At 37.9% G+C, this 111,619-nt stretch overlaps 3 protein-coding genes across 4 annotated transcripts; 2 read left to right on the top strand and 1 right to left on the bottom strand.

Moving 5' to 3' along the window:
- The first annotated feature begins 19,575 nt into the window (after window positions 1-19,575).
- LOC149830960 (uncharacterized) lies at window positions 19,576-19,947 on the top strand. The gene has a single exon (XM_090011857.1). The coding sequence runs from the start codon at window positions 19,576-19,578 to the stop codon at window positions 19,945-19,947; it is 372 nt and encodes a 123-aa protein (XP_089867983.1).
- A 17,453-nt stretch (window positions 19,948-37,400) lies between these two features.
- LOC149830959 (aconitate hydratase, cytoplasmic-like) lies at window positions 37,401-49,716 on the top strand. The gene is made up of 20 exons (XM_090013571.1): window positions 37,401-37,953; window positions 38,167-38,271; window positions 38,632-38,792; window positions 38,903-38,995; window positions 39,844-40,029; window positions 40,163-40,324; window positions 43,169-43,313; window positions 43,407-43,549; window positions 43,647-43,703; window positions 43,789-43,868; window positions 43,963-44,038; window positions 45,823-46,008; window positions 46,181-46,248; window positions 46,354-46,472; window positions 46,573-46,694; window positions 47,315-47,413; window positions 47,489-47,968; window positions 48,315-48,413; window positions 48,508-48,750; window positions 49,259-49,716. The coding sequence occupies exons 1-20, from the start codon at window positions 37,650-37,652 to the stop codon at window positions 49,331-49,333; spliced, it is 3,003 nt and encodes a 1,000-aa protein (XP_089869697.1). The 5' UTR covers window positions 37,401-37,649; the 3' UTR covers window positions 49,334-49,716.
- Window positions 49,717-73,335: 23,619 nt separating this feature from the next.
- LOC149830958 (uncharacterized) lies at window positions 73,336-107,487 on the bottom strand. 2 transcript variants are annotated; one of them, XM_090011943.1, is made up of 6 exons: window positions 107,356-107,487; window positions 100,222-100,349; window positions 98,264-98,433; window positions 97,735-97,812; window positions 74,358-74,502; window positions 73,336-73,872 (listed from the first exon to the last, which is right to left on the bottom strand). In XM_090011943.1, the coding sequence occupies exons 1-6, from the start codon at window positions 107,474-107,476 to the stop codon at window positions 73,465-73,467; spliced, it is 1,050 nt and encodes a 349-aa protein (XP_089868069.1). In that variant the 5' UTR covers window positions 107,477-107,487; the 3' UTR covers window positions 73,336-73,464. The 2 variants fall into 2 exon arrangements, with proteins under 2 accessions (XP_089868069.1, XP_089868070.1); XM_090011944.1 differs by having other exon boundaries at window positions 100,225-100,349.
- Window positions 107,488-111,619: the final 4,132 nt, after the last annotated feature.

Here is a 111,619-nt window from a genome sequence, read left to right as displayed (position 1 = left end):
AATAATCTATCCAAAGAAATTGCAATTTGTTTTAGTTGAAATGCAAAAAAGATAATTTAAAAGTTTTAGATAAACAAAAAGGTCCATAAAGAAAGTTATTTGATATTAAAGGGTGTTTGATTCGCACACATCCACGGACAAGGATACCATATCCTGTTCTGTTCGCAGCCAGCCCTGGACAAAGATACCCAACAACACTTTTGTTTGGTTTTTTTTAAGTGTCTAGGGTGTCCTGTCCTCCCCTGTTTCACGGGGGAGGGCAAACACGAAAAGGCATTCTAGAGGGAGGCCTTCTCGAAGGTGTCCTGCCGGTCTGCACATCATGCGTTTGTGTTGGTGCGCAGGCGAATGTGGGTCCCATGCATTGCGCGGATAGTGGACACCACGGTCAGTGCAATCAAACGCCCTTTGACTGTTTCTCTAACGATAATAGTTCCATGTTTGCTGAGTTTTAGAAAAAACAGTGGGTTCCCTAGTTATTTTAGAAATTTTTAGCCTAATAAAGCAGCACAGCTGCTAAAAGCCCCAAAGTTGTTTGCCGTAGTGGGGCCACTAGGCAGGCAGTCTAGGTTCAAATCTCATGGGTGTCACCCCTTGCGCAAGCCAAAGACAGTGACCGTAAGTACAGCAGGCAGAGCCAACGCCGCTAAGTCTCTGTTCCTGTGGGCGGTTTCTCTATGTAAATATAAAAAAAATAGCCCGTAAAAAAATATAGTTTCACCTCACCTTAAATAAGTGAATTGATTCATGGTAGAATTGACCCGAACCGACCCATGTATCGCTTCAACAAACAGCATGTTTAATTTGAATCAGTCGATTCTCCCCTTAAAAAAAAAAAATTGAATCAGCAGATTCAGATCGAGTTTTACAATATTGGAGTGTGTTTTGGTGAGTAATTGCAAGCTACACTAGTATGACCAGGCTTCCAAGCATGAAGTTGGTCCATGTGGCCCATTCCATCTACATTCGCTTGACTTGGTTCCTTCTCGAGCCCACTTAGTGCTGTGCATTTGCTAGATCAATTTTCCCAAATGTCATGGACATTCATGTAAAGGTAAAGCATTAGAAACATTATAGTTTCTTGAAGGTGGCCCTGCAAGTAGGGGTGTCAATGGGTCGGGTTTGGTTCAGACTCAGGTGGAACCAGACTCGGTATCGTATCGGATCCTGACCCGCGTCTAATCAGGTCTACTATAAGAGAAATCATACCTGGATCCAATAAGAACTACATGAATCAGACCTGGACCATACCCAATAAAATAATATTTTTTAGCATTTTTACATTAAAAATTTGGGGCTCTTAATCGGAACTCTGGTCGAGTCCGGGTCAAGTATAAAAATTCACAAACTATACCCTGGTCCATGTATTAATCGGACCCTCGGGTCTGGACCTGGGTCTTCTTATTTGTCACCATACCCAGACCCTATAGGGTTTGGTCCAGGTTGGATCTGGGTAAAACCGGACCCGTTGACACCCCTACCTGCAAGTACTACTGCAAAGGGTAAAACAATGAAGTATTTCAAATGCTTCTGAAAGACTAAATGTGTGGTCCAAAGTTGCAATCTTGGGTTCAAACTTTAACCAGTGCAAAGGTTCCCTAAAAAGCACATTTGCCAACTATACGAAAGTGAGGTCATTAGTCTTTACAAAGTGCCGGGAATATGGAATCATTTTGATAATTGTTTCCTAAGAAAGTTATGCCTATCAATACTACTTAAAAGCTGTGCTTATCCATAGCTGCTTTTTCCCACTTTACTTTGAAGGTTAAGCACCTAGCAACAAGAGTGGCACTGCCACTTTACTTTGTAGTACTTCCTCTATTAGTATATTACATGTTTAATTTGCTGCTGGTTATGAACTTATGTAGGGCTCACATCTCAAGCTTTGTGTGTACATATGTGCATTCATGTATATGTTTGTATGCGCATGTGAAAATTCATTCAAGTGAAATATTTGTGGAAGAGTAATTTTTATGTCAACTGGCAATTGACAATACTTAAACATGAGTAATGGGTAGGTGCCTGAGGCTTTTTGTGCCTACCGAGCTTTGGAAAGATTATTTTTATTTTTTATAAAATTACATATTTGTTTTTATGGGAATTAACTTTTGAATCGCCCGTTTCCAACAACAAGTTCGGTTTTTATAAGATTAAAAAAATCAATGGTCTATGATTGTAAAAATATTCAATGCTTAAAAAATCATCTTTTTTCTCAAAAAAACATGATCCAAATATAATTTCCTAGCAAATAGGTCATGCAAACAGATATGCAGGGTCAGATTTTTGAATACCAATCTGAAAACTCCTATCCACCGGCGGTAGGCATGCGGTAGGCACAAAAAATGTTAGACACCTACCCATTACTCCTTAAAAATTACCTAGGCTTGAAGTGAGATTGTAACATGGACCAAGTCATACCTTTCTCAAACCTCCGAAATTTTGGAATAAGAGTATATTTGTTGCTCAAAACTCTAATATATTAATGAATTTATTTATTGGATTTTATTATTAATGATGGACATGTGTGAACATTTATTTTATTTATGGATGTTTAAAATTCTAACTTCAAATGCCTGTTTGAATGTGAATATAAATGAAAAGTAATGCGCCAAGTTTTATTCTTGATCAGTTTTTTCGCTGCAATTTCATAAAAGAATTTAAAAGCATTTAAAAAAAAAATCCATGATTTTCGGGATTTAAAATTTGGGGTATTACATATTTTCTGTTTCTTTTTTTAGCTTGTATATATATATATATATATATATATATATATATATATATATATGTTGTTAAATCAATCATTTGTTTTCTTTTGGCATGTACACAATTTTTTATTTCATGCTTATAATTTTTATGTTTTAAAATCAAATCTAACCTATGAGTTATTTTTCTGCATAGTTCTTAGTTGTAAATATATTCTACATATTTTTTTAAGAAACTCTTAAATATATTTTGCCATTGTTCTTGTGGACAAATCTAGATCGACTGTGCATGTGGATAGATCTGTCTGACTATACATGTGGACAGATCTAGATAGATCTATCTGACTGAATATGTGGATAGATCTGGACAAATCTGCCATTTTTTATAGGTGCGCAGATTTGGTCCAGATCTGCCAATTTTTTCTCTCATACTTCCATTTACATTTAATAATAACTGGGGGGGAAAATCATATGAGTGCTCCTAATGCCTTGATTAATGCCATTATTATTATTAAAATATCATTTACTTTTAGCATAATTCAAAATTACATATTTTTAAAAAATATTTGAAAAATGTAACTAAATTTGTTATGGTTAATAAAAACAATGGACAATTTTGACAAAAAAATAGTATAAAATTTCAAATAGGGATGTGAACGGGTAGGGTTGGGGTTGAGCTTTGTCGGACCCATTTTTTAGTAGAGTCTAAAAATTAGACCTGTACCCAACACAATTTGATTGGGGTCCAGGTTTGGGTCTGGGTACGACTAAAATTGAAGACCTATATCTATATGGGTTAATGAGTTTGGATGCAAATCGGCTTGGATTCAAACGATTCGGGTTTTAAGTAGACCCATTTTTTAATCAGGTCTAACAAATAGACCCAAACAAGAGCCAGTTTGATTCAAGTCTATGGACGGGTTTGGGTATGGATGAAAAAGTGGATCCATACAGATTGACGGGTTCAGGTAAAAAAACAGGATGGTTCCAAATGGGTCAAATCTTAATTTGATTAACGTTTGGGTTGGGTCTAGATATTACTAAGATTATAGACTTGTATAAGAATCGATTCAGATATAAATTAGGTCAAGTATAAATGGATGGGTTTATTTTAGTTCAAGTTCTATTACGATTTTTTTTACTTTTTAAAGTTAGAAAAGTTGTAATCATAAGGAAAACCTATTGGATCAATGATAATTATACTTCTACTAATATTTAAATTCTCATAATCAGTATACACCAAGTTCTGGTTAGGATCAGTTTGGGTGTGGAGTTCACGATGAGTTCGGGTTTGGGTCGGTTCAGATGCATGTTGTATACACTGGTTTGGGTCGGTATGAGATGGTTTTGAGTACATACAGGATTCGGGTTTAGGTCGGTTCAAGTATAAATTACATAGAACTGATTTCAGGTGTATATTTTCCATACCGAATATCAACCCTGTTTTTAAACGGTTCTAAATTGCAGACACAACCCGACATGATGAGTGTATTGAAATAGTGTTGGTTCTGGTCTAATCTCATTGGGACATCAGTTCGGATCCTGACCCAATTACACCCCTAAAATCAACTTTAACAATTGACAATTTATTCGCTGCTAAAATCTGTTTTACTTTTTTATTTTTCTTGGATTGGTTCTCCTCACTTGGGACCATACCTGAATTGCATTACACCTGGGTAACCTCTCATCCCCCAGTGTTTTTCTTACTTTGAATGCATTGCTGGTTCTTCAAAAAAATATATTGAAGGATTCAAAGGTGTTATCTTTAAACTAACCCAAGATTAGGTTAGTAGTGACTGGAGAGTTAGACAAGCCCACCCCCAGGTGAGTTTTTTGAAGACCAATCTTGCTACATAGGTAAGCCAGCTCATTTTTTGTGGGACATTGGATTTTTTGGAGGAACAACCTCCTGAGTGGGATAGTGGAAGGTAGTGTAGCTCCCTTGTTTTTTATCCTTGTATTTTGTTGCTATATAACTGTTTAGTTATACACTGTCCCAAGCCCGGATAAAGGAAGAGGGTTGCGGTAGGCCTGTGACAGCCAGCATAAAAACTTAGTCATACCCTATGAATATAAACCAATATGTATGCTGAGATGAATGTGTAGAAATACAATAAAAGATAAGATTCGGAACGAGGAGATACCTAAGAAGGTAGGTGTTGCACCCATTGAAAATAAGATGAGAGAGAATCGTTTACGGTGGTTTGGACATATTCGGCGAAGGTCTAATGATGCTCTAGTTAGAAGGATGGAGAAATGGGAAAACATATTAGTTAAAAGAGGTCGGGGTAGGCCTATGAAGACATGGATGGAGGTGATAGGAAAGGATATGAATGCTTTGAACCTCACCGAGGACATGGCATTGGATAAAAATGATTGAAGGAGAAGGATTCATGTGGAAGACCCAGAATGATTTTCTTTTTTGGTTCATATCGCCAACCTCAATTGTTTTGGGATGAAGGCGTAGTTGTTATTGTATTTTGTTGCTATCCTTGTGTATATCATTTTTTGCATGCATATAGTTTATCAACAAAGTAGGGGGCCTTCGCCTAACATTTTCCTGATGAAATAAAGGCCAGGACCGTTTCATAGTCACTCATGAAATTGCAACTTTGGTAGGTATATTTGGTGACTATCCTCTGAGTCAATGGGGCTGATGAAACCTCTTCGTCATCCCTTTGTATGCTACTAATTTCTACTTAGATAAATTTTCCTTTAAAAAAAAACGATAACCAGTTTTACATCTTAAGAAATGCCACTTCCATAGTCGCACATATTGGTCATTTATTGTATCCTGTGAGATTTTCAAAAACTGATATAAATCTAAAAAATACTAAACTTTCAAAATATCACCTATTTTTAAAATACCATGTTTTAACTTTTATCGTGACACGTTATTAAGGTGGTATTTATATTATTTTATGTTTTTCTCATATTTGTATATATTTTCTTATATGCTTCAAAATTTTAAACATAACCATACTTTTTAAAGATTTTATTGAGAAAAACAAAATTTTAATTTATTGTACGATTTTCCTTTGTCGAGAAAATCTCGATATCAAGATTTGTTACTGTAGCCATTTCCTTAATTGTTGGCAGAATAGGTATTCCTTCCTTTTTTTTGGCAGAATAGGTATGCTATGGTATTTTAGGAATACAAGAGCTACAAATCTCTATCTCAAGGAATGGCCTTTGAATTCCACAAACCAAACACATTGCAGTGTTAAATACCCACCTAAGTGAAAATTCCAAATTTATTTTGTCACATACATGCACGAATTATCACGGATTGCAACGAGTCATATTTGGGCCAACAAATCCAAACCTTTTAGTCAGATTCATTTCAAGTAGCATATAAAACATATACGATTAGCTAGTGGGATGTAGATTTGATATTGTTTTTTTCCATTGGACTTTGAATCCAAATCTGAATTTTGTAGCAATGCCTACACAGGCCAAATTCGATTGATTTACTATATATATATATATATATTTGCCAACCAAATATGTTAAATGGTATGAATCAAGATTTTCATAGGTTTTTTGCAAATCTAACCATGCAGATGCATTCAACATAGTTCATTCGACTGTTGGATCAAGAAATACAAATTTTATGCTTGAATATTTATGAAGATTCTAAGTCATTGATTTTCAACCCTTTACATCGTTTTGATTATCCAAGAGCCTGTTTCTATAAAACCAAGAGTTTAGATCACATCCATATGGTGAAATTTTTGATAAAAATACAAAAAACCTATGAAAATCTTGGTTCATACTAGCAAATATATTTGGTTGGTATATATATATATATATATATATATATATATATGGATCCTTGGAATATGTAAACCAGAGAACCTTGTAAACTGTTGAACCAAGTAGCTCCATCAGATCAACTAAGATTGGACGACTCACATTTTATTAGGGGTTACCCGACCCCTAAGGTCGAGTCCCTTCCCCTTTTTCACACAGATTGTGCTCTTTCTCTCCCTCACAGCGTCACCACCATCACACAGCATACGATCCTCTATCTCCAGCCACCGTCCACAACCATCGCATCACTCTCAGATCAGACACCTCTCTCTCCTCTCTCCCTCACTCCAGTCGCTGAGCCACCACCGTCGCACAACATACGACCCTCTCTGTGCCCTCTATCTCTCGCCACCTCTATCGCAGGCCCCCGATCTCTCTCTCTCTGGCCACCATCTGTCACCGGCCACCGCCGACCCTTCTCTCTCTAACCCCCCAAAACAACCAAACCACCCCAAACTACAGACCAAAATCACATCAAAGAAGGAATACTCGAAGCCTTAATGACAATATTGTCAAGGTCCTATTTTTCAGTGATTTTCTCCTTTCTTTACTTGTTGATTGTTGAATTCGTAAAAATGGCACTGTAGAAATGTGCCACAGTATTAGTTTGTTTCATATTTTTTTCAATATTTGTTTCACACATAAAACCTGCTCTCATGTTTTGACTTTCAGATGATAAAGTTGTTGGTTTGGCTTGAAATTGCATCCATGATCACGATATAGGTGGATGGTAGTGATCTTTATCCCCATGGTCTTGAGATTTAGAGGAAGGTGGAGATTAAAACCTGAAGTTTCAGAAAGATGTTTCAGAAAGCAGGGTTAGGTCCCCATGGTGCCTCATCTAGCTTTTTACAGGCACCTAATTTCAACTTCAAATTTTCTTTTTATATTAGTTCATAAGTATGCTTATTTTTGCATATCTGATTCCTGATTATTCGCATGTTCAACACAAGGCATCCACCATTTCAATCAGATTCTCTGCGAAATTATTGTGTAACTTATTTTAGAAATTTATTGCACTAAATTTTAGATTTTTTTTACAGAATAGGCTAATCAGAATTTCAGAGCCACCAGGAATTGCAGGAAATTGTATGGAAGTGCAGGAAATTGTCCAGTCTCTAGGGCTGAACAAGAGCTCCACTGGAACATTTTTTGAGAAATCCAATTGGTTGACGAATAGGACATGGATGTTCACTTGCATGGTCTGCTGATCAGTTCTGATGCTGCAATAAGAATGTGTTCATGTTGTTTAGTTTTGGATCACAAAATGGTTATAGGTAGCAGAGTAATTGGTGTTGTACACATAAATGGTTAGACTTGAGTTTCACTTATTGTTCATCATGATGCTTAAACAATTGTATCATGCATCTTTTCTTTATTTTTTTCTATTTTTTTCAATTGATGATAAGTTGACAGTTGAACTATGCATCTTTAAGCATGGACTGCTGGTTTCAAAATCCCATACATGCTTATAGGAAGCTATGTAAAGGATAAAATCCCACACATACATGCAATTGTGCCATATTTGAAAGAGAGATTATTGTTTGACAGATTTTATGAGGTTCCCATTTCTTGTTCTTTTGCTCAATGTCTGCTTGGTTTTGGAGTTCAGTTTTTGTCTCTTCTAGCTTTTGTGATCATTGTTTTTCTTAGTGGGCGTTATGTACTTTTTCATCATATAGCCTGGATTTCTTGAGTTTAATTTCATGGCCTTGTTTAACATAACCCTACTGTAGAGAAGATTCAGGGAAACCCGCAGCAACATCTACATAAGCTAATTTCATATAGCTTGCATTTTTTTTTTGTTTTCTTGATAGACATGTTGAAGGATTGCCTCCATGGGATTAGGACCAGAGAAGCTCAGTTATGATAGTGTGATCTAGCCAAACAACCAACCCGAAAAGAGCTACCATTTGTTAGCTAGGAGGAAAAATTTTCAATGCACAAACAAAAATTTTGTCTTTCGTTTCCAGCCTGTTTTACTCATGCTACACAAACAAGCAAAAAAAAAATCTCTAGGAAAACTAATCATATCAAAACTTCTCACAGGAAAAATTTTCTTTTCCTATGAGAATTTTTCTTGCTTCCAAACACGCTCTAAAGATTGTTATACTTGCAAGAAATCTAAGAAATGCTTGCTTGTAATGTGTTCTAATATTGGTACATGTTTCAGGTTTTGTGGAGACAACGTGTGGGTGCTGTGGCACTGGGGCTCTGGACGTACTTTGTAACATATCTTTTCATCACCTTTCTGAACACAATAAAATAGACATTAACATATTGTTCCACACGCTGCAATCACTCTTTTCTTGGCAAAGGAACTTTTCATTACTGTAATAAGGTGGGAAAGTATATTTCCTTGCATATGAACATTTTTATCGATAACAAATATGAACATTAAACATTAAGAAAACTTGTGGAATTAAAGGCATTTTTCAGGAGAACAGAGATGAACTTATATGACCAATATGTGAAATTGCAACTCTTTCTTTTCTTGTTGCCTCAAATACCAACAAAGCATGTGGTAAGTGACTGGGTTTCACATACCCCAACATACAAAAATCAACAACTAATATTCCACAACTATTAATCAAAATAATTGATAATCTTGAAAGGAGAGAGCAACTCATTTCGATAAGAGAAAAAAGTATATTTCACAAGTATACACATTGTCCATATTGTTGGCGTATCCCTGTAAAAACAACATTGACAGGGAGCGTACCTGAATTCGCCATAGTTTGTGTAGAAAGTTCGGCGTTCTCCTCAGCCGGTCGACGCCCACAATGAGCCCAGGCCTTAGGTCGACGGTGAGCAGGACCCTTTCTGCAGCGTCCGAATGCGGAGCAGAATTTTGGCAGGAAAATGCTACGAACACTCATCATCTTCGCAGCCTCCTAACCCTTTATATAATGGGGGAATAAGGCAGTTACGTGAATGTGGTCTCTCCAGATTCACGTAACTCCCACCCACTAACCCCATTATTTGACCACTAATGTGACCCACTAAAGGCTGTCAAACCGGGTCAGACTGTGGGTTGGACCCTTAACCCATAATGTCCAACATTCTCCCACTTGACCCATTGACACCAAAAGTGCACTAAATCGAGGTGTATACTGTTATATCGATTTAATTATTCATGTGGGTTCACATGTCACCCTTTATCACAAGGATGAATCGTATGAGTCAAGGATATGAACACCCCTTTATGAAATGTCATATTTCCTTGTACTACGCTATAATTCACCTTCAGTGCTTAGGCATGTAAAAAAATTACCTTTATGAATAAGTTGGTCTCTTACCTATTCTATTGGTCCTTTAATATTGTTATTCTGCTATTCTCTCAAACCCATATGAGAGATTCTTTATGCAAAATCAACAATAACACAAAACCTTAGAGAATCAAAACATAAACACAAATGTGATCACATAATGTATTGTCATACATCAAAAGGAATCAAAAAGACCCATCCCCTTTACATGTTGGGAATACAATCCCGGTGCTAGGCTTTTAGTAAGGGGATCCGCAGTCATTTCATTCGTCCCAATTGTATCAATACATACCAGATGATTCTCAATCTTTTCTTTAACAACAAAATATTTTAACTCCATGTGTCGACACGATGTTGAGCTCTTGTTGTTATTTGAAAAGGACACGACTGCTTCATTGTCACAAAAGATCTTTAGTGGTCTCTCAATAGAGTCCACTATACCAAGACCCATAATGAAGTTCCTTATCCAAATGGCCTGTGACAAAGTCTCGTATAGAGCAATAAATTCCGCCTCCATGGTATGAGCAGCAGTGGTAGACTGTTTTCCACTTTTCCATGAGACAGCACCACCCACTAGAAGAAAATTGTATCCAGTAGTGAATTTTCTACTGTCAATACTCCCTCCTAAGTCCGCATCAGAGTATTCAACGACCTCTAGGTGGTCTATTTTCCTGTAGATCAACATATAGTCTTTCGTTCCTTGTAAATAGCACATGACCTTCTTCGCTGCCTTCTATTGCGCAATGCCTGGATTTGACTGATATCTATCAAGCATTCCCACATCAAATGCTATATCAGGTCGAGTGCAGGTCTGCGCATACTGTAAACTCCCAACTGCCGAAGCATATGGGACAACATTCATCTGAGCCTTCGCAATATCATCCTGAGGACAGTCCTTTAAGCTCAATTTATCCCCTTTCACTATAGGTGCCGAACTAGGAGAACAATTCTCCATTTCATATCTTTTAAGAACCTTAAGGATATAGGATTTTTGAGATAGGCCAAGGACACCCTTAGTTCTGTTACGACGGATCTCGATTCCAAGGACATAAGTGACCTCACCCATGTCTTTCATATCGAAATGAGAGGAAAGAAAGTCTTTTGTTTCATGTAAAAGACTCAAATCATTAGTTGCAAGAAGAATATCATCAACATATAAAACCAAAATTATGAACTTACTCCCACTAGTCTTAATGTAAATACACTGATCAACAATATTTTCAGTGAATCCAAAGTTCATAATTACCTGATTGAACTTCTTATACCACTGGCGGGAAGCCTGTTTAAGTCCATAAATTGACTTATTCAATTTACAAACTAAGTTATTTGAGTCATCTATACTGAAACCAGGAGGTTGTTGCATGTATACCTCTTCATCCAGATCCCCATTCAGGAAGGCAGTTTTCACATTCATCTGATGCAGCTCTAAATCAAAATGAGCTACGAGGGCCATGATTATCCTCAATGATTCCTTAGTTGAGACAGGAGAAAAAGTCTCATTATAATCAATGCCCTCTATCTGTATGAAACCTTTTGCAACAAGCCTAACCTTGTACCTCTCCACATGACCTTTAGAGTCTGTTTTGGTTTTATAAACTCATTTACAACCAACAGGTCTAACTCCATCAGGTCGAGGTACAAGATCTCACACTTGGTTCTTTGCCATAGAGTCAAACACTTCTTTCATGGCATTAATCCAATGTGTTGATCTTTCACTTTCAATGGTTTCTGCAAATGTGAAGGGATCTTCATCAATGTCTATGAAATCATTTGACTCTTGTAAATACACCACATAGTTCGGATGAATAACAGATTTCCTAATTCTGGTAGACCTTCATACAAGTGCTACAGGTGGTTAAAAATGAGCCTCTGTATTCTGTTGTTGTTGTATATCCTCATCAACAACCAGATCTAGTTGGGATTGATGTTCATTGACTGGACTTTCTCTTACATTACTCGAAAGAACAATGATAGAGAAAATTGGGTCTTTATCCTTAGCAGGTGTGAAACCTGAATCCTGCATTTCCTCAAAATCAATATTTTTAGACGCATCTATCCCAACAAAACCATTTTCAAGAAATCTTGCTTTATCTGTTTCCACTATCTGTGGTGTATGAGATAAACAATAAAACTTAAAGCCTTTCGATCTTTCTGGATAACCAATGGAGAAACCACTAGTTGTCCTAGGATCAAAAACTTTTACATGTGAGTTATACAATTTAGTTTCTGCTGGACATTCTCATATGTGCATATATGATAAAGAAGGTTTTTTACCTGTCCATAACTCGTAAGGAGTCTTTTGAACAACTTTCCTAGGAACCTTATTCAGAATATGCACTGCAGTCCTAAGAGCTTCACTCCACAAAATCAAAGGGAGGTTTGAGTGATTCAACATCGCTCGAACTATTTCTTTAAGCGTACAATTTCTCATTTCAGCTATACCATTCTGGTAAGCACTACCAGGCATGGTATACTGAGGCACAATGCCTTCCTCTTTTAGAAACTGCGCTAATGGACTTTCCTTTTGTCCCATCTCAGTGAAACGACCATAATATTTGCCACCTCTATCTGACCTGACAACCTTAATAACTTCACATGTTTGTTTCACTACTTCTTTATTGAAGTCCTTAAAAACCCGAAAGACCTCTGATTTTTCAGATAATAAGTAGAGATACATATACCGTGAGTAATCGTCTATAAAGGTGACAAAATATTTTTCACCCGTATAACACGGTGAAAAAGGGCCGCAAACATCCGTATGCACTATTTCTAACTTTCCATTGTTGTGTTTGGCATCTTTCTTATATGTGTTAGACTGCTTAGCCTTTATGTAGTCAACACATGGCTCTATATTCGTAAAATCAAGGGATCCAAGGATTCCCTCTTTCACGAGTCTTTGGACTCTCTCTTTCGAGATATGTCCTAACCTCCGATGCCAATGCAAATAGGATTGATCATCCTTTAGGCCACGTTTATTGACAATCATTGTGTTCTCAATGAAGTGAGATTCCCGAATTTGGAATTTGGTTCTTAATCGATACAAACCATCACACATATATGCAGAACCTATATTCATTGATTTTTTCATAACAATAAGTTCAGATTTTTCAAATTTAAAAGCAAAACCAAACTTGTCAAGTTTTGAAATTGAAATTAGGTTTCGACTATAAGATGAAACATAAAATGTATCGACCAAATCCAATACAAATCCCGACTCCAACACAATTCTGCAGGTCCCAACACTCTTGACATGCGAACACATCTTATTTTCTGAGAAGATGCTTCTTTCATGCTCCGTTGGTTCCCTTTTGTTCAGAAATGCGTGCAAAGAGTTGACAATGTGCACCGTGACACCAGAATCAATCCACCAACTATGCAATGAAACATGAATTAGATTGCACTCATGTGTAACGAATAACTTATTACCTTTATTTTCGAGCCACTTCTTGTACTTCAAACAGTCCACCTTCTTATGCCCCTTCTTTTTGTAGAAGAAACACTTTATAGAAGGGCCACCAAACTGGGATTTAGCTTTCGCCTGAGAGTTTGAACTCTCCCCAGTGGCCTTCTTCTCATTCTTCCTTTTGAAGGAGCTTTTCTTTGGCCTCGACCTTTGTTTATCCTTATGAGAGGCCATATGTGCACTTGGCACCCTCTCACCCTTCAATCTCTCATCTTCCTCAACACACTTTGCCAATAGGTCATTAAAAGACCACTCATCATCATGTGTGTTGTAGGAGATTTTAAATGGTTCATACTCAGTAGGTAACGAGGTTAAGATCAGATGGACTAAGAAGGAGTCAGAGATGACGAACTTCATGTCATTCAGTTGAGTCGCAATATTCCTCATTTTCAAAATGTGTTGTCGGATGTGACTGTCACCAACATATTTCATAGACACTAATTTGAACATGAGCGTACTGGCCCTTGCCTTATTAGAAGTGACGAACTGAGCCTCAATGGCTCCCAGAAATTTCTTAACAGTCCTACAATGAGGAATGACGACTCGAATATTCTTAGCCACCCGAGATTGCAAAAGCAATAGGCTAAGTCTGTTCGAGCGCTCCCACTTCTCAGAGGCAGCCTTCTGATCGCCTGTACTCTGCTTTGTAAGAGCGGGAGGTTCGTCAATTCTAAGGGCCAGATCTAAATCCATATAACCCAAAGTGAATAACACGATTTCTTTCCAATCAGAAAAATTTGATTCGTCTAAAATGGGGATATTACTAGAACCGTCGATAAGGAAGAAACCTGATAAAACAAGGAACGAAAACGGAAAGACATTACTATTATTGCTCAGACAAGACTCGTGTTAAAAGGTAAAAATGAGACCCTTTATTTTCACATTTTCTAAGACAAGCATAGTTGAGCCATTATCGTTTCACTTTGGTGAAAACGACAATACTCATAATTGCTCTGTCTCTTCAATTCTCAAGGAATTGACTTGAGTTGATAAAACTAGCAAATCATATAACCAGAGGCAATTCAACACTGTACCTTTGGGTACGAACATGCTTCATGGACTGAAATACACATCTACTATCACACCCTGTGTAAATTTGGAACACAACGACCTGCCTTTGGGTAGAATCGATGTTTCATAAATTCACACACAATTATAATAACGAATCTTAATACGGTCCAAAGAATCCTTAATTAACCCGACTCAGATCACTTTGGTGATTACACGAATCGGTCAATCAAGATCTTTTATCGAAAATCCTATTCGTATTATGGAGCACGCCCATGCACACATTTTAATGCATGTATATTCATGACATAATACAAGTTCATACTTCAACAAATATGCATAAACTAATTGTCATGAATTTAGTTACAATTCATGCTTAAAATCATCATGCACACTTAACCAACGCAAAATACATGAATTAACATGCATAAGTCATGCATTATTCAAAATAAATACTTTATAAAGCATGAAAAATAATAAAAACATGCTCATATGGGTAAAACTAAGGCTCCTCAAGTAGGAACCGGTTTAAAAACACTCTGAACCGGTCTGAAACTGCCCCAAAACGGTCATCTAAGGGGCTGAACCGGTTCTTTATCCTTATAAACTGATACTTAATATGGAGAAAAGTTCATAAAACCCTATGACTGTATTCTAAAATCCCTGTATTTCTTTATATTTATGAAAACAGGGTCTCAGCATCCCGAAATCGATGAAAAACTGGAAAGAACCGATAAAAAACGACTCTGAACTAGTTCTGGAAGGGGTCGGATCAGGTTCCTGATCCGATTCAGTCTCAATAGTGTTTGGATCCTGCTTTTATGGATCCAACCCAGTTTAAATGGGATCCGGGTCTGACCCAACCCATACTTAATACGGGTCGGACCCGCCCCAAACTAAAACCCAGGTTAGACCCGATCCATAACAGAACCGGGTTAGACTCGGTTCTAAACAGACCCGGGTCGGACCCAGCCCATAACAGAACCGGGTTAGACCCGGTCCTAAATGGACCCGGGTTCGACCCGGTCCAAACCGGATCTCGGGTATGACCCGGTCCTTCATGGACCCGGGTTCGACCCAGTCCAAACCGGATCCCGGGTACGACCCGATCCTTCATGGACCTGGGTACGACCCGGTCCAAACCGGACCCCAGGTTCGACCCGGCTCTTAATGGGTTCAGATCGGACCCGTTTCAAAATGGACCTGGATCAAACCAGATCCTAAATGGAGACCCGATCCTTTTCGGATCAGACCCAGACCTGGTCCCATTATGGGTCCTGGTCAGATCCAAAAAATTAATAGCAGGCCTGATCCATTTCGGGTTTGGATCAGGCCTGCTATTGGGTCTTCACTCGGGACCCGATCCAGTCACCCAGATAAAAAAAATTGAAACAGAAACTCAATGGGTTTCTGTTTAATTTTTATGGAAACCGAAAAGGGGGTTTTCGGTTTCTGCCCTTTTCGGTTCCACGGCGACCGGCGCCGGTTGCCGGCAACCTGCGTCACCCCATGGTGACGCCGATCCGGCGACAGCCCCCCCCGTCAAAAGACGTCGCCCCACGGCGACGCTTCGCAGTTTCGTCGTCCAATGGCAGAAGACCGGCACTGCCTGCCAGTCCGGCGGCAACCCCGACGATGTCAGCAAGGCTGTCGTCGACCAATGGCTGCCCTTGCCGGCAAAACCACCCCGACGAAACCAGCCCCCTTCCGGCGACAGGTAAGGGTTTACAATTTTTTTTTTGTCGCCGGTTTACAGGCTACTCCGGCGATGAGGTGGGGCTATCATTGGCGCCGGCATGACCGCCGCTGTCACCTGCAGTTTTCCGGCAAAAGCCCCTGGACGCCGGCCATCCGGCGTTCAACCCCGGGAACACCTCCGGCATATGTCGACCACCCTGCAACCCGACGATGTAGGGGATTACAGGTGACAGCTCCGACGATGATCTCGACGATGGCAAAAACCTCCCTGCAGCCCAACGGCCACAGGTATAAAACGATCATTTTTTTTTAATGAGGTTCGCCTGAACCGGGAAATAGATGTCGCCCTTTTCGGTGACAGTTGCCGGTGATGACTGTCGCCCCACGGTGACAATCTGCCTGAAACCCAATTCTGTAGCAAACTGTTTGCATCTGCCAGGATGTCACCCCACGGTGACATGCTGTCGCAGAAATCAGGCAAGGGGGCGAAAACGCCGAAAGGGTCTACACGGCCACGCGCAGCGGAAATGCGTGGCCGTGGGCCCATAACCCAATGTTGGCGTATCCCTGTAAAAACAACATTGACAGGGAGCGTACCTGAATTCGCCATAGTTCGTGTAGGAAGTTCGGCGTTCTCCTCAACCGGTCGACGCCCACAATGCGCCCAGGCCTTAGGTCGATGGTGAGCAGGACCCTTTCCGCGGCGTCCAAATGCGGAGCAGAATTTTGGTAGGGAAATACTAGGAACACTCATAATCTTCGCAGTCTCCTAACCCTTTATATAATGGGAGAATAAGGCAGTTACGTGAATGTGGTCTCTCCACATTCACGTAACTCCCACCCACTAACCCCATTATTTGGCCACTAATGTGACCCACTAAAGGCTGTCAAACAGGGTCAGACTGTGGGTTGGACCCTTAACCCATAATGTCAAACACATATTCCTTGATAACCTTCTTTTACTAGTAACAAACTTAATGTCACATTTTATTCTGTGTGCATTCTCCCATGAAGAGAATGATGTCTTCCACTTCATTTAGGAACAATAAGCAATCCTTCTCTCCTATAACTCAACTCAGACATGATCTTCTACCAATCTAACACAGAAACTATATGACAACATGCTGCACTTATTCAGATAAAACACACTTATTCTACTCAATAAAAAAATTATCCACCTATATTGTGACCATGAATGCAATTTCAAGCCAAAACAACAACTTTATCATCTGAAAGTCAAAACATAAGAACAAGTTTTATGTGTGAAACAAATATCTAAAAAGATGAAAAAAACTAATACTGTGGCACATTTCTACAGTGTCAGTTTTACGAATTCAACAATCAACAAGTAAATAAAGGAGAAAAATTACTGAAAAATAGGTACACAGACGAAGGAGGGCTTAGAGAGGGAGGACTTTCTTGACGATATCGCCGTTGATGCTCCGAGTGTTCCTTATTTGATGTGATTTTGGTATGTAGTTTGGGGTGGTTTGGTTGTTTTGGGGGGTTAGAGAGATAAGGGTCGGTGGTGTCCGGTGATGATGGTGGCGAGAGAGGGCTCAACTGAGAGAGAGAGAGAGAGAGAGATCGGGGTCTGTGATGGATGTGGACGAAGATGGAGGTGGTCGACGATGGTGGTGGATTGCGATGGAGGTGGTCGACGATGGTGGTGGCGAGAGATAGATGGCACATAGAGGGCTCGACTGAGAGAGAGGGTCATATGTTGTGCGACGAGAGTGAGGTGTCTGATCTGAGAGTGTTGCGATGGTGGTGGACAATGGCTACGATGGTGGCCAGAGATAGAGGGTCGTATGCTGTGCGACGATGGTGGCGCTGTGAGGAAGAGGAGAGAGAGAGAGAGAGAGAGAGAGCACAATTCGTGTGAAGAAGAGGAAGGGACCCGACCTCTAATGTCGAGTAACCCCTAATAAAATGTGGACCGTCCGATCTGAGTTGATTAGACGGTCCTAGTTGGTTCAACAGTTTACAGGGTTCCCTGGTTTACATATTCGAGGGAACCACATACATATATGTATAGTAAGGGTAGGTGCTTGATGCCTACCGCGTGGCTACTCTGCTTTGGAAATATTGTTTCTATCTTTTTTTAAATCTAATCATAGAGATGTGATCAATATGCTTGATTTTGTGGGAATCGACTTTTGGAACCAGGTGAGGTTTTTATAAGATTAAAAAATCAATGGTTTATAATTAAAAAAAATAACTAATACTTAAAAATTCATTTTTTAAAAAATATGTTTCAAGTGTGATTTCCTAGTAAATAGATCATGCAAAACACACCTGTAGGGTCAGATTTTAAAAAAACATCTTGAAAAACCCCTATCCAAGCTCAATTGACTCGCGGTAGGTACAAAAAGGGTCATGCATCTATCATTTTTCTTATACATATAGTTAATCTAACATGTTTAACATTAGATGGATTTAACTTTATTAAAATGACTCAATTATACTTAAAATAATTATATTTTTTAAAATACTTAATTATTTTTTGGGGCATTATAGGTTTTTTGAACTTGGAAGGAATTGAAATGTCAAACACCTTGACTAAAAAGGCAAATTTATGAATCTATCAAAGTTACATTTTTTTTCTCAAAAAGTAACTTTGCATTTTCAAAAATATCATTATTTAAAGAATGTTTTAATCATTTTAATCATCTAATATTAAATACAATTACTTTAATGTTAGATTAACCCATATATATATACCTTCAAAATGGGCACTATGCTAAATAAAATATCCTATTGGATTTTCGGTATTTTTTTTCAAAACCATAACCATATAGATGTGATCTATATGCTTGTTTTTATAGGGATCACCTATTGGAGCATTTGATTTGGATGCATGAATTCTTATCAAAAAAATTTCAATGCATGGATATGTTTTTATAAGGTGTCAAAAATCAAAGGCCTATAATTTTTATAAAATTCCAAAGCTCCAAATACCATTTTTTTTATCCAAAATGCCTAGATATGTTTAATATTTTTTGTTCTCTGGAATGTTTTGACAAAATCTCAATATAAATAATAAATTCAAAAATATGAAAATACATTAAAAAAGAACAAACATTAGACAATATGCAAAAAAGTTAAAATGGTCAACACTAATATAATGATGCTCATACAAGCATCAATACATTGATAAAAAACAAACAATATTTTAGTCTAAATGACGATAATTTGAAGTTACCATGATATTTTGGCTATTGAAACGGCAACTAAACTGTTGAGGTTTTCATGTTTTTTTCAAAATATAGCCGATATTTGACACACTTGTAACAACTTCTCACCAAATAAAGTGAAGTTGAAGTCTCATATTCACTTTCCAGTAGGCATTCATTAGTCATTACCCATGATTCCAAATCCTCTCTCTCTCAAAAGTAAAGACTAGAGCAAATAAAATAAAGACAAAAACAAAAAAGAAAAGTTTTTCCCTCCCTCTGTTTCCCGCCCCAGCATGTGGCTTAAACCCCCCACAAATCTCTCTCTCTCTCTCTCTCTCACACACACACACACACTCTCTCTTTCTCTTCCCCCACCACCAACACCATTTCCCTCCTTCCCTCCAAAACCACCAAACCCTAACCCTAACCCCATGAATGCCAGAATGGGATCCCCATCCAGACCCTCCAAGCGGGAGGAGAGGCTCCATCGATTCCTCAAACCCGGGGCCCTTGCTCAGATCAGGGATTCCAAGATCAACGCCCGAGTCCGCCATCTCCGACCCCCCAAGAAACCGGATCTGACCCCCAACCCACCTTCTACCAGGGTTTCCACTCCGACCCAACAGATCTCCCCCGACGATTTCCTCTTCTTCGCCGCTTCGCGGCTTTCTGGCCCCCGGTTCCCGCAGAGAAAGAAGCTCGTCGCGACGAAATCGGGCCTTGTGTGCCCGCCGAGCCCGTCGTTGCCCACCTCTGTGGTTGCCGAGGACTCCATCTTGGAATCGTTCAGCAGTGACATGGTTGCTGCCCATTGAAAAGTTTTTCCTTTTTGGTTTTCTTTTGCTTTTTGGTTGTTCTGATCTTGAATAGAAAGCTTGTGGGAATGTGGATTTTTGGTCTCATAAATTTGTCCAGCATTGTATGTAAAAATAAGTTATGATATTTGTCTAATTTAAGAAATCCTCAAATATGCAATTCATAAACTGTGCAGATGGTTTCCACTGGACTTGGATTTAATGCGTTTCTCTTTCGCCTGAATTGGGTGTCTTTTTTCCCTCCAAAATGTGGGTGGCTGTTGGTTCGTTCGGTCACTCATCGAAAAAATTGAAAAAAAAGTTTATCATTTGTTGGTTCTTGTTGCGTCAAATTTTAGTTTCATTGATGGCTGCATGTATTCAGCATTCATTTTATTATGTGAACGACATTGCGATTTAGATGACCATACCTTTGTTTATGATGCATCAAAGTCATAAATTCTAGGAAAAATTTCAGCATTTTTTTTGTTTCATTTTCAGTTGTATCATTTCGTGTCATTTCAATAGCTTGATTCAGTGCGTGTATCTATTTTTATTCCTCTTATTAAGGTCTTTTGGTTAATTTAGAACCTGCTTCTTTTCTTTGTTAGATTCATAGAGTATATAGTGCATCTGCTTGGTTGTGATGCATTTGCTTTCTAGATTTTTATTATGGGTTGAATCATCAATTATTAGAAACTCCTTATCTGCTAAATGAAATAAAACTTTATTCCTTCATTTGACTGAACTATTTTTTTCCTTGTTTTGGGATTTCATGTTGTAATTAGACAAGGACTGTCAATAGAGCACCAGACTGTTAAATGTAGTTGATAGGCAGCACTCTATCTGATCCAATCTAGTAAAAGACGGAGATCAAGCCACTTTTTCTTATTGAACAAATAAAAAAAAACTGCAATTACCAAATGACCTGATTCAATTTACTAGTAAACCTCCCATCTTTTATGAACTTTGATTTCAAGTGCCTCATGTGTTGCAATTACTTGTACTGATCTTTGAAGGGCAATTTGTAGCATAGCTTCTGATTTTTTTTTGCTTGAATTACTTATTGCATCCTTCAGTTCAAGAAAGTGCATGAAATCATTTAACTGAGTTTGGTTCCAAGTTGGAAATGTACCAAGCTACTGGAGCTAGTTCTCCTAGGCAATCGCTGAAGTAGGGATGGCTTGAAACTAGCACCAGCCTGACCCAGTTCTCCAAGTCCATGAGGGCCTGATTTGTCCCTTCAGCCTCGACTCTAATTCTGCCCCCTTTGTTTAGCCATAGTCCATTGTGTTTTGGTTTGGGTATTACGTTGATGGTGCACTTGATATGCACTATAGAGAGTTGATCTCTATCTTATCTGCTGATTCTGGATGTTAAAACTCCATAGCATGGCTCTCTGCAAGGATCAATGCCTTCTATCTAGATGTTGGTTATCCTGCACAGGTTTATATGGTTCTGCGTTCGGCATTGTCCTCAAGTCAGAGTGATCCACTTTTTGTTCTTTAACACTATATATCATAGGCCCTGAGGGTAGGGGTCCTAGCCATGGAGTTTTACGCAGCCAGCACAACGACCGTGGTGCGATCAGGTATTAGTGCTGGGTGCGGTTTCTTTGGGTTATAAAAAAAACACTATATATCAGGTGATGCAATTATCATTACTGGATGTAGAGGGAACAAAGTCATAAGTGTTATTTTGAAAAAGAAAACACAAATTGCAGACTGTGCCAAGCTATTTAAGAAATTTGTCTTTGAGCAATGTGCTTGAGGGATGCTATCAGCACCGTGAGCTTTTTGTCTTCACTAAAGCTCTGTTTGGGAGCCTCGAATCAGAGGTATGTTGCAATTTCCTCTAGTGCTCTCCGTAGAGCTGTTTGGGAGTAGTGGTGTTGCTAAAGTACTGCATAGAGAATGGAGTTGGCAGCTCCAACACCACATTTCAACACCATCCTTAAGAGGATGTTTTTGGCAACTCCATCCTCAACACCACATTTTGGCAAAACCATATTTTGGCAACACATTTTCCATCTCAATGCAAGGCTCCCAAACAGAGCCTAAATTTCTGCTGAATGCAACAGACTTGAGCTTGTGTTGATGCTCAAGTTGCTGTTTTCTAATCTTGCTTTTGAGAAGAAAGTTACTGTTTTCTAATCTTGCTTTTGAGAAGAAAGTTTAAGGGGGATGCCAAATTGGTAAGGTTGAGTTTTGCTGGCACGTTCTGCACTTGGATGGTTTTTCCAAATGTTGATGGTTCACATATCTTGGTGCACCACATAATTGTAAAGCAATAAGATGGATTCGATTACTGTTGTGGAGTGGATGGATGTGCTCTTCCATTGGTTACCTCAACCAGTTTTAGTGAATGTCCAAATTTTAGGCGCCTTTTCTCTGACTCTGTGAGGCCCAGCTCTGCTATTTCTTGAATGGAAACTTAGGTTGTTTGGGTTGCAATTTCTGTATGAGTTGATTCCAGATTCTTCAACCTAGAAGAGGTGGCATGAGTCGTTGACTGGGGCTTTTGTTTGGGATTTGGGTTGAAATTTGTTTCAGTGGTGGTTGTGCGGGTCCTTTGGGAGAATGGGGTGGAGAAAATTTATGAAAATAAGAAAGAAGGTGGTGCACCATCTCATTTGTGTTTGCTTTCAAAACTAGAATTAGTGACTACCACTATTTGAAGATGGTAGCTGGCAATTTTGAGAATTGATGGCTTCCTCTTTTCCAAAATCCATAAACTCCCTCCAACTCCCAAACAAACCCTCACATTTTCTTGGTTGCAAGTTAGCTTCATGGGGTTTGGCGTAGTCGGATGGGGCCTAAGCGGTTTGACGTGCAACCTAGGTTCAAATCTCATGGGCATCACTCTCTGCATAAGCTGAAGCTTGGCGCTCTCTGGGGGTAGAGGGGTAAGCCCTCGGAGTCCTATGCTGACAGGACAGCGATAGTAAGTACGACAGGAAGAGCCAGTGGCTAGGTCTCTGCGCTTGGGTAGGTTTCTCCAAGTAAAAAAGAAGTTAGCTTCGTGAATATGGAAGGGATGGTTTGCAATACTGAGTTTCAATAGTAGGCTGTGGATCCCACGGAAATGCGTGGGGCCCAGTTCGTTTCCACGGAATCCCTAACTTTCAGTGGCACGCAAACGTCCTAAGGAAAGTTGGCCCTTGTCCGTCGTGGCAAAGGTAATTCTAGTGCTCTTGATTTCTTTCTTTTCTTTTAGACTGATCCTTACTAGAGAACAAGTGAATTGATGCAGCTGGAACAGATATGATGTGATTTAAATGCTTGCCGTTTAAATATATATATATATATATATATTTTATGGCATAATGTACCTTACATTGTTCAACATTTCAAAGGCATCTACATTAGTCATATTTTTCACTTTTTTTATTTATTTATAATATGCAAGGTCGATGCAGCAACTTGGCCAAGAGAGAGAGAGAAATCATTCAGCTTAGAGGGAAAAGTACACTTTTTTCTACCTACAGTGCTAAATATTTAAGGATGCTTTTAGACAATGTTGTCAGGATCGGTGTAGTATCGGCAGAAAAAAGATAGGATTTACCCTTTAATCGGTTATTTTTTAATAAAATATAAAAATACTAAAAATTAATTTTTAAATATTATTTTAATAGTTTTAACATGTGTCACTATGATTGGCACATAATATTTTATTATTATTTTTGGCCAATACAAAACAAGTATCGGTATGGGCCGATACAGCTGAATCAGCGTCAATACCGATACTGACAACATTGCTTTTAGATGTTTGTCCTTTTTCCGCTTCACAAGAGTTTGCGCCATCAACATTTGGGTTTCTTTTTCTTTTTACAATGATACCATTGGGATTCGAACTTGCAACGTCGACGTGCACTAGCAGCTCCTACCGGGCAAGCGGAAACCCCGTTGGTCTAACCTTAGGGTTTCTAATTAAACACCATATATGAGAAAGCAAAATCTATGTTTTCTCCCATTTTTATTTACAAAATATTGGCAAAAATAAGTTTTAAAAACTATAAACAAAAGTATATAAAGGAGGGCAAAAATAGAAAGTATATAAAAAAATAACCATTTTTTAGATAGGGTTCATATGCATGCAAATATTGTAATGAATTCATGATACTGTAATTAAAATGATAAATTCCAATTTTTTGAAAATATTGAGATATTTTGGATATTAAAAATATCGACCAAAATATCACTTTTTTCATGATATTTGCAAATATTTGCCTGAAGTTTAGGTTAAGATGAGATTTTTTTTTGCGCCAAGGGAAAACCCTTTCATCGTTTACCAAACATTGGCTTGCTTCCAGTTGGTAAAACTCTGGAGGTCTCTCCTGCCTATCGCTGATTACACCCAACTTTGACCTTGCAGCAGCAAAGAGCACCCCTTGTAGGTTTTGAACTCATGACATCTTGTCAACTTGATAACATTCATAAGTCACTCCTACCAGATGGGTGGAATTGGGGACTTAGGAATTGAATCAATTACTTGTACTGATGAACACAACCTGATTCATCAGCATCAGCATGTTAGGTTGGGTGATTAGTTTGACAAGGGTTTCCCAATAAAACATAAGGCTTCATCAATCTTCAAAATCTCCAGTAGATACGACTGTAAATCGCCATTTTACCTTTGTAGGGATCTCAACAGATTGGATTTTATCCAATGTCCAACCAAATCTGACTCCATTTAGCTAAAACCATATCCAATCAAAATCATCAGATATGTTTAGAAAAATCTTGTTTTATATATTTTAAATGTATATTTTTCTGATTTTTTGTTTATTTTATATTTTAAAAACCGTCTCACTATTTCATTATATTTTCATTAGAAAATTATAATAAAAATAATATTTATTTATTTATTTGTGTTCACATTTTCTTCAACTTTTGAAAATTCTGGGATTTTTTCAAAGAAAAACCTGCCTATAAAAAAAAACCCAAGAGACACCATTCATGAGAAATTGTGAGAATAATACCAGTGACTTTGGTCCATACCTTATTCTCTAAACCTTCATAACAAGCATTTCTAACTGATGTTGCATCGCGCTAATTGCTATTACTATGTTGCAGGGGTTTTTCGGAGGAAGATTCTCTGTTTTTTTCCTGAAACTGTGTTAGAGTCTCCTATTAGACTATGTGAAATAGAAAAGTTATCTTTAACCATTTTAAGTAACAACAGTAGGGATGACAGTGGAGCAGGGCTCCGCCCCACCTCGCCCCATTTGGATCAGGGATGGAGGACATAAAACGGGTATGGAGGTTAAAATCAAAACCCGTGCAAGAATGGAGGTGGGGATGGACTTATGCTTTATCCTGCCCCACCCTGTTCTCGTCCCGATCCCCGCCTTGCCCTACCACACCCGGTCCCCAATCCTTCTTTAGGGATGATAATGGACCGAGGGGAAACGGGCCCCGCCCCACCTCACCCCGTTTGGACCGGGGATGAAGGACACCAGGTGGGGATGGAGGTTAAAATCAAAACCCGTGCAGGGATCGAGGGCAGGATTTTGAGACGGGGCAGGGGTAGAGACCTTGTCACCTGCCCCGCGCCGGTTCACTGCCATCCCTAAACAACAGGAGTTGAAAAGTTTGGTTCAGAAGTGTGTTGGAGGGGCGTCTATGGCTACATCAACGGCAGGATAGCATCGATAGATTCTTGGGTAGCGTTGATGATTTGCCATATGCAGAGACAAGTCATTTGCTGTTAATGAATCTTAAGAATGGAGATTGTCACCGATGGTTTTCCAAACCTGCTAATTAGGACCTTATTGCTGCTTCTAACATTAGCTGGTAGCTTATGTTGTTTTGTTGATTTTCTTTTGTATATATAATTGTACATTTTGTATATTTTGTATATATATTAATAATACTGGGAGTGATCTCCAAAGCTGGGAGTCCCAGCTTTCATCTGACTGACTAGGTTAGGTGGGGCCAACTTTTAGTTTGCCTTTTCCAAAAGCAAGTGCATAAATTAAGATGCTCTTGACATGGGCTGTGTTACAAGACAAGCACCTTCTGTTCGGCTTCATACCTACCGGCAAAGGCGGAGCTGGGGGTAGCCCAGTCCTGCGGCCCGGCCCAGTTAAATTTTTTTTTATTAAAAGCCCAGCCCTATTCTGACTTTGGGCTGGCACATGTGTGGGTCTGTACCTCCGCGCGGGTCGATGCCCGTACTATGATTGGGGGAATCGGTGCCACCATGTGTTGGTGTGCGGATGTGTGTGAGGGGTTGGGAGAACTTGGATCTGCATTTTTCTCTCTTAATTTTTTTTTTTTTGCTTTTATTGGGGTGTCAACCGGTCGGGTTTGATTTGTACACAGGTGGAATCAGACCTGACTCTGATTTTGGGGTATGGTACCGACTTCGAACTCGGGTCTAATCAGATTCACCATAAGAGAAACCATACCTGGACATGATAAGAACTACATGAACCAGACTCGGTAAAATACTATTTTTATCATTTTTACATTGAAAAATTGCAAGCATTAATCGAAACTCGTGTTAGCACTGGATTTGGAATAAAATTTCACAAACTATACATGAATCCATGTAATAATCATACTTTTGGGTCCCGATCTGAGTCTTAATCGGATCTTCTTATTTATCACCATCCTTGAACTCTATAGGGTTTTGTACGAGTTGGGTCTGGCTAAACCCAACCCATTGATATCCCTATCGAGTAGGGGTAAGATTCGGATTGGATCATGCTAGACCAGATCTAAATCCAAAACATGAACAATAGATAGAGAGTCATTCCAGCAGGTAATATTGCAATACAAGCAGCTTTTGTCCGATTTTTGAAAAAAATGAATTATTTTCTTTAAATGTTTTGAATCCTGAAGTGTCGAACCATATTTTTTTTCAAATTATTGCATGGCGTTGTATTGATAGCGTAAAACTCTATGGCTTTATTCCTTGTCGCCTTGCTGAAGCTTGCACAAAGAGGTGACACCCATGGGATCTTAACCGGCCTACCTAGTAGCCTAGGCCTCATCCCATCACACCAAACTCCTTATGGTTGGCCTAACCATAAGCAATAGGTTTAGAGATAAAATCTTATTGCTTAATGTCATTTTTGATGTGGAGCTATTAGTTTCAGGTGTATTTTTTTTCTATAAATAAGCTAGTTCAAGCGTGGTTTATTTTAGCTCATATTGGTTATAAACTCCAACTTACTTGAATCGACTCACCACAAAAATGAGTCAAACTTGAACACTTTAAGCTTAGCTAGTTTGGCTCGTTTACCGGCCCTAGTTGAGCTCACTAATTGGTATATATTGCCATTAGATAATGTTTAATAACTTTCCGTTGAGGTTGAGAAAGTCCGCAGCAGATAGTTTGATTTGTCCATATGAAATAGATTTTTATTAATAATTGTAGCCATTTTTTATTTTATCTCAAATTTTTTTTTTGGGGGCATTGCCCCCAAACCACCGACTATCACACCATTTTTTTTTGCTACACCCCTCTTTGCACCCCCCCCTCCACAGGAATCCTAGATACGCCCGTGCCTACCGGATAGGTGCTTATGGCAAGCGGATCCATCTCTTAGATCAAAGTTTTTTGTGTGGATACTGCTGTATAACAACACCCCAACACACACGAACCTTCAAATCAGAAATGAGGGATTTCTCTCCCAAACAAGTGGTACCTATACGGTCTTTATGCGGAAACTGGGCTTCATCTCTTCAGGAAGTGCCCTTTCTTTCAGTCAATCTTCAGAAGTTGCTGGGCCATGGCTACTATTGTGGTTTGTCCTTCTTGGGGGCGTGATATCCTTCTTGGCTCATCAATTGTATCGTGAACCACCTGCTGAGCCTACGTTTGATGTTGGATTTGTACAACCTAGTGGTTCATTTGGAAAGGGCGCAACAATAGGATGCACCAAACATTTGCTCATTGTGTCAAAGATGTTTGCAAAAATATTCTTATGGATATGTTTTTTCATGGAACATGTTCTTGCGAAAACCTACAAATATGTCAAAATCTTCTTCATGTCCAAAATAATTGATTTTAACTTTTTATGACTATTTTATCCTTTACACCATATTTACACAGACCTTTTGACATTCGTACAAATATATTGTGAACCTCTTAATATAATTAAAATTATTGAAAAATATGTTTTACTTAGTGGGCCAGTCAATTGAGCTTAAACCAGGTGTGCTCAGAGGCATAATGTACATCCACTATTGTTTCACTTAAGTCATCGGTGCAATGGATACTCATGCAACTATGCTCCTATGATACCATTGAGTTTTCACCTACTCGTGAAAATCAGTACGTTGTTAAGAGATGAGAAGAGAGAAGAGATGAATGAGGATAATGAAAGAAGTCTCAAGTCAAAATCCAAATCCAAATTCAAATCCAAAAGATAATGTCCAAGGTCCAAGATATTCACAAGCTCAAGAACTAACTCCATTGAGGGCCTTGCTCTTTAAGGCAACACCCATCTATATAAGGACAAGAAAAGTTACTAGAACTTTCAATAAGGGACTAAACTTGTAGGAAATACAAAAAACTCATAAACTTAGAAAAATATAGAAAATAGAGTAAGACACTTAGGTAGTTTTGAGCAAAAAATGCAACACAAATTACAAAGAAGATTTACAACACCTCCTGACATTCACCCAAATATATTGCAAACCTCTTCACGTTTGCATAAATATGTTGCGAACCTTTTAATATAATTAAAATTACTAAAGAGATTTACAATATATTTGTACGGAGCTCCTTATGTTCTCACGAATATGTTGTAAACCTCCAAATATGATTGAAATCAACGAAGAGATTCACAATATATTTGTGCAAACCTCCTCACGATCACACAAATATATTGCGAACTTTCAACTATGGTTAAAATCACCGAAGAGATTCATAACATATTTATGTGAACTTCCTCAAGTTCGCATGAATATGTTTCGAACCTCCAAATATGATTAGAATCAAACTAAAGAGATTCACATGATATTTATATGGGTCCGCTGACCTTCACAAAAATATCTTACAAACTTACGAAAAATTAGAATCAATCAAAGGAGTTTTGAATGATATTTGTACGGACCTGTCAACATTCACACAAATATCTTGCGAACTTTTAAAAGATTACAATCAAACTAAGGATATTCACATGATATTTACATGGTTGTGTGGACCTTTCGATATTCGCAGAAAATATCTTGACATATTATAGTTGCATGACTTCATACTCATATAAATGTGTTTTTTTTACTATGTTGTGAATCTTCTTGATGATTTTAACTATATTTGCAGGCTCACAAAATATTTTTACGAATGTGAGGTGATCCGTGCAAATATGTTGTCAATTTTCTTGGTGATTTTATCCATATTTTGTGGTTCATAACATAGTTGTGTGAACGTGAGAAGGTTCACACAAATATGTTGTGAAACACCTCAGTGATTTTAACTATATTCGGAGGTTCACAACATATTTGTGCAAACGTGAGGAGATTCACATAAATATGTTGTGAATATCCTTAGTTTGATTTTAAACATATTTGAAGATTCACAATACTAACATCAAGCAGTTCAAACAAATATATTGTGAATATTCTTAGATTGATTTTAACCATATTTGGAGGTTCAAAACATACTTGTGCAAACCTAAATAAGTTCACACAAATATATTGCGAGGTGATTTTAACCATAGAAGTTTGTAATATATTTGTGCAAACCTGAGGAGGTTCACATAAATATGTTGTGAACCTCTTCAATGAATTTAATCGTATTTGAAGGTTTGTAATATATTTGTGCAAACGTGAGGAGATCCAAACAAATATATTACAATTCTCTTGGATTATTTTAACCATATTCTGAGGTTCACAATATATTTGTGTGAACGTCCGAAAGCTCACACAAATATATTGCGAATCTCTTCAATAATTTTAACAACATTTAGAGGGTCACAATATATTTGTGCGAATGTCTGAAGGTCTGCACAAATATGTTGTAAAGGGTAAAATAATCCTAAAAAATAAAAAATCAATGATTTTTGGACATGCAAAGAATTTTGACATATTATAGGTTTTTGTGAGAACACACTATTTTTATAGGACAATACGATCATTAAGCACTTTGCTCTAGTAGCCAAGCTTACTACTAGCCTATTAGTTAGAACCGAGCTTTGACTGCGGGTTGGTTACATCTACAACCCAAATAGAAGCCAATCGTTTCGTGGTTCAAAAATGCTACTGCTGGACAAGTAGCCCCGCCTGCTTAATAGCCTTTCTTAGGTAACTAAGCTAATGCTGTTTTCTCATAATTCTGATCTGTTTCAATCTCTTGTTTTGGACTTCTCGTGGACAATGCTATCTATACGACTTCTTGCGTTTCCTTTTCTCATAAAAAAGAAAAAGATCCTCTTGATACGTAAAATTAAGGCTGGAGAATGGGTCACAACTGGTGACAGCTTCTAACACTGTCCCTTAGGACTTAAGCTGGCTTTTGGGGACCTAGCCTGGCTCAAAAAAGGCCTAAGCCTAGCCTGTAAATGAGTCACGGGCTGGAAGGCTTTGCCCAAAATGGGTTTGGGTCTGGCCAAGCTAACTCGACTTGTTTCCTTTGCTTGAAAGAAACGGGTGGCTCCTTTATTGCAGATTCGACTCTCACTAATTGATGGGTTCCATAAAAGCTTGGGTGTTGGTGAACCCACGGGGAGTTTTACCTCTCAGGGGGTGGGCCCATTAAGTGACCCGGTTCTTTACTAGGTTTTCTTGTCGTAAAAAAAAAGAAAAAGGAAAAAGAAAGAAAGAAACGGGTGGCCTCTTGCTTGCCTAGTTTGGTCATGATTTTCATCATTGATGTAGTTTGTAAGTGGATGGGTCTCTTTGACCACGCCTCCGGACCGGGCTGGCCCATTATCCAGCCCAATGTAAACTGACTAAGTTTGGAAAAGGCATTTTAGTTCCAATCCATCTCTCATGATGAATAAAGATCGAATGCAATCTTAGTTTACGTTCTTGATCAACTAGGTTTTACAGTTTGCAGCAGAAAAAACATTTAAAGGAATAAGTTCCCTTAAGATCTCTGTCTAAAAAAAAATTCTAAAGAGGCACAAAGAAACAAAGTGCCAACTTTTGAATAGGGAAAAGAATGGATATGCAGAGTCTCAAATGCCAACCACACTTTATTTAAAGAGAGAGAGTAGAGTCCTCAAACTTTACTGGATAAATCTGACAATAGGTTGAATCCAAGTCTAACCCAACACTAAATCCATATGAGGGATCCTGACCCAGATTGACTTCAAGAAAAAATAAAAAAACTATTTTGGTTTGACCAAAAGATACCTTTCCCTAATTGATCATGGATGATCCAGATTAGGTTCATATCCAAGACAAACCCTATATTATACTCATGTAAATATATTTTACCCAATGCCATAAATTTCGGTATCAGAATTTTCTTACTGAGGAAAATTGTGCAATAAGTTACAAATTTTTTGCTTTTCTTATCAGGATCTTGAGATTTTTTTTGAAAACATAAAATAAAAAAAATCAAATTAATAAATAGTATGACATAAAAAATAAAGGATATAAAAGGATAAAGGAAATTTCCAAAAAAGGCACCTAAAGTTTGGACATTAATAAAAATGGAATGAGAAATTTCTCTTCTTTTTTAGTTTTTCTTGATGTATTGATGATTTTGTGTACTGGGTGTTGTGTTTTTTTGTGATTGGTATTTGAGAGGCTTCTGATTTTGGGAGGAAATCAGAGAACTAAGATTTTTGGTTCGATTTGATGGGTTTTTTGGATGGTATTCTTATGTTGGTAGCTTGGAAACAATGTAGAAATGTATTTGTTGTTCTTGCTTTTGATGGACATATATGTGTTTTTCTCAAGAAAGGGCGTCTATTTCACCCAGGATGAGCTAAATGAGTTGGGCTCGGCTTGTCTTGAAACTCAGCATGAGCCGAGCCTGAATAGTAGTGCCTCATGCTCAGCCGACCCTGTTCATGCAGAACCTTAGGCGAGCCGAGCTTGTACATGCGAAGCTTGGCTCGTATGCATCCCTAAACTCTAATCCTTTAACCCTGCTCAAAGCCTGTTTACTCATAGTTAAATGACACTTTTACCCTCTCATGTGCCTTTCCTAACCATGGTTTACCTTACCTATGAGAGAGTCATCGTCAAAACCAGACCCACACATTGCCATTGTCGGAACTAACTGATTGAAACTGCCCAATCTCTCTTTTTGATGCAGTACCGGTTCGTGATAATCGTGACTTGAGCCAGGACCCAAATCAAACAGATTGACCCAATGAGCTCTAATCCTGAAGTGGCCTCTCGTATGAGCCAAGAGCTTAGCCAAGGAGGTCATGTTGTACGAAGGTCTACTCGTGTGACCAATGGGCAACAAAAATGCACATACAATCCTTCGCCAACCCGACACTGATCCAAACCATGATATGGTTCAAATGCATCTTTTGAATCCTTTGGTTGGAACCATTTTCAAACATGACCCATGATCCATCATGAAGGCATATCTCCTCTGTAAATAGTTTAGGGAAGAGGAGAATAAACAAATTTTCTGTTGGAAGAAACTCTGGCTATTTTATTTTTTTTGTTTTCCTTTTAGTATTTAATTCAATTCTTTATTGGCATAGTTGATTAGCATAGTTAGGTACTAAATTCTGTAGGGTTTAAGAGAAATCCTCCTATTCACTACATCAAATTGGTATAAGAACTCGTGGGATTTAGGGATATTAGTGTTAAGGGGATTGCTTGGCTTTATATTAGGATTAAAATTTGGAATCCTTTGTTGTTGAAAAGGCAAATATGAAGGAGAAGAAGCAGGTATGTATGCACAAAGCAAAACACAAAAACAATCAGTTAAAAAGCTGGTCAATTGCCAATAGACCGGTTTCGATGGTAATGGAATCGACAGTAATAGCTATCAAAGCTTCCTTCAAGCAGAGAGAGAGAGAGAGAGAGAGAGAGAGAGAGAGAGAGAGAGAGAGAGTAAATCAACATTACCACTCACGAAGATCAACAAAATGTTGAGCCCATGAACTGAACAAGAGCAAAAGCCAAAACAAATAAAGAAAGCACAAGAGAAAAGAAATGGGCTTACGCGGAGCCGCTTGCCCAGATTGCGACAAAGGATAGGTAGCATCAGCAGGAGGGAGTGGAAGATCACTAAGATGCATACGCAAGATCACATAAACATCTACCAAGATTTTATGCACCAGGTTTTGAATGTTAACTGGAATATGACGAAAATGAGCATCGTTTCGCGCCATCCAAATAAACTACCAAAAAGTAAGCAACTACGTCCGCCAGATGAACCTCCACCTCTTGCTGCGCCTAATACAAACCGACCCCAAGATCAGATCTAGCGCAAAGGACTCTTCCTTAACAAATACTTCCGGATGCCTCGAGGTCCTGCTAAAGATTACCACAAATATTGGGCAAGACCAGAACAAGTGAAATGTAGATTCTTCTGCATCTTGACAAAGCACGCACCAACTCGGGAGCTGAATGCCCCACTTCTTTAAATTACTGTGGGTCTGGATTCTATCGTACAAAATTAACCAAGCCAGGACTCGAGAACGGGGAGAAGGACCCTTCGTCCAAAGCACATCCTCGGACAACCAATCAGCCCCCGACGATAGCAACGATCTATAGACTTTTTTGGTGAGAAACTCTCCGCTTGGTGCCAACGCCCACTGCAACCACTGACCAAAATTTTCAGAGTCCTCAAAATAGTCTCTAAAGCAGGCTAAAGCCCTCAACCACGATTTACGCAAGTGCGAGATCGCCAAACCTCGGGTTTCCAGACGAATCGGGATAAGAGCTTGATCCCCATATTTAGCAAGAAGCAAACTAGCACAAGGGTTATCCGGTTGGTGGGCCAACCAACATTGCTTGGCGACAAGAACAATGCTTCGCAGTCTGAGCACAGGAATGCCTAAACCAGTCATACATCGAGGTAAGACCACCGAACGCCAACCAATCAAGTGATACTTACCTTTAAGTTGACACCCAGACCATAGAAAGCCTGCCAGCAAGCGCGTCAGCTGCTTCTCTACTCCCACATGCATCACAAACATAGACATGAAAAATTCTGGAATAGTTGAAAGAACATGTCTGACTAAGGTTAGACGGCCAATGCTGGAGAGATACGACGACTGCCACAAAAGCAATTTGCGCTTCACTTTTTGAAGTGTCGGAGCCCAAGCAGCTGAAGAGAGGTGCTTCACTTGTAACGACAAGCCAATGTATATAATAGGCAAGTCAGAAATAGTGCAATTAAAAATTCTCTTTCCAGCTGCAAGCATATTGGCATTAACATTGAACATGGTAATAGAGCATTTGTTCTCATTTAGAGAAAGCCCGGATAGGGAGAGAAAGAACTGAATGATAAGCTTGAACCTATGCATCTGCTGAACATTTGCACGACCAAAAATGATCATATCATCAGCATAAATAAGAATATGACATGGGAAGTCGAAAACCTGCAAAGGATCAATGAAACCCGATACAGCAGCCCGCTTGAGCAAGACCACAAGACCCTCAACAACTGCATTGAACAACAAAGGCGATAGGGGGCACCCTTGCCGCAAACCCCGCCCCAGCTTGAACCAGTCTCCTCTAATACCATTGATATTTAACATGGTTTGGGCATTTGAGACCAGCGCTCTCACCCAACAAAAAAAACGATGACCAATACCGAAATTTGCTAACATTTGAAATAAGAATGGCCAATGCACAGAGTCAAAAGCTTTATGAAAGTCTAATTTAAGGACAAAGTAAGGTTGACCGCTATGCTGCAAAGAATGGACAACCTCGGACGCCATGATGAACTTGAGACAGACCCCAACCAGGATGCCAAGAGAGAGAGAGAGAGAGAGAGAGAGAGAGAGAGAGAGAGAGAGAGACTTTTTTCTGATAAGCAAGCTGTGATTAGGCAGACCCCAACCAGTTATACAACTATAACTATATCATTGAGATTTGAACTTGAGACATCCCAACACAAGGTGACATGCACTAACTGCTCCTACCAGACAAGCAGAGGCCCTTTTGGAGAGAGAGAGATCAACAAAACCCACCAGCTAACTGAAGGGCACGAGTCTTAAACGAGTTACGATGAAAAATGCCGAATTAAGAGTTTTCAGTAAAAGGCAGTGATTCTCCTTTGGGTAGACAACTGGAGAAAACCGACGACGATCGAAGGGAATGGTAAAACAACAGCAGAAGGGGTAAAAACGTTAATTTACAATGATTTATCAGGGTTTGACCATGGTTAACTAGAGTTTTTCTTTTTTCGACAGAGAAAGTTGGGGTTAGGCAGACCCCATACCATTTGGGATTCGAACTTGCAACGTCTCAACACAAGATGACGTGCACTAACTGCTCCTGCCAGACAAGCAGAGCCCCCGTTGGTATGGGTGACTAGAGTTAGGGGCAGGCGTGCTTTTGAGAAATAGTTTCTAAACCCAATGGACCATTTGTAATTTCTGAAAATTTGAGAGGCCATTTGTAAGGTTGGGCGTGTACTCGTAAAAATGTCAAAAAGAAACAAAGAGTCACACACTCATATGCCCTTTATGATATTCATTGTGCCATTGTTACATCATTGATATTGATATGTAGTCTAACAGAGACAATCACCATCAGAAAAGCGACTTGTCCTCGTTAATTCATTCTATAAAGTCGACCTCTCGTAAGAAAATATAGCAATTTTCCTAGGTGTTAAAAAAAGCTGAGAAATTCCATGTTTAAGAGAGAGAATTCCCTAAATGGTAAATTTGATATCCATATCTAGACCTGGACACGGATCCATCTTATTAAAATGGATAATGCTTGCAGATTATCCATGTATTATCAATATCTGACCTGTTCTAAACTAAACCTTATAAAGAAGCAAATATTTTGCCAAAATCTCTTTTGTCTTCTTGTTAATCGGCAAAACCAACATTTTGTCCTCATGTCTCCGATGACATGACCGGATATATATGCCACGCTGACATAGATAGTGTGGCAAGCATTTATTTAGATTATATAAATTTTCAATACTTTTTAATAAGAATGTATTTTTAAATATAAAGATGATAGTTGGAGATGAACGGAAAGCGTTCTATCTCCAAAAGTTTTTCTTTTCTCCTTTTAAGTTCCAATGTTTCTATTGTTGGTTGGTGAAAGTTGGTATTTGGTAAGACATTTGGAGCGCAAGACATGATTGTATGGACCCCAAGTTTGATTCTTATTGATATCAACATCTAATTGATGTTTTATCAAAATAATTAACATTAATAGATTAAAATAGTCAATAGTTTAATCATATTCTCTTATATATGTCAACTTATATTAGCCTTACACAACCACACAATTCAAGGGATTAGCAATATTTATTTATTTATTATTTAATTTTGTGGATCAAATGTGATTGGCTGGTTTGGGTAAAATGACCATGCCTTATCTCCAAGGGCTCTTGGGGGCTTAATTGAAGAGAGGCCATCAACAATGCAAATTTAAAATATGAAAAAAGGAAAGGATAAAACAAGTTCACTCATTGAATGTCATGTTTGGCCCACCTTCATATAATAGAAAAAGGTTTTTGTAAATTGTTTCATTTGTATTCTTAGATTTGATAAGCTTGTGATTTATTTAATTATTTTTCTTTTCAGGTTGATGATGTTGAAGAAGAATTGGTTTCCTTGGATGTTTAGGAGTGATGTTGATAAACAGGGTGCACAACGAACCACTGGACATGGTGTACGGCACACAAGTCTCAACTTTAATTCCTTAAAAGTGGTCTTTATTTCATAGTTGTACTAAGTTACATGCTATTTTATCTTTTGTTTTTTGTAAAAAATTATGTCATTGTGGGATCAATTCATCCGATTCTATTGGGACCATACTAGATTTATGGTTTTCAAAAAAGGCTTTTGTATAGTTAATTATCATGTGTAGTTAAGTACATTCTAATCTTATTCTTTAAATCTTGTCTATGAATAATTCAGTACATGCATGAGATGTTCTACCAATCCTTGGACAAATACTCGGCATGAGCCCAGCCTGAACACCAGTGGTTCAGGCTCGGGCAAAGCTCGAGCCGAGCCTGCATGTTGATTTTTGGGCGAGCCGAGCTTACACGCCAAGCTCAGCTCGAGCCTGGCTCATGTGCATCCCTACTCTCTCTCAGGCTTGAACCACCTTTTTCTCTCTCTGAGAGAGGGTTGATCGACTCTCTTGCTTCCAAATGTACCCATAAACTCCCAATGACAGCTTCCTAACAAAAAAAAAGTGAGGTCGCTCCTGGATCTATATTTAAAGGTGCCATTGACCCGATCCACAAGGTTAAAGAAAAAGAGAAGCCTCACACTGTGGTCACTGATGACATCGGTGGGAATCATTTTCAATAGAAAATAGAAAAGAACTCTTACTAAAGAAAAAACTAAAAAAACGCCCTACAATTTCGGGTCTCTATAAATAGAAAAACCTTTAAGAGAGAGAGAGAGAGCCCTTTTAAATATCTCCTCAAACGCCAGTGTGGCGGCCGCCATCCCAAGGAGCCCTCGTTCCTTCCTCGCGCTTTCCACAGCCAATTTCTCGATTTTCTCAGTTCTCGATCTTGGATTTTCCCATTCCAGTAAATCCCGTTATTTTTTATTTGAGTAATCAGAGCAGAAGTCAGGATCTCCAGGCTCCCACCCTACTCTTTGTTTCTCTCTTTATGTGAGTGGGTGAAGGTTCGTCATGTATATAACCGGTTCTGCTGGACTCATCCGAGCGTCTAGGGTTTCCTACCTTTGCGGGTTCTCCAGAGCTCTCGCTCAACCTTCGTTGCCGTCGTCGTCTTCGTCTTCCCGGCTTCTGAGCTTCTCTGCCTCTGGAAACGGCCTTCTCGGCTCGACCAGGGCGTCGTCGTCGATCCGGAGGGATTGGTTCGGGGGGTTCTCCCGGTATAATTCCGATTGGAGGTCTCCGATCAGCCTCCGCGCGCAGATCAGGAGCTCCGCGGCCGTGATCGAGCGGTTCGAGAGGAAGATCGCCACCATGGGTAGGGATCGAAGTTCCCTATTTTTTTCTGGATTTTGTCGTTGTTTTCGGGATTTCTTGTTTCGTTCCCCCCCCCCCCCCTCCCCCCCTCTTTTTTGGTTCGTTTTCTCTGAGCGAGAGTTGAATTGGGCTTTAATGGAGTTGAGAATCAAGAAGTTGACTTTTTTCCTTTTTCTATTTTGCTTCTTTTTTTCTCGGACCTGAAAAATTGTAGCTTCCGAGAATGCTTTCAAGGGGATTCTGACCAGTCTGCCAAAGCCTGGAGGCGGCGAATTCGGGAAATTCTACAGCTTGCCGGCTCTCAATGATCCAAGGATCGGTGCGTCTCTTTTTCCAGTTTCATAAAATTTGATTATTGATCATATTGGATAATCCGAGAATCTTGTTTATATATTCCGATCGAATAACTGAATTAGTCGTCACTTGATTTGTTTTAGATTCTTCGCTACTGAAATTATTTTGCGATTCAAATGACTTTGGTCGGATCGTGCATTGCGAATAAATATGAGTTAGTATAATTGTTGGTGCTGGTGATTATTAGACAGTACAATGTGACTGTATTTTGCAGCTATATTGTGATGGACTTGTGAACATTTTCCAATTTCAAGTTTTGCTTTGCAAATTTTTCAAGGTGGACTCATTGTTTTTTTTGCTTTCTATTAACGATTTTTGCGTGCAGATAAACTCCCATACTCGATCAGGATTCTCCTCGAGTCAGCGATCCGTAACTGCGATGAGTTTCAGGTGAAAAAAGCAGATGTCGAGAAGATCATAGATTGGGAGAATACTTCTCCGAAGCTGGTCGAGATCCCGTTTAAGCCTGCTCGTGTCCTGTTGCAGGTATAAACCATCAGTGATGCCTTGGTCTTGGTCGAAATTTCTTTAATCCATTCACTATTTCCTAAAGAGATTTGGATGTTATTTTGTGCTGATTCTTTTATTCCCTACAGGATTTTACTGGTGTACCGGCTGTTGTCGACCTTGCTTGTATGCGGGATGCTATGAACAAACTTGGAAGTGACTCGGACAAGATCAATCCTCTGGTAAGGTTTCATCCCCGTGAGATTTGTGACAGTCTATTTGCTTTTTAATTAGCCATCGTGTCTGCTACTGAACAGTAATCCAACACTATTTCAGTTCAGACCGTCCAGCAATTTGTGATTTGCAAAATAGAATGTTGCTTCAGAGCATAGTCACAAATGTCAGCCATTTTTTGAAAATTTCCTGATTTGATCGCAAGATTTTCAACAGCCGATATAATAGAAAATGTGATATTTTTATATTATACTATTTGAGACTGTCCAGCCATTTTTTATTTGTAAAATAGAATGTTGCTACAGAGCATAGTTACAAATATCAGCCACTTTTTTGAAAATTTCCTGATTTTATAGCAAGATTTAAAAAAAAATATATTAAAAAATGTGATCTTTTCAAAATATCCCCTAATTTGAAAATACCATGTTTTCCAAAATACTATAGTGTTAGTAACCTGATATTTATATTTATGCATTTTCATATTTTAATATTTTCTCATATTTTTATATATTTATATCTTTTTTAAAAATTTAAATATATCGAAATATTATTGGGAGTTTCCCCAAAAAACAAAATTTTTAATGTATTGCAAGAATTTCCTTTGCGAGAAAAATCCCATCGACTAGATTTGTGATTATGCTACAGAGTTCATATTAAAAGGTTAATAATTGTCCTCATTTTTTGCTAGTGCCAATATTATGAACCCTTTGGCGTACACTTACTCTTATTCCATCTTTATTTGTGTCCTTTCAAATATACTCGTATTACCCCTCACTGGATGTTTTTCATTTATGCCTTAATCCATTCCTGTTATCTACCCTCATCCTGATGGAGTTTTTTAATGTTATGGGTGCAGGTGCCAGTGGACCTTGTGATTGATCACTCTGTCCAGGTTGATTTGGCGAGATCAGAAAATGCTGTGCAGGCAAACATGGAGCTTGAATTTCGTCGTAACAAGGAAAGATTTGGTTTCCTTAAATGGGGAGCAAATGCTTTTCATAATATGCTTGTTGTGCCTCCTGGTTCTGGTATTGTTCACCAGGTAAATTTATCCTTTATTACTTTGTTAGATAGTATTTTTACTGCAATGTTTTCATTTTCTGATGAAATACTTGCAGTGGTGAGTGCTGTTTTGCATTAATTGTCTAAGTCATTTTGTGATTGTGAACTTTTAGGTCAACTTGGAATATTTGGGCAGAGTTGTATTCAATACCAATGGCATACTCTATCCTGATAGTGTGGTTGGTACTGATTCCCACACAACCATGATTGATGGGTTAGGAGTTGCTGGCTGGGGAGTTGGTGGGATTGAAGCAGAGGCTACTATGCTTGGTCAGGTATGAACTTATATCATTTCTAATGCTTCTTCCTTCAGTTTCTTCATACATATAAACCTAGTCAAAGATATCGGCGATATTTTCAAAATATTGTGATATTATCGCTGTAAATTCAGCAAACAATAATATAGGTAAAATATTGCCAATTTGATAATATTGTGGTATTATCACAATATTATCAATTAGTTTTGCTATTTTTATTTATTTTTTACATTTTAAATATGTTTTCTTTCTTTTACATTTTTTTACTTATTTCTTTTATTATTTATGTATTTTTTGTCTAAACATGATATTTTATTACTTATTTTTGTTATTTTTTAAGCCCCGAGATTTTCTTGAGATTTATCACCAAACCTATAATATCTCGAGAAATAGCATCGCCGAGATATAGCGGATACCGATATTTGTGACTATGCATATAAATGCTCTTCTTCCTCTAAAGTCTAAACCACTTTTTGCACTTCCATAGTGATTGATATTATGCCTTTCATCTCCAGCTCTGAACCAGAGTTACTGGAAGCGCCATAAGACATGGGGAAGCACGCTTTCCCAAAGTGCGTTTCGGAAGTGCGAAACGTGGCACTTCCAAAACGTGCTGGGAAGCGCAAAAAAAAAAGCAAAGCACGCTTCCCAATTTAGGGGAAGCTCACTTCCCCTTATTTTTTCATGTTTTTTGTGTTTTCATTTTTTTTCTTTTTTTTTTCGCTTCTCCCTTGCTTTCTAGGTTGCTTCCTAGGTCACTTTCGAGACTATTCGTGGTTCACTTCTAAGTCATTCCGCCCTTCCTGCTACCTAAAATTCTGGAAGTGCGTTGCTTCCTGCTTCCTGCTTCTGCTTCCCGAATTGCTTCCCGCTCCCGCTTCCCCGATTGACAACTCTGCTTTGAACCATTTTTTGTTCTTTAGTAGTGAGAGATTTCTTAATTTGTTGTGAAGGCAGCTGAAGAAAGTTATGCGAAGTTGCGAACCATATTTTTGGCTGTATTTGTCAAGGATACATTAATTTGTTTTCCTGTTTTTTCTTGAATTTTGATTTATCTTTGTTAACGTTTTGTACGCATGTATGCATGAGTGTTCATCACATTATCTACTGTTTCTTCTCTTGGTTTTCAAACGAAGAGAAAAAGATCTTTTTTTTGGTTGTTTTATGTTATTGTTTTGACTTTTGATTATATTTTTCATAATTTCATTGACTATTAAAGCATTTCTTATGAACTGAAAAGATAGATAAACTAAACTTCTCTGTGTCTGACATTAAGAGTGCTTCCAATCTGACATGCTTTTTCTCAGTAATTTTCCTAACTTAACATTGGATGTTCTAATTAACTGTGAAAATTAAAGCATGATAAAAGAAGAGCAACTCCCATCTTTTGAACCCCATTTGATGACCTTTACTTCTACTTCTTTAGTGATTCACATTGTTCTCATGTTTACAATTATGTTGTCAAAATCGATCGGTGCAGGATATGGGGCTATTAAAAGGATTTAGTTAGGGTGCTTATGCTGCCTGGATTTCATATTATACATAGTGGGAACCTCAGAAGACACCACCTACTTAAAGGTTCAAGTGTTGAGTTATATGGAAATGGTTTTGTTCAGGGCTATGAGCTGATAAAGCAAGTTAATCTGGGAAAAGCCTGGCCCTGAGTTGTTCAGCTCCCTCCCACTATAGACAAGCTTCCTTCCTTTTGAAGGGGCTGGTTTTGAAATGCAAGATTCATTCAAGGAATGGGATACCTTAAGTACTTCAAGGTCATGAAGGCAATTATTTGCTAAAGTAATGAAACACAAAGCCTTGCATAAACCAAATTAATAGTTGGGGAGGTTGGTGCTTGCAGTTTCTGTTATATCCTTCAGGGTTAATTGTCAGACAGATGGGGGCCAAAGTTTGTGCCTTTTACATATTGGACTTTGAACTCAGCTGTTAAAAGTTTTTCTTTCTAATAACATGATAAGTTTGCATCTGGAAGGATGGATGTGCCTCTCCTTCAAATTGCATCCCATCATCTTGCATTTTATGCTGAACAAGGCAAGGGGATAAGCAAGCAAAGCACATAGTGCTTTAAATAGACTTGTGGAGTCACAGGAGTTGCAAATGCAAGATTTCATGTCTCCCACAAGGCAAGGCAATAAGTGAAAGTCTCCATAACTTTATCCTAGTTAAGAACTCTGGAGTGCATTAAATGTAAGAGAAAGCCTAATACTTGGTAACTACATGACTTCATTTTTGTTCAACTATTCTAGCTGGAACATTGCAAAAGAGGTGATCTTGCACAAGTATCAACAATCTGGTCCTGTACATTGATCTAGGCCTTGATTTTCCTTTTTTCCATTATGTGATTTGGTCGACCCTCTATCCACAATTCCTCTCTATGTACTACTATCTTTTTTTTTCATTATGACTTTTATAATACACAATTGTTGGATCTATTATCACATGCATTATAGGCTTGGTTGACATAAGTGACCAACTGACCATCAATGCATTGTTGATCCATCATGCTAATGTTTGCATTCATGACAACCCTCAACCATATTTGGTCTCACATGTCCAAGTGGTTTTGCATGTCTGAGTTTCTTTTGACGTACATACAATGCAAACTTAACTTTGAATTTTTTGTGTTGCATATGTGATAACATAAAACCTTAAGCCTTGGCTTTAAAATGTTTGATGCTTTAATACTACAAAACTCTTTAATGTCATTTTTAAGATTAACTATATCTCTTAACAAAATTTATTTTCCTAGTTTATCTGATGTAATGCTCAAGAGTGATGCTTCTTAGCATAACCAAGTCAGATGATTTAACTCATTTTTCCCCTATATTTTACTTTTTTTGGGTGCAGCCAATGAGTATGGTTCTGCCTGGTGTTGTTGGGTTTAAGTTGTCTGGAAAATTGCACAATGGTGTCACAGCTACTGATTTGGTTTTAACAGTTACCCAAATGTTGCGGAAACATGGTGTTGTTGGGAAGTTTGTTGAGTTTTATGGTAATCCCAGTTTGATGCACAATCTTAAAATTAGAATTCACTGGTTTTACATCCCCCAACATTATATATATTTGATTATTTGTGCTTCTGTAGGTGAGGGAATGGGGGAACTATCATTGGCTGATCGTGCCACCATAGCTAATATGTCACCTGAATATGGGGCAACCATGGGCTTCTTCCCTGTGGACCATGTCACTTTGCAGTACCTAAAATTAACAGGACGGAGTGATGAAATAGTTAGTTATATCTTTTTCTTGTTCCTGGAACATTTATTAACAGATAATGAGTTCCTGAGCATTCAATGATTTACTTTTTTAATCACTTCCGCCACAGGTTGCAATGATAGAGTCCTACTTAAGAGCGAATAAAATGTTTGTTGACTACAATGAAGTGAGTTTGAGGTTCACTTTTTTATTCCAAATAAAGAAACTTGGATATTGTGCAAAATCAGCTGAGTTTATGTTTTTGAATACAGCCTCAACAAGAAAGAGTGTACTCATCTTATTTGGAGTTAGACCTTGCAGATGTTGAGCCATGTGTTTCAGGGCCAAAGCGGTAATCTTATATTCCCGTTTATTCAATGCAATACTTTCTCTCTCTCTCTCTCTCTCTCTCTCTCTCTCTGACCCTAAGAGTGATTCTTCGACAGACCTCATGACCGTGTAACACTGAAAGAAATGAAGGCAGATTGGCATTCTTGTTTGGATAACAAGGTTGGGTTTAAGGTAAGATGCTAACTTTTACATTTATATTTGTAGCTTAGCTCTGAAGACTTTTAACTTCTACTTCTGTTGAGTAATCGTGATCAACTAAAATATTTGAAGTTATGTTTGCTTGTGATTCTTGTTTAAAACTCTTAGGTTGATATAGTTATTTGACGTCATGGCAATCTGCAGTTGATTGCCTTTGATTCATTTCTTGACAGTTGTTTCTTAGATTTGAATATTTAGGATGTGGACTTTATTTAGTTGGTGTTACTGTTGACTTAATTATTGGGATCTTTAACTGGTATTTTTTCATGGAACATAGTTTATACTTGCTGGTGTTAGTTTTTCTCTGATGATTATAAGCTTATAATTTATGCCTAAAAGGATGGACGAGTGGTATAATTGATCTGCGTAACTAGTCAGGCGTTTTGTTTTTTCTGTTATTCTGTTTACTTTTAGTTTCCACACACACACACACATATATAAAATTCATGGTTGCCAGTTGAGGAAGCGGGAGCGGGAAGCGATACGGGAAGCGGGAGCGGGAAGCGGGAAGCGAGGCACTTTCAAAATTTTAGGAAGCGGGGAAGCGTGGGACCACTTAGGACCGATTCGGGAAGTGTCTCGGAAGCGACCTTGGAAGCGACCTAGGAAGCGTCTCGGAAGTGACCTCGGAAGCGAGGGGGAAGCGAAAAAAATAAAAATAAAAAATAAAAAATACAAAAAAATTGAAAAAAACAGGAAAGCGAGGGGAAAGCGTGGGGGAAGCTAGGAGGAAGCGTGGGGGAAGCGAGGGGAAAGCGCGCTTCCCATTAAAGGGAAGCGCGTCCCCCATTAAAGGGAAACACGTCCCCCATTAAAGGGAAACACGCTTCCCCAAAAAGGGGGACGCTTCCCCCCACGCTTCGGAAGCGCGACGTTTCGCGCTTCCGAAGCGCGCTTCGGGGAAGCACGCTTCCCCTTTTAGCTAGGCGCTTCCGGTAACCCTAATATAAATATAAATAAATAATATATATAGAGGGAAACATGCTAAATGAGTTTTCAGGTTTTTTTTTTGTTTTATTTTTTAAATTCTGACCATTCAGATGTGATCTACGTACTCGGTTTTATAGGGATCAGCTCTTGGAGCGTTTGATTCTGATGCATGGTTGGGTTTTATAAGTTTCGAAAAATCAACAGTCCAAAATCTTTGTAAATTTTTGAGGCTCCAAATATCATTTTTTCATAAAAAACACATGGTTCGGGCGTCGATTCCTAGTAAATCAACCATACTGAACACATCTATGGGGTCGGAATCGCAAAAGAGCATCGGAAAACCGATTTAGCATGTTTCCCTCACTCTCTCTATATATTCTGTATTCAAAATTATTTGGGGAGGTTTTACATGAGACTGCTGCAAGCATGCTGATGACCAATTTTATCCACCTTGCCTCTGCCTTTAACTTGTATAAATGCCTTGCTTGCACAATGAAATACCATATTTAAGGTGCTGAAACATAAAGTTTAATTTTTACGTAGTTTAACTAAAGAGATTCTAATACTCTGGATCGTGGGTTATGTCTTGGCATGTTTAATATGGTTGTTGAGTTCTATTCTTTTCACTCCAGTGGGCAACCATCTCAGCTTGGTCAATGTCGTTGGCTGAGTTTCCTTTGAGTTAGAGTTTAAGCTTAAGTCAGCATTGTAATTTGTGAATCTTGTCTATTATGGCTCGTGATTTTCTAGTCTGAGATCCATGTGCACTGTGGTTAGTGACATGTTGAATCCCTTAAGGTTCCTGATCCTTAAGTTCAACTGAACAGGGATTTGCTATTCCAAAGGAAGCACAAGACAAAGTTGCAAAGTTTCAATTCCATGGACAACCTGCTGAGCTTAAGCATGGGAGTGTCGTTATAGCAGCTATCACCAGTTGCACAAATACTTCCAATCCAAGCGTCATGTTGGGGGCCGCGCTCGTTGCAAAGAAGGCTTGCGAGCTGGGTCTTGAGGTTACTTGCATTTCACTTGTTTGCTCTTTTCATACTTTTCACCTTTTTTGTGGTTGAGGACTTGATCCTCAATGTTTCACTAAGCACATCTGTAGGCTCATGGATCAATTTTAGTTTCCATTGCTGGACATTGTATAACTTGATCTGGAACCTTTTTTTGTCTTTTGATTAGGTCAAACCATGGGTTAAGACTAGTCTTGCTCCGGGTTCTGGGGTTGTAACCAAATATTTGCTCAAGAGGTACTCTGAAGAGCACCGTGCCTCATATGACATACTTAACATAGTGAAGCTTGCTATAATGTTCTGCAATCACATTGACTTTGGCTTTGAAATTGTTTTGTGTAGTGACCTGCAAAAGTACCTGAACCAGCAGGGCTTCCATATTGTTGGGTATGGTTGCACAACATGTATTGGTAATTCTGGGGACCTAGATGAATCAGTTGCTTCAGCTATTTCAGATAATGGTAACAATTTCTTTCACCATTAATGCAGTGTTCTATCATAGGACTCCTATTTAACAAGTTGTATCTGTACGTCTTTCTGATTGGTGGTTTCCTTTGGCAGACATCGTTGCTGCTGCTGTGCTTTCTGGAAACAGAAACTTTGAAGGTCGAGTTCATCCTTTGACTCGTGCAAATTACCTTGCTTCACCTCCTCTTGTTGTTGCATATGCTCTTGCTGGCACTGTAAGTAAACCTGTTAACTTCCATTTTCTGTTTCCTATTGAATCATATTTAACTGCCTATCTACTTATATTGCACTTTCAGAGTTTTGACGACAGGGGAGTATGTAAAGCATAATTCGATGAGACTTTATATGCTAAATTGCTAATTATGATGTTTAATGGAAATTTCTTATATATGATTTTTCCCCTTTTATGGAATAGAGTGAGGTAACAGTGGGTGAATAGGATTTGCTCAGCTTATTTGGGTTTGATAATTGTCAGTGTATCCTGATTCTGTTTTTTCACCATTGGATCTGGCCATGTGGGAAGGCCCTTGCTGCATCACTAATCTTTCCCCCTCCCCTCCATCACCTCCATCTACCCCAATTGTAATCGTTCTCACTCTAAGATGCAGACTAGTAATGATTGAATTCACAGTGTTCATGTTGAATACAGCATTTAGTTTGCATAAAGCAAGTGAAAAAGCTTCATACACCGATGAATACTTCCCTTGCCACAAGCCCTGATTTCTTGCTTTAGATTCTCGTCAGTCCTTTTGTTCGTCCTTTTTTTTGGATATTTTTACTCTTCTTCAGTTGACATTACTGTTTGAAAATATCATAAAGCTAAACTGCTTTGCAGGTTGACATTGATTTTGAAACTCAACCAATTGGAAAAGGTAAGGATGGGAAGGATGTTTTCTTCAAGGATATCTGGCCTTCCAATGAAGAAGTTGCAGAGGTATGGACTGCCGCACTTATGGGGCTTTGGCGGTTATCCTCTGGATCACTTTATTTGACTCTGGTTTTTGCTCAGGTTGTGCAATCATGTGTGTTGCCAGACATGTTTAAGAGTACATATGAAGCAATCACAAAGGGTAATCCTATGTGGAATGAGCTCTCTGTTCCGACAAGTAAACTGTATTCATGGGATCCAAGTTCAACATACATTCATGAGCCACCTTATTTCAAGCACATGACCATGGCACCACCTGGTCCTCATAGTGTGAAGGATGCATACTGCTTGCTAAATTTTGGTGACAGTATAACTACCGACCATATTTCACCAGCTGGTAGCATCCACAAAGACAGCCCGGCTGCAAAGTATCTCCTTGAGCGTGGTGTTGACAGGAAAGATTTCAACTCCTATGGTAGTCGCCGTGGTAATGATGAGGTGATGGCAAGGGGAACCTTTGCCAATATCCGCCTTGTCAACAAACTTTTGAAAGGAGAAGTTGGGCCCAAGACGGTCCATATCCCTACAGGGGAGAAACTTCATGTCTTTGATGCTGCTACGGTGAGTCTTCCCAATTTATGTTGTTACTTTGCTTTGAATACTCATCATACTTGTGGTCTAATGCTTATGTTGTCCTTTTTTTACTTCATTTGGTTTTGTTGAGTACTGACAATTGCAAGTTTGATATATTTACTTTTGGTGCCTTTGTTGGTTTTGCATTCACGTTTTTTTTTTTTGCTGAAACTGGTTGATAGTGGGATATTTTGTTTTGACATTGGCAATTTTGTCTGTTTTATTTTTTGATTATTGAGTTTGTCAAATGAACTTATGGTCAGTTTTCTGTACATAGAGAAGCATTCAGTTCTGAGCTACTTGTACTGAAATTTTGATGAAATATTTTCTTCAGCGATACAAGGCTGATGGTCATTACACCATTGTCCTGGCTGGAGCTGAATATGGCAGTGGGAGCTCTCGAGATTGGGCTGCCAAGGGACCAATGTTGCTGGTTTGTTTGTTCTTTCTCCTTTCCTTAGAATACTTTGCTTGTTTTGAGTTGACACATGCAATAATCTAGTTGTTTCTCTTGCCTTGTAAACCAGGGTGTGAAAGCAGTGATTGCCAAGAGCTTTGAACGGATTCACCGCAGTAATTTGGTTGGAATGGGCATCATTCCACTTTGCTTTAAGCCTGGTGAAGATGCAGATACACTTGGTTTGACAGGTCATGAGCGTTACACTATCAATCTTCCAGACAATATCAGTGAGATAAGGCCTGGTCAAGACATTACTGTGGTCACTGACAATGGCAAGTCCTTCACTTGTACAGTCCGCTTTGACACAGAGGTGACTATCTGATTATAGAAGAGAATTCCATTTTGGAAAATTGTCTGATATATAGCAGCAATCCCTTTTTAGTAAATTACCCAAGTCTCTGTTTAGTAGCCAGTGGTTGGGTTAGGAGTCTAGGATTTTAGATAAAGTTGGTGAAATTCCTCCCACAATGGGTGTTTGGAAGAGAGGCATTCAGGAGGCCGTTTCACTCGCTTTTGTAAAACAGAGTTGGTTTCAACAGGAGGTTTTTGCCAATTCCTGGCATTTGATACTTTCATTCTTCCAACTTCCCAACTCTCTCCAACGCCTTGCTCCAAACAGAGCCTGAACCTCGTTAGCTGAAATAGATTAATACTCTCTTCAAATGATTCTCTATATGGATGAATAGAGTTCTTGATTTCTTGGGGCCATTTTCCGTGCAAATTAGTTGTCTTGAATGATTTGCAAAGTTTTGCTGCAGTACATCTAATAAAACTTTATATTTGATTTTTTCTCATATTTCTAAGCTCTTCCATTGCAGGTGGAGTTGGCTTATTTCAACCATGGAGGTATTCTCCCATTCGTCATCCGCAGCCTGATCAATTCAAAGCATTGAAAGGGTCAAGTTTTTCATCTCTTGGCTTCTGGATATTGAGAGATGGGATCTATTTCTTCCATTTGAACTTGAATTTTCGGCTGGGCGACATTGCCTACTGAAGTTCCTTGTTGTAAGGAGTTGGAATAATATTATCAGCCCAGTCCTTCACAAAAAATAGGATGGATGCTGTGAACGAAATGCATTTGCGCCCGCCTTGTCAGTTTTCTCTTCATGAGAAACCTGTTAGCTTGTGTTGCAGAGGTGAAATAAGCTGCACGCTGGAAATTTTGCTAAATATATCCATAAGGGGATGCTAGAACACAAATAAATGCTTCTGAGTTTGGTTTGTTTTATCATAATGGGCACAGCATTCACTTACATATTTTTGCCCTTTGATGGAATTGAGAACATCATCATAAATATCAGCCATCTTTTGAAAATCACTTTATTTTAATGTGGGATTTTTTAAAACCGATATAATGCTGAGCAAAACACGATATTTTCAAAATATAACCTATTTGATAATATTGTGTTTTTTTCCGGTGTTATCATGTCACTAACGCTATATTTATAATTTTTATATATCTTTTAATATTTTCAAAAAATTCTTATGTATTTATACATTTTCATGTTTATTTTTAAAATTTAAATATACTGAAATCTTCCCTAGATTTCTGCTGCTATTTCTGGGAATTCGGTGCTCCACTGCTCGGACTCCCCATCCATATTTTATCTCTCAACTAGATATTTAAAGTTCATAAAGTGCCCTGTATAGTAGTAGCAGGGAAAGAGATTCCAGAATCTGATTCTTGAGGATTGCATGCTACTTCCATACCTCACCTTCTTCAATATTTCTTAGGGGTGTCAATGGGTTGGGTTTATCGGAACGACCTGAACCAAACCCTATACGGTCCGGGTATGGTGATAAATAATACGACCCTACTAAGACCTGGGTCTGATTAATACATGGATCTGGGTATAGTTTGTAAAAATTTATACCAGACCCAGATCCGACCTGAGTTTCGATTAAGACCCGCAAATTTTCAATGTAAAAATGATAAAAATTATGGGTTTACCGGGTCTGGTTCATGTAGTTCTTATCGGGTCTGGGTATGGTTTTTCTTATAGTGGACCTGATTAGTCTTGGGTCCAGACCCGATACTATACCTGAAAACTGGTTCCAAGTCTGTTACCACCTGGGTCCGAACCAAACCTGACCCGTTGACACCCCTAATATTTCCACCTTTGATTTTCTGGGATCAGTGTGCCTTTAGGCTCTGTTTTGGACAGTCTTATCAAATGCCTCAATGGAAAATTACCTGTTGTGTTGATCCCACTGTTGCCATTGTGCTCGTGCGTCGGGTATGATCCACCATGCCATTCTGATTGCGCACTTGTATAGGTGGGTCTGGGACATCAACACAAGTCCAAAGTCTAGGTTGGGCAAGACGAAGTCATAGATTGAGGCATTGAGGTCAAAACACCCAATCCACTTTTAATTATATCCATAGATGATCTGGATGTATGTTTCATGAAGGATTCCAATCTGGGGCCTGGAAACTGAAGTTCAGCTCTGAAAGTTCTGCTCATGTCTTAAATGCATAATGTGGTCATGCACTGCTGGGCAAAATTCATGAAGGAACCTCTTCAAAATTTGGCTGTACTGATTGAACTCCCCAATGTATTTTGGGATCCGAAATCTGAACCGTTTGTATCCCTATGCTCAGGGAAAGACCACTTCCCCCATTAAGTTCATTGGTGTAAAACCCCAGATTCCCCTTGCCTGTCGTGGAGTACACCCAGCTTCAGCCTTGAGGCAAAAGATGCACACCCATGGGTTTTCGTATTAGTGCCGTCCTGTCAACTTGGTGACACTTATGAGTCACCCTACTAATGAGCAAAATCCCTCGCGGTCTAGGGCAGGCCTCATACAATGGTATCTCCATCATTGTCACCACCATCATTATCATCCTTAAACTTTATCACAACTAAATGGAGTTTTAACACTTATATTCATAAAATTCTTTGTACTGACATTAGTAATGTCTGAAACCATCCTAGCATAGTCCAAGGTAGGGGTGGCAATCGGGTCGGGTTGGCAGGTCAGAATACCTCAACACAAACACGACCCGTTTATTAAACAGGTCAGATGTAGCAAACACGAACACAACCCATTTATTAAACGGGTAACCCGACACGACACAGTTAACCTGTTTAATAAACGGGTCGGGTCGACACGACAAGATTACATGGCGACCCATTTATTAAACGGGTCAACCCGATAACATAGACACGATAACCGACCCGAGTAACCCGAATAACTTGTCTAACTGCAGAGCTACCCGCATTGTCGAAAGTAAGCCACTGCAGGAGGTGGGAAACCCTCATTGTCTCTGTCATTGCTTTGTCGAGAAGGAGCCGTGAGAGGCAACGATTGAGAAGGACATCCTCGCCATCGTCGCTCCTCTGAGCTGGAGAGGGTTCAGTCCATCTTGTTCACCAAAGATCACCCGCAACTCCGACTGCCCTTCTCCCTCTCTCTCTCATTTTCTCAGAGAAACGAAAAGGAGAACCCGATTAGGGTTTCCTTTTCATTTTAGTTCTAAGCATTTATTTAAAAGAAATAATTTCAGTTTTGGTGCTGAATTTTTTTGAAAATTCTAGAACAAGTCTCATATATTATTAATAGATTGTCTCGAATAACACAATTAGAAACACAAAAATGGGTTGCGGGTTGATGGGATTGCGTAAACGGGTTGACTCACCCGCCTAACCCGTTTATTAAACGGGTCAAACGGGTTGGCGGGTTGGCATACCTCTAACAGGAACATGACCTGTTTAATAAACGGGTTAGGTGGGTCGACCCATTTATGACATGAACCCGTTTAAGTCAAACCCTAACCCAGTTAAGAAGCGGGTTGCCGGGTCGGGTCAGATTTTGCCACCCCTAGTCCAAGGGGCCACGAGTCCTAGACTCCGAGTTTGACACTGCCGGCATGACAACCACTGAGCCAGTGCAATCACGTCTTCGTACCCGGTGAGGTTTCTTTGGGTTAATAAATTTAAAAAAGTATGAAACAATCCTAATGGTGGAGTTCACTGGTGCCTCCATGTATTGTGAACAGTTTCTAAGGGTGTATTCAATTATGGATGATCTTTGAGGAGATCCTCGGACATGAGGCCCATGCCTTGATCCGACCTCCATGCAATGGAGGATCTCAGAACCCCTCGTTGCAAATCAATGGAATTTAAGTCTGATGGTGGGGGTCGGACTAGAGATCCTCGGATCTTTCAAACACACCCCAATGAACAATTAATACAAACCGTTTAAGAAGATGTTAGCATCTCAAAGTGACCAACGCTTCAAATGCTTACAAGGAAAGCTGACCTCTCATGTTTGGATAGAAATAATTCGCATATTAGTTTAGAATCCTATTGTTTGCTTTGGATATTAATAAAAAATCATGCATGTTAAACTTTACCCACATTTTTTTCAAGGAAAAAGAAAAGAAAGCATGCTTTTCCACCCCCACCCCTTCGTTTTGGTTGCTATGAACAAGCTATATAGACTCATGGCACATTTGGAAGGGAGAAAAATGTAAGAAAAGTGATGCAAAATGAAAAATCCATCTGACCCTTCCAAAAGAGAGAAAAATTTCACCGAGAGACTTTTTCTAAAAAATACATTTTTTGATATAGAATATTCCTCTATGGTGGGGTGTGGAGGAATGTTTCCTACTAAGAGAAAATTTATTTTTACACTTTCCTACCAATCCATCTCATCATCGCTGCAACGCCCAAAATATTTAACTAAAAAAAAATACATGTTTTTTTTTAAAACACCGCCAAAGTAAATAAGAATTCAGTTAAATATCTCAAGCGAGTTCAGGTAATTAATAGAGACTTTCATTCTATAAATCAAAATGTTTTAAACATCATTTTAATCAATTACATGCCCAGCAAAATCTTAAACAATAAAGAAAATTCCCACAACGATGCATGCATCGGCTCCATGCTGATTATTCATTATCTAAAAATTATTAAATATTGGAGTCAGATTATATCCAGTTTGAGTAACACACAAGCAATATGTATGTGCATGATGTCAAGTGTATACCACACACATTCATATTCTAATATACAACAAATATTTTCATTCACGGATACATGTAATTCATACACAAATCATACAATAAACCATTAATTCACTGAGCAATCAAATTCTGATTTTAAAAATGTTGCATTGCAAAAATAAAGTACAACATCCACCACATCTAAGTGCATAAAAGAAATTATTTATTTTTTCTTATTAACCTTTCCTGTGGGCACGCAAAGGCTAAGACATCGTAGTAGACCGAGACTACACGAGGGTTCATTATGCGATATTATTTTTTTCTTTTATGTAATCCGTGTGACTAGCTGTACGAATATCCTGAGAGGACAATCCGTGACCGAGAAAATACTTTCCAAAGGCAAAAACTAGAACATGATGAATTTCGAGACTTCTGCAAAAGACATGAATCTACTATCCAAAACACATTGGTAGTCCTGACCCCCCTAACTTCATAAAATGGGGACCGAATGAGACATCTCACTTTCACAAAACAAGAATTGTCCTACATAATTTGTACCATTTATACTCTCCAAGGTAGACCACGGTTCCGATAACATATACATCTTTAAAGTATATAAAGAATCCAGAGAAACTGATAACATATAGCATCTTTCAAGTATACTCAGAATCCAAAAACTTAGGTTATGTGTACATGTATTAATTTCTTTCTTTCTTGATGCGAGTCATAGCACCTCAAGGGATTATCGCAACCCCAAGCCCAAACCCTAGGCAATCTATGTGCTTGCATACCTTTTGATGTCTTATAACACATTTGTCTATCATGTCACACATAATTAAGCCCAGTGCACATAAAGCACCACAACAGTTTCTCAGAATTGTAGGCTTATACACGAGCTAAACACCTTGTGCTTACATGCATGTACTAACAACATGAATATGTCAACAAGCAATTTCATATGATACATGTTGAGTGTCACAATTGATATATGACACAATCATCAAAGTCAAAAGCACAATACATTTACAGTACATCATATGCAACTATAATAACCTCTTGCCCATTTACTTATGCTACTTATTTATTTGTCTTAATGCATGCATATGTAGTTAGGTGAACATGATTTTGTTACAAGTCAAACTTAGTTGTTTCAAAATTTTCAAACGACTTACCCTCAACTGGGTCACCGATAACTCAGATTGAATGGCAAAGAAAAGAGACAACTCAACCATTAATAATTTTTCATGGCACAACTCGTCGACCCCCCCACATGCTATCAAATATGCACCAGCAACGCCCCACCATGAGGTGATGTGCTCATATCTTTTTTTTCTCAATTTATAATTGAGTTCCTGACCAAATGTCCCAGCATTAAGTGACGTGCATCTGCTAGTTTAAAAGACAAGCTGGGATTGCCGACCCCAATCTGCTATATATATATATAATTTTTGTGAATAGACGAGTTGAGTAATCAGTCATGCTCCAACCTGATAACACTCGGGTTACCTACAGATCTGAACATGACTCAACACCTAGTGTGGCTTTTGCATTACTTTTGAAAGGGTTTTAACAGCACATGTGATGTGCACTAACAGCTCCTACTAAACTGACAGAGCCCCAGCTGGTAGAAACCATCAGCAATATGCTTTGGTGTATATATATGTATTTTAATAAGCAACCTTCCACAACGTGGTGACGTGTACTAACAGCTCCCACCAAACTGACAGAGCCCTTGTTGGTAGGAACCATCAGCCATATGCGTTGGTGTAGGGGTGGCAATCGGGTTGGGTTGGCAGGTCGTGTCGGTGGGTCGGCGGGTCAGCATACCTCAACACGAACCCGACCCGTTTATTAAACGGGTCGGCTGTGGCAAACACGAACCCGACCCATTTATTAAACGGGTAACCCGACACGACACGGTTAACCTGTTTAATAAACGTGTCGGGTTGGGTAAATGGGTTGGCAGGTTGGGTTCGTGTTAGCGGGCAGGTTGGCGGGCGGGTCGGGTAAACAGGTTGGCGGGTCAGGTTCGGGTAAACGGGTTGACCCACCCGCCTAACCCGTTTATTAAATGGGTCAGCCGGGTTGGCATACCCCTAACACGAACCCGACCCGTTTAATAAACGGGTTAGGCGGGTTGACCGGTTTACGACATGAACCCGTTTAAGCCAAACCCGAACCCGCCTAAGAAGCGGGTTGTGTCAGATTTTGCCATAGACACATATATTTGAAACATACATGATGGGGTTAGGCTGACCCCTACTTGTTAAAATTATGAACCTGTAAAGTCCCTCCCTGAGGCAACGATTTAATAGCTCAACCAGTTAATGTGGTGGTTGTGCAATATATATATATATATATATATATATATATATATATATATATATATATATATATATATAGTATGAACAACAAATCAGTGAATTGGTAGACCCCAACCAGTTAATGTGTTGGGTGTGCAACGCCCTTGCACCAAAGGGTCATGTCCCTGATATTTTAATGGGAATCAGGCAGATCCCTATTCTAATGTTGTTGTTATTATTATTTTTATTTTTTCAGCTCATCGTTGTATTCGAACAGGCATGTCCCCACACCTTTACAACAGGCATCTCTATCCATTGAACACGCATCAGATCATAAAACCAACGTATGCTAATAATCTACGGTAATAGACTCAGGTCTCAATAGGAATAATTCTTTTTTTTACAAAAAGTAAGCATGCAAAGGCTCTAGCACATTTTTTTTGGTATATAATCCATGAGGGAATTAGAAAATGCAAACTCAATTGATTTTGGCCTAGACTTAACATGATTGACTCCAAGCTCATAAAAGCGTCATAGCCCATCATCACAAGTTTACCAATGGACACATCGTTGAACCACACATCATAAAATTGTCCTAGGTTCAAGCCTCGTTCATTTGATTTAATTTGGATTGGTCCTGTGATTTCTCATGTGGTATGATAAACTATGTGGAGAGACCTGCTGTTTCTACAATTCTATAATGGGCTGAATTGAAGACATACTCCTAAACACATTAGGTTATGTTATCCAAATCTTATATGATGGCTCTCTCTTAAGACTCTTTATAAGTCAGAAAGAGAATTCAGTCTTTCATTAGGTCTAGAGAAAGAAAAATGGTCAGATATACAAGTCCTGAAAGATCATACCTGTCAATGATCAACCGAGGCGCTATGGACTCAGGTAATGCTTCCGCTTTAAGTTTTATTTTATATTCGATTTTAACAGATTAACGAGAACATGTATTTCATCCTCCTTTTGGTTTCGGTGGATGTTAAATTTCAACAATTGGTATAAGAGCGATCATGTTTTTGTTGAATCATTAAAAAATTATGATTTCTTATATTTTTTACCTTTTCTTATTCTTTTCTCGGCAACGATCCATCGCGATCGTTGGATCATCACCGGGCAACATGGGGTTCTGTCCCCATTCAGATTGCTGAGCAGGAAGGGCCATAGGGCCCTTCGTTAGGCTGTTGTTCTGACGGTGGCACCGTCTCTTTCTGATCATTGGATTGCCGTCAAGTGGAGCAGAGGCTTGCCTCTATTCAGACCACCAGACAGGCGAACGTCCGATCCGATCGTCGAACTATCAGGGCTCATGCCCATTCTAGATTCATATAGGGATTTTCCTCTTCTTGGTTGTGGGGTGGGCTGTTACCAGATCAGAATGTCGGATGGCGAATGGGTGGATTATCATTCGAAATCCAGTTCATAGGCATTCAGAGTCAATTTTGGCCATCACCGGATGTGCTCGACCAACCGTCCTTACTGTCGGGTGCATTTGTTTATTGGAATCATCAACATCCAAGCCGGATTCGGCCATTGCTGGACTTATGGAGTCGACGTCACTCTGGCCGGACTCGGCCATCGCCAGACGGCAGGAGGGTGAACACCTGTTAAGACCTGAATGTGCTGGCATCTGGGGTCAATTTTGACCATCGCCAGATACTTTCGGCTCATCGGCGATTCAGGACTATTTTTCTGCTGTTGTCAGGATTTTCTTCGACCCTCCACCGACAACAACCAGTTTTCTCGGTGAGGCTTTCCGTTAGTGGATGTTTTCGGCATTGTGTTCAGTTGTACGCCGATGGGCATCAAAGTACGACTGTGATCCAGGTGAATCACACTCTAGGGTTGGTTCGACCATTAGGTACAGGTCGTTTCAGCCATATGTTGTGATCGGTTCAATCGCCTGTACATAGGCAGTTCAGATGATGATTCGGGACCAGTTCAACCATTAGGTATAGGCCATTCCGGTCATATGCCATGACCAGTTCGGTCGCCTGTACATAAGCGGTTCAGATGATGATTCGAGGCCGGTTCAACCATTAGGTACAAAGCCATTTTGGCCATATATCAAGACCATTTTGGTCGCCTGTATACAAGTAGTTTGGATGATTGATCCAAGGCTGTTTCAGCTATATGCTGGGACTGGCTTGGCTCGTAGTCAACTGAGTTAGCGACCCATTGTCGGCTATGCCGAGCCAGGGCAGTTCAGTGCCCTCTTCAGCCAGCTCAGCTGGGGTCAGGGTTGATTCACAGGACAAGTTCGATCCTATATATTATTGGGAACGAGCGCCCTTAGGTGACTTGAACCGAGTTCGGTAACGAGTCAGGCCGAACTGGCTCAAGTCCCGTTCGGAGATGGTGATGTTGATCAGTTCAGTGCCCATTTGGTTTTAAGGGACTGAAATGGGTCAACCACACTGTTGTGTGGGTCGGGTCTGGTTGGACTTGACCCGATGGTGCAGGCCTGTACCTGGGTTTGGCCAAACCCGTGCGCTATGCATTAAAACAATGTAAGGCTATTTTTTGTGTGCATTATGAGTTATCTTGGCAGGCTTATTTTTGGGTTACTTTTCGCCCATACACTTTATTATGCTTAATTATAATTATATGCATATATTGACATATTTGAACATTCATTTTATTTATGATTATGGGTCCAATATTTTAAATTAAATTAATTGAATCAATATATTACCAAAGTGACCTCTGTTATGTAGGTTAGTTCATTTTGGAATATTATGATATTTATATATTTGCGGTTCATGCGAATAGTGATTGACCCAAAGGAAGATTACTATTTAGCCGAACCCAAATATATGCTTTCAGTAATAAATATGGGATAATTATTAAGTTTTTCATGTGAATAACAAATCGGTTTAAAGAAAGACTCGATGTTTGACATGACTGATTGTCCAAGTTTTGATTACTCTATTGAGAGTACCACTTACAAGTTGACACTTCTGTCCAAAGACTAAGTGTCAATATTGTACTGGGTATCTTATGATGAGGTTCACCACTGTTTAAATATATTATTTTATGTTATTGCATATGTGAAATGTATGCTAATCATGAGCTTGTTTGTTCTTTGTTCAGTTAATATCTCTGTTTTTATGATATTTGTGAACATTAATTCCATCCATTTTTTGAGCGGTTCTAATTTTCAGAACTGGAAAGAGAACACTATGCTTGTTCTGGGATGCATGGATTTGGATCTTGCACTACGAGAAGATCAACCCCCTGCTCTTACAGCTAGAAGTTCTACTGAGGATAAAAAGAACTCTGAGTGGTGGAATCAATCTAATCGCATGAGTCTTATGACCATGAAACGTTCAATTTTTGAATCCTTCAGGGGCACCGTGTCTGAAAAGGTAAATGCCAAACGTTTCCTTGAAGAAATTAAAAAATGTTTTGCGAAAAATGAAAAGGCTGAGACAAGTACTCTTCTTTTGAGTCTTGTCTCAATGAGGTATAAGAGCAAAAGAAACATTCAGGAGTACATCATGGAGATGTCCCGTCTTGCTTCAAAACTCAAGACACTAAAGTTAAAGTTATTTGAGGATCTACTTGTGCATTTGGTTTTGATATCCCATCCTGCAAAGTACAGTCAATTTAAGGTCAGTTATAACTACCAGAAGGAAAATGGACTCTTAATGAGCTTATTACACAGTATGTGCAAGAAGAGAATAGAATGAAGCAAGAGAAGACTGAGAGTGCTCATTTGGTAGCAACCTCTAAGGACATGTTTAAGAAAAAGAAAAGAACTAAGGAAGCTGTAGTTGACCCACAATCACAGAAAAAATAGAAAAAACATCAGGACCCAAAGCCTAGTTGTTTTTTTTCCAAATGAGATGGTCATATGAAGAAGGATTGTACCAAGTATCATGCTCGGTGTGAGAAGAAAGGTACACTCCTTACTTTGGTTTGTTCTAAAGTTAATTTAATTTCTTTGCCCGAACACACTTGGTGGATGGATTCTGGTGCTACAACTCACATAAGTGTGTCTATACAAGGTTGCTTAAGTTGTCGGCAGATAATTGATGCTGAAAGATTCATCTATGTAGACGATGGAAAAACAGTTGAAGCCGAGGCAATAGAGACATTTAGGTTGTTATTAAAGACTGACAACTATTTGGATTTGAAAGAAACATTTATTGTGCTGTCTTTTAGGGAGAATTTGATTTTTATTTTTATTTTAGATAAATACGATAATTCTTGTTTATTTAAAAATAATGACTTTAAATTGTTTCTTGATTCAAATCTTATTGAGATTGGTTCTTTATCTACGGTTGATAACCTTTATTTGTTTGATACTATAAACTCATTTAATGAAACCTTGCAATTAAGTTCTCGTGGTACAAAACAAAAATTGACACATGAGAATTCTGCTTTATTATGGCATAGGCACTTAGGTCATATTTCTAAACAAAGAATTGAAAGGCTTGTGTCGAGTGAGATTCTTGATTCTCTTGATTTCACTGACTTTTAGATTTGTGTTGAGTGTATAAAAGAGAAACAAACAAACATAAGAAAATTAGGTGTCGAAAAGGGAACAAACATCTTAGAACTAATTCATACAGATATTTGCGGACCCTTTCCTACGGCTTCTTGGAATGATCAACTATATTTTATTACGTTCATAGATGACTATTCTCATTATGGGTACCTATATGTAATTCATGAAAAGTCTCAGTCTTTGAATGTATTCAAATCATCTAAGGCCGAAGTTGAAAACTAACTTGGTAAAAGAATTAAGGTTGTCAGATATGATGAATTAGGTGAACAACGTCCAAACCCTTTTGATAAATTCTTAGAGAATTATGGGATCGTCCCTCAGTATACCATGTCAGGCACTCCTAGCATGAATGGTGTTGTAGAAAGATGAAACATGACTCTTAAGGATATGGTAATGAGTATGATTTCTCATTCTACCTTACCAGAGTCCCTTTGGGGAGAAGTATTAAAGACTGTCACTTATGTTTTGAACAAAGTACCCTCTAAAGCAGTAAAAAAGACCCTATATGAATTGTGGATAGGCCGAAAGCCTAGTAAAAATATTGTCATATTTGAGGATATCCAGCTGAGGCTAGGCTTTACATGACATATGAAAAGAAACTGGATTCCAGAATGGTTAGCTGCTATTTTGTTGGGTATTCTGAAAGGTACAGGGGCTATAAGTTTTATTACCCTATGAATAAGTCTTTTTCAAAATGGAAAACACTTATTTGTTTGAGGGTGTTGAGTTTGAGGAGAGTGATAAATTAAAAGACATTGCTTTTAAAGAAAAACCTCTTTTTCTTCCTATAGTTGTGGATCACAATGATCAAATTTTCATTCCTGACATTGTTCCCACAAATTTGGATCAAAGTAATACTTTAGAACTCTCTATCCAAAATCAAGCTTTTACTTCTGGAGTTTAAACTCAACAACCACAAGAAACACCTCAAGAACTAGTGCCATTAAGGAAATCCACTATAGAAAGAAGGGAAATTTCAGATGATTATATTGTTTTTTTTATAAGAACATGAGGGTGATACTGGTCTAATGGAAGATGATCCAATCAACTTCCATCAAGCCACACAAAGTTCTAACTCTCAAAAGTGGATTGAAACAATACATTACGAGATTAAATCTATGAGATACAATGACGTGTAGGACCTTATCCCATTACCTGAAGGTGTAAAACCCATTAGTTGCAAATGGATATTTAAAATCAAAAGAGATTCAAAGTGTAATATGAAAAGATATAAAGCCCGTCTTGTTGCAAAAGGATTTACTCAAAGACAAGGCATTGACTACACAGAGACTTTCTCTTTAGTTTCTATGAAAGACTCTTTTAGGATTATGATGGCACTTGTGGCTCATTATGACTTAGAGCTGCACCAGATGGATGTTAAAATTGCATTCCTTAATGGAGACATCGATACGACAATATACATGGTTCAACCAGAATATTTTATCTAAGGCGATGCCAAGAAGATGGTTTGCAAACTAAAGAAATCCATCTATGGATTTAAGCAAGCTTCCCGTCAGTGGTATCATAAATTTCATCAAGTTGTCATCTCGTTTGGTTTTGAGATGAATGCATATACCATAAGTTCAGTGGGACTAAATTTATCTTCCTGGTTTTATATGTGGATGACATATTGCTTGCCAACAATGATATAGGCATACTGCACGAAACCAAAAGATTTATGACAAAGAAATTTGAAATAAAAGATCTTGGGGATGCCTCTTTTATATTAAAGATCCAAATACATCGAGACCGTTCTCGGGGTATTCTTGGATTATCACAAAAGAACTATATTGAAAGGATTCTGAAAAGGTATGGCATGAAAGATTGCAAACCAAGGGATACTCTTGTTGTTAAAGGAGACAAATTTAGTCTCGCTCGGTGCTCCAAACACCAGCCTAAAAATAAGGCTATGGAATAGATTCCATATGCATATGTTGTGGAGAGTCTTATTTATGCTCAAGTATGTACGCGTCCGGACTCAGCATGCATTGTTAGGATGTTAGGCAGATATCTTAGTAACCTAGGTATGAATCATAGGAAAGCAACCAAACGGGTTATGCGGTATTTGCAGAGAACAAAAGGTTACATGCTCACATACATGAAGTCAGATCAGTTGGAGATCATTGGGTATTCTCATTCTGATTTTACGGGATGTCAAGACAGTCGCAGATCCATATCAGACTATATTTTTCTGTTAGCCGATAGAGCTATTTCCTAGAGGAGTGCCAAGCAGACACTCATTATTTTTTCCACCATGTCAACAAAATTCGTAGCTTGTTATAAGGCATCCAACCATGGAATATGGCTACATAATTTTATCATACGGTTGCAGATTTTGGATAATATGGAGAGATCGCTAAAGTTATTTTGTAACAATAATTCAACAATGCTATATTCCAATAACAATAGGAGCTCATCGAAGTCAAAGTATATTAACATTAAGTTCCTTGTTGTTAAAGAAAGTGCAGAATGGTCAGATATCGATAGAACATGTTGACACAAACTCTATGATTGTGGATCTGCTTACTAAATGTTTGCCACCCAAGGTCTTTCACGAGTATTCTGCTTGCATGGGTGTTTTATCATTTTATGATATGTTGGTTTAGTGGGAGTTTGTATTTGTATATTCTATGATATAATAAAGTTACTTTTGCTACTTTGGTATAAAGTTAAAGTTTCAGTTTCATTTTGTACTCATTATGTTGTGATCTCACTAAAGTTTTCAGGAATGACCAGTTGGAAATAGACATGTTTGATCACATTGTATGTAATTTTCATGCTTCACGTCCATACTTGATCCATGTCATTTGGTTATGTCGATATACATGATCATTGATGAGTCCAATTATGTTATTTGTAATAAGGATCACTTTGGTTCTATGTTGACATGATTAATGGACCATATTGATAGAGATATCAATTAATAAGATAATATTTTTTTGAGCTCATAAGGTTATAATATGTGATTGTAAGGTTACGTATATGGCCCAAGTGGTAGATTGTTAGAAAATTGAGTGGACCTACATACGTTGAACCACACATCGTAAAATTGTCCTAGGTTCATGCTCGGTTCATGTGATCTAATCGGGATAGGCCCTGTGATATCTCATATGGTATGATACACTATGTGGGGAGACCTGTCCTGTCTACAATTCTGTAATAGGTTGAATTGGAGGCAGACTCCTAAATACATTAAGTTATGGTCCCCAAACCTTATACGATGAGTCTCTTTAGGCTCTCCATATCTCAAAAAGCGAATTCAGTCTCTCTCTCATTAGGTCTAGAAAAAGGAAAAGAGCCAGATATACAGGTTCTGAAAGATCATACCCGTCAACGATCAACCGAAGCGCTATGGATTCAAGTAACACTTTCGCTTTAAATTTTATTTCAGATTCGATTTCAATGAATTAACGAGAACATGTATTTGATCCTCTTTTTGGTTTTGGTGGATGTTAAATTTCAACAGTTACTCAACATAAATACCAGATTCACGGCCGCTAGCTAGTTTTCAAAATTAGGAACTTATTTCAGAAAACTAATCATGTTTTTTTTTTCTGCTCAATGAATATCACCGAGTTGATTCCTTGATATATGGTACATGATTCCAAGAACAGTTCATGGATTCTATTTCAGCCATGATCTACATCCAATCTAGATCATGTGTGTAGTCAAACGCATACTTGAACACATACAGTGCTCATGCGCCATTAGGCATGATGTACATGTAAAAGCCTTTGAGCACCTACCTCAGTCGATGAACCAACTATCCAAACAAGAAGGAAAAGAGAGGCATGATGTCATGGCCGTTGTACCCAACCTAATAATCTACCATCGCGTGGGAGAAAGAGGTGAGGAAGAAGGAGGGCAAGAGGGAAAGCAACAAAAAAGAAAATAAGACAAGAAAGAAGAGGGAATAGTAAAGGAGAGAGTGAATAGGAGTGGTGTGTGGAGGGTCACCATTATAACCCCTCATCTCCCCACTTGCATGGATTAGGTAATTACTCGAGAAATCTGAAAATTTTTCAGATTTCAAATGAGTGCTTCCAATTATGATAACTTGGAAGAAAGGTAATTATGTCACCTACTCACAAAATTACTTCTTCCTTCATCTAGGCATTCTCTTACTTTCCACTTAAATACATTTCTTACCTAAATAGAGTCTCCTCGGACGTTGGTTGAGAGTGGGTGAGGATCTCAGCCCAACCTTCATATGGCAACCACCCTTAAGTTCTTTAGTTACCCCTTCCATTCTTTAGAAAACCCTAGAAATCTTAGGATCTTTACCTATTTTATCTTTATGTAGAATATATTTTGAAATTTGTTAAGGATAAGGCAAGTAGGTGGGGATGTCCCACCTTACTTGGATCCTTCTCTATTTGAAAGTGGGCCCAAATCCACATGGGGATTCAATTATCATAAGGGGCACCCCACTCATTGGGTCTACTTTGTCCCAAACGGACACTCATATCCAAATTTGGTTTAAATTGCTTTCTAAAATAGCTCTTGCTTGTTTCAATTTAACTTGACCATGAAATTCAAACTTTGGCTTTCGCTTTCTTTTGTAAATTTAACTCATAGTTTTAAATTAAACCTGTTTATTAACTTTTTTTTGCAGTGCATCTAGATTACTCACTATTTAATACACTAAATGAATCACAAATTTTGTATTTATTTTATTGAAATAAATGGCAAAAATTTGCAGTTATTACAATCACCACTACCACCCACTATCTCACCACCACCACCACCACCACCACCACCATTCATCTCACCACTAAACACCACCATCACCACCACCCATCTCACCTCTGGCAATTTTTTCATATTTTCTCACTTTGTTTTTCTCATACTACACAAACAAGCAAATTTTTTTTTTGGAAAACTTCTCATAGGCAAAACTTTCTTTTGCTATGAGAGTTTTCCTTGCTTCCAAATGTGCACTCAATGCCTTAAGTTTCTGCCCAGGGTTCAGGACTGTTTCATTTCTGATGCTTGTGTTTTTTATTGTCAATCTGGTTCTGGATTTGTCTGGTCATGTCCAATGTCTGGCTTAGTCCTTATCTCTTCATATTTCCATAGCGTGTGATACCTGAATCAGATATGGACCCAGATCTGGAACATCATCACTAGAGCTAGGCTTAATAGGCTTCGAAAATCAAATTTGTACAGGGGACTGCAACTGATTTTCTTTGGTTGAAATGTCACCCAAGTTCGTGTCATTTTTGGCACTCTTGGTAATCGAGCGGAATGAGCAGAGCTTGAGCTGTTCAGGCTGGGCTTGTTAAGGGTACACCCTGCTTGGGCTTGGCATGAGCCAAACCTAGGCTTGTTATCAGCCGAGCTTTATGAGCTAATCACGAACTGGCTTGTATTCTAAAAAAAAACTTATTTTTAAGTTTTTCAAAGCTTGATAATATATAAAAGATACAATATAAATATAAAAAATAAATAAAATAAATAATATATATATATATATATATATATATATATATATATATATATATATATATATATATATATATATATAAAGAGAGAGAGAGAGAGAACTGAACATATTAGGCCCTCTTTTCTCGTTCTGCCCTGTTAGGCCCCATAGTTTAAAGTGTTTTATGATAGATCTGAACCGTTAGATGTGTTTAACATGCTCGATTTAGTGGGAATCAAATCTTGGATTATGCAATGAAAAAATGTATTTTTATGAGCTGAGAAAATTGATGCCTTCGTAGCCATTGATTTTGGATCACCAGAAAAGCCTGTATACATGTCAGATTCTGATGATCCAAAAGCCCGTTCCCACTAAGCAAAACCTACAAATCACATCTACGATGTTAGATGTGAGAAAAAATACCAAAAACTAAAGTTTTGAAGGAGCCAAATAGGGCAGAATGATAAAATGGAGCAGAACAAGTGCATTACTCATATATATTAATTAGTAATGATAGGGTGCTCCAAAATCACCTTTTCCCATGTAACGGAAGCTTCAGATTTTCAAATTTCATGAACTTTTTGTTGTTGATCAGACCCTAGAGATGATTTATAAGCATTATTTATTTGAAAATAAGTTTAGGATCATGTGATTATAGCATACATGTAGGTTTTTTAAGACATTTAAAAATCAATGGCTCAAAATGTATCAAAATTTCATGACTTAAAAAATCCTATTTTTATGTCCAAAACACATGATCCAAAACATGATTCCTATCAAATAAACTATGTTGATTACATCCATAATATCTTTGAGAAGATACAACCTACAACTATGAATTCTACTATGTGGGAGTAGGTGCTCCTAGGGCAATGTGCTCCGGGTCGGGTTTGGTTCGAACTTAGGTGAAACCAAACCCAAACCTAATTTGAGATGATGGTACCAGGTTTGGACGGTCCAATCAGACCCACCACGAGAAACCATACCTGAATCCTATATGGATACATGAACCAGACCCATATATATAATCTTTTTTGCATTGAAAAAATTACAGATCTTAGTTGGAACTTTGGTCGAGCTTGGGTCTGGTATGAAATTTTACAAATCATACCTGCCTCCATATATTAATTAGATCCTTACCCAGATTCTAATTGGACCTTCTTATTTATCACCAAATCCTGACCCTATAGGGTATGGTATGGTTCTGGTCCAGGTCAAATTCGACCCATTGACACCCCTATATAATACATAATTATAGATATATAGCATCTAAAATAAGCCTATACGAGTCAAGCTGAGCCAACCTGCCATGTTCGTGATCGGTTCATTTTTCTAAACGAGTTGGTTGATAGCTGGTCTCACCAAGCTCAATTTCTAAGCCGAGCTGAGCCAAACAGTGAGTTGTTCATCACTTCTCAGCCCTAAGTATTACCATACTATGCTATTTAGTAGCCCCACTAACCTTCTTACATTTGTATGGAATGTCATGTGAATGTAACTGTACAGATGCCATATTCATAGTCTATGAGGATATGTATTAGATTGAGAGATTTTAATATTTAGACAATGTTTTGAAGAATCTAAAATGGCAACAAGACCATGAAATCCTAACCACATATGAGACTTGGTGGTCCAATTTAAGTTAAATAGTACTTAAGTGGTTTTAATGGTTCATTTGCAGTCATTTTAATAGGTTTAATCGCATCTTTTGAGGTTTGATCTATTGCAAAAGGTGTAAGATTTAGTAAACGTCATGTGGTCGTATGTATCTGAATATATGCGACCACAGCTTGCCATCTAACATGAGACAACCATAGTTTGAAATTTGTGAAAAGTGTTTCTCATTCAAGGTTGAAGCTGGGTGTACTCACTTGTGAGCAAAAGGGAATTCCAAAATCTTACCAATTGGGGACCTGCCAATAGGGATGGCAGTGGGGTGGGGCAGGGCGGGGGACAAGGTCTCCACCCCCGCCCCGCCTCAAGATTTTATCCTCCACCCCCGGCGGGGATGGAATCCTCCACCCCCGGCGGGGATGGATTTTATCCTCCACCCCCGCCTTCATCCCCGTTTCATGTCCTCAATCCCGGGTTCAAACGGGGATGAGGCGGGGATCGTGGTGGGGACGGGACGGGGCGGGGAAAAGTGCACGTCCATCCCCGCCTCCACCCCCGGATGGGGATGGAAACCTTCATCCCCACCTCCATCCCCGTTTCATACCCTTCATCCCCGGTCCAAACGGGGTGAGGCGGGGCCCTGCTTTCCCCCGGTCCACTGCCATCCCTACCTGCCAATATGCGTTGAGTGATGAGGACATTTTCCTTTAACCTGGTCAATAAAAACTTTTCCTACTTAAAAGAGGACATTATTTATATGAGAATGGGGGTGCTTGATTGGATGGGACACGAGGCGATCCAACAATCTGAAATCGTAGTATTTCATATGGACAGATCTCGGATTTAACCCTCCTATTTTCTACCTAGGTTTGTGACCCTCGACGGATTTAAACCACAATCTAGTAAAAATATTTGTGGATATTTTGAGAATATTGTAATTTATATCCTGGTTTTTTATATTATACTTAAAAGCATAATATTTTTATAAATATCACCTATTCTAAAAATATTAGTGATATTAACATGTTAAAATCACTTTAACAGGGTTTCCAATAGCATTTACATATCATATCTAGTTCACAAATTTTCACAAAAACTAGATATTTCAAAATATTGTTGCGATTTCTACTCAATGGCATTGTTTGGAGAACGAGAATTGTAATTTATTTATAGCCTTGATGGTAACACTACAAAGCAATATCAAAATTAGCTTAGATTTATGTTGTAGGATGCTTTTTTGTTGTTCATTAATTCCTTCACATATGTGCTCATACACGTATAAATGATTTGTTCACTTTGTCATTTTGGCCAAAGTGTCTTTTTTAAGCTACATATGAATATAATTTTCCATTTGTTTGTACAAACTATTATAGAAATGTCTCGCTTGAATTTTTGTGTATAGCAGCAAGGATTGTAATAGTTGTTTCAATGCTTACAAATTGGATAATCAATACTTGTATAATTGAGACACCTGGACTAGATAGCGATATGTACAGGGAACATTATGTTAATGGAATCATTAGAGAGAAAAATGTTTCATATGATAATAAACTATGGATAATTGTTGATGTTTTTTTTCATCTTTGTCACTTTCTACAGGATAGAGGGTTACTATCAAATTCAAGAAATGTGATGTTGAAAGAACAAGTTGTAATGTTTTTAAATACTTGTTGACATAATGTACAAAATTGTGTGATCGGTGGATGATTTTTTAGATATCGAGAAACAATTAGCTGATATTTTAAAAAAAATATTGACTGTTGTATCGAAATTATATCAAGAATTTTTAAGACAAACAACATCAACAACACCAATAAAAATTCAAATAAATTCTAATGCAGTAACTTATTTTTCTCAACAAGTTTTTATATAGTTAAATATATATTATATTGAATGTTAATTATGTTATGTTTATCAATTAGTAAATATAGGATTGTATTGGTGCCATTGATGAGATCCATATTTCTGCATTTATTTCAAGATATTGAATTAAGAAGAGAAAAAATTGAAAATGAACATTTCTTTTAATTTTTTCATGATCTTAGACCGAAATTTGAGCAAGTATCACCACAACAAAGCAGTAGATTAGCGACGACCACATTCCGTCGCTAACAAGCGTAGCGACGGATTAGCGACGATGAGGCGACAGTATGCTTACGTCGCGAATTTTTCGACGCTAACTGACGACGGAATAAATCTGTCGCCAGGTCCGTCGCTAATTGCAACAGACTAACGAGCGCTTTATTTCGTTGTCAATCCGCCGGTACTAAATGACGACCTCGGCTTGACGACAGATTTACGCCCGTCGCTAAGACGTCGCTAGATTTATATACATACCGACGGATGTTTCCGTCGCTAATCCGTCGCAAAAACGAAAAAAAATAAAAAAAAATTAATTGAAAATTAAATACCGAGAACTGTACAATTTATATTTCCTGTAAATAAAAAACAAACTACACTAAAAAATTCCTACCAAGAGAACATCAGAATAGGGCAATGAGGAACAGCTGTATCTTTTTCCTCGTAGGCATCCATGTGAAAAGTTTGTTTTCACTGTTTCTATACCCTGTAATTATGTTAAATGAAGCTCATATGGTCTCTAATTACAGAAAATGGGGAGGGGCTTCAAGTTCTTCACTATGCAGTTGGGCAGAAATATGAAGCTCACTACGATTACTTTCACGATAGAGTTCACGTTGTGAATGGTGGCCAACGCATGGCAACAATGCTTATGTATCTGTATGCATCTCTCTCTCTCCCTCTGCATATATACAAAAACAAGCACAGATATATTCATAGTCAACTCAATAATACCAATTTATTAGAAGCCATGAATAACTTTGGCTGCCTTTTATTGAATAGCCACACCGTACTCTTTAATCTTTTATTAGGTGCAAATCCACTCAAGATAGGAAATGTTTGAATAGGGTGAGTACCATCATTCCACTTCCGGAAGGAAGCAAAGGATGCTGATGGGTCTCCTAATAGCTGAAATTGCAGTTCCCCTATCTGAGAGAAACAGAAGCATTATGTCATTTCTCAAAGAGAGAGGCTGGAAACAGATAATGAGTCAAAGACCCAAATGCAAATGCTCTCACACGTTGACACATGCACATATTTACTGTAAAAAGCATTTTTATCGGATCCGCTTCATGAATTTTGTATCTAATGCATGAATACTTGACATTGAAATGGTGCAGTTCAGATGTTGAGAAAGGCGGGGAGACTGTGTTTCCTAATTCCAAAGTGAACAGCAGCTCTGTCCCATGGTGGGATGAGCTATCTGGATGGGTCAAAGCTGGGATTTCTGTTCGGCCGCGAATGGGAGACGCTCTACTTTTTTGGGGCATGCATCCAGATGCATCACTAGACTCATCAAGTTTGCATGGTCAGGACTTGTTATGAACTCAATAGATCTACAGCATGTTATCTGCGGATCCGATCTTTAGTGTAATAGTTAATAGATGATGTAGAATTGGTACTCTAGACAATCAAGTTTTCGTCTGATGCATCATATTTTTGAGCTATTATATTTGTAAGATCCATGGATATCCTCTTCAACTTATAGTGCCCTTAACATATTTATTGTTCTATACAGGTGGTTGCCCAGTCGTTCAGGGAGGCAAGTGGTCAGCAACAGGGGCGTAGCTAGGGGGGGGCAGGACTGGGCTGCCTCCCCAAACAGTTAAATTTTTTTTTTTTTAAAAGCCCAGTCCTAGCCCTGCCCTGATTCCATATGAAATAGATTTTTATCCATTTTTTAGCCCAGCCCAGTCCTAGCCCAGCACTTACTGCAGCAAATAGTTTGATTTGTCCATATGAAATAGATTTTTATTAATAATTGTACCCATTTTTTATTTTATCTCAAATTTTTTTTTTTCGGGGGCAATGCCCCCGAACCCCCGACTATCACACAAATATTTTTTTTTTCTACACCCCTGTTTGCCCCCCCCTCACATGAATCCTAGCTACGCCCCTGGTCAGCAACAAAATGGATGCATGTAAACCCTTACACTGTTTTATTCAATCTAGAACTAAGGTATAATACGATTCATATGACTTAAGTTTATAATACAATTAATACGATTCATACGACTTAAGTTTCTAAAACAATCTACTAAGTACAAATTCATTTTATTTTGCTGTGAACAATTCTCAAGTTTAATGACTACGGTGTCTTGCCAGGAAAACTGTGCAAGCGCTTCTACCTTTTTAATTTTTTCAATGAGTTGGGAAGCATGGCTATGAGATCAAAGCTGTGGCGTTAAATAGAACGTTATAAATAAAATTGTCTTGCATGCTTCATATATTTGTTGGTACTTCCCCAGTACTTGAGAATTTTGTAGCCCACTTTGTTTCCTTTTCATTTTCTCTTTTTCTGTTTCTTTAATTTTGGCAGTTGCGCAAGTTGGCAAAAATGTCAAGTCTGCTGGACTTTTAGCTTGGATCTGAGAATTAAATGTTCTTTAACATCTTCTGTTTGGGTCTTACAGTGATTCTGTTGTAAAATGAAATTAACATTCATACTTTGCGCTATATTGGATGATTCCAACAACAATAAAAATAGTTGCCTCATACTCTGTCCATTTTACGTTCTTGAACTGTTCAGGCTCATTTGATTTATTTTCACTCGTGTGTGTGTGTGTGTGGAGAGCGGTTCCAGGGAGCGGGTACGTGCCATGGCTATATACCAGCTTGCCACGTGTAAAGTTTTTGAGAAATAGGAAAATGGGGAGAATGCCTCCCCATTTTTCCCTCACATTAAAAAAAACAAGAGATTTCAATAAAACATTTTCTCTCGGTTGATTCAGCTCAACCGGCTGGACTGTTTCCCTGCAGGCCGGATTGGTTGAGCTGAGTCAATCAGTCTGGCCGGTTGAGCTGAATCAACAGAGAGAGAGAGAGAGAATTTTTCTCCCTCGATTGTTGCCGGAATACCGGCTGGCAGAGAACCAGTCTGGCCGGTTGAGCTGAATCAACCGCCCGTGCGATGATGATGATGATGGTGGCCATGGTTATGATGATGCTGATGTTTGGGAAAGAGGGGAAGAGTTGCAGACGATGAAATGGGGATGACATTCTGGAGTTTCAGTTAAGGAAAGGATGGGCTGAGTCATGCAATGGCAATGGAGAAGGTGGGTCATGGCCATCGATGGTATTGAGAGAGAGAGAGAGAGCTCTTTTTTTTTTTGTGAGGGCAAAATGGGGAGGCATTCTCCCCATTTTCCCATTTCTCAAAAACTTTACTCGTGGCAAGCTGGCATATACCCGCTCCCTGGAACCGCTCTAGTGTGTGTGTGTGTGTGTGCGTGTGTGTGGTTCATGACATGTGAAATGGCCCAGATGGACTGGATTTGTAAGCTTAACCTTGGGCCTACGCCTTCAGAAAGTAAAGTCACCGTATGCTACATGAGATTTTGAAAGATTTCCATCTTGATCAAGCCAACCCCCAAACACATCCATCCTTGATCTTTTCAAACGGGACTTTCACCCAGAAGAGTTAACCAAAGAAACCTACATAACTGAAATAAAGACTTACAAAAGCTGAGATGGTCAATGCCATGGCAACTTTAGTGCCGGTTTGAGGTTCAGTTTTCAGAGTAGGTAAAGAGGCAACGGTAAGAAGAGCTGCACTCGTTTATTTAATACATGAGCCACTAGCACTGTTCTGAAACTGGTATATGGGATAGTTTACACATTTAGTAAAAACTCGGTCAAACTACCTTAGCTGTAACTGTTTGGAAACTGGCGGCTAAGATGGGAGTGTATGCATTTAGGAAAGGAAGTGAGACGTCTCTTTGAATTTACACCAAATCCTGGATTTGGTTACTACCACCTCCTACAGGCAGTATGCTGGCAGTTAACAGATCCTGGATTTGGTAGCTTCCACTTTTCCAAATGTATAAATTCTGTGAGTACCAGTTTCCAAACAGTTAGTTTATGGATGAGATCAATTGTGGATATGTACAGAAAGGAACTTGGTCTACTGTCTAAAACTAGATTGTGAATACAACACTTCCCATACGTGTTCTCAAAACAAGTTTGCCATGATAGGATTCTTTTCTAGAAGATTAAAGCTAATATGATCTGCAGAACCATTAACAAATTAACAGGATTTTCTATTACACTTGGCTTAAAACAGTTTAATTTCCTGATACAAAACTGTTCACTGTCCATAGTTACATCATACACAACAGCTTACAACTAGACAATCAAGTAAGATTTCTGAGGAACTTGGCTTTCGAAGCAAGAGCTAATGATTTTGCGTCCATATTGGACATCATCCTCTCTCTCTCTGCACGTCTCTTGTGCTGCCGTGCATTTTTGGCTCTTTTCGGTGCCAAACGTGCATCCCTCTCTTCAAAGGCCAACCTGAACTTTTCAGCTATTGGCAATTCGAAAGTGCTCGGAGCAGCTTGGATTCTTAATCTCGGGGCTGCATTGCATACTGCCCATGTTTTTGGATCAATATCTTCAACAATGGGATCGTCCAACACAATGTTGGGAAATGCTTCTCGAGGGACCTGAGTTCCTCGAAGATTCAGAAGTGATGGAGTCGGGTTGATTGAGATGCGTGGGCAATCAGCCAAGCTTTCTCTGGAGCTGTCATCAATCTTTGGCTGAAAAAGGCACGAACTCAATGGGTGTCACATGAGGTTATCAGACAAATAGAAAACACTGATATGAATGCATTAACAATGCACATAACTAACAAGCTCTGATTAGTTTGATTAAGCAAATATAGGCATGTGCGTGCATGTTGCCATCCGTTTTTCTCTGGTAGTAGTTACTCTCACAAGCCATGGTATCAATATATTGGTTGAGTTAGATAAGACCAGACATATCTCCAATTTAATCACCATTGACTCAGTTTGAGAGAGCAATTACAGATTTGACATGATGTTAAGTCCATTTATATACACATGATCTCTCTCTCTCTCTCTGAACGCATGTGCATGTATGTGTGTGTAGATACCTAACTGAGCTACATAAAGAGTTCCCCTTGATTTATGATCGTAATTAGCTTCAGATGCACAAAAAGCATAAGGACTACAAAATTCAGCTGCACACTAAATAAATAGAACGTATTTGAAAAAACACGTACCCACACCAACCAGCGCAATGAGGCCGCACCATTGCTCATCTCCCTATTATCAAGTTCTTCCCAAGATTCTTCCTCCACATCTTGTAATGTAGGCATCAAGTATTTCAAAGAGTGTCTGGCAGTGTAATTGCTTGAAGGGCTTCCCCTGTAATCAGCAGATAAACTTCTGTTGATAACCTGTTACGGATTTCCTCCAGTCAAGATTGAAAACTACGTCCTACCCAAAAATGGAAACCAAGAACCACCAGGAGAGAAACACATGGAACTATTAAGTGAAGCAGTTCCAATAAATTAATCTTTTTCCTTTTTTGGGCAGGGCCCCATCACTGACGGCACATTGGCAGGCCTCCAGTTGGTAAAACCATTCAGGTTGCCCCTGCCCACCAGGGATACACCCAGCTTCATGCTTGCATCAAGGAACTCCCCCCATAGGTTTCAAACTGTGGCAGTCCCATGTCAGGTGACAAACCATGGTTACCCTAACCAAGAAGGCGGAGCACGTGTGGGCAGTTTCGATTTAATGATTGACATCAGCTAAGCCATCAAACCACCACTAAAGCCAGACAACATTGAGTGATCATAGTCATTCCCCTATAACTTGAAATTCCTTTTTATTAAATGTAACAAATAATATGGTGAACAGTTACAAGTTGGTTGAGGTAGGCCCTGCCAAGTACAAACTGATAACCTGGCAAATGTATGACACTGGGACTAAGGTTGTGGTCAGACAAATTAAACTCTCTATAGCTGCATATAAAAGATGGGCTCATTAGCAGGTAGTGTTAAAATACATTGTATATATCTATATATATATACACACAAGTATGTATATATACTTGATAAACATATATTTATACATATATGTATATCAGGGGTATTTTGGTCTTTTTATGTATTGTAATATATTCAGTCCACTAGGGATTGTAGTCTTTTTTGTTTTTTATTTTTCTAATTATTTTAGTAAGTAAATCAGTGTTCACTGATTGAGAGCAGTCCAATGACTGGTGGACTGCCTCACTTTTCTCCTTTTTGAAGGACATGTATTGCTCACTAAATAGAGCCTCTTGTAAATGTAGAGATATGTTTTTCTAAGCATATTTGTTGAGAATACAAAGATCATTATTTTTACATTGGGTTCTATTGAAGTTTATAGTTTAGATATCTCTTTTATAAGATTGTAATAGGTTCATTAGAGACCATATTTGTGCATTTGTGTAGCCCTTTGTTGGCATTGTGTGTGCACATCTTTTTTCATTTTATGGTATCAAAGCCTTGGGGTCTTGTATTGTTGAAAACCATCTTGGGTGTGCTTTATTTGTGGTGGTGGTCTTGAAGCTTTGGTCTTCCACTTTAAAACATTCACTTCACTGTTAGCATGGGTGAAAGAGAACCCACCTCCGTCATCTCCTATAAAGGGCTACCACAATAAAAAACCACATCAAGGGAAAAAGCTTTAGAGTTTTGTTAATGGAACTGTTAAATTATGTATATATAAATATATATATATACATATACTTATATATATACATACGTATATATATATAAGTATATATATACATAATGTATTTCATTTTCTGTACAACCAAAAACCCGATAGGGGTGTTTTGGTAAATTACCATGTACTTTTTTCTTTTTCTTTTTATTTCTTTTTCCCCTTTTTTCTTTTCCTTTTTTATTTCTTATTTTTCTTTTTTGAAGGACCATAAGGGGCCCCACCCATCTAGTCGTTGGGGCCCCAACGATCATATTTATGACCGTTGGGGCTCCCAACGACTAGAAGGGAGCCCCCTTTATGGTCCCTCCTTTAGCTCTCCTCCTCTATAAATAGAGGAGGCTCATACTTGTAATGGTATTGGGTTTTCACCCTCTTCTTTCTTTCTTCAATAATATCCAACTTATGACTTTAAGTCATTTTCTCCTTTTGTGGTTTTTTTGTATGCATTTTTAGTGTTTGTGTTCTTGGCTCTTGTGATCACTCTTAAAGAGTGTTTTTTGCTTTATTGGTGCTTCCGCCCCTCTTCGTTACATGGTATCAGAGCAAGGTTGGTGATCGGACTTCTCTTGGTTTTCTTGGGACGTGTGTCTCTCAAGTTTTTGAAGAAAGGAAGACTATTCGGTACCTATGGAACGCGATTCTAAAGTTGAGCTTTCTTTTAAGCTCAATGGGTCCAATTATCTTATGTGGGCCTCCGCTATGGAAAATCATCTAAGAGATAAGAAACTTTGGGGTTTTGTTATGGGAACTACTTCCGAACCCTCTCTTGTTCTCACTAAAATTGAAAATGAGATTGAAAAAGCTTTAGATGGCGATGAGCGCATCAAAGCTATCAATGCCCATCAATTCAAAGTTGAGGATTGGGAAAGTAACCATGCCAAAATTTTGGCATGGTTTATGAACAATGTGGACCTCAAAAATTGTGCTAATATTGCTAAATTTTGAAGAGCCAATGAGGCATGGTTCTTCCTTAAGGGTATGGATACCCAAAAGGATCTTGCTAGACAATTTTTTTGTCAAGAAAAAATCCGTTCCACTAAACAAATGGATATGAGTGTCCGAGGCTACTTTAGCTCTTTAACCCCTCTTTGGGATGAACTTGTTCTTCTTGAGCCTAAATGGGTGGCTCCGGAAGATATTGAGTTGAGAAGGGAACAAATTGAAAATGAGCATTTTTTCCAATTTCTCCATGGTCTTCTACCGGAATTTGAACAAGTTAGAGCATCCCTTCTCCATAGAAGTAAAGCCTTACCCATTAAAGATGTCGTTGCCGAAATATGCCAAGAAGAAACTCGACTTGGCCTTAGCATTAAGAGTGATGAAGTTTTGGCCGTTACTAGGCCCGGATCTAATGTAAAAGCATATAGACCTCCTCACTTTAACAAAAATAATGGGTCTAGAAAGGGAGTGATTTGTCACTATTGTAATGAACCGGGACACATTAGACCGGTTTGTCCAAAGCTTAAGGGAAAAGTAACCGCGGTTGGAGAAAATTCTCCAAAGAAAGAAGAAGAAAGTGCCAAAGAGGGAGATATCAAAGAAACTCTTAATCATATCTCCGAAGTTCTCCAACATCTTCTCAAGACTTCTTCTTCAACATCCGGAGCCGCCATCGCCTATTCTTCATCACCTCCAGGTATGTGGATACTAGACTCCGGTGCTTCTTTTCATATGACATCTCATAAAAACTCTCTTTCTAATGTTTTTTCCGAACTCATATCTTCTTATGTTTCAACGGCCGATGGGACATCTTTAAAAATTTAAAGTATTGGAACACTTGATTTTAAAACTTCTCAAAACTTTTTCGTTCCTAAAGTAAGAATCGTTCCAAAGATTAATCTAAATCTTTTTTCCGTTTCCCAAATCACTGATCATGGATGCCAAGTCTCTTTCTCACCCAAAGATTGCACCGTGCAGGATCTCCAGTCAGGGAAGCTGATTGGGCAAGACCATAGAAGGGGTGATCTTTATTTTATGGACTTTTTGACTCTACCTCCAAAGTCTTTTTGCAATCTTATAAAGGACAAAACTATTGGAATTTGGCATGAGAGACTTGGTCATCCAAATTTTGTAAAGATGTCTCTTTTTCCTTTTTTGGACAATACTTGTAAAGACAAACATATGACTTGTAAAGATTGCATTTTTGGGAAATCTAAAGCTATTCCATTCCCTCAAAGAAATTATTTCACCACTCGACCTTTTGAACTTATTCATACCGATGTATGGGGACCTTCCCCTATTTTATCCAAAGGAGGATTTTCGTACTATGTAGTCTTTATTGATGACTTCACTCGATTTACTTGGATTTACTTTTTAAGTCGCAAATCCGAAGTGTTCACCTTCTTTAAAGATTTCTATGCAATGGTCAAAAATTAATTTTTAGGAAATCTATCAATTCTTAGGTCCGATTCGGGAGGAGAATACATGTCCAATGAATTTCAAAGCTATTTAAAAGAAAATGGAATTTGCCATCAACGTTCTTGTCCCAACACTCCGCAACAAAATGGTCTTGCGAAAAGAAAGCATAGACACATAATAGAAACCACAAGAACTTTATTAATTTCAAAAAATATTCCAAAATCCTTTTGGGCCGAAGCGGTTCTAACCTCAGATACCTTATCAATAGAACCCCTTCATCTTCTTTGAAAAATCTTTCTCCATTTGAAAAACTTTACAATATGTCTCCCGATTATAAAAGACTAAGAATTTTTGGATGTAAATGCTTTGTTCTAACTCACTGTTGAAAATAGGTGGTTCTTTGCTTAAGTTATTTTATATTAGAGGGTTTCTGAAATTTTGTCCTCATAAGGACTTACATGTAATTTCTTCTTTTTGCCTCTCTCTATTTAATATAGAGAGAAGCCCTAATTAATGTAAGTAATCGAGTTCTATTCTCACAGCCGTCTCTCTCCTTCTCTCTCTCTCTTCTCTCTCCCTCTCTCTCTCTCTTCTTCTCCCCCTCTCTACCTAGGGTTCGGGTCATCCCTTCTCTTCTTCAACATGGTATCAAAGCTAGCGATCTCAGGAGCGTGATCGATCTGATCTCAGGAGCGTGATCTACATCCTCGAACCAGGTGTCGATTAAATTTTTTTTTTGAGATCTGATGACAGATCTGGCCTAGATCTGTTATCAGACCTAAAGAACAACATAGAAAGCATCGTGGGAGTACTCAGGTCAGGCAGTCGTAATTTTTTTTGTGTCTCACATGCCGTGACGCCTGGGTGTGGCAGCTGATAGCAGATCCTATTGTCGTATGGCTATGTCTGCTGCCATGATGTGTTTGTGGCTGTCGTGACTTACAGCATCTGCAAATATGATTTCAGTAATTGCTGTCGTGATTTTAAGCCTCTGTCGTGATTTCAGCATCCACCGTGACCCTTCATGCTGTCGTTATTATTTTGTTTATCGTGATTGCATCTGTTGTCGTGACTTCAGCATCAAACCCACATCAGTCGTGATTCTTCATGATGCCGTGATTGTTTTTCCCATGCTGTCGTGATTAGTTTCAGCATCGGAAGCTCTGTAGTGGAAACAACCATTTTTTGCTGTGTTGAAAATCATCATGTTTATGTGAAAGTTTTTTCCTGGTCGTTGGTTCTAGCTGATGCGTGACTGTTATGTGTGTGGACTGCTGCTCAAGATTCATGTGTGTGGGCTGCTGTCCACTATTGTCGTGGAAATTGCAGGCTTGATTCCTGTGGTGCTGGGGAATATTCTCCTCGTGTGACCTGCTGTTCCTTACTGTCGTGGTGTCTTTTTGTGAACAGCTGCTAGGTTGCTTGAAATCTGTCAAGATTTTTTTTTTTGCTGAAACAGAAATATTTTGTTAGTATGGCTGAAACTTTAAAGTGTGATTCCAAATTGGAACACATTGGTGAATATAAAGCATTTGCCAACCCCTTCTCGTATGGCTCTTCCGTAAGGTTGAATGAAACCAACTATGCCAGATGGTCCAGAACTTTTATGATGTCGGTATCTGGACATCGTCGAAAACATATTTTGTTGGAAGGCGAACCCAATGAGAAATTGGGAAAATATGTTACTTGGGATGAAGATAATGACATAGTTATGTCATGGATCATGAATAGTGTCGAACCCCATATTGCAGATGGATTGATCTACTATAATACAGCCAAACTGATGTGGGACAATCTTCGTGACACATATTCACAAGAAACGAATGTGAGTCGTATCCTGCAAGTCGAACAGGAAATATATAATTTGCAACAGGGAGATCAGACCTTGGCCCAGTACTATGCCTCGGTCAAAGCTGCGTTTGAAAGACTTAATGCTCACAGGCCCCTATGTTGCTCAAAGCAAAAAGATCATCAAGAACAAACCATGGTTGCTCGTTTTCTTACAGGTCTCTCTTCAGATTTTTCCGTTGCAAAAGTTCAAATGTTGACTGGATCAGATGTTCCCACTCTTGCCGATGCTTACAATCGCCTGAGTAGACTTGCGATCTCTCTGCCACAATCTCAGCCTGTGACTCAGTCATCTGCTCTTGTTGTCCCATCTAGTTATGGGCGTGGAAATGTTCAGAATATCAGAGGACGAGGACGTGGACGTGGTATGGGTGGCAGAGGAAAACTTCAATGTACATTCTGCGGAAAATCTGGACATTTAGAAGATCGTTGCTGGGATAAGCATGGTCGGCCAACCTCTTCTTCATTAAAGTCATATACTCCTAAAGCAAATGTGACTGCTATCGAGGCTACAAATGTACAAAAGAATAGTGCTGAAAATGAGAGTAGTATCACCCTTAGTCATGCCGAATATGATGAGCTCATAGCTCTTCGACCTTTGAGTTCCACTCCTCCTGTAGCTGGTGTTGCATATTCAACCGGAAATCATCTTCATCCGACTGATAGTAAGTGGGTTATTGACTCTGGTGCATCCAGACATTTGTGTGGCAATTCTCGTGTTTTTTCAGATCTAAAGGATATTAAGGCTCAGATTGGAGTCTCCTTAGCCGATGGGAGCTCCTCCCCGGTTGTTGGTCAGGGAAATATTTCTATATCCTCCTCATTACAGTTGAAAAATGCTCTTTATGCTCCAAATTTTCCTCAAAGTTTACTTTCTATTAGTTGTCTTATAAAAGAACAAAACTGTAGAGTAATATTTGATCCAATGGGTTGTCATTTTCAGGATTTGCTGACGGGGAAGAAGATTGGTGGAGGCTATGAAGAAAATGGAATTTACTACCTATATCATCCAATGGGTACTGTCCATGCTGCAGTGGAACATTCATTCAATCCTGTTCAGTGGCATCGCCGTCTTGGTCATCCTTCTTTGTCAAAGCTTCGGTCGGTCTTTCCTCAGATTCCTTCCACCACATCATTTCAGTGTGAGGCATGTCAGTTGGGCAAGCATCATCGAAGTTCGTTTCCTTCGAGTCAGAGTCAGTCTAGTAATAAAGTTTTTGAACTTCTTCATGCAGATGTATGGGGTCCTAGTAAGATTCCTACTAGGACTCAGTGTCGTTATTATCTTGTTATTGTTGATGATTTCTCTAAGTTGTCATGGGTATTTTTAATAAAAGGAAGATCTGAAGTTCCAAGTATTATCAAATCCCTAATTCTTGAAATAAAAACTCAGTTTGAATCTATTGTCAAGATTGTTCGCACTGATAATGCTCTCGAGTTTAAATCAAAAGGTTTGTTACAATTTTACCAAGATCATGGCATCCAACCTCAAACTTCCTGTGCCTATTCATCTCAACAAAATGGGGTGGCTGAGCGAAAACATCGACACCTCCTTGATGTTGCCAGGACCATTATGATTCAATCCAATGTTCCTGCGTCATACTGGGTGATGCGATTACCACTGCTTGCTATCTGATCAACCGCATGCCTTCGTCTTCTGTGGGTGATCAAATTCCATTACATATCCTAAAAACTAATGCTCCACTTTTCCCTTTATCACCAAAAATATTTGGATGTATTTGTTTTGTACACAAACTTGGCCCTGACCGTGATAAATTAGCCTCTCAAGCTACAAAATGCATATTTATCGGTTATCCAAAAAATCAAAAGGGCTATCGATGTTATGATCCTATTTCTCGCCGAGAGTATGTCAGTGCGGATGTATCTTTCCTGGAATCCTCTCCATATTACTCTATTTCTAGTTCCTCGCTGCAGGTTGGTCCAGCTGAGTCTTTTCCATTACCTATACCTCATTTTCCTTTGGAATCTGTGCCCCCATTACCGAATCAAACTTCATCCACTTCCAGATTTAATAATCCTCCATTGGTATATGTGCGTAGAGCTCCACTTCCGCAAGAGCCTTCATCTTCTTCTTCTCCTGAGGTAAGTTCTACTGACAATAGTGATCTCCAGGATGATGATAACAGGCCTATTGCTCTACGAAAGGGGACAAGACAATGTACCTTATATCCCATATCTCATTTTGTCTCTCATGCCAGAATTGGACATCAGTTGAAGTCATTTGTTTCAGCCCTGTCTGCTGAAACTATTCCTCTGAACTATCAACAGGCAGCACTTGATAATCGCTGGAAGCTGGCTATGCAAGAAGAAATGACAGCTTTAGTATCTCAACATACCTGGGATCTCGTTGATTCCCCAGCAGATGCTGACATTGTTGGATGTAAATGGGTATATACAATAAAGTACAAATCTGATGGTTCTATTGAAAGGTACAAGGCTAGATTAGTCGCGAAAGGGTATACTCAGACATATGGAATTGACTTCTTTGAAACTTTTTCTCCTGTTGCACGGATGGGTACCATCCGCCTTGTTCTCTCAGTAGCTGTTCAGCATGGTTGGAGCTTATGCCAATTAGATGTGAAAAATGCATTTCTCTATGGGGATCTATCTGAGACCGTTTACATGCAACAACCTCCAGGCTTTGAGGTTGAGGGGGAGTGTCAGAAGGTGTGTAGATTGCGAAAGGCGATTTATGGCTTGAAACAAAGTCCTCGTGCATGGTTTCAAAAGTTATTTGAAGTAATGTCAAGCTTTGGCTTTAATAGATCAGCAGCAGATCATACTCTTTTTATAAAGAAAACTAGCTCTGGCATAGTTGTTATGGTGGTATATGTGGATGACATTATTCTTACAGGAGATGATGTGAAAGCTATTGAAGCCACAAAGGCTCATCTTCAAAAACACTTTGTTACAAAACATCTTGGTTCACTCAGGTATTTTCTGGGTATAGAAGTTGCTAGGAGCCGAGAAGGGATGGTGTTGTCTCAACGGAAGTATGTTCTTGACTTATTAAAGGAAACGAGCATGTTGGGAGCTAAACCAACAAATATTCCCATGGACCATAAAGTTCAGTTGTTTGAAGAAGGGTCAAAACCTGTTGATAGCAAAAGCTATCGCTCCCTAGTAGGGAAGTTATTATATGTAACTGTGACCAGGTCGGATATTGCTTTAGCAGTAAGCAAAGTTAGCCAATTTATGGACAAACCAACTGAAGTACACTGGAATGCAGCCATAATGATTCTCAGATATCTAAAATCATCCCCGGGAAAAGGGTTATGGTTCAGGAAAGGTGGAACTCTGGAGATAGTAGCCTATTCAGATGCTGACTATGCTGGATCTGTAATAGATAGAAAATCTACTACAGGATTCTGTGTGTTTCTGGGAGAAAACTTGATTTCATGGAGAAGTAAGAAACAAACTGTGGTTTCCAGGTCAAGTGCTGAATCGGAATATCGGGCTATGGCCCAAACAACTGCTGAATTGATGTGGGTTTGCACTGTTCTTCATGACCTCCAGGTGAAGGTTCTTTCTCCAATGACCATGATGTGCGATAACAAAGCGGCAACATATATAGCAAACAATCATGTCTTTCATGAGAGAACAAAGCACATTGAGGTTGATTGCCACTATGTACGAGATATGATTCAAGCTGGTCATATTACTACCAAATACCTAAAGTCGGAAGACCAAGTTGCAGATATGTTTACAAAGCCCCTTGCTAGGCCAAATTTTTCAAAGTGTTGTGACAAGCTGAGCATGATTGATATCTATGCTCCAGCTTGAGGGGGAGTGTTGAAAATAGGTGGTTCTTTGCTTAAGTTATTTTATATTAGAGGGTTTCTGAAATTTTGTCCTCATAAGGACTTACATGTAATTTCTTCTTTTTGCCTCTCTCTATTTAATATAGAGAGAAGCCCTAATTAATGTAAGTAATCGAGTTCTATTCTCACAGCCGTCTCTCTCCTTCTCTCTCCCTCTCTCTCTTCTTCTCCCCCTCTCTACCTAGGGTTCGGGTCATCCCTTCTCTTCTTCAACACTCACAAAAATGATAAACTTTCTCCTAGGGCTATTGAGTGTATTTTCTTAGGATATGGCGAAAAACAAAAAGGTTATCGATGTTTTGACATACTGAAAAACAAACTTTATATCTCAAAAGATGTCACATTCCTAGAAGAAGAAAATGGTTTTTCGCATAAACCAAATGAAAATATTGATTATTCTTTTTTATTTGACTTGTTACCTCAAGAAAAAATCATAGATGATCATGTTGATCCTAGTGAACCTCCCATAGAAGATCATTTTGAACATCCAAATGATGACCAAAATTTAGAAGAAAATGTATCAAGACAAACCCAAGTCTACTCTAGAAGGAATGAAAGAAATCCACCTTGCGCCCTTGAAAATTTCTCTCAAAATGAGTCGATTGAAGAAACCTCTCAAAGAAGATCAAATCGTATCTCTAAAGTACCAAATAGATTTGTATCTTATGATTCTTTTTCTCCAAATTTTTGAGCATGTCTACTAGCTCTTCACTCATTTCATGAACCATCTCATTACAATGATGCTAAACAATATGCTCATTGGAATGTGTTAAAATGTAAAACTGTACATATATGTATATATAATAATATTATATTATTATATATATATAAATACATTTTTAATTTCTTTCTTTTCTGTATTTTTTTTCCTTTATTTTTATTTTTTGTCTTTATGTCATCTAGTTCAGTTTGAACTAGAATGACTGTTGCTAGTCAAGTCCTGTCCAGACTTGACTAGCAATAGAGCTGTTGGACTGACACAGTCCAACAGCTCTTAATAGAGCTGTTGGACTGTGCCCAACAGCTCTATTGAGTCCTCTTTCAGCTGTGTATATAAAGGGGTGCAGCCCCTCTTGTATTTTTCTCCAATGCTTCTTAAGCAATTGGTTTTTCATATCAATAAAGAATACATTTTTATTTTTATTTTGTTTCCAGTTATACCCTTTTTAAGGGTTATGCTTTAGTGTCATTCTTGACACTTGCTCTTGTTAATCAAAGCTAGTGTTTCGAAGATCCCCATTTCATTTCATGGTATCAGAGCCGCGGAAGTACTAAATCTTGAGGAAAAGCTGCCTCGGTTTCCGTGCCCGTTTGCAAAAGTGTTCGCCACTTGAAGAGAAGTGTTTTATCACTTCATTGGAGAAGATTTCACATCTTGTTGTATTGTTTTTTTTTCTTTCTTTCTCATTTTCCTTCTTGTTTCTCTTCTATCCCTATTCTTTCTCTCCTTGTAATCGATGGATGACAATGATAAAGTCACCATCATACCTATGAAACTAAGCGATACGAACTATGTAACATGGGCTTCAATCATGAAGCACCATATATGGGAAAAAGGCTTATGGGGGATTGTGGATGGTTCCGATTCGGAACCTAAGCTATCTCTTACTAAAAAGGAGGGAGATAAAGACGTCCCTCTATCGGAAGAAGAGAAAATCAAGGCTATTGCCTCATACGAGAAGAAATGGAAAGAATGGAGAATATCTCATGCGAAGATAATGTCATGGCTTATCAATAGCGTTGACATTAAAAAATGCTCAAGTCTTGCCAAATTTGATCATGCCGATAAGGCATGGGAATACCTTAAGAATATGTATTCCCTTAAAGATATTGCACACGTGTGCAACCTCCAAGAAAAAGTTCGAATGATGACACAAGGAGACAAAACTATTCGTGAATATTACAATGGGTTGTCCGAACTTTGGGAAGAACTTTCCCTTTTAGAACCAAAGTGGCATTGTGCCGAAGACATCGAGCTTCGTCAGAAACAACTCGATGTTGAACATTTTTACCAGTTTATCACTGAATTAAGGCCGGAATTTGAAACCACTAAATCGGCCCTACTTCACCGGGGAAAAATTCCTTCTATTGTTGAAACTATTGAAGAGTTAACAATGGAAGAAAATCGTCTCCGGAAAGGTTCTTTAAAAATTGAAGATGATTCCGTTTTAGCCGTGTCTAGACCAGGGAATCATGTTCGATCATATAGGCCTCCTCACTTTAACCGACAAAATGGTGACTATGATAAGAAGAAAGTTATTTGTCATCACTGTCATGAACCGGGACACTACAGGCCACAATGTCCCAAACTTAAGGAGCTGAGAGAAAAAAAAGCTGCAATTGCTGGATCGGAGCCTAAAGATCAGGATGCACCAGTTTCCCTGGCCCAACTAATGGAGATCCTTCAGCCCCTCATCAAAGGTGTCTCTTCCTCATCTGAAGCTTCAACCGGCGCAGCAGCCTCATCTTTTTCTGATTTAGGTAAAATTTCTTGGCTTCTTGACTCTGGTGCATCTTTTCATATGACCCCAAATAATCAAAGTCTATCCAAATGTGTTAAAAATAAAACAAGTGTGTCAAAGGTCTTTACTGCTGATGGGACTTCTCTTGAAATAGAAGGAATAGGAGATTTTGAAAAAATTTATAAAACAAAAAAATTTTTTATTCCAGAAATTAGACATGTTCCCAAATTAAATTTAAATCTTTTATCTGTATCTCAAATTTCTGATTATGGGTGTAATATTTCTTTTTCTTCTCATGGTTGTTGGGTACAGGATCGCCAGTCAGGCAAGCTGATTGGGGAAGGCCATAGAGAAGGAGGACTCTATTACATGGATTTTTTGGAAATGCCGAAGAAAGCTTTTTGTTATAATATTCAAAAAATAGAGTTGGAACTGTGGCATAAGAGACTTGGTCACCCACATATAGCCAAAATCCAACATTTTCCAAATCTAGGGAAATTTTGTAACTCTGAATCATTTGATTGTAAAGATTGTATTCTCGGCAAAATGAAAAGATTACCATTTCAGAACAGAACCTTTTTCTCTTCAAGACCACTTGAATTAATACACTCGGATGTTTGGGGTCCTGCACCAGTAATTTCTAAAGGAGGATTTGTTTACTATGTTATTTTTGTCGATGATTTCTCCCGACATACGTGGATGTACTTTCTCAAACATAAGTCTGAAGTATTTTCATACTTTCAAACTTTTCATAATATGATTAAAAACAAATTTCAAAATGATATTACTATTTTTCGCACAGATTCAGGGGGAGAGTTTTTATCCACAGATTTTCAAAATTATCTTAAATTGCATGGCATCACACATCAAAGATCTTGTCCTTATACACCTCAACAAAATGGACTGGCAGAACGAAAACATCGCCATATTATAGAAACCACTAGAACTTTATTAATAGCAAATCAAGTCCCTAAAGACTTTTGGGCAGAAGCTGCCTTAACTGCCAACTATCTCATTAATAGGATGCCATCTTCTTCGTTACAAAATATCACTCCCATTGAAAAACTTATGAACATTTCTCCAGACTACTCTAGATTAAGAATATTTGGGTGCAAATGTTTCATATTTACTGACAAAAATGATAAACTTTCCCCTCGTGCGATTCCCTGTGCCTTTTTAGGATATGCTGAAAACCAGAAAGGTTATAGATGTTTTGACTTCAAAAATAATAAACTATATGTGTCTAGAAATGTTTCCTTTCTTGAAAAGGAGAGCTTCTTTGATTTTAGAAAATTAAAAGACGTCACTGAGTACTCCTTTTTGCTAGATCTAACATCAACATCTGATGAATATGACCTTGATTGTAACTTTGATGATGATCCAAGAATTATTGATCTTAATGTTGAAAATGAAGAAGTTCATAGAGATACTAGTATTCAATATTCCAGGCGACAAGAGTCTAATACTCCATGTGCACTTGAGAAATATTCTAACATTCCAACTAGACAATCATCCCGAATCTCGAGGCCTCCAGAAAAGTTTGTATCATACGAGTCTTTCTCACCCACATATAGGGCAGTTATTGCATTAATTCACTCATATGAAGAACCATCCACATATTTTCAAGCAAAAAATGATATCAAATGGATAGAAGCCATGGAAGTTGAATTAGATGCACTTGAAAAGGCTTCTACATGGAATATTCAAGATCTTCCTCCAGGGAAGAAAACTATAGGATGTCGATGGGTTTATAAAATTAAAACCAAGAGTGATGGTACTCTTGAAAGATATAAAACCCGTTTAGTAGCCAAAGGTTATGCCCAAGAATATGAGATTGATTATGAAGAAACCTTTGCTCCGGTGGCTCGTATGACTACTGTCCGAACCTTAATTGCCTTAGCTTCTATCAAAAAATGGTCTATTTTTCAAATGGATGTCAAAAATGCTTTTTTAAATGGAAAGCTAGTTGAAGAAGTATATATGGAACCCCCTCCTGGTCTAAGTATTCCTAAGGGTAAAGTCCTTCGCTTAGAAAAAGCTCTTTATGGACTTAAACAAGCACCAAAAACTTGGTATGATAGGTTTAGTCGTGTTATGATTGATATTGGTTTTCAATTCTGTTTAACTGACACTGCTTTGTTTATTAAGAATTCTGATGCAGGGATCATTGTGCTTCTTCTCTATGTGGATGATATGATCATCACCGGAAGCGATAAACAGGGAGTTGAAACAATGAAAACACTTCTTAAATCTCATTTTGAAATGACTGATTTGGGCTTGTTGAGATATTTTTTAGGCATTGAAGTTGCTTATTCTCCTAGAGGATATTTATTATCTCAGACTAAATTTGCTTTTGATATTGTTTTCAGGTCTGGTATTACTGATGATAAGAAAGTTGACACTCCAGAAGTTGTTAATGTTAAAATGAAGATTGATGATGGAGAACTTCTTGCAGACCCTACTCCTTACAGACAGCTTGTCGGGGCACTTTCCTATCTATCCATTACCAGACCAGATATAGCACATGCTGTTCATACAGCAAGTCAATTTCAACATGCTCCTACTTCTGTTCATATGAGAGCAGTCATGAGTTATCTCTTTCACGAGGACTTTTCTTATCTTCCTCCTCTTCTCTTGATTTAATTGCATATACTGATGCTGATTGGGGAGGTGATCCCAATAACAGACACTCAACCACTGGCTTTTGTGTCTTTTTAGGGGAATCATTAATCTCGTGGAGGTGTAAAAAGCAGCAGAAGGTATCTCTCTCATCCACCGAAGCTGAATACAGAGCCATGGCAACCACGACCATGGAAGTAGTTTGGCTCCGACGACTGCTTGCTGACATGGGAGTTGAAGCAACAAAGGCTTCACAAATGTGTTGTGACAACAAAAGTGCGATCTACATTGCCAGTAACAGAACATTCCACGAACGCACCAAACACATCGAAATGGATTGTCACTACGTCAGAGAGGAATATCTACACGGGATAATTGATCTGCCATATGTCACTTCAGAATATCAGTTAGCAGACCTCTTTACAAAGCCTCTCGTTGCTCCCCGATTTCACTTTCTCTTAGACAAACTTTCGCTCATTGTACCGTAAGTTTGAGGGGGAGTGTTAAAATGTAAAACTGTACATATATGTATATATAATAATATTATATTATTATATATATATATAAATACATTTTTAATTTCTTTCTTTTCTGTATTTTTTTTCCTTTATTTTTATTTTTTGTCTTTATGTCATCTAGTTCAGTTTGAACTAGAATGACTGTTGCTAGTCAAGTCCTGTCCAGACTTGACTAGCAATAGAGCTGTTGGACTGACACAGTCCAACAGCTCTTAATAGAGCTGTTGGACTGACACATTCCAACAGCTCTAAATAGAGCTGTTGGACTGTGCCCAACAGCTCTATTGAGTCCTCTTTCAGCTGTGTATATAAAGGGGTGCAGTCCCTCTTGTATTTTTCTCCAATGCTTCTTAAGCAATTGGTTTTTCATATCAATAAAGAATACATTTTTATTTTTATTTTGTTTCCAGTTATACCTTTTTTAAGGGTTATGCTTTAGTGTCATTCTTGACACTTGCTCTTGTTAATCAAAGCTCGTGTTTCGAAGATCCCCATTTCATTTCAGAATGAAGCAATGGAACTAGAACTTAATGCACCTAAAAGGGCACAAACTTGAGAAATCATTGATCCACCCAATGTCAAGAAACCCATTGGATGTAGATGGGTTTTTAAAGTAAAAAATAAGAGTGATGGTTCATTAGAAAGATATAAGGCTAGGTTAGTGGCCAAAGGATATGCCCAAGAGTATGGGGTAGATTATGATGAAACATTTGCCCCCAGTTGCTCGAATGACTAGTGCTCGAGCTCTTATTGCAATAGCCTTTATTAAAAAATGGCCAATTTTTCAACTTGATGTCAAAAATGCCTTTTTAAATGGAAATTTAAATGAAGAAGTGTATATGGAACCTCCTCCAAGTATGAATTTAAATGAAAAAAATTTAAAATTAAAAAAGGCCTTATATGGACTTAAGCAAGCTCCTAAAGCTTGGTATGACAAGTTTAGTAATGTATTAATCAATTTAGGATTTACTTCTTGCTATACTGACACTGCTCTTTTTGTTAAGAAGACAGGTGACTTTATTGTTATTTTTCTGTTATATGTTGATGATATAATCATCATTGGGAGTGACAAAAAGGGGGTAAATGATGTAAAGTCTATGTTAAAAGAAACTTTTGATATGTCTGACCTTGGATACTTGAGATATTTTTTAGGGATTGAAGTAGCTTATTCAGCGCGAGGATACATCCTATCTCAAATGAAATTAGCTGCAGACATTTATACCAAGTCAGGAATATCTGATGAAAAGAAAGTTGAGACTCCCGAAGTTATCAATGCAAAACTGAGACTTGAGGATGGTGTTCTTCTTGAGGATTCAACCCCCTACCGTCAATTAATTGGATCCCTCACCTATCTATCCATCACCCGTCCAGATATAGCTCATGCGGTTCATGCAGCAAGCTAGTTTCAGCATGCACCTACCTCGGTTCATATGGCAGCAATAATGAGAATTGTGCGATACATCAAAAATATCATCTCCAAGGAACTCTTCTTATCCTCTTTCTCATCTCTTGAGTTAACTGCTTTTACTGATGCTGACTGGGGAGGAAATCCCAATGATCGTATCTCAACTACTGGTCTTTGCATTTTTTAGGTGAGTCTCTCATTTCGTGGAGATGCAAGAAGCAACAGAAGGTCTCACTATCATCCACAGAAGCTGAATATCGGGCCATGGTAATGACAACTATGAAAATCGTATGGCTCAGAAGTCTCCTTGGTGACATGGGCGTCCTCATTTCCTCTCCCACCAAGCTCTGCTGTGATAACAAAAGTGCCATATACATTGCAAGCAATCATACTTTTCACGAGCGGACCAAGCATATCGAAATGGATTGCCATTATGTTCGAGACGAATATCTCAGAGGAACTATCACATTACCATACGTTACTTCAGAATATCAACTGGCTGACTTCTTCACCAAAGCGCTCCCAACTCCACGATTTATGTTTCTTCTTAGCAAACTTTTGGTCTTCTCCCGTAAAGTTTGAGGGGGCATGTTAAATTATGTATATACTTATATATATATACATATACTTATATATATACATACATATATATATATATAAGTATATATATACATATATATATATATACATAATGTATTTCATTTTCTGTACAACCAAAAACCCGATAGGGGTGTTTTGGTAAATTACCATGTACTTTTTTCTTTTTGTATTTTTTTTTATTTCTTTTTCCCCTTTTTTCTTTTCCTTTTTTATTTCTTATTTTTCTTTTTTGAAGGACCATAAGGGGCCCCACCCATCTAGTCGTTGGGGCCCCAACGATTATATTTATGACCATTGGGGCTCCCAACGACTAGAAGGGAGCCCCCTTTACGGTCCCTCCTTTAGCTCTCCTCCTCTATAAATAGAGGAGGCTCATACTTGTAATGGTATTGGGTTTTCACCCTCTTCTTTCTTTCTTCAATAATATCCAACTTATGACTTTAAGTCATTTTCTCCTTTTATGGGTTTTTTGTATGCATTTTTAGTGTTTGTGTTCTTGGCTCTTGTGATCACTCTTAAAGAGTGCTTTTTGCTTTATTGGTGCTTCCGCCCCTCTTCATTACTAATGAACCCTAACTTAAGCTAACAAGAAGAGAAAAAGATTAAATCAAAACTCTTTCTGAAGAAGAAAAGGAGAAGGCTTTGCAAGAGACTATCAAGACAAAATGGAGGATTGAGAGGCTAATAACACTCAAATACTTTCATAGTTTATGAATACTATAGAGTTCAAGATTGCCACCAACATCATCAAGTTCAAAGAGACATGTAATGCATGGATCTTCTTAAAGAACTCATTCATTCAAAAGGATATGGCTAGACTATACTATCTCCAAGACAAGGTACGCACAACCAAGCAAGAAGATAAAAGTGTAAGAGATTTTTATGGTCTCTTATCACCTATTTGGGATGAATTGGCTATATTAAAACCAAAATAGAAAGGTTCAGCAATTGAAATGAGAAAACAAGTTGAAAGAGAAAATCTTTTTTCTTTACTATATGGTCTTCGACCAAAATTTGAGCAAGTTAGGTCATCTTTAATACATAGGACTTCGACTCCTATAAGTGAGGCCCTTGATTAAATATGTTAAGCCAAAACTAGACTTAGAATGCACAAGTCTAGTGATGAGGTGTTTGTCGTATCAAGACCCAGTAACTTTGTAAAAACTTATAAACCTTCTCATTTTGAGAGAAAATTCAATAGAGGTAATGGGGAAGGATATAATGGAGGAAAAATTACTTGTTACTATTGTAAAGAACCAGGACACATAAGACCGGATTGTCCTAAACTAAAAAAGGTGGCCTCGGTAAGGGAAGAACCTCAAGAATCAAAGAAAGAAGACAACTTCAATGATTTGACAATTGCCCAAATTACAGAGGCCGTTCCACAAATACTAAAAGTCACTCCTACATTAGGTGCCACCGTCTCTTCTTCTCCTCCTCCGAGTAAGTCATCTTGAATTTTGGATTCAAGAGAGCCTTTTCACATGACTCATAATGAGTCCTTACTATTCGATTGTACTAATTCATACTTTTCATGTGTGTCAACCGCCAATGGTACTTCTTTAAAAGTTAAAAGAATAGAAAATTTTGACAATTATTCAAAAAAGTTCTTTGTTTCAAATGTTAGGGTTATTCCAAAACTTGATTTAAACCTTTTCTTGGTTTCTCAATTTTTCGATTATGGGTGTAAAGTATTCTTCTCATCTAAGGCATGTTGAGTGCAGGATCTTCAATCAAGGAAGCTGATTGGGCTAGGCCATAAAAGAGGAGACCTTTATTATATGGATTTGTTATGTCTACCTAAAGATTCTTTTGGTAATCATATTCAAGAAATTAATTTAGATCTTTGGCATAAAAGACTAGGACATCCAATGTAACAAAATTATCTCTTTTTTTCGTTTTTGAAAAAAATTTGTAAGGAAAAAGAATTTGTATGTGAAGATTGTATAATTGGAAAAATGCAAATGTTGCCTTTGGATCTAGAACTTCCTTAATGAAAGTTTTGAATTAGTGCATTCAGATGTATGGGTCTCGCTCCCGTTTTATCAAAAGGTAGTTATTCATATTATGTCACATTTATAGATGATTTTAGTAAACACACTTGCATCTACTTCCTTAGGCTCAAATCCGAAGTTTTTTTGTGTTTTAGAAATTTTCAATCTTGTTAAAAATCAAGTTAAAAATCAAGTTAAAACAAATATTAAGATCTTCCACTCCAACTAAGGGGGAAAGTTTCTTTCAAATGATTTTCAATCTTATCTAAAAACTCATGGTATTTTGCATCAAAAATCTTGTCCTAGGGCCCCCTCAACAAAATGAAATTTTTGAAAGAAAACATGTCATATTATTGAAACTACTAGGACTCTACTTATTTCAAAAGAAGTCCCAAAGAAGTTTTTGGTCGAAGCCGTCCTCACCATGATTTACTTAATAAATAGAATGCCTTCTCAAACTTTAGAAAACAAATCTCCAATTGAAAAACTCTTTAAGGTTACTCTCGATTTGAAAAGATTAAGGGTTTTTGGATGTAAATGTTTTGTGCTTCTTGAAAAATATAACAAACTCTCTCCTAAAGCTATTAAATGTGTCTTTCTTGGGTATGCCAAAAATCAAAAAGGCTATTGATGTTAGGATTTTAAAAATGATAAACTTTATATATCTAGAAATATAACATTTGAAAAAGAAAGGGATTTGATCTTGAAAAACCTAAGGAAGAATCCAAGTATACTTTCTTGTTTGACTTATTGCCTAAGTCTAACATTGAAATTGATGATGAAATTAGTGATAGTATTGAGACAAATGATGAACCAAGTGAAGAACCAACAAATAACATTATACAATACTCTAGACGAGATAATGGGGAGCATCCAGAAAAATATAACCAAATAACAAATATAGAAGAATCTAGTGTTAGAAGATCTGAACGAATACCTAAACCTCCAAACAGGTTTATCTCCTATGAATCTTTTTTCCCAAACTATAGGGCATGTCTTCTAGCAATTCACTCATATCATGAGACATCTAACTATAGAGAAGCCAACGATATAAAAGAATGGGTTGAAGCTATGAAAATAGAATTAAATGAATTACATAAAGTCCATACTTGAAAAATTCATCTTCCTAAAGAAAAAAAATAGGATGTAGATGGGTATTTAAAGTAAAAAAAAGAGTGACGGATCTCTAGAAAGATATAAATCTAGGTTAGTTGTCAAATGATACTCCTAGAAATATGGTATAGATTATGAAGAAACCTTTGCCCCAGTAGCTCGCATGACCGCAGTTGGGACTCTAGTTGCAGTAACATCCATTAGGAATTGGCCTATATATCAGTTAGATGTTAAAAATGTCTTCTTAAATGGCAATTTAAATGAATAAGTTTACATGGATCTTCCCCCTGGTGTGACTATTGAAAATGGTATGATTTTTCATCTTTGAAAGGCTTTATATGAGCTTAAATAAGCTCCTAAAGCATGATATGATGTGGAATTATGGTTAATTTTGGATTTAAGTCATGTTATATTGACAATGCTCTTTTCATAAGATCTACATGTACTTCACTTACCATTTTGCTCTTATATGTTGATGATATGATCATCACTGGAAATAATCTGAAGAAATTAAAATTAAGATTAAGAAATCTTTTGATATGACTGACCTTGGTTTTTTAAGATATTTTTGAGGTATTTAAGTAGCATATTTGCCAAGAGGATACATTTTGTCTCAAATAAAGTTAGCAGCTAATATTGTTGCACATTCGGGAATCACAGACACAAAATATACTGACATTTCTGAAGTGATAAATTCCAAAATGAGAGCTGAAGATGGAGTTTTATTAGATGATCCAACTCCTTATAGGGAACTTATTGGATCACTAATGTACTTATCTATTACTAGACCAGATATAGCGCATGCACTGCATACTACAAGTCAGTTTCAGCATGCGCCTACGTCAGTTCATATGAGTGACATATTAAGAATAGTTTGATACGTTAAGAAGACTATATCTAAAGGAATATTCCTATCATCTTCATCATCTTTAAATCTTATTACTTATACTAATTTTGACTAGGGAGGAAATCCCAATAACTGACACCCAACTACGGGTTTTGCTTGTTTGTAGGTAATTCCTTCATTTCTTGGAGATACAAAAAGCAGCAGAAAGTGTCTTTATCTTCCACGAAAGCTGAATATAGGGGGATGGATACAACAACCGAGGTCGTGTGGATGAGATCGTTACTTTCAGATTTGGGTATTGATGTTTCAGAACGTTCAAAGTTATGATGTGATAATAAAAGTGTTATATACATAGCTATCAATCACACATTTCATGAACGAACAAAACATATCGAAATGAATTGTCACTATGTTCGAGAAGAATACTTGAAGGGGACGATTACTCTATCATATGTTCAGTCCAAATTTCAGATTGCGGACTTTTTCACCAAAGCACTTCCTCTACTACATTTTTTGTTTCTTCTTAACAAACTTTCGGTGATCTCACCGTAAGTTTGAGGGAGAGTGTTAAAATACATTATATATATATACATGTATGTATATATATACACACATGTATGTATATATATCTAATATACATATATTTACACATATATGTCAATAAAGAATATTTTGGTCTTTTTACGTATTGTAATATATAGTCCAATAAGGATTGTACAATCTTTTTTGTTTTTTATTTTTCTATTTATTTTAATATGTAAATCAGTGTTGACTGATTGGGTCGTTGGACTGCTCCCAACGATCATAATTTTGAACTACATGTATTGCTCTATAAATAGAGCCTCTTGTAAATGTAGATATATGTTTTTCTAAGCATATTTGTTGAGAATACAAAGATCATTATTTTTACATTGTGTTCTATTGAAGTTTGTGGTTTAGATATCGCTTTTATGAGATTGTAATCGGTCCATTAGAGACCATATTGTATTTGTGCACTTGTGTAGCCCTTTATTGATATTGTGATTGTGAACATCTTTTTTCATTTCAGGTAGATGAGATTCACTGGGGCCAAGTTTGAAATGGAGGGGCCTTACTGTTCATCCTCAAAAAGCCTCCATTGTGGTTTAGATATCGCTTTTATGAGATTGTAATCGGTCCATTAGAGACCATATTGTATTTGTGCACTTGTGTAGCCCTTTATTGATATTGTGATTGTGAACATCTTTTTTCATTTCAGGTAGATGAGATTCACTGGGGCCAAGTTTGAAATGGAAGGGCCTTACTGTTCATCCTCAAAAAGCCTCCATTGGGTTCAACTTTTGCAGATTTTACAAACATGATTCTAACTTCTCCAACCAAATGGTCTGTCAGAATCGACAGGAGAGAAAGTTGGACACATGATCCAACTTTCACACCCTCCCCCTGTCAAGGTTGTGCCTAGCCCATGGTTGCTATCTGAGCCAAGGCCATGGTTGCCACCCATGACAAAAAGCAAATTCAGGAAGCAATATGGGGAACATGGATCTGAAAAAGATGTAAAATGAAAAGTATTTAAGAAGTCTTCATAGAAGGCAAGTTGAACATGTGAAAGAAAAATCATATTGGGGCCAAGGTCGGGAATAAGCTGATCTAGGACTCAGTTTGAGCACACACATTTAACAAATGATCCAAGTGCTCAAGCCTTAAAGGGATTAGCAAAAGCTCAACAGCCTCACTAAAAGCTTGTTACAGTCAACATAATGTTCTTATGGCACTTATATGTCTTAAGTGTAGTGGAGGGCATAGATTGCAAAGTTACTTATAGATGTACTAAGCTCATGAAACATTTGGGCTGAACTCAAGCTCAGAAAAGCAATCTCGATCTTGCTCAAGTTACCAAGCAGCTATGTCACATGAATATGGCTGCAGATACGATGATACAGCCATTTAAAATAATTGTTTCCAATATCATTAGTATATAAGACAACACTATACGGGGGCCAAAAATGGAGTATCCATGTGACGGAGCCACTTGGCTCATTTACATCCATATGCTGGAAAAAGGAAAGACTGGAAGCATAAATTATACGGTTCTTAGGTACTACAAAATCCAGTTTGCAAAAATTTATCAAGCAGTACAAAGGTTCTTTAGCACTCCTGAAGCAAGATAGACCGAAAGTAAAATCTTCACCATGTCATGAATAAAGAAAAATTTCCTGAAATACACAAAGATAAACATAAAAGCTAATAAGGTCAAAATATGGTACACTAGTAAAGTGAGATAGTCATAAACATACCCACAACGCAATGTCTCCAAGGAATGGCAGTGGCGAATGAGGCAGAAAACTGCCAGTTCAGTTATTTGGTCACATAGGCTGCAACAAGTATTTATCAAATCAAACTCTTAGTTATGTTCAAACATCATATTCCAAGCTAATAATTGCATCGGTAAACTGAATAGGCATCAAAACAATTACTGATTTTGCACACCAATGTCAATCTGCTCTTTGTTAAGCAGAGTAATGGTCAAGCCAATTGTCAACAGAATCAGACCAGTCAAAGCTAGTGCATGCTTGCCCAAAATGGGATAATGCTGGCCAAAATAGGAACAGCCAAAAGCTTTGGAATCATATCATTTAAGAACGTCTGCACCAAAGATGCAAGACTGAACATAATTTAGAAAAGCATGGATAAAAGATGAATCCACTCAATGAGTTGAGGGACACAATCACCAGGTCTTCTAGAAAAATGACCCAATTACTTAAAATCATAGAGTACATACAAGTATTATGAACAATGATGATCCTTTTCAGCATAACAGCATACCTAATATCCACAGCTCGCAGGTTCGTGCATATCTCTGCAGCCTTGGCAAGGCCTGAATCAGTAACATTAGATCCAGATATATCTAGAATATCCCATGCATGGTCTGCTAGGGCAACAAGACAATCATCTGTAAGTAATTTCTTTCTTCGAGCGATGCCCACAATTGCTAGCTGCACAAAAGATTATTGAACTATGCATTTTTAAATTCCATAAATTAAAAAGAAAAAGAGAATAACCAGAGAAATGTTCAGACAACAGGCTAACAAGCCTAACATGGATAATAATCTACATGAACAAGTTTTGTAAAGTGAAAACCCTGAAGAAAACCATGTTTCAATAGACTGATGAACTAGAAATTGACGGGTAAGCATTCAATGAAGTACATAAAGTCAACTAATATTCAACAAGTCATGTTTGAAACCATAAACGTGTTGACACAGAATAATGGCATGACAGCCTGTCACATTGACAGTTATCTATGTTAACATGGCATCACATGACTCCAGAATCCAGACACACCATGACGTTTCATGAAAAGAGTCGAATCAAAGACATGGTTAACATCTTCCAATGCCATTGCTTTTTGTATTTTAATCAACATGATTATCTTGTAGTTAGTCAGAGATTTTCCCTTAAAATTTGAAATGGATTACATGCACTGTACATGTGATGTCATGTACAGCTGATAAATGAACATGTCTTGATAAACTCTATTTTATCACAGCTGGTACAGTGGCAATGTTGTTTATGTTACTGTTTCTTCACAAGCAATTGAAATGCATTGTACAATCTGAGATGGCACCTTAGGTTTATAGTGGCACACCTTTTGGCACGTAGCCTTCCCCTTGGATCATGTTTCCAAATTGTGGTATTCCCAGCATTTTCCCATAATATGCATATTTTCATCTTGAGGGTGCTCAATATGCGTTCATCTTTCCAATTGCATGCATATATCTTTGTTGACTGTGTTGGCGATATTGTAAATCAATGTTCTAATTTCGATTTTGATATCTTATGTGACTTCTTGTACCAGGAAGAGAGAGAAACAAAACATTACATCACACCCGCATTCCTACAGAGTTTGGTGTCATTTGTGTGTGACAAATATTTTTTGCACATCTTGGGGGAAGAAACAAGGTTTTCAAACAAAAGATTTTGCCTGCTTGAGCTTGCTTGACAGAGCTCCAATGTGGTTGTCTGAGTTCATCTTGAACCAAAGCCAAGCTCAAGCATGAAGGTGAGCTCCAGCTCCCTCATCTCTTATGCAACCCTAGTCACACTTTTTATACCATCCAGAAGGGGATACTTACAAGAGAACAGTTAAGATAGAGGCACAAAATCAAATTCCAAGATGAAAATCACCTTTGTATAATCCATGAATGCCGTGTGTCTACTGAACATATTGGTAAGTTTATTATTCTATAGAAAGACACAAAGAAAAGCTCAAAAAAGAAAAAAAGGAGGTAGTAGTCACTGGGTCATAATGAGAAGTGAGACAGGTAAACTAGCAAAACTTCAACCATTTTACATTTGTGTTTGACCCATATTTAATAGCTCAAGGCAAGTCAAAGCTTGCTGGACAGGTATCATAATGATCAAGAAGAATCATCATCCAGCATTATGCATCTGGCATGCAGGAAACAGGAATGTGATTGATACCCAAACTAACAAGGTACAGAAACTATGTTATCTTCATATTTTCATCCCATGGAAAAGCTCTACATTTACCCACAATCATCAAGCTATGCTCAGTGACTAATTAACTCAAGAGTACAAGAGTCCAGGAAGATGATAAAGCATATTAAATTATTGATAAAAAATGAGTCAAACAATCACCAGAAAGATGACATAGCATTCACAATTACTGATACACAATTATTGAGAAACTAAGTTACAGATATGAAATTCCAGATTACGTAATCATTTAAAACAGCAAGTTCAAGTAACATTCAATGGACCACCTTAATGTATGGAGGAAAAATTGAAGCAATTTCACAGATGTCAGGAAGAATATCCTCAAGGTGCTGCCCAAGAACTCCAAGACATAGACTAACCAAGCGACGATGCCTACTTCCACAATGTGAAACTGTATTAAAGATGATCAGAATGTCAGAGCAAGATAAAGTTAGTCGTTTGAAGCTTTATTGCACAGCAAGCCTCATTATTTTTTATGCTTGTATTCACACAGAAAAATTGCTGAAAAGGATATTTATTAGAACAAACATTCAACAGATACGATATGATGTTCAAATATTTTGGAATTGCTTAATATTTTTCATAGGAAGAGGCATTAAATGAAGGGATTAGGGCCATTGTTTTCTTAGAAGATGAGAAAGCTGGTCACCCACCTACCAATCTTAGTATTGACAACAGCTGCAGCGACATGGTCAGAAACTATGTCACAGGTGTTAAAATATGACATATATACATATATATATATATATATATATATATTTATATATTAGTATGTATATACATTATAATGTATATATGTATTAGTATATATAATATGTATACTGGTTGTAGAATGCATTTTTTGGGTTCTTTGTATTTTATTTCTTTTCTTTTTATTTATTTTTTGTTTCTTATTTTTGTAATACAGTATGCCCATTACGGGTATTTTTGTCCTGTCTCTAAGAGATGTTGGAGCTGGTCCGACTAGCTGTTGGGCCAGTCCAATGGCTACCTCTTCTCTTCTCCATTGTGTTGCCTATATATATGGGATTCTCCTCCATATATTGAATGTTTTTCCAAGCATTCAATCAATAAAATATATATACTTTTTATGTTGTTCTCAGCCCTTTTGTGGCTTTTATTGTTGTCTCTCTTGTGCCCTTTGTATTTGCCCTTGGAGGCTATTGTGTTTTTGCATTCTTTTGTGATGTACACACTCCTATTGTATTTCATTACATGGTATCAAAACCAATAGGCTCTTGATCCTAGTGGTGGTCTATCATGGTGCTTGTGTTTCTTCTTGGAGAACGTGCCAAAGCTTCAAGTGACAATCCTTCTTCATCAACTCTCTCTTGCTCATCATGGAGAAGGAGTCTATGTTCATCATGTCCATCAAGTTGAATAGTTCCAACTACTGCACTTGGGCTTCTACTATGGAAAACCATATCTTGTCCAAAGGCCTCATCCAATACATTGAGGGTGATTGTCTGGAGCCTCAACTCTCATTCACAAAAATTATGGATGAGAACATAAAGTACCTCGATGAAGATGAAAAGGTTGCTGCCACCCTTGAGTTCGAGAAAAGAAATATGGAATGGCGAATGGACAATGCAAAAAACTTAGCATGGATTGTGAGTAGTGTGGACACCTCCATCCTTGATAGTGTGGCCTAATTCAAAATAGCTAAGAAAGCATGGGAGTTCTTGATAGACATGTATACTATGAAGGACATCATTCATTGGTGAAATCTTTACAAAAGAATGATGCCATTGAAGTAAGGTGACAAAACCATCCAGGACTATTACAACGAGATGGCCCTCCTATGGAGAGAACTTGTCATCTTAGAGCATAAATGGGAACTCCCAAAGATCTTCGCTTAGACAAGAACAACTTAAAAGGAAATTATTTTTCATGTTTCCTAATGGTCTCAAGCCCAAGTTCGAGGGAGTGAGGATGATGCTACTTCATAGACCTAAAATTCCTTATCACTATGACACTCTTATCGAGTTGAGTATGAAGGGAGATTGAAGGAGGATAAAGAAGACAAAGCAAATGACACCGTTCTTGCAGCCTCTAAACCCAGTGCCACCACCAAGACTTATAGGCCTCCACATTTTAACAAGAACTTTAGTGGAGGACCTCACAAGGTCACTTGCCATTATTGTGGGGAAAATGACCATATTAGGCCAGAGTGCCCCAAACTTAAGAACGGTAAATTTGTAGTCGAAACAAGACAAGAGCAAAACAAGAAAACAATTGGGGAATGGAGCATGACCGAACTTATCGAGGTCATTCGCCAAGTAATGAAGGAATCTTCTAATGTCTCGGGAGCTGCCATCTCATCTCCAACCCTTCCAGGTATGGAAAAATGGCTTCTTCATTCCAGTGCCTCCTTTCACATGACACCAAATTCTTCCTATTTATCCGAGTGTCAACCTATTTCCAATACATCCTTTGTTTCTACCACAGATGTCACTATTCTAAACATTAAAGGGATTAAAAAATTCAAAATGATTTCAAAATTTTAAAATAATTTTCTATTCCCAACTATAGATTTATGTTAAAATTAAGTTTCAATTTGTTATCCGTTTCTCAAATTTGTTATCATGAGTATGATATCTCCTTCTCATCTAAATGTTGTTGAGTGCAGGATCACCAATTAGAAAAGCTGATTGAGGAAGGGCATAGAGAAGGAGGATCGTACTACATGGACTTTTTGAACATTCCTTCAAATGTAATGTAGTAGTTTTTAAGAGGATTTGTCTTTATGACACCAAAGACTTGGACATCCCTCTTTATAAAAAATGAAACACATTCCTTTGTGTGAAAAAATTTGTAATTTAAAAGAATTTTATTGTAATGAATGCACTCTTGGAAAAATGAAAGCTTTGGCCTTTAATAATATAACCTTTTTTTTTTCTTCCAAACCTTTTGAATTAGTTCACTCGAATGTGTAGGGTCCTTCTCCCATTGTCTCTAAAGGAGTACTTACATATTATGTTATTTTTGTTGATGACTTCACTAGATATACGTGGATATACTTTGTTAAGCATAAACATGAAGTATTTGCTACAATTAAATCTTTTCATTCTCATGTTCTAACTAAATTTGATTCTAAAATTATAACCCTTAGAACTTATTCAGGAGGATAATTTATCGCAAATGAGTTTGAATCTTACCTTAGGATGCATGGTATTACTCACCAAAATCATGTCATTACGCTTCTCAACAAAATAGTTTAGCTAAAAAGAAACATAGACACATAATTGAAACCACTAAAACCCTTCTCATATCTAGCTCCTTACCAAAATGTTTTTGGGCCAAATTCGCGTTAACTTCTGTCTATCTTATTAACAAATTGCCTTCTAAGTCTTTGAAAAACCTTTTCCTGTTGAAAAATTGTTTAAAACTCCCAGTGATTATGCTAGACTAAGGATTTTTTGTTGTAAATGTTTTGTTCTTGTGAACAAAGGTGACAAACTTTCTCCTAAAGCCACTCAATGTGTATCTTTAGGGTACGCTGAAAATAAAAAAGGATTTAGGTGCTATGACCCCATTCCTGACAAACTATATGTGACTAGAAATGTTAATAAATAATTATATTTTGTAAGGACCAACAAGTTAAAGAAAATGAGTATTTCTTCTTATTTGATCTTTTACCTCATGTTGAACATGATCATGTTGTTTCTCAGTCTAATATTCCTACTCATGAAAATGATGTTTGTGATATTGATAATTTGGATACCTTAGGGGAAAGAGAAGAACCTATTTGTTAGTACACTAGAAGAACTAAGCCTAACCCTCCTATTGCCTTAGAAAAATATCTACACAATGAAAATGATGAACAATCCATTCAATCTTTAGAATCTTCTAGTGCCCAACCTAATGTAGCTAGTGATGATGAAGTTAGGAGATCTAGTAGAGTATCTAAAGTATCTAGACTATCACATAGATTTGTATCCTATGACACCTTCTCTCCTAAATATAGAGCATGTCTTATGTCCATACATTCAATCTATGAACCCTCTACTTATAAGGAAGCTAAAAATTACCCTGAATGGATAGATGTCATGCAAAAGGAACTAGAAGCTCTTCATATAACCAATACTTGGGAATTTAAAACTTACCCAAAGGAAAGAAACTATAGGATGCAGATGGATCTATGAAGTTCAAATTAAAAGTGATGTATTATTGGAACAATATAAAACTCAATTAGTTGCTAAGGGATACTCTCAGGAACATGGGATTGACTATGATGAAACCTTTGCCCCGATAGCTAGAATGACCTCTGTTGGAATTCTGATTGATGTCACTTTTATAAAAAATTAGGATATATATCAAATAGATATTAAAAATGTCTTTCTTAATGGTGATCTCACCAAAGAAGGCTATATGGATCTGCCACTTGGGTTAGATGTTCCTGTAGGAAAGGTTCTTCTCTTGCGGAAAGCATTGTATGGTCTAACAATTTAGTAGAGTCATGTTAGATCTTAGATTTGTATCATGTTATACTGACATTACTTTATTTGTAAGAGATTCGTCTGCAGGAAAACTTTTCTTGTATGTGGATGATATGATTATCACAAGAGAAGATAGAGTGAAGATAGAAAGGATTAAAAATATTATTAAAAATGAATTTGAAATGTCTAATTTGGGGCAACTACATTACTTCCTTGGTATAGAGGTTGTCTAATCTATGAAAGGGTACTTGTTGACCCAAATTAAATTTGCTACAGGAATTGTTGACTGATCAGGGATCACTGATGACAAGAAAGTTGATACTTCAGAAGTGATCAATGCCAAGTTAAAATCAAATGATGGAATTCTTTTAGAAGATCTCACTTCGTATCGTCAGCTTATTGGGGCATTGACATCACTAGACCAGACATTTCACATGTTGTACATGTGAGTCAGTTCCAGCATGCTTCTACAACTATTCATATGAGTGTTGTCATGTTAATCATCCGATATATCAAATGCTCAACTACTAAAGGATTATTCTTATCCTCAACCCCTGCTCTTAATTTGATTGCTTACATTGACTCTAATTGAGGTGGGGATGCTAATAACATGCACTCAACTACTGTTTTTTTGTGTATTTTAGGAGACTCTTTGATCTCATAGAAATGCAAAACACAACAGAAAGTATCATTGTCATCTACAGATGCTGAATACAAGTCTATGGCTACCACAACCACTGAAATTGTTTAGCTATGAAGAATTCTTATAGATATGGGAGTTCACTTGAAAGAGCCTTCGAAGTTGTGCTATGACAACAAAAGTACCATATATATAGCAAACATACATTCCATGACCGCACCAAACATATTCAGATGGATTGTCACTACGTACGAGAAGAATTTGTATATATATATATATATATATATATATATATATATATATATATATATATATATATATCGATTGTAGAATGTATTTTGGGTTCTTTGTATTTTACTATTATTATTTTTATTTGTTATTCCTTATCTTTTTAATAGGGTATGTCCATTAGGGGAATTTTGTCTCTAAGAGACGTTGGAGCTGGTCCAACTAAGTGTTGGGCCAATCCAATGGCTAGTTGGGCCTCTTCTCTTCTCCATTGTATTGCCTATATATATGGGATTATCCCCCATATATTGAATACTTTTACAAGCATTCAATCAATAAAGTATATTTTTTATGCTATTCTCAACCCTTTTGTGGCTTGTATTGTTGTCTCTCTTGTGTCCTTTGTATTTTCCCTTGGAGGCTATTGTGTTTTTGCACTCTTTTGTGTTGTACACACTCCTATTGTATTTCATTACAAGAGGGACACGCCATTTTGGTGGAGTATTTCTGGTGACACGAGCGGACACGTGGACAAGGACACGACACCATATTTTAATATTATTTTATTATTTTTTAATGTTTTAAAGTTCTATTTTAATAAAAATGCATTTTTAACATCAAAATATCAAAAAATGGGTTTTTATTGATTAAAGAATTATGTATCCTCATGTCTTCTTTTCCAAAAAAATTCAACTTTTGAGTCGAATCCGCATCACACATCCTCATGTCCACGTGTCTTTGTGACATAGGTCAGAAATACTAAGGCTTCAATCTTTAAACATCTTACTCTGATCTAACCACATCTTATTCAAATACAAATCCTACTTGTGCTTGTTGGGTTGTAGTCATAAGGTGGCCATAGGGAGAGGCCACCTCCCATCGTTACATGATCTCCCGTAGAATAGATTATATAGCAAGTAAATAGGAAATTTAATAATAAATTAAATTATAAGATAATAATACATATTGACCAACAATTACATAACCTATTAGAACTCAAGGGGCATAGCCTTTGAGATGGAGTGTTTCTCCCTAGGACGACCAATTCTGTCCCCTCTTCCATCGCTACTTAAACCCCTCAAAGAAAGGTTTACAAGCATCAAGCAATTCCAGAGATCGCTAAGCTTCTAGCCTAAAAGAGAGAAGGGTTAGAGACCATGAATACATTACTGTCCTTGGTGATTCATTGTGTCACTATGCACACCCTTTGACTCGGGTTCACCCTATTCTCTTTAACAGTGTTTGTTTATGTTACCAACAAAAATTGCTGCCTTAATCATAATAGACAAGCAAAACACTACCCATCCTCACTCCCCTGGAGAAGGCTGAAAGTGCAACCATGACTTGCATTCTTTTTCATTCAATCTATTAGGTCTACGAAAGTTGCAAGTTTGATCTCAAACACTATTCAAGTTTTAACAGACAATGGGTCCAACAACAGAACTGATGCCCAACCAAACATAACATGATACTCATCCTTTACTCTCCAAGTAAATTCTTAAAAAACAAAATCATGTGACATTAATAACAAGGAATGATAGAGACACAACATTGTACAGAAAACAAGTAGCATCCAGTGTAATTTGTCATCATATAATAACAAAAGGAATCTCCAAGCTTGCTTTGACAAGTTATTTCAATTTTCAACCCCAACTCATATGCTCACACATAAATTAAAACTGAAAATCTGTTTTAGTACTTATTTCATTAACCCATCCATGTAAAGCCCATCCTTTTCCTTCATAAATGAATAAACCCACTTTTTCTTAATTTCTGTAACATGTCACTCTTAATCATCTACAAAGAAAGAACTTATAATATTGAAACAACCGACATCCTAGTCGCAGAAAAAGGCGGAAAGGAATTGTGGGTGTTACAGAAAACATCAAAATATGTCGAGGGAGAAAAAGAAAAAAGCTCAATTCTAGTAAACAGAGAACATCGTAAAAGGAATTCAATACGATAGTCGCAGAAAAAGGCATGAAGAAATTGTGGGTATTCAAGGAAACATCTCGAATATGTCAAGAGTCGATGATATAGGAAGATTTGTCAATTAACAATAATGAGGAGGTGAAAAGATTAGAACTTACCGAGAGGATGGGGAAAATTCTGAGTCCTAGAGGCGATGGTGGGAGGAGGGGTTGTGGTTGCATTGACGATCTTCAGCTTCTCGAACGAAGACGACAGATTGTTGGATTCATCAAATTCCATAGGAATCACAAATTATGCAGAGAGATCGCTCAAATACCTCGATACCCAACTATGCGACCTTGTCATATATACATAGTATGGTAAGGGGTGTCAATGGGTCGGGTTTGGCCTGGACCCGACCCGTAGTACCAAAACCCGGGAGGGTTCAGGGTTGGTGCTAAAGAAGGAGGTCTCATTAAAATCCAGACCCAGAGGGGACCGATTAGTATATGGAGTCTAGTATGGTTTGTGAAATTTTATACCAGAGCAGGTCCATCACAAGTTCTGATTAAGATCCGTAAATTTTCAATGTAACAGGAAAAATATTGTTTTATTGATGTAACAGGAAAAATATTGTTTTATTGGGTATGGACCAGGTTTGATTCTTTTAATCCCGATATGTTTTTTCTTATGGTGGTATGGATTGGATCCAGGTCCAGATCTGATACATACACCTCAAAGTCAGAGTCAGGTTTGGACCCACTGAATCCGAACTATGTCTGACCCATTGACACCTTAGTATTAAGTAGGGCTTTCAATAGATCAGGTATCTGATCCATCAAGGTGCACCCAAACCCACCTAAATAGTCTAGTTGTCAGATTCAGGTTCGAGCTTGGGTTTTGACAGGTTAAGAAAAATGAATCCTAAACCTGGATCTGCATAAGAGCTTATATTCATTAAAAATGCATACAAACTACTTCGGTCAAGTTGGGTCTGCTCTGGCATTTGATAAAATTATAACCAAGCTTGACCCACATAGTACTCGGGTTGGTTTCGGGTTGACTCGAACAGTATTGGGATTGGCATTTGTTATGCCTAAAGTATTTAGGTTTGGGTTGGGTTTGGCACCGGACCAGTAAATTGGTCAGATTTAGTGACTGATTTCCGTCCATGATCCAACAATCGCCTCATGCGGATATGGGTCCATAACCGTAAATGGTGTTTGACTTGAATTTTTATTTTTGAAAAAAAAATCTCAAAAGATGAAGAAAATATCCGTCAGATCAGTGTATTTAGAATTTTGAAAAACTGGGAAAACACTAAAAAAACATGAAGAAAATACTAATATACAAACTTTAAACACATGGATAATGTTGGCATTAGGGGTGGGCAACGGGCCGGGCATCCAGATGGGCCAAGCTGACCAGACCCGTCATGGGCTGGGTTTGGGTCAACTTTTTAGGCCCTAGCCCATTAGCTACCGGTTATATACATGGGTCAGGCCCAGGTCAGCCCACAGGATACCAGGCCGGCCTGAGCTATTTAATTAATTTTTTTAGTAATAAAAAAATAAAAAATAGGTAGTTGCATAGTAACTTGGTAACTATTGCTACTTAGTTAATTAGTTGCATTAATTTTATGGAAACTATAAGATAATTAGTTGGGCACATGAGAAGTTGTTAATTATTAGTGACATTTTTTTCTCCATCCCTTTATCACCTTCACCCAGCAAATTGCAACTCTTCCATCATCAAGTTTTGTTATAAATTCACCAAAAGAGTTGGATGCTGATACTGATTCAGGCTTGATGATAAATTTGTTGTGGTTTGTAATTCTAATTAGAATAACAACAATCATTTATAAATATTTTATCATCATTTTTCTTAGGTTACGTTGCATAATGGGTTAAACAATATCGGTGGATTGAATAAACCGTTTTGTGTTGCACAGGACGACTAGATTTCATGATCATCCAAAATTGATGATTTATTTGTTCAAAAGTTGTGCCATAGACGAAATATTTTGCTATGAACTTTTCATTTTTGATACTTTGAAGATTATTGCTATCAACTTTTCATTTTTGATACTTTGAAGATTATTAGATGTGAAATTATGAATTTTATATTTTATATTTAATTCTTTTTTTATTCTAAAAATTAATTTATGAACTTTGTTACCACCAAACATTGGCCTATTGGGCTGTACTTCAAACTTGAGCCCATTAAGAACTAGGCCAAAACACGGCCCACTAGTAAATGGGTTGGGACATCTTCGAGTTGGGCCACACTTAAAACCTGTCAGGCCGAGCTTTAAACGGGCTTGGGCCAGCCCAGGCTGGCCTGATGTCCATCCCTAGTTGGCATAAAATAATCTTTTCTTTTTTTGGAAAATATCATTTTATCAATATCCTGAACTCTTGTGCTAAGATTATGTTGTTTTCAAAATATCATGGATATTTTTGACATATGTATCTCTTTTAATTAAAGGGTTAATTTAACCTTTAAAAGAATGATATTTTTTTAAAATGCATGATTACTTTTTGAGGTCAAAAAAGTAACTTTGATAGATTTATGGTTACTTTTTGGGAAAAAGTGTTTTGACTATTTTTTTTTTAAATCATAGAAATCGCCCCAGGCATAAGGACCTAGCTGCACTAGCTCTGCTTCTTGTTTACCCCTCGACCCTAAGGAGTCATTAAGATTAAACTTAGACTGCCAGTCAAACAGTTTAGGCCCATCTCACTACGCCAATCTCCTTGGGTCTCTGTTTGACTTTTCATTTTACTTAAAGTTCAAAAGGCCTATAATGTTCAAAAAATAACTTGTAGTTTTTAAAATATTATTTTTTAAGAGTAGTTTAGTCATTTTAATAAGATTGAATCCATCTAATATTAATTAGGAGTGTCAACGGGGTCCGGTTTACCCAGATCAAACCCTATAAGATTCGGGTATGGTGACAATTAAGAAGACCCAAGTCCAGACCCGAAGGTCCCATTAATACATGGACCCAAGTATAGTTTGTGAAGTTTTATACTAGACCTGGACCCGACCCAAGTTTCGATTAAGACCTATAATTTTTCAATGTAAAAATGATAAAAAATATTATTTTACAGGGTATGGTCCGGGTCTGGTTCATGTAGTTCTTATCTGGTCCGGGTATGGTTTCTCATATAGTACACCTGATTAGACCAGGATTCGAACCCGATACCATACCCAAAAATCTGGTCCAATTCTGGTTTCACCTGGGTCCAAACCAAACCTGACCGGTTGACACCCTTAATATTAATTACAACAAGTTTAATGCTAGATTAATCATTAATCAAATTGTTTCCATCTCCCAACAAGGACAATCTCATAATGGATTTCAAATTTGGATGGACCTGACTGTACAGGCAAAGATCTGGCGTAAATTAGGATATGGATTAGCCATAAATGGTAATATGAGTCATATTTAGATTAGACATATGGAAGATTAGGGTTAGAATAAACCTCTAAACATACAAGCTTAACATAAGTTTGCAATATGCAGCCATTTCATTTTGCTCCTGTAATTAGCAATATTTTTGACCAGTAAAATACTAATAATCGCATCAAGCGTAATAATAAATTGCAAACACAAAAAAGATTAACTAGGTTTCGTAGACAAACCAAGGAGTAGACTGACACTGAATTGCATAAATTAATAGGTTTCAGTGGTGCATATGGAGGCATATTATAGAATCTAAACCATATCCCCAATGAAAGTTATAAGGTAACTGTAGAATCCCTTAGAAGAGAGGTGATTGCAGTGATAGAAGGCAGAGGCAAACCTGTACTGGGATGATAGACTGATGCAGAAAGTGTTTGTATGCGAACTGGTGGTAGTGGACAAATATGGCTATGTTAGAGAGGTGGCTATGGTGGGAGTTAAGAAGGAAAATCAGATATTAAAAGGCGAACCTTTAGATTGGACGCCAGATCCAAATTGCTTGGGAAGTTCTTTGTAGGATGTCGTCTGTAATTTCTGGTAGGGTTGAGCAATGGGGCGGGCCAGTGGCCCATGGTCTGGCCATAATAGATTGGGCTTGGGCTTAGTTTTTGGAAGAAGGCTGGACTCGAACCAGGCTTCAAACCGACCCGAGATTTTTTCAAATCAGGTCGGGCCTGCCGATGCGCCATATATATATAACTAGAACATGAGAACTAGAAATATGAGCATTTTCAACATTTTTTTTTGCAAATCCAACCATGTGGATGTGCTTGGCATTATGAATTTGTTAGGAATCAACCATTGGATCTCTTGTATTTTTTATGAAAAATATAATTTTTAAATGCTTGAATATTTATGAAGATTATGAGCAATTGATTTTAAAGCTTGAAAAAAATCTCGTTTATGCATCAAAATCAGATGATTCAAGAGCGGGTTCTTATAAAACCAAACATGTATATCATATCCGTATGGTT

Source organism: Nuphar pumila, chromosome 7 (assembly GCF_984573655.1).
Source record: "Nuphar pumila chromosome 7, dmNupPumi1.hap1.1, whole genome shotgun sequence".
NCBI classification, from domain to species: Eukaryota; Viridiplantae; Streptophyta; class Magnoliopsida; order Nymphaeales; family Nymphaeaceae; genus Nuphar; species Nuphar pumila.
Note: the sequence above shows the minus strand (reverse complement) of the source record. Positions and strands in the feature narration are given on the sequence as shown.

Coding starts and splice junctions, on each gene's coding strand:
- LOC149830960 (XM_090011857.1), top strand. CDS start 19,576: ATGGGATCCCCATCCAGACCCTCCAAGCGGGAGGAGAGGCTCCATCGA.
- LOC149830959 (XM_090013571.1), top strand. CDS start 37,650: ATGTATATAACCGGTTCTGCTGGACTCATCCGAGCGTCTAGGGTTTCC. Junction 38,996..39,843: donor CGGACAAGATCAATCCTCTG/GTAAGGTTTCAT, acceptor TTATGGGTGCAG/GTGCCAGTGGACCTTGTGAT. Junction 43,550..43,646: donor CAGGACGGAGTGATGAAATA/GTTAGTTATATC, acceptor CTTCCGCCACAG/GTTGCAATGATAGAGTCCTA.
- LOC149830958 (XM_090011943.1), bottom strand. CDS start 107,476: ATGGAATTTGATGAATCCAACAATCTGTCGTCTTCGTTCGAGAAGCTG. Junction 100,350..107,355: donor GAATTTTCCCCATCCTCTCG/GTAAGTTCTAAT, acceptor TCTTTAATACAG/TTTCACATTGTGGAAGTAGG. Junction 73,873..74,357: donor CATTGCGCTGGTTGGTGTGG/GTACGTGTTTTT, acceptor TGCCTTTTTCAG/CCAAAGATTGATGACAGCTC.